We start from the raw sequence: 140,028 nt of genomic DNA on the forward strand, positions 1-140,028 counted from the left end.
GGATAGAATAAATTACCCACAGTGGTCAGGCCAGAAGAATCGCTGGCATTATCGCAATAGATACTGAAAAGCCACCTCTTCACTGTAATGGTATTAGATTGATATTAGACTACATAACTGTGCGTGGCTCTAGGTTGGCCTGGATATCTACGTTAGCGCTTTGGTAGCGCTGGATCTCAAGCAGGTCGATATCCCTGTGGCTCACGTAGCTCACGTAGCATATGCTAAATAAACGTAATGGAAAGGTAATGACTGCTGGGAAAGGAGGCTGCTTAGTGCTTCCTCATACCCATCAAACTCATCGGGAGCGCGAAATTATGAAACGCCCCATTAGACGCAAAAAGGTCCCGCCGCTTCATAACCCAGATCTCGCCCTTTCAACAGGAAGCGCTAAAAATAGAAATCAGAAATGATGCAATTCACAGAAATGGCAGCCCGTGTGCCATCGAGCTGGACTCCCCTGCCTAAACACACGCACACACACACACACACACACACACACACACGCAGGGCTTTACCTCAGACACCACCTGGTGGGACATGAGTCTCTGGATGGCCGCCAGGCACAGCTGGGTGATCTTGGGCTCCTTGGTCCCGCAGCCCATGAGGAAGGGCTGCACCACCTCCGAGCTGTGCTCCTTCAGCGCTGTGAGGAGACGCAGAGCACAGGAGGACTCAGCACCGCACTGCCCCCCTCAGCAAAGAGCCTCCATCCACCACAGATACTCAACTCCCTCAACTAGAGCCTCCATCCACCACAGATACTCAACTCCCTCAACCTCAAAGACCCTCCAGTCCATCACCCAGATACTCAACTCCTCAACACAAGCCTCTAGACATGAACCAGTCCCAACACAGACCTCTGCAACGCACATCACCACAGCCTCACCAGATCTCAACTCCCTCACTAAGTCAACAGAACTCACTCCTACCAACTACACCATAGAAAGTCCTCACACAGACCTCGAACCAGATATATTCATTATTCCCCTGAATAATATAAACAGAAATTTGTCTTAAAAGTAAATCATAAAACTGTACGCAAACACAAATGTATGCTAAGCTTGGTTGAAGTTTTTGCAGTATCTCCTATTGTAAACAACCTCAAGCAACAATGCGTGGAAAACACATCGCAGACTTAAGTGTTTTTAGTCATCCGCAACCACAGGGGGAGCTGTGGGGCCTCCTTCTCACCCACCTGCCAGGATGTCCGTGTTCCTCGCAGCGATGGTTTTGACCTTCACGATCCCCGATTCTGCCGCCTAGAAAAGCCAGTGTTATTATTTAAACACGTGTGAAAACAGCTGTGGTGAAAATGATCACTTTAGGCTGCGCATTACAGATTTTCCCCTGGACAAGCCACAGCTGAATGCATCACTCTGGTTTGTAATAACCTGGATCACCCACGCAGCTCTTAACCGGAGCGAGGCTGACTCTGTCCTTCCCACAACACCAGACATTGTGAAAATCACCGCATGGAAACAGCAATTCACTTCATTTTTTTAACCGCAACTGGGAATATGCTCGTTTGCGGACGCACCCCAAGGCTTCTAAGGGATCTAAGGCTTCACTGTGGCACTTTTACCGCACAGTCCTCCCCTGCCATTACAGCTGAAATAGCAAATCACATGAAAGGTGCAAATCACTGCACACAGATCATCATTATCAGGCAACCCGGATAATCATCATTATCAGGTACCTACAAATCTGTCTGTAGCGTTGACATTACTGAAAGAAATATTACAGGCGCACACACACACATACACGCACGCTCACACACACTCGCACACACGCACACACGCACTCACACACACACACACACAATGCGCAAGCCTCTTAAAAATCAGGCGGTATTAACGTGGTTCAGTCTAACAGCCTCTCTCTCAGCCCCAGCAGATTAGAGAGCTAACGAGCACTCTGCCGTGTGTTTTCGGGTGCACACTGCCTGCCCTTCCGCGAGAAGCGAAGCCGGGAGCAGGGCGAAGGGGGGGCGGGCCCGAGCAGCACTCGACCTCCCGAAACCCCCCCCGTTACCGAGCAACGGCGCGGCCAAGACTGCTGCGCGACGGGCGAGCTGGCCGGGGGCTGTCGCCATGGTGAGATTTAAAACTAATCTTCAGAAATGTAAGGCCCCCCCTCATCTCCTTTTGTTGAAACAGGACTTACATGCGTGTAGCTTCCATTCCGTGAGTGTACTGTGGTAGCTGCAGCGGTCCTGGCGTTGTGACCCATCCCCCCCTCCCCTCCACCCACCCCACCCCCACCCCCCCCATCCCAAAAATCACCCCCGTCCTGCCAGCAGTTTGAGCGCCAGTCAGGAATGGCAGGCGTGGGATTAGTCACAAAAGGAACCAACAGCAGGAGGAATTTCCATTCACCCACACAGGGAACGCAGGCCCGAAGCTAGCAGATTCCGGCAGGTCTGCCTTCTTGAACCGATAAAGCTTTTTATTTATCTCCAAATTACAACTCTGACATAAAAGGTTGAGCCCCTGATTGGCCAGTCCCACAGGGCAGCACGACAGACTGGCTCTGTCATCAGGGGTTTATCGCTACATCAGCTCGCTGGCCTACGCGACGATTCTCTTCTGTAGAAACGGTAGTCCCACAGAACAGGAGACTGGCTTGCAGACTCTGGACACTGAAAGCGCAGTGTGGGTGTTAGAGCTGTGGCAAGCCACGCCCCCTCCCCCTCGGCTCCTCCCTCTCGGCCCCTCTGTGCAGATGGGGCGGGGGGGTTCAGGTCCAGTGGGAAATAAACGGGCAGATGTTGCACAGGTGCGTTTTGGGGGATTTTTTCGAGTCTGGCGTTCACTCCACAGGGCTGCCGTCCACAGCCAGTGACGGCGCAGACAGAGGCCGCCGCCCCTCTCCGCCCACACACGCCCCCCCCCCTCGCCCCGCCCCGCCCCGCCCGTCTTCTGGACCGACAGGGCGACCGGGAGCAGCAGTCACATCGCCCCCCAGAGCCCGTGCTAACGCCCACCTCCTCTCTTAAGTTGATTTAAAGGGCAGGAGAAGAGCAGGCCGGGATTCTGACAGCAGGATCCATCAAAGAACTGGGGGCGTTCTTAAACCTTCAAATCACAGCAAACAAAGCAGCGGACAAGCAATCACAGGGATGGAACAAGAATAACATTCTGGGGCGGGGAGGAGAAGGGGGACGGGGGGGGGGGAGGAGGAGAAGGGGGTTTGAGGTACAATATTTGTTACAAAGCAGCATGCAGTTCACACTGCTCCCACAATGAAATGAGGGCCAGGGCTGTTTCAATGTCTATTACCGGCAAAATCACCCAGGCACATAAAAAGATTTTTTTTTAAACCTCAGGACATCTGACAAAACCACTTTGTGGGTCAGTGATTGTCCACATTTTAAGCATTAAATTACTTTTCTCCCCAGGGCTATTGTGGTTTTGCTTCCAAAATAACTATTGCCATTCTGTCACAATAAATATTACGGAGGCAGGAGGCAGATGTGCAACATAACATTCAGAGGACAGGGGTTTAGGTTCAGAGGTTCAATACCCAGGTAGGACACTGGCCTTGTGCACTTGAGCAAGGCACATAACCTGAATCACTTCAATAAATATCCAGCCAGATGACGGAAGATGCATGATGACACACCGTGACAAGATAAACAATGAAATTAAAATCCCAGAAAAGGCCCCGTGTTTAAATAGCGGTGTAAAAGGATGACTCATTGCGCCGCTTGCAATGAAACGGCTCTGCCACAGGTGTCGGAAACAGTCCCGAAGCGCACGTGCGCATTTTACAACGCTGGGAAACGGGTCTGGCGTGTCTGCGAGAGGTGGGGCGAGGCGTGACGAAGGAATGAGAAGTGTGAGAAGCCCGCAGCTGAGGATAATGCATTGCGCTTCATGCAATTTGATCCCTCGAAAGGAAACCAAATATTGTACCGACGTCTTTCTAACGCAGCAGTCTGCTTAGCCACAGGCAAAATGAACTGCGCCGTCGAAGTGTATGACACATACAGTTATTATGAAAAAAAGGGATCTCCGTGTTCCCATGACAGCCTTGGGCATAAACCAACAACAGGTCCCGATTTTCACCAGTATTAGACTGAGCTGAAAATGCAACTGAGACGACAGCATATTCAAAGTATTGTCTGAAAACAAAAGGGAACTTTTTCTCTGGTTTCCTCCAAAAACAGTCTATGACAACAGACCAGGTCACGCCAGTAACATGGACGGATCACTGTCCAGGTTTTGTGGCCCCTTCGGAGCTCGAGCTGTACTCAAGCCAAGTAGGGAGGAAAGCTCTCTCAACTCCATCCGCGAAATATGAGCAGTCAAGACTGCATATGTATAAATAACTACACAATCATGTCCAGGGGCGCAGGAGAGATTTTTGAAGCGTGGGGGACCAAAATGTGAGCAAAAGAAAGGTTTCAACTTTTAAGCTTATACAACTACCCCGATCCGGACGGATAGGGGTCCCTATGAAACGGGGGATCGTCCCCCGCATCTGCGCCCCTGATCATGTCCATACTATGCAGGAAGGAACCTTAACGGGAAGCAGTATGGACAGACCAGTTCTGTGCAGATATAATGAACTTCGCCATGCCACGTCCAACAGCGAGCAGTGTTATGGCACTGTCAACAAAACATAGACACATGGGATTTTGTACATCTCGCATAGCAAGAACTTTTCTCTTGATGAAAATGATCACATACGGATTGATTTGTATGACGCATAAACACATGGACGTTACATAGTGCATGCACGTTATCGACCACGTCCATAATTTAACTTCACATGAGCTGGCAAACAAAATTGTTCAGTTTTGCAGAGCATGCTTTAGGTTTGCTTGCGCGGGTACAGTTAGTACATCAGTGAAGCTGTACATTCTGAAATTAGGAAGCGCATTAGGACATTAGCGTATTTGCATCTCCATCGCGTTTTTGAGAACCACAGCCAAAGTTACTGTCATTCACGCCCACCCATCTTCTAATTTCAACAGTTTTAAATCCACCCGCAGACAGCAGTCATTTGACTAGACAGCAAGCTAGTTGACAGTTCCCAGCCAGCTAGATGCATGACACTACCCATTCTGGTCTCCAAACTCAATCCAGCACCACTAGTTTATTGTTAATCAGCCAAGACTTGACGAGTTGACGTTAGCGAGCTGCCTAGTATTACACACGACGCTTGCAGTACCTCTTTGACTGGTGGGAATTTCTTCTTGCATTCCATTGACAGCGACCGCAAATCCGTCTGCATATTCTCAAGTAATTTCTTCACCGCTTCGGGACTACTGGTCGTCATTTTCACTCTTAAAATATCTCCCAATGACAGATATAAAATGAAAGCGGAAGGAGATTCGGCCTACTTTTTCACCAGTCCATTTACCTTATGTGAAAAAATAAAAAAGCAGTATAGTTAGCTAGTTAGCCAGCCGCTACAGAAGCGTCCATTGAGAGCTCCACTTTTTAATTTGGCATTTTCTGTCTGTCAGCAGAATTACAGCGGTGACATCTCCATATGACATCTTAACAAATGTCCCCTATACCAGTACAGACGTTTATCATTGTAGCCAACAGTCTTCCCCTTTCGCCTCTCCAGGTAGCGCGATATAGTTATAGTCAATTTCAACCTGGGGGCTCGGCGCTCCGGTCTTCACCATTTGCAGAGCCGTAGCGATCCCACAATGCCTCAGCCCACACTGACACGTCATTTCGACTTCCGTAAACAATGACAAGCTTTCACTGAATACGCGGCGTCGCTCTCTTGTGGCGTTGATAGGGAAAAGTTAGTTAATTGCGCAGTTCCAGGGCAATCGCCCTTGAACCTACAGAGATCATAATAGAAAAAAACAATCATGCGACAGTAAATGCCTAAAAAGGTTTTTTATACTATGCATTTTATATTGTGTAATAACGGACACCAATCTCACTGCACCTGTCCCGGTTTCTCCAGAACCAGGGGATTTAAATATTCTTCTGCCTGTAATGCACCTTGTACCAAGGCAGAGCTTTCCAAGTCCCGTATTAATTACTGGCAAAACAGGCCGCAGATTAGCAAATCGTACAATTTTTAAAGTAAAGTAGTAGAGCAGTACACATACAACACATGTAATTTAAAACAAACCCTTGCATGAAGTTCTTTACAAAAATAAATAAATAAATAAATAAAAATTAATAATGGAATTTTAAAGTATAAATTACGGTCACAATGACAGACGAAGGCTTTGCATAACTTTATTGGAGTCCGTATATAAATACACATGCACAATTCAAATGTAAACCCAAGTGAACTCAAGTGCAGCCAAAACTCAAACCCTCATGCGGGACGTCAGTTATCATCTTTAAAAAAAAAGAAAGCCAAATCAAAGAGCATCCTTAAAATGCAGAACCTGTAGAACCCTGGCTAGAACCCTGAGCTACAGGGCAAAGCCAGATCCCTTACATCCTCCGTCATCCCCCATTTAAATACATTTGTGTTTCAATGCTAACATATAAATAAACAAATTTACCAAATGCGCACTCACAGAGTGAACTCTTATATACAGTATTTATAGGCTATTCAGTTTATATGTTGCACTCAGTTCAGGTTAATATTGCAACCCCCTAACCCGTTCCCACAGTCCTCCTCAACCCCTTTAAAGACCACTTTTTTTCTCCGATCACAATAAAGCATTTGCCTAGGTAGAAGATACGTAACAGTACCCCAGCATCGTGTCGATCAGGGCTGCCCAACCCTGTTCCTGGAGATCTACTGTCCTGTTTGTTTTCACTCCAACCCTTACAAAGCACACCTGATTACAGTCATTAGCAGCTCAGCGAGATCTCCAGCTGTTGAATGAGGAGTGCTTTGTTCCAGCTGCAGTAAACACAGGATGGTAGATCTCCAGGAACAGGGTTGGGCAGCCCCTGGTGAAGATAATGTCAAAGGCAAAGATATCCCATGATACCCCAACATTCAGCCAAAAGAAGAAGAAAAAAAAAAAAAATCCTGTGGACCTAACATGGATGGAAGGCAACATTCAAAGCAGCGTGAGGACGTCCCACGTTCTGCGAACATCCAGCAGCGGCCAGGTCCTCCCGTGTTCAGCGAGCGTCTCCTAGCAACCGCAATCGCCCGTGGTCAGTGAAGATTCCCGTGATCCGTGAGCGTTCCGCGGCGAACGGAACCTTCCGCGTTCCACGAACGTTCCGCCTGGCCGCGCGTTTACGCGGAAGCTCTCGTCTTCGGGAAAGGACGATTTGAAGACGCAGAACTCAGTGCAGTGAACGTCCCGTGCAGACGGTGACAAAGGCAATGTACATACATGTATATAAATAAAAAGTCTTGAGATTACAAGTAAGGCTATGGTGATTTCCATTTGGATACCAAAACGTGACAGATAATCTAACTTATCACCAATGTTCATAATCTCGAAAGCCTCTTCGTTCATACTGGTAAGCACAAGGGTGAGACAGACACAATAACTCCAAACCCTTGCTAAAGCCGTTATCCCTGTACACGAAACTCACATCCACAGAAACAGCTATTCGTATAGGGAGATAACAGAGTGGACTTAAGGGCCAATTTTCAACAGAGGGCATATGCGCAAGGCTCATTTATAAGTCTACAAATGCGTATCAGTTGAGAATCAGTCTTACAGCAGCATTGAAAATAAAACGTGACCGTAAAGGTACTTTGCAGAGCAGAATGGGTCGGGCGATGCGTTTCCTGTTCCTGTTTGAAGGCAGCTCATGATGTCGCTGGACGTGTGAACGCGGGGCGGGGGCCCCTCTCGGCACACACGCAGGAAGCTCAGCGTTCCCCGCGGTTTCGCCGCGTTACGACAAAAACCCCCCACGTTTTCAGCGCTCGCGGTATTTACATGGCAAAACGGGTATGCCGATATGCAAACGCGTCCCCTCCGAAAAATGTAAAACCATAACGCGACCGTGGGGGGGGGAGGGGGGGGGGGAGCCGCGGCACGGACCGCAGGCGTTCTCTGCGTGCGTGAGAGTGTGTGTGTGCGTGTTGCGAGACGCCGTGTCTTAGCAAACAACTAGCTTCCGTCATCCGCACATCTCTCGTTTGGATGGGAATACTGAAGCGTTGACAGGCGAAGAAACATGTTTTACGTGTCCGAGGACATCAGCAGGACCAGGCCCGGGAGAGAGACCCGATCGCTTAGGATTTCCCGTGTAGCGCCTTTCCCGCGCAGGGCCTCCTCGCCCCCCCGTGGCCCACCCTGCCCCCCCCCCCAGTGTCCGAGCCGGGCTTCGCGCGCGCTTGTCCATTTCGCCCCATCCCCCGCCCCCGCCCCGAGCATTTATCGTGGGGTGCCCCACTCCCCCCCCCACTTCAGTTGGTGTTCATGGTGATGTCGTGATTGGGGTCCTGCTCCTCCGCGTCGTTCTCGTTCTCGTTTTCGTTCTCGTTCTCGTTGTCGTTGAGGTCCTCGTCGCTCTGGCCGCCGTCCCCCCGTCCCGAGGCGGCCTCCAGGGTCTCCCGGTCCAGGGCGAAGTACCCCGTCCCGCTCAGGGTGTCCCGCCGCTGGTAGAACAGCACGTAGGCCGCTTTGGACTGGACACACGCAGGCAGGCAGAGAGGGACCAGTTAGTCACACAAAAGGGCACCGGTGCTAAATCCAACCTGGTTCAAATGCTAATGAAAGGATGTCCTTTGCAATATGAAGCCCACAAGATTACATCGCAGGAATTTGGCCAAAGCTCTTATCCATAAGCGACTTACACAACTGCAACTCTGCACACTGCATCCATTTATACAGCTGGATATATCCTGAAGCAATGTAGGTCAAGTACCTTACTCAAGGGTACCATGGCAGTGTCCTAACCCAGGAATCGAACCTATAGCCTTTCGGTTACAAGCCCAGTTCCTTACCCACTATGCTACACTGGTGCTCAAGATAAACAAGAACAGGTCTTTGGAAGCTGAATCCTTTTGAATTACAGTAGCTTCTAACAACTAGTATCAGCACACCCTAATCCTGCTCCACAGCTTATCTTTGTGATAAAGCACAGCAAAATGTAAGTAGCAAGTAAATCTAAGCAGAATGCCGATCAGAGCTAGGACAACCGGGAATTTCCGCGTACAACACAGCACATACGAGAAAGCGTGCACGTTTTACAAAGAACAAGGACACCGTGAAACGGACACACTTTTCCGCAGGTCAAACACAGGACCGGATACTGGGTAGCAAAATCACAGCGCTCCTTACTGCAGTCGATCTAGCCGGTAACGCGTCACATTGTGTCCAGAACCTGCACCCAATCAGGAAACACACGCTCCGAACGCACTCAAGTTCACGCTAACACGCTAACGGCCGCGTAGCCGCAGAGGAGGCCGAGCGGGGGGGGGGGCTGGACGGCTCACCACAATCTGGTCTTGGCTGGCGGGCGACACGCTGCTGTCGTCGAAGTAGTACCACTTGTCGTCCTCCTTGTTCTTGGCGAACGCCGTATCTGAATGGGGGGGGGGGGGGGGGCAGAAACGAATGAGGGGTAAAAATCACTTGGTAAAAATCCTTCTTACATTACATTGCTATGAAATGTTCTGTTGCTGTTCCATTTTACATTTCTACCGCTAGTTCCGTGATAGGGGACGAATGAACGTAATTGCGAAAACAACGTTATTTATCTTAGAGAAACATTGCATAGTGTGCCCCCCCCTAGCGGGTGTGGCCCTAAACAACCGCATAGACCGTTTATGCCACGGGCCGGCCACGCTACACACACAAGCCGAAAAGCGCAGTGAAATGGGCGGGGCGGTAGCTCGGCCTTACAGTGCCCGCCCCCCATCCCGCCGTAGTGGTTGGACACGGCGATCAGGTCGTACGTGCAGGGCCCCGCGTTGGGGTTGATCAGGAACTCCGACATGTCCAGATCGCTGCGGGAAGACAGGCACGAGGCAAGCTTACACTCTGAGAACGCACACGCGTGAAACATCTACTGACACGAGTGTTGAACGGCTACACAACTACACAAAAATATATATATATAATAATATAATAACATAATGTATAATAATATTTTCTATATATTTATTTTTTGTATATATATGCGTACAGCTGAATATTTAGCAAAGCAATTCAGGTTAAGGACTCTTAAGGACTCAAGGGTATAAAGGTGGCATCCACCACAGGGATTCAAACCTGCAACCTCTGAGTTACCTACAGCGTGCAGGCCTGGTTCTCGTAACATTTCTTTTGGGGGTGGGTCTACCTGAGGGGGAAGTCCACCAGGGAGTCCAGCTTGTCCCTCATGTAGCGGCTGTAGGAGAAGCGTTTGAGGTGCACCACCAGCACGGGGGGCAGGGACCACAGGTCCAGCTTCTTGGTGGCCTGCTGGTGCTGCTTGCAGTTGGGACAGTACCTGGAGAGGAGCGGGAGCCCCGCCCCCAAATTAATCACCGTGACAACACGAGGACGAGGAATGCACTGTTGTACGACTGGCTACATGCACACGCACAGACACACACCTGCATGTATGTAGATGCACACGCACGCGCACACACACACACACACTCGTGCCATGGCTGCAGTCTCACCATGGGTCCTCGGCCCCCAGCTTCTCCTTGGTGGTGAAAAGCTGGATGCAGTCTTTTAGCTTGAAGAAGGCCTTCTTCTGAGGCTTATACTCCATGCTTTCATGCTTCTCAAAATCCTGTTGGGGGGGGGGGGGGTAGAGAGATGGGAAGAGGGAAAACAGAGTGACAGACAGAGAGAGAGAAAAAGAAAGAGAACCTTAGCATTCATACCCCAGAATGGCTTTTCTGGTTCCAAAAAATTGGAACAGTCCTTTTTTTGAGACTGAAATTATTTCTACAGTCGCCTGAAGTCGTCTCTCTGAAGGGCTTTCTGTGACCGAACACTCACAGAGAAAATAGTCAAATGAAGCTAATACATACTGAAAGAGTGGAGTAGAGTGGGTGAACAGCTAAATGCTCTTTGATTTGGCTTTCTTTCGTTTTTCTTTCGTTTCTTTCGTTTTTAAAGACGATAACCAACATCCCACATGGCAGGCTTTGAATTTTGGCTGCGGCTGAGTTCACTTGGGTTCGCGTTTGAACTGCGCACCTGAAGAACCTTCGCCAGACAGCGCCCGCCTCCCGGGCCTTTGTCCGACGGCCGCAGGAATTTCGTTTTTTTGGGTTGTATCTCGAGTAAAGGACACCTCCGCGCCCGACGCTTTGGACTGGCTGATATCGCTAAGCAACCGGCAGACAATACGACTGACAGCTCAGGAAGGCGGCCTGCACAATGCGGGCATTCACTGCGGGCGGACCGAACGCAGGGCTTTCAACGGACGTCACTGCTAGCCCGCGACGGCGGCGGCGTGGATTCCGGCGCTTTCGAACGGTGCCCAATTCGAGCGTTTCCACGGAAACCTGCTAGCGCTGGCGCTAGCACGCTGGCTGCCCGGCGTCGTGTCTCTACTGTGTCGGACCCCGTCGGTCTAAAAAAAGGATTCGGGCTCAAATTGTGCGTTTTTAACGCCGTTCGGTTCGCATTAGAAACAAACCCAAAAAAAAAACCCGTCCTTTAAGAGCGCGATAAGGGACGCCCGCTCTCACCTCCGCCGCGCTTTCGTTGAAGTACTTCTTCTTCATCTCGGGCTCCCAGTCCAGAGAGAGATAGGACCTGTCTGTTCGAAAGAGAACGAGTTTAGCGCACAGAGCGGCACAGTCACGTGACTCACTGAAGAGAGCGCGCTCGGGGCGCTCGGAGCCGTTCCCACGGAAACCGGCGCTCACCGCTCAGCCGCAGGTGGCCCTCGTCGAAGCGGATGTGGCGGGGCTCGTCCTTGGCGTAGGCGAAGTCCGGCTTGCCCATGTTGATGAACTGGAAGGCGAAGAGGCGCCTCCTCTGCCCCGCCGGCGGCGGGCCCTTGGCGGTCCGCTCGGGGCCCACGCCGTTCTCCAGCTCGTTGTCCCCGCCCACCGACTCCTCCGACTGGCTGTTGTCGTTCTCGGACGGCAGCTCCTGGTCCTGGCTGGACTCCTCGTCCGGCTCGTCTGTCTCCATCTCGCCTGAGGAGGCGGGGTCGGACCGATCAGCTGCAAGGAATCTGTTTTTTTTTTCCGCCAGCTTCACAGTAACTGAATTGGCGGACGCTCCAGCAGAAATGAACATGCCGCAAACGCGATTAACTGTGTGTGTGTGAGCAGGCCCAAACGTTCTCACAACGGTGCTGCAACGTAGTGGCAATGCTGTAACACTGAGAGAACATTCCAGTAATATTGTGAGAACGCTTTGTGCTAGCTGGGAAGCTGCGTGAAATGGCTGGGCGGTGTGGGGGCGGGGCTGGGCGGTGCGGGGGGGGCGGGGCGGGGCCAGAGACTCACTGGGAGACCCCTCCTCCAGGACGCCGTTGGCTACGTTGCCGTTGATGCCGTGCTCTTTCGGGATGGGCGTCTCCTCCGACTCCTCCTCCTCCTCTTCCTCCTCCTCCTCCTCAGCGCTGGAGCACAGGAACCGGCTAGAACGCGGAACACGGAAACCCATCACACGGACCCCGCTGCGATTCACGCCCCAGTGTTGATATGAGAGTACGGAACACAGCGGTAAAAATGGGAGGAAGCAGTGGAAGTTTAACTGTTTTAAAAGTTTTTCCTGTAGTGTTAGGACTGCCCCGTTCAGCAAGCAACACCCGTACAAGCAACTCAGCCCAAGACAAGCATGCACAGTCCTGGGTTTCCACGCGTGCCTAACAGTGGCCTTCTGATTGGCCGGGTTTCCACGCTTCCCTAACAGAGGCCTTCTGATTGGCCAGGTTTCCACGCTTCCCTAACAGAGGCCTTCTGATTGGCTCGGTTTCCACGCTTGCCTAACAGTGGCCTTCTGATTGGCTGGGTTTCCATGCTTCCCTAACAGAGGCCCTCTCCGATTGGCCGGGTTTCCGCGCGTGCCCGACAGAGGCCCTTTTCCGATTGGCCGGTGGGGGGGGGGGGGGGGCGTACCACATGCGCAGCAGCAGCAGGTTGTAGAACTTCTCCTCGCTGAGGCTCCGGGGGACGGTGATGAGGAAGGGCAGGCCGAAGAGCAGCGCGCTGGCGTGGTAGCCCGACTGCTTGTGCTTCTCCCGCAGGTGCACCGGGATCACCACGTGGTCCACGTCCTCCGTCCGGCTCACCGCCACCTCGAACCTGAGCCCAGAGAGAAAAGCCCAACTTAACAACAAAAAAATCCCTGAAAGGGACTATTTAACAGATTGGCCCTCATGTTAAGAGTACCCCATAAAACTTTCAAACAAGTAATATTTATAATAGATTCATAATTTAGTCTTCAATCTGAAAATTACCGATGTGGTCTCTAGAAAAGTTGTTTTGTGCATGTTATTTTTTTTTCATGCGTATAAATTGTGGGTTCAGGGGGAGGAAAAAAAGAGAAAATGTGATTTTTGGGTAAATGTTCCATTTATTTCGGATCTTGGCTTTCGTGACTGGTCTTCGGCACTCACACGTAAATATCGTCCCTCTCCATGATGCTGCTCAGGTTCTCGTTGGTGGCGAATATCCGGTGGAACCGGTGGTTGTATATGTCCGTCACAATCATCTGTGTTATGAGAAAGCAGGAAGTCACCGAGACAAAGAATGAACTGGCATTCTGGGACAGGGTAACCAGAGAGAACTTGACTTCTCCAGAAAAGGGGGACGGGGGCCATCTTGTGGCCCTTACCTTGTCGGCGGGTACCCCGGAGAGAGTGGAGAGGGAGGTGCAGAGGTCGGCGATGTAGCCCACCTTGGGCACTGTCAGTTTGTACTGAAAAACACGGAGACGGCCAGTCAGCCAATATTTCCCGAGGGCTGAAATTAGCATGCCAACACGCGCACGAACAACACGAGATACGCTAGCCGCTAACGTGGAATCAAACTTCAGTCACTGAAACACAAAACCAGAACTGCTAGAGAGAATGAAATAGCAGAAAAAAATAGACGTTTCAATGTATTTAGCTACAAGTTCTCCCAATAATCAACAAGGGTAGAGGGACAAGTGCGCAAAACTGCTGACTCATCGCTGGCTCTCCCTGGCACAATCCCACAATGCAGTTGTTTCAGCCGGGCGCGAGGCGGCACCTGCGTGGGTTTGGCCCGGGGGTCCAGCCGCACCAGGTACACCTCCAGCGTTCGCTCCTTCTTCATGGGCAGCGGGAGCGTCAGGTAGCAGAAGGGGTCAAAGGTCACGGAGACCTTGGCGCAGACGGGGCACACCAGCGTGGACTTGAACAGGCCGTGGAAGATGTCCACGATGATGGAGTCGTTCCTCTTTATGTGGTTCTCCCAAGCTTCCTCGGCGACGACCTGGTCAGGGGTCAAGGGTCAGGGGTCAAGGGGTCAGGACAAGAAGAAGCCCTACTGCGGGGCTACGCTTCCTTCCTGGGGGCCAGATTCTTTCCAAAAATGGTGCAAACGGCCAAACACTTTCCCATGAACCATTTATAAAAACATACACACCATTAAGAGGTAGAGCACGTGTGCAAGTGTTGTATTTAGGATGCCTTCCTTAAAACACACACAGAAATGACATGTTATTCTGTCACTAGAGGGAGGTGCGCTGGCACTGTTGAGATGCAGGCGGGAGGAAACACCTTTTTTCTCTCCTTTTTTATCTTGTTTGACGCTAATTAGCGGTAACGGCAGGATGGCGGCGGGGACGTGCGCTACCTTGTCGGGCCGGCCCTCGGCGTCCTTGAGCTGGATGTAGGGCTTCTTCCGGATCCGGTTGAGGTCCTCGTGCAGGCCGTCCAGGAGGAACGCCAGCAGCTCGTGGGAGTCCTGCTGCTGGTACCCTGAGAACTGAGGCGCGAAGCGGCCCACCTGCGTCTGGAAGGGGGGGGGACACACGCGCAGAGAGACAGGGCCACCGTTAGGTGCTGGGGGACGTCCGGGGCCTCAGTTACACCTTTTCGTTTTTATCAGAACTTACGGGGACCAGCTGCACACCGTCACGCGAGAAACTGCACTGACGTCCCCACAAAAATATTGAATACACACTTAACGTGTGCAGATTGTGAAATTTCAAGCACTGAGAATACCCCCCAAAAAAGAAAGTACCTATGTAAATGTTCAAAAATGTCATTGCCGCCAGTGAGCTCTGAAACACAGAAAAAGGCGGGAGCTGGATGAAAAGAGCCGAGGGGGAAGATCACCTTGAAAGGCCTGGGGGTGACGTAGCTGTACTTCCCCGACCACACCTGCTTGGCGAGCTCGGCGTAGGCCTTGGCGATCTCCCCGCGCATGCCCAGCGGGTTGTCCATGTTCAGCTCCTCCTGGTACTTGTCCCTCAGGAAGAACTCGGTGAGCGGGGGGATGTTGCTCAAGCACTGCGTCGGGGGGACAAGAGCGGGCGGCAAAGAGTGAGACGCACCTGAAGCATCGTGGGTAAGAACGTTCCAGCGAAAATGCCAACGTCAAAAAGGAACAAGAGTGAAGAGTTGGCTGTATGAGTGTATGTACGCGTGTGCACGGTGCGTGTGTTGTGTGTGTCGTGCGTGTAAGTATGTTATGTGTGTGGTGTGTGTGTGTGCGTGTGTGTACATGTGTGTGTGTGTGTGTATGTGTGTGTGTGTATGTACATGTATGTGTGTGTGTGTGTGTGTATGTACATGTGTGTGTGTGTGGTGTGTGTCTGGTGTGTGGTGTGTGCGTGTGTGTGTGTGTGTGTGTGTGTGTGTGTGTGTGTGTGTGTAGTGTGTATGTGTGTGTGTGTGTGGTGCGTGTATGTACAGTGTGTGTGTGTGTGTAGTGTGCATGTGTATGGTGTGTGTGTGTGTGTGTGTGTGTGTGTGTGTGGTGTGTGTATGTAGATGTGTGTGTGTGTGTGTGTCGGTATGTACATGTGGTGTGTGTGTTGTGCAGTAGTGTGTGTGTGTTGTGTGTGTTGTGTGTGTGGTGTATGTACTTGGTGTGTGTGTGTGTGTGCGTATGTACATGTGTGTGTGTGTGTATGTGTGCTGTGATGTGTGTGTGTGTGTGTGTGGTGTATGTACATGTGTTGTTAGTGTGCATGTGTATGTGTGTGTGGGGTGGGTGTGTGTGTGTGTGTGTGTTGTACATGTGTGTGTTGTGTGTGGTGTTGTGTGTGTGTGTGTGGCGTGTGTGTGTGTGTGTGTGGTGTGTGTGTGTGTGTGTGTGTGTGTGTGTGTGTATGTAGTGTGTATGTGTGTGTGTGTGTGTGTGCAGAAGGTGTGTGCATGTTGTGTGTGTGTGTGGGTGTGTGTGTGTGTGTGTGTGTATGTAGTGTGTAGGTGGTGGTGTGTGTGATGTACATGTGTGTGTGTGTGTATGTGTGCATGTGTATGTGTGTGTGTGTGTGTGTATGTGTGGTGTGTGTGTGTGTATGTAAGTGTGTATGTGTGTGTGTGTGAGTGTACCTGCGCTGCAGAGTTCATGAAGCAGGTGTTGCCCAGGTTGCAGAGGCCGCACAGGCCGGGCCTCTCGCGGTAGCTGCTCTGCTCGGGGTACTCGTAGCTGCTATAGGGAGGGTAGGCCGGGAGGCAGTAGTTAGAGTTTTTCACGCTGCGGAGAGAAGAGGAGAGAGCAGAGCGCGGTCAGACCAGGAGCCGTACGGGGACGGGAGAAAAAGAGAAACCACGTCGTCCCACACAAACGCAAAACCACAAAGTCAAAGCGCACGTCACGTGATGTTTCTCCCTTAGAATTAGCAATATTTCACACAGCGCGCACGTGCGTGTGTGTGTGTGTGTGTGTGTGTGCGTGAGGTGGGCAGAAAACACAAAAAAAATATTATAATAAATAATAAGAAGTAAATAAATAAAAAAGCAAGTGCAAAAACAAATCGCTATGTTCGCATTGGCAAAGACAGCGAGTTAAAATGAACGTAAAAAAAAAAGGGAAGCGGAAATGTAAAAGTTAACCGAATCGAGACCGGGGGGTGAAACCGCGCCAACCGCCCCGGACGCGGAACTGAGAGCGATGAGCGGCGGGGCCGAGCGGCGGGGCAGTTTGAGCGTTCGGGGCGCAGAGACCTGTACCGTTGCTCTATGGGCCGGGCCTCGCTCCCGCCCTCCGCCCGCCCCTCCAACTCCACACACTCTTTAAGGCACCACCCGCAGCATAGCAGCATCTCACTCCGGTCCCGCCCGCATCCCGCTCTCAATGCGACACCCCCCCTCCCCCTCTCCCCCCTCTCCCTCTCCCCCCCTCCCTCCCCCCTCTCTCTCTTGCCCGGCTCGGACTGAACAGAGAGAAAGAGAGGAGAGAGAGAGAGAGGGAGAGAGAGACAAGGGGGAGAGAGAGAGTGAGAGATGCAGAAGGAGAGAGAGAGGAAGGGAGGGGAAGAGAGGGGAGAGTCAGAGATGGAGAGAGGGGGAGAGAAAGAGGGGGACAGAGAATGAGAGAGGCAGAGGGGAGAAAGATAGGAGAGAGAGCGGGGGGGAGAGTGAGAGACAGCAGGAGACAGAGATAGAGAGGGGAGAGAGAAAGAAAGAGGGGGGGAGAGAGAAGAGGGGTGGAGAGAGAGGAGGGATGGAGAGAGAGAGAGAGAGGAAGAGCAGGGACCGCGCTTCAGTTACAGGTGAGGCTGTGTGGGATTCGCAGGGTCCGTGTGACATCACCGCCCCGATGCACCGCGCAGGGTTCTATTTATAGCGCCACTCTGCCGAGGCAGCGGAATCCAGAGCCTGCCTCAGAGCCTGAGCAGGGGGGGGAGGGAGGGAGAGAGAGGGAGAGACTCTCCTCCGCAGAGGTGAGAACGCCACGCGGGGTCGGGGATCTCGCGGTGGCACGGCGGTTCGCCCTCTCCGCTCGCTCGCGAGGGGACATGTTTGTAACCTTTAAAAAAAACCACCGGTTCTGGTCTTCAATGACCTGCTGGCAACCTCTGTATCTGCGCTTCGGTTTAAAGGATTATGAGAGTTGTAGTGCAGTGAGGCTGCTGTAGTCAGCATGCAGGGCCTCTGGCTTTGCGGTGCTGTGCTGGGCTGAATGTGGAGATACGCATCGGGAGGGCAGAGACGGCGCGGTCTGAAGGTCACCAGCACCGTAGAGCAAGGCAGAGAGAGAGGGGAGGGAGGAGATAGAGAGAGAGAGGAAGAGAGAGAGAGGGAGGGAGAGAGAGAGAGAGAGAAGGGGGCACTGAGACAGAAAAGAGAGGGAGAGAGGAAAGGGGAAAAGAGATTGAACAAGAGAGAGAGGAGAGGAGGAGGGGGGAGAGAAAGAGAGAGAGAGAGAGAGAGAGAGAGAGAGAGAGAGAGAGGACGCAGTATATCATGCCAGGGACACAGCCTCCTTCCTGCAGTGCTGAGTTATGGAGACACCTTTATCCGCAGTCATCAGAAACATCAGCTCATCCTCCGCCACTCATCCCCAGGGAGGCGGGGTCACACTCCAGGGCCCTCGCCTCATTAAATCCGCCCTCACCCTCTCCACTACAGAAGACCCAGCGCCCAATATCTCCTCCCAAAATTATGAAAAAATCGAGAGAACTTTCCAGTCTTCTAGTGAAATTCATCACACGTAATAATTTAGAAAAACAGGAGAGAGAAAGCCAACATGTCCGCCCACTGATCCTGTGCCTATCAGTTACATGTTCCAACATACAATAAGCAGGAGCTTAATACGGGGAAGTCTACAGACAGGTGTGTTCACGACTCTTAATATGTGCGTTAATAGCAACCCTAAAGAAGGCCCATTCCAACATGCAGGTCGCACAGAGGTGCCGGTTAAAGACGAGGCAAGACAACAGACAACAGAGAGCTTCGGCAAAGGAGGCCTGGTGTAGCACAGAGCCCATGCAACTGCCGCGAAGCACGTGACCACCGCAAGCCCCGCCTCCTCAGACCAGACCACGCCCACAAACCACTTTGCTTACTTCCTGCTGCTGAAGCCGCTATAACTGTTTGAGAGGGTCGAGGGGGAGATCTTTGGTAAGGTCGAGAGATTGGAGGCGGCGGAGGACCTTCGGAGACAAGAAGACGGCCGGTTAGGGAAAGGGAGAGGAGTCGCAGAGCTCGACGGTTAGCGGCCGATTAGCGCCAAACTCACAGAACGCGTGCGTGCGGGAAAAGAACAAAAACACAGAAAACACAGAACAGAACAGATAAGGAAATGAACAAAAAAAGGAGAATTTGTGAACACATGGGAGATGGAACACTGTTGATAAGCGTCTGAAAGAACCACGGCGGTTGGCAAAGTGACATGCTTCCTTTACCCGACATCCAAAGACATCTTTCAGGTTTAGCCAGTCTAGGATTATTATGAAATTGTACATTTACAAGGGCACCAGAAACCTTGAACCAACTGGCCTCAATTCACTCTTATGAATGCGGAACCAGGACAGTGGATGAAAATACATATTCTAATAATGCGTGGAGGTTTATGAGCTGCAGGCTACTGACGAGGAACTTGCTTAATTTATGCCTCCCCGCCCCCCCCCCGCTAATTCTGCACACGCTAGCATACGCAGACGTATACGAAGTAACATGGCCACAGTAATGACTCTCTCACTCGCTCGCTTGCTCGCTAACTCCGCCCCCACCTCAAAAAACCCATCAGGTGACCCTGTGTGACATCAGAGCCTCGGCCGGAACACTCACTTGGACGCCGAAGAGCCCCGGGGCCAGGTCCCGTCCTCGTTTTTTTGCTCTATTACGAGAACCTGCAAGGAGAACCATCATGGCGTGAGTTTCCCCCGGAAACGCTGGCGTCCGGGGGGGGAGGGTGGGGGGGTCGAGGGCAAGCGCATCTGCGAACGGGGGTCAGTTTCACACACAGCTGGCGTTCGGCGCGGCGGTGTTCACCGTGTTCAGCGTTCCTCGGCGTGCGGCTCGGCGGCCTTTCTGGGGATAACCCCGCCCCCTGTTTGATAGGGCAGCCAATCAGCACGCCCAAATTTCATTAGCCCCGCCCTTTGGGTCTGTAACTTCAATGATTAACGTGAATAAACTGCATACTTCTCATACAAAAAAAACCCTGCATGACCAAGGTGACAAGGAACTATTATTTTACATGGAGCCAAAATGGAGAACGTTTGGCTCCCTTCCTCACTTTCACTTTGGAAAACAATTTCTTTTTCATTTTACACCTGGTAGGTCTAAGTCCAGAGGCACTGAAATAAATGCTTCTGCAGGGAGACATTGTGCAAACGCAATGCCTGTAATGAGGAATCTGAACACGGATGGTACCGCCTCAGGGGCCAGAAGTAACGGGCAAACTGTTAGTTCAGGGAAACACACTCCGGATCAGCGAGTTTCCGCTTCCCCCGTGCAAGACGTCTGAAAAAAGAACTTGTGAGAAACAGCCGGCAAGAACGCCCACTGTTTATAGAGGGGGGGGAAAAAAATTACCACTAAACAAATAAAATGCGAAACCGTGGACAACCAAATGGGTTTGCTTTGTGACAGCCCAAAAGATAAAGACCCCTGCCTACATACTTTACCCATCAATAAGTCACGCTTTACAGAGTGGAACCCAGATACTGTCCATGACTGAAACGAGTCAAGCTAACTGCTAAGCTAACTAGCATTCTGCTGACTCTTGCACAAGACCAGGGCAAAGTTTATCGCGAGACAACAGAAAGAGTGGTGACAGACAGGTGTGCAAAAACTGGAACTTTTATCTTGGAAATTTTATCGTGATTTTACTAATTATCCAGGGCCTGCGTGGTGCTAAGTACAAATAATGTTGCATGGTTCAGCAACTCTGGAAATCCACCAGTTCAGGAAAAGCAAGCAGAGACCAAAGAGACCACAGAGGGCGCCAGAGAGCCGCAAGCTCAGGATTCCCGCCATATTGAGTCTCCTCCCCTAGGGCGTCCCCTCAATAAAGCAACTCCCAGGGTTCTTTCCAATCGCTTGTTTTACCTCCGTGCCTGTTTTCATCACGTCTTTTCCTCGCTTCCTTAGCTCCGCCCAACAGAGGACGCAAAGGAAAGGACGCAAGGAATCGAGGGAAAAGGCGCATTGGGCAAACGGAACGTCCTTATTCATTCAAGCGTCAGTTTTGAAGCCACAGCAATCACAGACGTGGCAGATGGGGGGGGGGAGAGGTGGATGCAGAGAGGTCGATAAGTTACACATCACGCGTTCCAAAGAAACCCTTCCACAAAGGACGCACTCGTGTTTCCTCGCTTCAGGAGCCTCCTACTTTAGCTCCTTCAAGGAGCTTTTTTCCCGATTGGAATGTCCTTAAAGATGACGGACATCGATCGGTTTCCTGGTCAGTCGAGGACGGAGGAGATGAGGACGGGTAAGACAAGCGATTGGAAACAGCTGCCAGAAATGGCTCGGCCAAAGCCCCTCAGGAGCGCTGCTACTGCATGGACTCCTCAGTAAAGCTCAGAACCTTTTGCGCTTCGGCCCGACATCGGCGTCATTCAATCTAGCGGCTATAGCGTTTTTGTCGGCGTTCTGCAAAACAAATCGAAGAACACATTACATTTTCCAAAGGCGTTTTAAAATAACATTTGCACTGCAAAGCAAGACCGGCTAAAACTTGTTACACAGGAGCGGTATGCTCCAGGCCTGCTTTATTTTATTAATTCTATGATAAGTATGCACATCTGCGCCATACTCTGTGTACGGTGTATGTGTTCCTGGAAGCTGTTGGTGCTCTCACATTGCAAGCCTTCAAAATCGAGAGTGAAAGCCATTCTAGAAAAGGCTTTTCTCCGCTTCACTTGGGATTTTCAAAGGAGACGAGGCAAAGGCGACAGACGCTGAAGCACAGGGACTCACAACTTGGCTGAAACGTTTAGTTTCAGTTTCCTCCAGAGCCAAAGAAAAGTGGGGTGGAGACGGGCGCCAAACCAGCACAAACCCGTGACCTTCCTGCAACGCATGCAGTTACCCAGGACGTCCAGGACATTAACAACCAGAGCAATTAGACAGAGATAAATCACCTCACCACTACTGCTATCATTCAGACATAGGACACTGGGACAAAGACGCCTACCTCTAAAGCGAGGTGTCATTCTGAAGACCTGGAGGGCCACAGTGTTTGCAGGGGTTTGCGGGTTCCAATCACTATCCAATTTAGGCCTTGGAAACTATGTGTGTGTGGATTTTTTTAAGGCAACCGGTGATATAGACATAACATAAGCGCTGAAACAGATACTGTGCCACTCCAGGACTGAAATCTGACTCCATTGCTCCAATATTTATATGTTAAACAGCAAACTGTGATTCATTCACTTTGTACTCGATCAATCAACCCGTTAAGTCTCCATTAACATTAAGTGGCCCTAATAAAAAATTAAATTACACTGTAATTGCATTGCCCGTTGTTCAAACAGTGATTCTTGTCCAGTACCCCAAATTTAACTTAAGAGGACTTTTTACAACTCGCTACAGTATGTTAATAACATTGTATTTACACAGTTATTAACACCACATACATGAATAACAGTGCAATACCCCACCAACGTAGGTTGCCAGATTAGGGGTTACCCATCAGTTCACGGTGCATTGCTCATTCTGTAATGAAAGGCTATAACAGTTAGGACAGGCAGGAAATCGGCAATGCTGACGTAAACACGGGCATTCTAGTGAGCATGCAAAACTTCCAACTGGCTGGCAGTCACAAACAGCTGGAGCACCAGGGTTCAGGGCATGACAAACCAAAATACATTTTTAAAAATTATTTAAATAAAATTGAACACCGGACAGGAGGCTACCGTGTGTTGAAGGTTACGGACATCGGCTTCCTGGCTAGCTGTCGTCTACGAGGGAACAAACGACAAAATGACAGGAGTGAAGAGAGAGAATCCAGCTGTTAACTTGAAATCACAATGCTTTAAAATGAGCGAATATTTCTCATATTAATGACAATATATTGTCATTCTAATAATGTCAATTCATATTTCTGAAGGGAAGAGGAAACTAAATGGGAATAATAGTTCCCGACTGCAGTCTCTGCAGCTGGAGAATAAGATTCAGCTGGGTAGGAGGTTTCAGAGCAGCCAAAAGATGCAACGGGGGGTGTAGAACAGAGGGACTCTGGCATAAAAAGGAAGAGATAACATCAGTGCAAATGGCTTTACCTCAATTCCCCTCAACCGCCAGCATCAGGAAGCAAGCACCTGCTGCGTGGATTTGGCTGACTGGATTAATGTTTTGCGGCCCGATTCGAATTCGTTTCCCCACTTAAGAATGTCTACATTTCATCACGAGTGCCCTGTTCTGACCAGTAACGATGTACAGCAAGCAGAGCGCTTCGGTACAATTTTTGAGTCTAATGCCACAAAACGCCAAATTCTGACTCTGGGTTTTTTTTGGGGAGCTGAAGCGGCAGGCCAAAAGGCCACGCGGTGAAGCGTTTTCATTTCCTGTTTGTTGGTTTTTTTTTTGATGGCGTGACCACAAAAGACGGTCAAAGCGACCAGGCGCTGACGGGCTGGGACACAGAGCCAAAAGACGTGACCAGAAAGCGCGCATGATTTCTCCCTCGTCATAAATGCGCAAAAAAAAAAATAATAATAATAATAATTCACGGCCTTAAACCTCAGACCGCGTTCCCACCACAGGAAGGCAACAAAAAAAAAAAACACACACTCCGCTCCGCTGGAATCGTGAAGGCGGAGCCTGTGGACCGTTAACTGTCACTCACTCGACAGCAAGGTTCACCGTTCAAACAGACTAACCACCTTGCAAGGAGCTCAGAGAAAGCGGAGAGGTAACGGTTTCGCGAGCGCGTCGGCGGTTATCCGTCCTCGACCGCGACCCGTACCGCGAAACGGTATACCGCGCTGGACGGAACGGCGGTCGGGGGGGTGGGGGGGGTTTAGGGCGGGGCTCCGTACCTGTCCCTGGTAGAGCCCGGCGTCCTGTATGGTGCTGTCGGGCTTGGTGAGCGGCTCGAAGGTGTTGCTCATGTACTTGTTCCACAGCCGGGTCTCCTTCTCGTCGGGGATGCTGAACAGCTTCCTCATCTCCTTCTCGATGGTGTCTGGGGCGGCGAGAACGCGGAGAGGGAGGGTCAGGCGCGGCCCACGCAGCCGAAGCAACTGGCGGGCGGCGTTTCATGTGCCGGTGTGCTAATGGGGACTCAGGAACAAGGAGGCGTAACGGGGACGTTGTACAACAACAGCTATAACGCCAGCTCACGCAAAGCTCATTTGCATGTCCAAGGGTGTACATTTTTGTGTGCGTGTGTGAAGGTCAAAATTTACTGCGAGACAACAGAAAAGTACAGTGTGTGTATGTGTGTGTGTGTGTGTGTGTGTACTGGAGCAAATATTCACGGTGGAAGTATATCCAGCCGGTTTTTAAACCAAAACCCGACCAGACGAGCTTAACGCCTCGATTCACAGCTCCAGTCAGATGATCGGAGTGCATCCTCAGGAGTCAGGCGCCAAATCAGGGAGATACACATACACAAAAAAAAACCGTCAAAAAGAGGACGTTGGGCAGGTGGTCCCCACGGCGGTCTCCCACGGCGACGCTCACCTATGGTGTCGGCCTTGCTGAACCTCCGGGTCACCACGGTGTCCATGTCGCCGTCCTCGCACAGCTTCAGCTCCGTCAGGTACACCTCCACCTTGCAGTGCTTCACGAACATGCCCTGCTCCACCACCTGCAAGGAGCGAGAACACACAAACGCGTCAAACGGCCTCTCTCTCACAGACTTCAACGACTGACGCAAAATTTTCGCTCGAGCGATCGCAAGAGGTACGCCGTTTAACCTCGGAAGGAAGGAAACGCCGTCCTGAGGAGCAAATGCAAAATGAAATGATAATTACCCACAAACACCAAAAAAAGGCAAACAGATTAGCAATCCCTGACAGATTAAAAAATGAGATAAACACAAGACTAAAAGGTCTCAAAGTTGAGCTGTAGGAAAGATCTAGGAACCCAGCTCCACAAGCAAAGCGCAGTCAGAATCCAGGTTCTGGAACTTTCTACCGAGTGCAATTCAATGATAAAGCCAGCAAACACCTTTCATTCAGCAAGCCACTGCAGGGACAGCAGCAGTGGAGTCCTACAGTGTTTACGTCCCCCTAGCCTCCGGTGCTAGCGGCCCAGGCTCAGCACAAACAAAGGCTCTCTCGCGCGTGAGGAACTACCCCCCGTTATCTCCAACCAAGCACGTCCCGCGAACAGCAGAGCAAGGAGGAGACGCGGCAGGGCTCGAACGCCCGGAGCGCTAACGCTAACCGTACCGCCGGGTGCCTCCTTTAGCACAGCCGCTAAACAAAAATAAATGAACCCGTTCAGGAACGTTCTGCACCCCCCCAAACCCCCCATCCCCTCTCCAGGCAAGCCGTCTGAACCAGGGACCAGGGCAGCCGGAAGGTTCCGCGAGACGGCGGGGAGAACCGTGCGTCTGGAACCGTGACGGGAAACCCGGTCGCCCCCCCCCCCACACACACGAGAACCCCCAAAACCGAAAAAAGAGAGAAGAGAACCTCTTCCATGTCTGTCCCGTGGCACGTTCCCTGTAGTGTTTAAGTCATCGCCCTCCACCCTCTGAAAATAGAAGCGAGGAGGCCACCCGATACCCCCGACATATAAGGCCGAAGGGGAGGATCGATGAGGGACATGCCCAGCACAGCGGGCGGCCATGTTGTAGCTCAATAAAGCCAGAGATCTAGAGAAATCCGTTCCGCTATTTAACACTGATGTAGATTATTCCTGCCTGACCAAGGGCTGACTATGTGAAATGCAACTTGAGTGAACTACAGCACCCCCTACTGATAGTGAGAGGCACAAAAAAAAGACATAAAAATGCTCACGTGAAAATTTGTTTCTATGATGAGCTCACTGTATACTTCACTGTAAATGAATTTGTAAAAATACTACAAATAGTTTTGATTATAAAAAATGAAAAGTTTTTTTACTGTTTTCATTTGTAACATGTTTTCATAGTTCATTTGAGGTCCTGTCATGAGACAGGTATACAACTAGTATAATCTCTAGTTCTGACGCAGAATATCTGCACCTGAAACCATGGTTACAGGTCAATTTGCCAGCAGAAGCCACGGACTAAAAGAGAGTACCCAGAATCCCAAGAGGTCCAGTAATGGAAAGCAGGACTTGCGTAGGCCTGACAATTCAGTATATAAGGTACAAACTCAGAGTCTTCCATGACCACATAGGTGTGGAGAAACGGTACCTTGCGCGCTATTGGCTCCTGGCTGTCCATGAGTCCATACCAGCTGACCAGCTTATTCCAGCCCTCCGTGGGGACCAGGATGTAGTCCAGCTCATCGATGAGGTGCTCCTTGAGGGCCAACACGTCTCCGTCTGTAGCCAAGCCAGAGAGAGAGAGAGAGAGACACTGAACGAATTACAGCAACAACCACTGAACAAATTACGGCTGTAAAAGTTGTCAGTTTGAAAATGAGTCAGCACGGGCGTTCAAAACGGAACCAACTGCGTTCAAAAGGGAACTGACAACCGCCACCACTGTCCCAATGACTTTACTGTGCTGTACTATCCTTACCAATGCAATAACCAGCAGCTAATTTACATACCATAAACATCAAGTGAGATCAGCTATTGCGTGTCCCTGTAAAATGGCTCCTAGCTCCTAACTGACTGTAGTTCTGAATGGGTTTACTGAGAGTACCGTCAAGTCATATTCACCTGGAGCAATGGGACCTCACCTTTGAGGAGACCAGAGTTGTCCACCGGGCCAGGGTAGACATTCTGCTCCCCCATCTGGTACTTATCCCAGCTGTCGAAGCCCACATATTTCTTCCACTGTTTGAACCAGCGGCTGTCGACCAAGTACCTGCCCCAGGGCAAAAAGGCAAATGTTAATCACGCTGTCTGTGACCTCATTTATTCTGCAGCTGTTTGGCACAGAGAAAGCTACATAGATGTGTGCTTTTCTGGATGAGAGTGTGGGAAAGCAAGCAAGTCGTTCTGATCCTGAAGGCGGTGGATAGAATAACATGCAACAGAACTGGAAGCATCCCCACTGGCCCACATCCGTTCAGGTGACTACGCTGCCTCCACCTATGAAAACCCAATGCAGACTTCCTTGCCCCTCCTCCTCCCCCAGTGGCACCCCACCTTAGCTTCCATGGATTTTCCTCCTCAGTCTGAGCACATTACACAGAAAGACAGTGAGGTCAGTGCCAGCAGGTACACCTGGATAGAATCTAATGGTCTTATCACAATAACCCAACCACTTAAAGTTCCACTGCTGCAGCCATTCCACAAATGGCTAATATGAAGCCTAGACTTCAAGGGCTAAATAAAGCGCCCACAGTATGTTGTCGCTGCACATTTGCGGTTAATTGGAGCGCACGCTCTTTAGCTGGGTCCTTTGACCGAACTATTATCGCCGTCCATAGAATAACACAAGCTAACCCCCCCCCCCCTTTACCCTCACAACGCAGGGACATGTGGAGCCTTGCCTGCCTCGCTGGGATTACATTACAGCTGTGGTGGTACTGAGGGCCCCAGCGTGCGCACACACACACACACACACACACACACACACACACACTCTCACACTTACTCAGCGGAGCAATGGGGTAGCAAAGCAGGCTTCATAACAGGGGAGAAATAACATTGTGCCCTTGAGCACAGAACAGTACCAAAATTACCAATCGGCCTGTTATATATCACAATGTGTTAATGGATAAACCATAGGCCCGCGTCATTTAAGTTGTCCCAAATACAGTCATCTACAAGGGATTTTTAAAAATTTTATTATTATTATTATTACTACTACTACTATTATTATCATTACTGTTATTATTATTAGGATGGTGACATATTAGAGAAATACCTGAGAGAATTAGAGATCAGATTAACAATTGTTCCTCCTGTAAGTACTTCAATCCCCAAATACCCGAGTCACTCAGGATGTGCCTTTCAAGGGAAGGGAATGTCTGGTAGGTTAACCGCTAATATGTGGATTAACTCTGATTAAGGATGTACAAACCAGAGTACAGCAAAACATGCAAAGCATGTCATTACAGGAAATGGCATGCTTTTGGGTTAGGAAAGTGCTGGATGTCCCAGGCCACGATTAGTGAGTCTGTTATCCATCCCATTGTAAGCAGTTAAAAAGGTTAAATATTGAACACATATCACTGTTTTTGAGCATGTCCCTGATTTCAAAAGGCGTGCCTTTAGACAGAATGACTATGTGGAACAAGAGATTGGTGCTTCGCTTCCCCAATGAAAGTGTCTAATCTTGTCTCAAAAGAGCAATCACTACAATCCAGTGTGACACACCAATTCACAGCAATAACAGGATCCTCTGTCTAAAAAGTTACCCAATATATGTTGACATTGCTTATGGTTTCAGCAGAAAAGCCCGTATACCTCTGGCTTGTTAACACACCCGTAGGGGTTGAAACATGAATGCAATGGAAGTTAAAGAGTAACGCTGGTGACTGGTGCAACGCACCCAAAGCAAGTGAGGAATGCGTTCTGTTAATCAGCTGCTGACGGGAATTTGCGTGTGCAGAGTATTTGACAGGTGAGCATTTGCCCCTGCAACAGCCCCGCTTCTCCTGTCATGATGACCAAGTTTTATTTTCCGGCTTCCTTACCCTCTCGCCCCGCACAGCAAAACACTCTCACGAATTGCTGAGCGAGCACAAGACAATAAACTCGTGCATGGCAATGCAACAACGGTGCAACTAACAAGCTAGCTCGCCAGTCGAAATTCGAGGAATGTAGGTAGCTGGCTAGCTAGCCCAAGCTAACAGAAAACAGCGGCCTGGTTCTGCATGTTCCCCTTCGTATTTCATTTTGTCAACCCAAACCAAGCATGCTGTCACAGCCCACAAGACCCCAGAAACCATTCGATTGTCTCACCAAGTGTCTCCCTTCCTCAGCGGCGTTTTCAATAGTGCCGCGACCTCTCCTCGCTGTGTATCCAGATCAGCCGCTCCTCCCTCCGCCATCTTTCATTAACATGACCAGTTGCATTGTGGGAAAGAGGGACGTCACCCCTAGAGCGTCACTGGCTGGACGTAGGGAGCGGAAGTAAGCTTTTTCAACCAATAATATTATGTGGTCGGAACGCTTTGAGAAAATTTGACAGTTCATACAACTTACGCCAACTACATAGGGACGATCATATATGTAAAATAATATAATTTAAAGAATGTATAATCAAATCAAATTCTAAAGAAAGATAAGTTTGTATATACTAATAAACTAAGCCAAATATTGAGCCAGAAACTCTTTTTTTATTGTGTAACTTGTGTAATTGTAGTTCTTGGAATTCAGTAATTATTAAATGCTTGTTTCTTTTCTTTTTTCTTTTATTTGTAGATGAGTGGAGAAACAATTACTAATGAAAACATTTAAAGTTACATGAATTAACAAATTTGATCATTATTCATTTTATTTGTTACATCGTACACATTCAATGGCACTAACAAAATGTCCATATAGGCCAACATCTGTAGCAAGAAAATGGATTGAATCCCAACCATTGTCTTTGGTGTAATTACACATGCACATTATACAGTTGTGACTCACATTATGCAGACAATTAAAAACCCAGATTAAACAGTCTCCTCATGTTCAGAGAGGAATGTAAGTAGTAACTTTCCTATCATTTTTTAAGCACCAAGACAGCAATAGATCCTTTGAAACACTGTTACTTTTTGTAACCTTTTAAAGATTCACAGTCCTTGTGATGTTAGTGTACATATAATCTTTTTGCCTTATTATGCTTTCTGATAACGTTTAATTTCATTTTCTTTTATCAGGAAAATGGATAAAAGATATCCGGCAAGGATTTATCATACGTATTTTAATTGTGTTGAGGGGGTCCATGGGATATTTGCCTAGTTGGTAAGGGAATCTAATCTTAACTGCAGACGCCTGGGTAACTGTAAATCAGTCACCTGTGGTCAGCCTGCACCAACTGTGCAAGAAATGCAATATATTAGCACAGTCACTGCACAGCTCAGCTGTCTGAGGGCCAGGCAGAATGTGGTGACAGTTTGTGGCAGGTATTTCAGTCAATGCGTCCTCTGGTCTGTGCCCTCCCAAACTGATGAAGAATACACTACATGACCAAAAGTATCTGGACACCCCTTGGTCTGGGGCTGTTGCTCATGGTTTGGGCTGGGCCCCTCAGTTCCAGTGAAGGGAAATGCTATTAATGCTGCAGCATACAATCACATTCTAGATGATTCTGTGCTTCCCCAACAGTTTTGGGAAGGCCCTCTCCTGTTTCAGCATGACAATGCCCCTGGGCACACAGCTAGGTCCATATAGAAATGGTTTTGTCAAGAACGGTGTGGAAGAATTTGGCTGGCCTGCACAGAGCCCTGACCTCAACCCCATCCAACACCTTTGGGATCAATTGGAAAGCCAATTGCGAGCCAGGCCTAATCACCCAATCCGTGCCCGACCTAATGCTCTTCTGGCTGAATGGAAGCAAATCCCTGCAGCAATGTTCCAACATCTAGTATAAACTCTTCCCAGAAGAGTGGAGGTTATTATAGAAGTAAAGGGGTGGACCAACTCATATTAATGCCTATAATTTTGGATGAGATGTTGGATGTCAGCTGTCCACACACCTTTGGCCATATAGTGTATCACAATGAGATGGATGAACTGACAATTAAGTACATAACAGATATCCAATATATAACAGATAACAGAAAAGTTTGAAATAAAAGTGGCCACATTTCAAACAAGTCACTGTGAAGAAACATTTCATCTCGGCTTTTCTCTTTTTTAATATAAATGTTTTATATAATAGTGCCATTTTTAATCCAAGTGATAACATTTAAAATAATATTTTCTGTATTGCACAACAAATATGTACACACAAGGAGTGTTTCACTGAAGGAAAATACAGTTTGAACTACAACAGTGAATACAATAAAAACTCTAAAGAAAGATAACATATTTTTATATAACTGAATGACTACACTTTTGAATATGAATATCAAAAACAGTGAGGAAATTATGTTTCGTGATGTTAGTTATTGTCTTTCTTTTTTGTCATTATTTATTACATGAATGCTTCATCTGATCTTAAGTCAAATGTCAAAAATAATGACCACGTGTCACCTTTTCTGATTCAATATATATACAATGTTTTACATTCCCAAATTCAAACCAATGTTATACCATTAAATATGCACAGGATATAACCAATTTAAAAATATACAGACATTTGTAACTTTATTTCTTTATAGCCATTGTTACCGTGTTCTTTACCACATTTTGGACTTCCACTTTAAACAGCTGGCAAAAACAGGAACGGATAAACACTGTATATGTAAGGACATGCTGTCCAGAATATCATTTGAAGAATAAAATGGCCATGACTAATAAGGCAATACGTCACAGCTGTATGTACACATTGGTCCACTTGTTTGAGGTAATTAAAGTACCCACAGCTTTCAGCATTCACCTTTAGAAGAATTACCACCATTATTGATCATGAATGTTGAATGGAAATGAAAATGCTTGATTTAATCGATGAGAGTGAGGTTTTCTTTTCCCAGTTATGTTTACAAGAGGAATCGCCAGGGCTGTAGAGCCCGTTGGGCATAGCTGACCAATCCACAGCAGAGTTTTGGTCCTATGTTTTACCCCATGGGGTTGGAGGTCATGAAAACACTGTACAAATATCATACAAAACGTGTACATCTGGAAAGGAATTCATCAGAGGCAACCAGCTAATTATTATAACGTCATTCACGACTCGCTTATTCTATTATGAGGGAGAAGCTATAGCATGTGTCCCTACTCCCTACCCATGGAGGCTACTACTTCTGTGAATGTTGGCTTCATATCTAGGCTTTACAGACTTTCTGTTCAGAAACAGCATGACAGACATTTTCCAGTATGTCTTCGGATTTCCTTATTCTGCCTTTAACACTGCAGACTCCCTTCACACCTGGGGTGAAAGCAGACCTAGTGAATACTGTCAAACAGTAAACACAGCAATGTCAGGTGGTACATTGACAATGGGGCGGCAGTGTAGTATAATGGGTAAGGAACTGGTCTTGCAACCTGAAGGTCACAGGTTCGATTCCCAGGTAGGACACTGCCGTTGTAACCTTGAGCAAGATACTTAACCAGCATTGCTTCAGTATATATCCAGCTGTATAAATGGACGCAATGTAAATACCATGTATAATGTTGTGTAAGTCTCTCTGGATGTGAGTGTCTGCTAAAAGCCTGTAATGTAATGTAATATAATATAGCAACCACAGGAATAGCTTACCTAGTGATTAAGAATAATCTCATACTATAGTACCAAAGAGCACTTTTTCTTTGAGTCGTTGACACTTCATCTGCTGGTTCCCATGATGCTTTTGGGTTGAGGTGAGTTGAGATGTGTGTGGGGGGGGTGGTGGTGTTATTTCCGTACCATGACCCACCCCCCATGCCCATAGCTGTAGCTAATTCTAGCGCTACCCACAATTATCCATTTGTACTAATGAACGTATGCTGTGAGTGGAACATTTTTATGTTCCTGTAGAAGAAACAAGCTTCCTTAGAAAGCAGATGCCACTCCAGGTTGAACTCAGATATCTGAAAACCACACGGATGCCTCAGCATCTTATGCCACAGTGTGCTCTCTCTCTGGGACAAAGAGCGCAACACTGCTGTCCAACACAAAACCAGGTTCAGTCCAACAGCACCACAGACAATTAGCTCAGAGGCTGTGTGTGAGAGTACGTGCATGGTGTGTGTGTGTGTGTGTGTGTGTATGTGTGTGTTGATTATTTATGTGTGTGTGTGTGTGTGTGTATGCGTGCAGGGAGGGATTCTTGGATGATGACGGCCCACCAGCAGCATCCTGGCTGATCCTTCGTGGACCCGACAAATATTTAAGAAACCCGGTGCACTCAAAATGTCCATCTGCTCCAACTCCCCAATACTTCCCCTTCCCAGGAGCGAAACAGGACTCTCTCTCTCTATTTGGACGTGGTATCTGTGGTATTGAGGGCCGGGGTGGAGGTTGTCTGCGGACGCGTGTCGGGCTGACGGGTTGGCGGGGGGACGCGGGGCACCCTAGCAGTTTGTGTCTTTCTGGAGCACGGGGAGGTAGCCATCTTTGGAGGCCTCCGCCCGCGGGGGCAGGTTGTCACCGTCGAGGGTGAAGATGGCCAGCATCTTCTCCTGCTCCCTCTTAGTCTTGGGCAGGTCGCCAGAGGGCTGAATGAGAATGTGAATGCGCTGGAGAAGTGTAGAGAGATAGAGAGGGAGAGAGACAGAGAGAGAGGGAGAGGAAGAGGAAGAGAGAGAGGTCACAGTTAGTCTGCAGCTTTGAAACTCTATTCAGTAATCTACTTTTTTAGCACTACTAGCTGTTCACAGTTGGCAAACCAGAGTGACAGACACAGCTCCCGAATGACGCAAGTACAGAAAATCTATCCTCTAAAAAATGTAACATTTTGATAATACTTCTCTACACCCAGGCTTACCTCTCTCATGGTTCCCTTGGTAGTGCAGATTTTGTAGGTGGCCCAGAGGGGGATGCAGACCATGGAGGAGAGGGCCAGGAGCCAGCCCAGGGCGTAACCCCACCAGGGGTACACGTACTCGTTGTTGTACTTCAGAGGCGTGTATTTGATCAGAGAGAAGGCGAAGGTACCCTGAGGAGATCAATGTGGAAGAGGTCGGTTTGCCGCAGGCACGCTCATTAAACTCACGGACTTACACGACCTACGCACCGGCCTCATCCAGAGAACTGCGCATTCTATAACCTGCTTATATGCAGCTATATATTACTGAAGGGAGTAAGGAACCTCGGTTAGGGGCACGATAACAACGTTTCAGCCACTTCACTTTTCATTCAGTTTACTAATGGTTTGAACTACGATAGACGAGTGAGATGTGTGTGTGTGTGTGTGTGTGTGCGTGCGTGTTTTTTTTTTCAGCAGCTGTTTCCCTGTTAACCAATAGAGGGTGCTATTTAAGTTCTAGTGTGCACATTAACATTCATACTATGTACGGTATGCACCCTACTGTGGAGGCAGAATAGAATGGCTGCTGGATTAACTTTGATTTAAGGCTTGGGCAAATCAGAAAAATAAATATATAATATTACTATGATTCCTCTGATTTGGTACAGCCTGATGCGATGCAATGAACAAAGACCTGTGATTAAATGTTTTCACTCACGAAGCACGTGGCGGGGGTGAAAAACAGCCAGCAGTATTTGATCAGAGGTCCCGGGCGGTAGCCGATCATGTCTTCAATGTTGTCATAGAAACGATCAGCGCCTGCAGCGATGGAGAAGAAAAGTAATTTGGTCAGTCGCTCCGTAGTCAAGTTATGCACCCCCCCCCCCCACGTGCTCATTTCTGAAGGGCCCCTTGGTACGCAGGTTCTATTTTCACCAATTACACTGATTTGAGCCGTTAATCATCCATATGCATCAATGTCAGTTCACTTGTAGCTTGGCTCACAGAAAACTTTTGTTTTGTAGGGACTAGTCTATAGAATAGTCTTTATACTTTGCATAAATGTACATGATATATAAATGCCATCCCATGTAACACGCCTTATTATAAATTTATTAATGAATATAAATGCTTTCTTTCTTTGTATGGTTCAATAATCTGTGCAGCCTGAAAAGCAAACTCCACCTCCACTATTTAGATCGTATTTCATAATGAAATTTATTCGGGAGGTATAGTTGGTGTTTTCCCATTGCTGTGTGTGTGTGTGTGTGTGTGTGGCACTCAGATAAAGCTAGAGACAGAAATTGCCTACATATACTTTGAATTCATATCTGGCCTCAAGTAGTTAAACAAGGGATTACATTCCAGCAGTCAGCCCTAAAACGAATCCATCACAGACATATGCATCGATACGGATCATGAACAAGGTAACTTCAAAGCACTATTTTAACACTAATTTATCGAAGCCTTTAGGGAAGAAAAACAGCTATCTCTGATCAAGTTGACAAGTGAACTGCATCGATTCGCTCAAAACCGGCCCATCAATCAAAGCGAAAGCAGCGGTGTGTTTAATTGGTTCTTGTCCCCAAGTGCCCTTCAGGTTCGCAGACACTAAAACTGACACGGCTTTCTATTAATGTGCTACAGTTCAGGATGAGTCACCATTACATCACCAATGAGAACAACCCATCCGTCGCCCTTTCCTAGCTTTTCCCCCACAGGCCGTGTTTCATCGTAAATCGCGCGTTATGAAATGATTCATTTCACGGACGATTCGTTATTTGTTCGACGCTCACCGTAAATCCAGGCGATGCAGACCGTTTCGAAAACAGCCACGAACAGGAGGCACATCCCGCTGGCGGCGTAGTAATCGAAGAGCTGGAAGATGTACATGCCCCCCTGCAGGGAGGAGAGAGAGGAGGCCAGGGGAGAGAGAGAGAGAGGAGGTGAGGAGAGGGAGAGAGAGGAGTTGCAGATGGGTAGATTTCAGTTTATTCCTGCTCTTATCTATGTAATTCATTCATTTTTGTTCCCTGTAGGGGACATGAGTCTCTGGACTTGATCTAAAAAAAACATATATTCTGAATGCTGAATCCTTCACTACAAGGGACATCCAATAAAAATAAAATGAATAATATTTTTAAAAATATTTTCACGGCATCCAAGGCACTTGTATTGTACATAAAAAATGTTAAATCCAGAATAAAACAATTAAAATAAAAAACTTTTTATTTTCTGATTTTTGCCAGGAGGATATAAGCCCACTATGGGGTTTAAGCATATGAAACAGAGGGTTGAAAACAGAGCATTTCCATTGGGAAGGCCATAGTGTCAGGGCAATTTTCATTTTGATGAAAACATATCTACTAAAACAACTACATTTCTGCCGGGTCTCTGGAGGGTGTGTAAAGAGCTCTTTTGTATTTCAAACACACATCTGACTGAGGTCTGACAGGAAGGCCCCTCCCTCCTGCCAGCCCCCCGGCCTACCTCCGTCAGCATGATCAGCCCGATGAGGTAGGAGACGACGGCCACGGCCAGGATGAAGAGCTCCCTGCGGTTCTTCCTCCGGAAGACGGAGGGGTACATGTCCACCACGGCCGTCACCAGGCTCTCCACGCACACAAACTGGCCGGGGAGGGGAAACCACGGCGATTAGCCCTTTGAAGTGTAGGTTTTTCTGTTGGAACGCTTGCTTTTCAAGATTCTATGTTGGCGTTCTAGAACTCCACTGCCGTCAATTATCAGTCGTGATTGTTACATCAGCAACAGAATGTTGACTTAGGAACATTCCAATCACATATCTGTTATCTTACTCCTTAAAGGGCAACTGCATTCAAAAATCATTACGTCACTGATAGTACCTTTGACCAAACAACTGAATGTTTGCAAGCCCCCCTGAATGACAATTTTGCTCCCGTATAACCTTTATCCTTTCTTCAACTGTACGATATGGATTCAGAAAATTATTAGTGGAGGCGCAAGTTAAGATTTAACCAAAAGAGGACTTCAAACCTTAAGCTATGTCTGAAATATCATAGTGTAAACATTGTAACCTGAGAAATAAGGAGAGCACAACAGATTTGTTAACACTAACCAGACATCTCCACTCACTTAAAGGATGACACACACACACACACACACATACAGCTACAGCTTGCTACAAAATGTGTGTTTTTATCAGCTAATTAATTTGCAGTCGCGATGCATGTAAATGGTAATGGACTGCATTTTAAGCGCTTTATCCAAGCGCTTACAATTGATGCCTCTCATTCACAGAGCATTTAGGTTAGTGTCTTGCTCAAGGACACTTCGACATGCCCAGGTCGGGGTTTGAACCGGCAACCCTCCGACTGCCAGACAATTGGTCTTACCTCCTGAGCTATGTCGCCCCTGCATGTGCATGTACATGTGCACAGGCGCGCGTGTGTGTACGTGTGCACGTGTGTGTGTGTGTGCGTGTGTGTGTGTGTGTGTACGTGTGTGTGTGTGTGTGCGTGTGCACGTGTGTGTGTGTGTGTGTGCGTGTGAAGGGCGGAGGAACGCCGGGCCAATGAGTGAAAGTGGGCGCACGCAGACACGCCCCGACCGGCTCCGTGGAGAAAGCCAGCGCCGCCGCCGCTTCCTCTGAAACCATTAAAAACTTTCCACTCCATGTGACATCAGCGGGGAAATATTCACTCCGCATGTGCCGCCGGTTAACAAGTGTTCGCGAGCGCACGTCACAGCACAGAGGATAAACATTAAACAGAAATAGATGGGGACATGGGTGGGGGGTGTGGGGTGTGTGTGCGTGTGTGTGGGGGGGGGGGGGTGGGGGTTGTAGGTCTCTGCAGGTCAATCTCAGCTGCATTTCCTCTTCGCTCTCATTGGCCTGTGGGGATTTAACCCTTACCTGGCTGTCGAGCCCGAGCAGGACAATCATGATGAAGAAGAAGCAGGCCCACAGCGGGGAGAAAGGCATCATGGACACCGCGCGCGGGTAGGCGATGAAGGCCAGCCCAGGACCTGAGACAGAGAACAACGCACACTGCTCACAAACCCCGCCTCTCTGTGTGTGGGGAGCATCAGACGCACTGACTGACAATGCTGAGGGTAACTGGAAAACCACTGGCAATGCGTTACACAAGTTTGTAGATAGCTTGAAAAATAACAGTGCTAAGTCTTTCATTTACCCTTTGAACAGTAGGGTTTTTTGGAATGTCTTTTTCTAAATTCTACTGTAAGTCAATATCCTAGAACTCCATTGCTTTCAATCAACAGTACTGATGGTGACATCAGCATTACAATGTCCCGTTGCAATCACATTTTTTGTGATTTTACACCTTAAAGGGTTTAAGGGTGAAAATCTTTTATTTTCAAATGTATTCATTTACCTTTTTTGCCTCTGTGTTAGACATTCTAGACCACCAAGGCCTCACTGTGTAGTATTATTTTCCTTGAACTGATCAAGCAGCGTTTCAGTTTATGTTCGTACAGTAGCACAATCTTAAGGATGTCCAGAGAGACCCCCGAGGAATTCCCAAAACCATAGAGTTCCGTCGGGAGCAGGGGGGCCTAGAGTACTTACCGGACTCCGCCACCTCGGAAATGGGAACGTTCTGCTCGTAGGACATGAAGCCCAGGATGGAGAAGATGGCGAAGCCGGCTACGAAGCTCGTGCCGCTGTTCAGGAAGCACAGGGCCAGGCAGTCTCTGAAATCACCACAGAGTGCAGGCAGGTTAGCAACGGTCGCTAACGAGGCCTGGTGAGCCAATGGCAGGACAGGGAGTCACAAGTCGACCTCAAAAATGGGCGGAGCCATGATGTCACAGGCCCTAAGCCATTCACGGGCCACGCCTATCGCACACGCTGAAGCGTGCCGATCGGTGCGTGCGAGTGGATGGGTGACAGAACACGATAGCTCCGCCCACTGTTGACGAAAGCCTTGCGCCGATTGGTTGGGAGGCCTCGGACACACACTTGTAGCAGTTGTTGTTGTACTTGTTGTAGCTCCCCAGTGCCGTGAGGCAGCCCAGGCAGATGGCGTAGGAGAAGAAGATCTGGGTTCCAGCATCCATCCACACCTGAGAGAGAAAAGAACAGGAGGATCAGAGAGGGGTTATTTGCAAAGCAGCCTTAAATGACTAACACTATTTGTGAGACTATTAAATATTACATATATTTGTAAGACATCCAGACACTGGAAATTGCTTCTTGATTTCTGCACCGGTGATTCTCTAAACCCAGATGCTCACAGCCAGCAGAACATGCAAATACTGAAGCCAAACAGAGCTAGCCAGGGTTCATAGGCGATGCACCTCCCTTCAGAGTCAAGCAGCTACACACAGTCTACATCAATAGACAACTGCACACAGTCTACATAAATAGACAACACCACCTAGGCCACACTAGACCACCTAGACTTCAGTTTGTCGCTCTCACTGGTCACACGTCCTGCCAGACATTTCACAGCATCGCTCCAGCCATGAAAGACTACAAAAACCAGCCTGCCTAGAGGAAAACAGCCACAGAGGTGACACCCGCGGGAAGGCATTTATGTGTTTAGTAAGAAACAGGAAAAAGAACAGAAGAAGAACGGACGGTCCAGCCGGGTGATGCTCTGGCGTTTCGGTGACAGCCAGGCTACAGCGGGGAGACAGACTTTTCGCTTCAGCCGAAGTTGCGAACGGTCTCCCCCCTCCCCCCACCACCACCCTCAGCGACTTTGTTTGTATTCTTCTCAGCCATCGGGCCCAACCGGTTCAAACCATTTTCTCAGGGTCGGGGGAGGCCAGGGGGGAGTCAGGTGGTGCATAGGGGGGGGGAGGAAGGTTCGATGGACTGTTTTTAGTTGCCGCGGGGGGTCTTCCTCTACCCCGTAGAGACAGTCCCCTTTTCGTGGGGGGCGCAGATGGTCCCGTTCAATGCTCCCCATCCCAGCTGGGCTCACACACAGCCCTGGCATGTGCAAGACCCCCCCCCCCCAGATGGAGAGCGATTTGAGGGGTGGCTTTCTGAGAATACCGCACACATGGGGGGTCACACTCTGGTGGGGAGCTGGACAGGGCACGGGGTCCAAACAAAAGACCCCCTAGGAAACACACCTGTCTGCTCCAGTCAGAGGACAGGCTGCTGCTCACTCACAGTTAAACAGGGCCCGTGAATAACAGCTAGGCCTGTAAGCCTGTCCTGGAAATGTTTCTCACAGCCCAAAGCCCACTAAGTTGTGAGGTCACAAATAGGTGATTAGAACGTTCTTGACTGAACATTCTAATGCTGATGTAACAATCACTACTGGTAACGGAAAGCAATGGAATTCTAAAACACTAGAACATTCTAACAAACCTACTCCTCAAAGGGTTAAGGATATTCAGTGGTGTGTGTGCGGTATGGAAATGGTGTGCGGGGGGTGGTTTGGGGGGTACCTGAGGGTCGGCCAGTCGGCCCAGGTCGGGATACAGGTAGAACTGGATTCCCCTGGAGGCACCAGGCAGGGTGACCCCGCGGATCAGGAGGATGACCAGCATGACGTAGGGGAAGGTGGCGGTGAAGTATACCACCTGCGGAAAACAAGCAGCAGATTCACGCACCTGGAACAAACACCTCACACGAAAACATGTGTGCGCCAGCATGTCACTTTCTCCCCGATCCCTAAACCATTCCCTCAACCTCAGCCCAATTCACAGACCATCGTGATACACCCATTGGTTAAATTCTCCATTCTCATTGGCTGAGAGAGTGTTTATTGTGTTGACACGGATAACCAGAATAACACAGGGCTATAATGTATTTCCACAGAAATGAATAGTTATTATTAATAATGAATAAAATAGAACTAGAATTAATAAAATATCCCACGCATACATGTACATTAAAGGCAAAAAAAAGCAAGTTAACAACAACAACAAAGTACTCCAACAATTTTAGAATTTTAGAGTTGAAGTCGCAAGTAGCCATTGTATATGAAATAAACCACTCCAAGCTCGAGCAGCTGTATGAAAATAAACTACTTCATGGTGGTTTATTTTTATACAACCGCACAGCCAGGTGTAGTTCATTCCTGACATAAAATCCCTCTATTGAACTGTCATTGAAAAACAATTGCTCTGCACAAGACACCATGAGGATATTTTATTTCTTTTTGCTTTTCATTGACAGGAGAGTAAACAGACTTTGAATCAAAACTTTCATAAAATCTGTAGTCCTATTTTTTAAATTATGGTTATTATGGTATATTTTGATGTGATGTGCAGGACTGTAGTAATTTCTACTGATTGCACTAGGTGTTATGAACACTGAAGTTTATTCAGCTTGGGTAGTTGTTTTATGCCAGATTTTCAGAACTGGTCCTAAGTGAATTTCCTAGAAATAGTAAAGGTACAAAAGGTAAAACAAACACACACACGCACACACACACACACACACACAAAAACCAGCACACACACACACACACACGCACGCACACACAAAACAAGCACACACACACACACACACAAAACCAGCACACACACAAACACACACACACACACACACACACACACCTTTCCCGTGGACTTTACGCCCTTCCAGATGCAGAAGTAGCACATGATCCAGGCGACCAGGAGGCAGACGGCCAGGTCCCAGTGCAGGTGGCCGATCTGGTCGATCCCAGGGGAGATCCTCAAGGCCCTCCGTCTGTGCGCACCGGGAACAGGCCGAAGAACCACAACTCAGCCCGAGGGGGGGATAAACGGGGGAACTCCCCGTAGCCCGCCTCAAACGGCACAGGTACTGTATGGTGCAGCACTGTCTGCAGGGTTGCCATGTTACCATGTTCTTCTGGGAACACCTGACTTTGGCTAGCTATAACCGGTTCTTACAGCACAAATGACTCGATGTGAACTTGCCTACCCAACACTGTGTGCAATTTATTAAGCTTTTGAAAGGCAAGGTTAAGAGAAACACTCACTCCCAGAATTCAATGACAGGGGAAGTAGCATTCACGGCCATGGTTAAGTTGGGGGAATCACTCCTCCTCTGAAACTCCACGCAAGATTCTTAAAGATAAAAAAGTTAATGTCAGACATAGCATGGTCTCAAAACACAAGCGAGCATATTACTATAAACAGTAATATTGATTAATTGGTTTACATTGTTTCTTATACTGTATAGTTTCTGTATTTGTCTACATATGTTCATAGTGATGTTAAACTAACTACTGAGTGTTAACAGTAAATGTACACATCTACTGTTCAATTATTGTGACAAATGAAATTGCTTCAAAGCATTAATTACTTTGAGTACCAGGAAACTCCATATTACAGAGAAGAATACAACAGAAAATACATATTAAAACGTTAATGAAATATTACGAGACATTTCTGTGCACATATTAAAAATGACAACGTTTCAGTTGTTTCCAAAAGCAGTTCTCTCTACCTTCGTGCGAACACAAAGCTAAGCTGAAGGGTTCAGTCAAGATTTTGGTTAATTTTGGTGATTTTGCCGAAAAAAATGGCGACCGGAACCACGTTCTCTCACCCGTGTTCCAGGTGTTGTTGCAGGAGGACCACGGGAGATCCCACGAGAAGGAGAAGCTCAGGTAGAAGATCCCCCAGGCCAGGACGATGATGTAATAGAAGTTGAGCAAAGCCACAATGACCTGCGTGGCGTAACCAATGCCTGCACCGACACAACAGGGGGAAGCCATGTGTCAGACAAGCACAACAGTAAATCCACAAAATGTGCACTTTGTGGTTACCATCCATCATAATGTGGAGTTTAGCCCTTTTGATTTTGTTTTTTTTGTTGTTGTTTATTTTATATTTTTAATACTGCTTTTCTCAACGAATGCAATTTATGAGAAGGACATTCATTAAACTGTCTATTTCTTTCAAAATACATTAAATCTATCACTTCTTCAATGTGAAAATTGAATTCCAGTAATTAACCAAAATAAATGTATTTTTTGCATTATTGAAATGTGTGTCTGCATGAAGTAGCACATTATTATGACCAAAAGGATTCTAGACTGAAGTAAGGTGACAATAATTGCAAGTAGCTAGTCTTCCATGACCTTGAACAACCTATGAGACAGTTTTTATTTTCTTCTTTCTGGGTCTTGCTGCCTACTGTGGCTGTTTACCGGTGGGGGGTGGTGGTGGTGGTGGTGGGGGGTGGGTGGGTGGTGATTCATACTGGGTCTAACTCTGAAAAGCTTTGCCTGCCTGGAAGGTGGCCAGCACTGGGAATAAGCCAGACCCTCCATTCATGTAAGCATGCACAGTGACAGCACTGTTGGCGTACCCAGAATTCCTCTCTTCATTCCATTCAGTCCAGCCTGGGCTGTACTGGGGGAGGGGGGGTGGGGGTCTATGAGAGGTGTTCTCCCCGCCCCTCGGCACTGATCTCAATGAGGAGTTATTCTAGAGAGCAGGGTGAGAGGGTTCTCTACAGCAGCGAATTACCCACAACGCCACTGCACTAAACACAATCACTTGTCCGTCAAGATCTGAAGCTGCTGAAAGGGTGCAGTGACTTTCTGAGGACGTAAAATCCAGCCAGTCACAGCCTGTGACATACTACGGTACAAAGCCAAAGCAGACGGGGGCCAGGGAGAACGTCTGAGCGTGCAGCTGTTAGCAGTCAGGTGCAAAACTAAACACAGAATGTACCCATAATTCCATTTGCATTACATTTAGTGGCCAACTGCTTACATGGCTTACTCTCTTTTCTTGGAAATTTTCTTTAGTTGCTGGATATTTACTGAAGCAATTCAGGTTAAATTACAACTGCGGTGTCCCAACTAGGACTCAAACCTGCAAGCTCTCAGTTGAAAACCCCGCTCCCATTACGCTACACACAGCAGCGGTTTTGGAATTTTTCCCTTTCCTTCGTTTTTTTAAAGGAAGGCGAGTCCAGCGAGGCCTCTCTTTGAGGGATTGTGTGTCACCTTCGAACAGCGGGCTGATCTTCCTCCAGCAGGTGATTCCTCCCTCGCTGGTGAACTGGCCCAGAGACGTCTCCAGAAAGAACACAGGGATCCCACACGTGAAGAGGAAGATGAGGTAGGGGATGAAGAACGCGCCTGTCTCGGGGGGAAGAAGGAATAAACGTCAAAGGCTGTGGCTTCAGCCCCGGTCCGCTAGGATCACCCCGGTCAGTTAGTCCGTCAATCTTTGTTTCTGCATTGTCATTTTAAGGCCATAACTGAAGAACAACACTATTAAAGTTGAGTATAGATTTGACTGTAAGATCCTCAGTCATTCCTTTCAGAGGACAATCGGTGCTACCAAATGGTGAGACAACCTCAGAAAGTTGTTCCAACATCGTGAAGAAGTGAAGATGCATCAGACAGAAAGTATTCCTTGCCTGCTCGACAAATAATACACTCCGTTACCAGACCTGGGTCAAATACGTATTTGCTTTGGATTCCAAATGCTTTTCTGTGCTCTATTGATCTTGCCTGGCGTAAGTGAGCCTGCCAATATGACCAGAAGGTGGGGTTTTTGCACTCTCTGAGAGTATTTCATTGGTTTCAATACAGCAGACAAGATCAGTAAGTATTTGACCCAGGTCTGTACGTTACCTACAGCGCTTCTCATCGGTACACCCCATAACCGCAGTGAAGCAGGGTCAAGGTAAACACAAGGAGCCATGGAGAGGGCAGGAAAGACTTCAGACCGTTTGGTCGACGGGACGTCCAGCAGAGGCTCGTTCAGAAAACAATCAAGTTTCTGAAAAAAGCCAAAACATCCTCGCTCATCTGAGGGACAGCTGCAGAAGGTCAGCCGAGTGGAAAGATCAAACAACAGCTGCCTCGGTGACCTCTGACCTTCGTTAAGCCTTCCTGGGGTCTTGTGGGGGAGGTCTTGGGAATATCATGGTTAAACAGGGCAATATGCCCTCTGTGTTTGGGAGTTTATGAGATTTAAATGAGGAACTTCTACATGTGCACAAGTGCAAATATTCATACAGTCAACAAATAACTGAGGGTAAAGTCACTTAGCAGGACGTTGGGTCATCATGTGTGACCAGTACAACCTGTATCGCATCATGGAATGGTCTTCCCGTTTATGCTTTGTAGACGGAAGCCATATTTTATTAATTCTTTGCGTAACCAGGTAGGTCAGCTGAGAACTTGATTTCCCATTTCGGTCGCAACCTGCACCATTCTGGCGCTGTGCCAAGCTCTTCAGTAAACACTAGAAGGGGTTGCTGGAGGACACGTTACTTTTTTACTCAAAGTTAAATTTGCAGTTCTGGTCAAATCGGACCAATATGTTAAAGTGATCAATGTGTCATTAGATTAACCCAGAGGTCATTGGCACTTCAGATGCCGTCGCTGCCTCTATTTATGAAGTCACGTGGACTTTTCAAAGCGCAAACAAATGAACTGGTTTTGAATTTGAATCACATGAATATTTTCTATGCATCGAGTCGCGTTTTAGGGTAAATGAAGTGTACTGGACATGGTGAATTGCAGTAATCGCTCTGTCATGTATTTAAACACAATGATGTGACTTCAAGCTTTGCTTTTTTTAAATATAGGATACACAAAAAATAGCAGCCAACCTTTTCTCTGTAAATAGTGAATCTTAGTCTGCATGGTAAAATGCGTTCTATATCTGGCATAACTTTTGAAAGCACTAAAAGGTGCCATAAACATTTTGCAATCACCTACATTTACGTGATTAAATAGTAACCAGAGAAACTGCGCGTCTGCTATAAAATTTTACCGGTGTGTTTGAAAGCAAAACAAGAACCATGTCCCAGAAACACAGCTTTCTATTTAAAGAGCACACGGCAGAAAAGGTTTGTGGAACACCAAACCCAACCTGGCAACACGTTTCTCTTCGAGTTCCCTTCAATGTCCCCACCTTTCTCACATCGCTGCTATGAACACACTGTGTATGCACACCCACACACACACATTGTTGCATTGTCATCTCTCTGCTGCAACACAAAAAAATGTTAGCTCGTCACCCTTGACTTCTGGTTGGCGTGAGCAGCTGCAGAGAGAGAGGGAACGCTATCGAGTTGCGGGTCGTCACCCCCCAGACTCACCTCCGCCATTCTTGTAGCACAAGTAAGGGAACCGCCACACGTTGCCGAGGCCGATGATCTCCCCGGCGACCGACAGCACGAACTCCAGCTTGTTGCTCCACTGGCCCCTCTCCTTCATCTTCTCCTCCGTCTGCGGGACCATCTCCAGGGGCCGGCCGTGGCCGTTGGAGGGGTCCGTTCTCTCCGCGTCACCTGCGTGGCGTAACGGCAGCGTCATTGGGTGTGGGGCGGGGGCAGGGGGGGGGCACCTGAGGTTTCCCTGGAGATGTCGGTTGGGTGTTCCTCCCCCCTGCTGATATGCACCTTCAGAATTAGCAGGAAGAGCTGATAGGACAGTCTGTTCACCGTATGAGGTAAACAGGAAATCAGCATGTCTCCCTAGCGACAGAATGCCAGGGTATTGATAGTCTCCACAGGACACTTGTTTTTACGGGAAAATACAAAGATGCTTAAATGAGATTATAAGGGTGTACTGGGTGGCTCATCCTGTTAAAGCACTGTTATAGTGCTTAAAAGGACCCACAACTGGGTCAGGTCACTCTAGGATTGCATAGGGATCACCCAGAAAACACACACACCTACACACACACACCACACTCACACACACACCACATGCATACTCGCACACACACACGCACACACCACACTCACACACACATACAAACACAAACACGCATGCACACACACACACACACACACATACAAACACGCACACACACACACTCCCGTCGTGTCACATTAACCGGCCACCATGTTCCTGGCTCTCTCTCTCTCTCTCTCTCTCTCTTTTCCCGCTCGGCCCTGGCACCGCTAATTTCCTCTCCTTTGGTTTTCTGACAGTACAAACTAAACGGCGTAATGACCCGTCTTGGGGGGCGGGGGGGGGGGGGGGGCGAGCTTCCTCTCCACCCTCGACAGGACCTGCCATTGAAAAATAACAGCTGAGTTTCTTTAAATACTTCAGGTCCGAAACAAGAGAGGAGGGCTTCCCACTGTGGCCGGAGCCCTGGGAATGTGCCTCCTCTCTGTGGGGAGAGCCAGGCAAACCCCCCCTTCCCACCGCCCCCCCCCCCGCCCGGTGCTCACTGGACCGCGCAAAGGCTGGCGGTAAAACACGGTCCTGACTGTACTTCAGGGGGTCATTTACAGCAGGTACCTGGCAAGGCTTTGGCACCATGAAGTAACAGGGTACGCGACTCAAATCTCTCAGGTGTGCCCTCTGCCAGACCTACGCTTTAATACTGAGAGCCATGTCACTCCTCACCCCGCACAGGCTAAACTTCTCACCACGCACAGGCTAACCTTCTCACTGTGCACAGGCAAAACTTCTCACCGTGCACAGGCAAAACTTCTCACCGTGCACAGGCTAAACTTCTCACCGCGCACAGGCTAACCTTCTCACTGTGCACAGGCAAAACTTCTCACCGTGCACAGGCTAAACTTCTCACCGTGCACAGGCTAAACTTCTCACCGTGCACAGGCAAAACTTCTCACCGTGCACAGGCTAACCTTCTCACTGTGCACAGGCTAAACTTCTCCCCGTTAGCTAACCAGCCGTTAGCTAGCCAGGGCTCAAGCTCTTCCTCCAGCACAAATATGCAAAAGCATTAAAATAAGTAGCCAGAGACAACAGCTTGGAACATTTGTCATGGGGGTGTTCAGTTGGCAGACATGTTTTGTGCAGTTACATTACACGCAGTTTATGTTATACTTACATACCTATCCATTACATATCTGCACATTTACTGAAGTAATTCAGGTTACCTGCCATACTCAGTGCAGTGTCCCACCGGTAACCTTTACCTACAATCATAGAAACTTCACAAACCGCTATGCAACAGCGCCGCTCCAACAAAAACAAATATGCGTATTTAAACCTGCACTTATTGGTGACATTTCCCTTTCAGTTGAAATCAAATCTAAATATGTATTTGCATGACAAAGTGTCTGCGGTTTTAGTATAAATAGATTCTAGACACCACGTCTGGCTTTGACACGCTGAGTGACACTGTCACTCAAAGATGAATATTGAAAGGTGACCCAAGATACAGATCCAAAAATATTGTTTTGCAGTCGCGCATCCCTCGATGGAAATCTGAAACGAATCAACAGTTCCTTCCTGAGCGGGAGCAATCGATCAGCGTGTGCCAGGGTAAATTTAAGGCGGACCAAACAAACAGGAAGAAGAGACGCATTGTTATGAAGTAGGACGTATGCGGACGAAGCAAGTCGGTGCACACGCCGCACAGGTGAAAAGGAAAAGAGGTCTGCACGTGTCAAGCGTGTGGAAAGGCGTGTGCGTGCCAAAGGTGAGCTAACCGCGACCCTGACGCTAACCGGCTCGGGCTGAGGAGGTGTGTCGTCGGAAGATCGCGTTAGAAGTTTCTAAACATTAATTCTTTCAAAATGGCCGCCGTGTGGCTTCAGCGTGTGGGTGCACCCCATAGACAGTGGAGCAGACTGGCATCTTTCTGGCCTTCCTCCATTGACTTCAAATGGGGGTGAGAGTCCGGCCTAATCAAATAATGACTAGACCGACTTTAGAAAAAAAAAAATATGACATGGTATGCACTCATTTTGGGCCCACTTGGACACAAAATATGAACAATTATTTTATCAGACACAAATAATGTAGTTTGCAGTACTTTGAACTCCAACATGCTTACAACTCCCAATAAAATTAAACTTGCAGCTGTTGCTCTTGCAATAAGCAATCTTCAGATTCTGAAAGGTGATTTTGCATTACAAAAAATAAAACTGCATCACTCTGGCAGCAAAAAGGCCGATCCATTGAATCAGACACTAATTTCCATTTCTGCACTCTTACTATGTACATACCACATGCGTAATTTTGATAATGCGAAAAAGGGCAGAACTCTGCTCTCGTCTGTTCAGTTGACCACACAATAACAAGCGGGACACTTGTCGTAAGTACGCCTACATCGGTTCCACGGCCGTCACTAAAAACCGAACTGAGCTCTACGCGAGAAGACGCGTACGCAAAGGGGGGCTGGATTCAGAACGATCACGGCGCCAGCGCGTGTCTGAAATCACTGGGATGCCGGAGCGGTACATTTCCACTGCGGCCGGGGGCCAAAACGCGCGAGGACGCCGCCGGTGCCAAGCAAACGCGACTTCCTCTGGGGTGCGATCTCACGCCACGCACGAGCAGACAGAGAGAGAGAGAGAGAGAGAGAGAGAGAGGGGGAGAGAGAGGAAAGAGAGGAGAGAGAGAGGGAGAGAGAGAGAGAGAGAGAAGGAGAGAGAGAGGGAGAGAGAGAGGGAGAGAGAGAGAGGGAGAGGTGGAAAAACACCAAGAAGACAGCTCAAAATAACTACCTAAACAAATACACAAACCCCGCATAGTTCAAAATAAATACATAAAAATACACACACAAAATACACACACAAAAAAAAACCTTTAATTCTCACAGATTTTTTGACTGGAAATTAGCCAAGCAACAGCAAATAATACCACATATAAAATGTGATTTACAAAAAAAAAAAAAAACAGGACGCTACAGCATGGCATTGTAAATCAATGGCAGTTCACTCTATTGTGAGATACTTTGACTATGTATACGCAGATATTTCAGCTCTGAGATGCATTGAGACTGAATACACTGGTCAACTCATTTGAGTCTCCCAACGTGTTCTGCAGGTGAAACAGGGGAAAAAAATGGACAGTAACAATTGGTACTCACCTTTCATTGTGATGCCAAAATCTGCCTTGGTTTTCAACTGTCTACTAATATTGATCTGTAAAAGTCCCGTAAAGGCTTTGACTATTTAAAGTGTGGGCAAGGGGGGAGGAGTCAAGTTTCCCTCAAACTCTCCCACCCCCCCCTCAGTTCCAGCCCACTTTTCCCCAGACCCATTCTCACACTCCCTCACACACACACACACACACACACACACACACACACACACACACGGACTGCGGCGCACACAGGAGGTCTGTGCGGACTCGGTTGTGTAACCTTTGGCCAGACTCTACCCCAAGACTCTCTTCTTCTGAAGGGAGGAGCTACACAAGGTGGTGGGGGGGGGGCACAGAACCCTCAGTTATACTTACATGAACTCTTGGAACAGCCCCCCCACCCCCACCCCCCACCCCCTTGCACACCCCCGACCCCCAATGAGCATGACCTGCTCTCCCCCACCCTTCAGCAAAATGCAGGAAAAAAAAAGTCATTTCAAAGCCGGCCAGCGCCCGCACTTTCACAACCACGACATCACCCCTGCTTAGCGACGGCCCCCGGCTCAGAACACTTCCTCGATTCAGCCCCCCCCCCAGAAAGGGGGTTTTTATTCTCCCCCAAATCGCTCCACTTCCTCACGGGCCGGGGGGGGGGGCCTCCATTCAGGGGGATTTTCCCACCGCGGGGGATCAGAAAAGCGCCGTCCGGGACGCTTGTCCCGGGGGCCCGCGGCGCCTAACAAAAACCCAGGGTCCCGTTCGAGGGGGGGGCCCCTTTCTGGACCCGAGTCGTCTTGGCTCTGCCTGCGGGGCTCAGATGCGCCGTCCCCTTGTCCCTATGGTAATTAGACGGGTTAAGCAAGCCGAACGGGCAGCTCCTTTAACCCGCTCAAACCCGCTTGGCTGGCGGCGAGCGTCCGGCAAAAGAGAGGGAGGAAGGATAAAAATAAGAAGGAAAAGAAGAAGAAGAATAGGAAGGAGGAGGGGAAGATAACAATGAAAAAGAAGAAGAATGAAATCGCAGTTATCTGCCGGTCAGGTCATGCAAACCGTTAACAGTCCATCACGAAGTGAGTGAGTGTGTGTGCGTGTGTGTGTGTGTGCACGCACGCTGGGGCCCTCAGTACCACCACAGCTGTAATGAAATCCCTGCGAGGGAGGCAAGGCTCCACATGTCCCTGCGTTGTGAGGATGAAGGTGGGGGTTCGCTTGTGTTATTCTATGGACGACAATAATAGTTCGGTCAAAGGACCCAGCTCCAATCAACCGCAAATGTGTAGCGACAACATACTGTGGGCGCTTTATTTAGCCCTTGAAGTCTAGGCTTCATATTAGCCATTTCTGGAATGGCTGCAGCAGTGGAACTTTAAGTGGTTGGGTTATTGTGATCAGACCATTAGATTCTATCCAGGTGTACCTGCTGGCACTGACCTCACTGTCTTTGAGTCCTTTTAGTCTTATGTTCCTCTCATTTCTGAATCTGTTAAAAGGATTTAAAGAGTCGCAGCATTACTGTCTCAGGGATTGCTCACCCGTTTGCCTTTTTTTGGTGTTTGTGGGTAATTATCATTTCATTTAGAATTTTGTTCCTCAGCGTGACGAGTACGGCGATTCCTTCCTTTCCGAGGTTAAATGGCGTACCTCTTGCGATCGCTCGAACGAAAATTTCGCGTCAGCCGCTGAAGTCGAGGTTGTAAAAATTCAACGGCGACGTCTGGCTGTGTGTCCTACCGCGACTCTCGAGGCTTTAGCCGCTCGTCTCTCGACGGCGTCGGGGAAAGAAGGAGCCCTCGAAATAGAGAGAGAGAGAGAGAGAGAGAGAGAGAGAGCAACATGTGACAAGGGCTGCATGGCCGGATTTGAACTGCAAACATCGCAGCGTGTGATAAGCGCGGGGGGGGTGGAGCTCCGCAGGCGAGACCACGAGGCACACTCAGAGAGCCAGACCTCCGCTACGACCCGTCAGAAAGACTTCGGCCGGGCGGCGGGCTGGCAGGAGCGCTGATGGCGCGACAGAACCGGATCGTCGCTTGGTTCCCCGTCCACCATCCAGCCCGACTCAATGCCACGCAAATGCTATGTGATGTGCAAGTCGCCCTGGATACGCGCGTCCTGCTAAGCACCTGTAATGTAACGTAGTGTAATTAGACCCTCCATACTGTACACAGAGAGAGGGGGTATTTATTTGGGCTGTTATATTTCCCTTAGCCCCATGCGGGCTTGCCCATGTCATCGGAACCAGATGTGTCAACATAGCCGAGGGATTGGGGGGGGGACGGGGGAGGGGGGGAGGGGGGGCGCGTTTGCTGCGTAATGCTTGTTGTTCATTAATCCTGGGGAACCTGCTTAACAAACACTGACAACAGACTTGCACAAGTCAGTTTACACATTTAGACAAGACGAGGAGAGTTAAATAGAAGATTGAAGTTGTTTTTTTGTTTTTTTTTAGTTAAATAATGCTTAAACTAGGTAGGTCCATTCTCATTTGCAGTGATTCCCTGAAAATGACCTAAAGAATAAATAATACATGTTCAATGTCACAATAATAATAATAATAATAATAGATTGACTTTCAAGAACTTCGTATTTTCTCAAAACTTTTCACTACCAAACTTTGCGCAATCAAAATCGGCCTACAACCTTGGGCCCCCCTTCACATCCATTAGCAAACCCAAATGTCAAGGCCCGCGGCCTGCAGTGCTTCCACCGAGGAAGAGGGCAGCTAACCCGAGACGTTTAATTGCACACACATTCCATCCCAAGAAAAGGTCCCCGTACTTGTCCAAAGCAATTTTTACACTCCGTGATTTTCGACAGTCTGAAGGAAGACGGCAACAAAGACCTTTTCCCCCCAGTTCCTCCCGCACCCCCCCCCCCCCCTCCAAAACCTGGTTTGACCGACTCAAACTTCACGCTGTTCTCGGCCTACGCCGGCACAGGACGCTGTTCAGCAGTTAGCCGTTAGCCGCGGCTGGGAGCAGCCCTGTCTCTCCTCGTTAGGATCAGCCGGTCCTGCTCGTAGTAATTGCTAATCCGTGCGCGCGCGGCTGACAAGAGCTCCGCAGGCCGCAGCCACGCGGTTCTGCTGGCGCCGTTCTCCCACGCAGCGGGAACCGCGCTTTTCGCCGAGCTTCGCCAAATATTTTTGGGGGTTTTTACAAATTTTTTCCGCTCTCCCCCCCACCCCCCGCCAACATTCAACCGCTCCGCTGCTACGACTCTACATCCATTACTGTTGTTTCGGTGGAAAAAGAGACGCGCGTTTACGAGGAAAAGCTTTTGTTCGCCTCCTCGCGCGCTTTCAAGCGGAAACGAGACGCCCAACGCACAGCCTGCGGCTACGAGACCGAGAATGAGGATGAGGATGAGAACAGCCTTCCTCAATGATCGGGGACTTCGACGCTACACATGTAACCTCTGACCGATTGGAACGGATTTGTTTCTCAGCCCCTAGAACAGCCGATATACTGTAACAGTTATAACAGTGAGTAGCATGACCTGCTTTTGTGGCAGTGTCTGTGCAGGCCATAAAACGTATTGGAAGCTGACGATATTGATCTTGCGCGTCCCCTATTTCTCAACCAATGGCCAAAGGTAGTCACACTCCTAAGGTGGTTATACCAATATTTAACTGAACGCCTGATAGCTGAACACCTGACAGGCAAAAGCGGTGCGGTTGCGTTGTTTGTTAATGCAAAGGTGGGAGGACTCCTGCCTGTCGATTGTTTCACTGTTCACGCAAAGTTAATGATAAAGTTACCAAGTCCGCCATTAGTGACGATGCAGTAAGGATGTCGGCGATTAACGTTTGTTAGCCGCGCGGTTAAAGTTTGCCGGTTAATGTGGACGGCAGCTGCGACCGTCCACCCAACTGAGCGGTTGAAGTCAGTTCAAACCAGACTGAGTGGACACTAATGGCAGTTTAAACAGATGCACCTTTACAAAGAACTTTCACTGCGAGGGCACGGGTCGAGCACTAATGGCGGCACAGAGTACAACCTGACCCGGCGAATGACATGGCAGTTCCACGCATAACCGCTCCAACTACCGATCGAAGTGATGAACCCAACATTTGCCGATTAATCCAATGTTCACTCGCTTTGATTCACAGACGGTTTGATTGCAATGTGATCCATGAAGCTAGTTTTGAGACACTGCAATCCTGGCTTCAGGTCACGTGACTTGAGGCGTTGGAAGTTATCAGGAAGGTAGTAGCCAAATGCAGCAAGTAGACTACACCTCAGTTTGGCATTGTGGGGGAATTTCTGCAGAGGAAAAAGGGTTCCCATTCCTCAGAGTTGTCCACAGGCCTCTGCTGTAATCTGGACAGGAAAATAATTTCGGCAGGGGGTTTTGGGGGTCATGAGCCGGGACAAAATCTCAGCGGTGCTCCCTCGCTCGCTCACTCGCCCTCTCTCTCTCTTAATGGGCTTAATGAGTGCTAGAGACGTTCTGTATCAGCAGGCTCAGAGGTCCCGGTGGGCGTCGAGCCGTTCTTCGTCCAATCGGACGTCGGGATTTTGACGGTCCCTCGTTTACCAGATGTAAACTCCAGCCCCCCCCCTTGGCGAGAACCTCTCTCTTGCAGGACCTTTAACCTCGCTGGCAAGCAACGTGCTCAGAAGTACCGAAACCCTGACGTCTGACAGGGGTTGTGCGTATTGTGGGTGTTTTCAAGACGAGGCTTCATACAGTGTTAGATACCATCTAGTCTGCAGGTAATCAGAGCACTAATTTAGTCAGGAAAATGGCGAGCATTGTTGAGCTGAATGGCCTGTTCTCATCATTACGTTATTAACGGTATTTGTTTTAAATTATTAAATGCGCCTTGTGAACTTATTCATTCCTCCTGCTCTCAAGGCGCGTCGCACGTTACAATAACGAGCTCATAAAAACGAAACCATCGTTCGAACCATCAGGGTTCTGGATTCATATACTGTACAATTAGGGACATGTCTACGCAAGTTTGTTAATGAGGGGAGGTCCCTTGTTCCCCCCCCCCCCCCAGGTTGGACCCCGGCTGAATGGATGATGTATTTCAGTCCAAGTGCTGAAACCGGGTTCCCTCACGTGTCGGATTCTCGTTAGTGGGATCGTATTTTCACTCCGGCTGGGACAGGCTGGGATCACATGGCAGTGATTAATGGATCCTCTTCCCTCCCCCCCCCCCCCCCCCACCCCACCCCCCCTTCTATGGTTTATCTCCGGATCTTTAGGGACTCAACTGCCAAAAGGCGGTCAGCCTTCCCGCTGGTCTCTCATTGAGAGCACTGCAGCCTACAGGAAGGCCCTTACTGTACTTTACTGTATGCCTGTGGATGGTGACACTACCGCCCATCAGCACCCATTAGAATTCCACACAGACCAATTTGGAAGAACAGCAGTAATCATGCTGCACTCTTATGAACAATACTGGAAGAGAGCTTTTGGGTGGAAGACTAGATAAAAAAGTGGAACTTTTCACTGTGAATGAATGAATGAATGATTGCATTAATACAGCACTTTTCCGAACGCTCAAAGTGCTTTACAGTGATGAGTGGGGGAACTCACCTCGCCCACCACCAATGAGTAGCACCCACCTGGGTGATGCACGGCAGCCATTTTGCACCAGGGCGCTCACCACACATTAGCTGAGGCGAAGAGGGAGAGGGTGATCCACCGCTCCGACTGCGACCTGAGACCGGTGCTGCCTGCAGAGATACGGGGGGGAAGAGGGGCCCGGGGCCTTACGCCTGGCCTCGACTGCGTCGGGTTCTCCCGGGTGAACGAGGTCTTCGGGGGTCTAGGGGTCAGAGATTCCAACGGCGAGGTGCTACTTCGGCACCGCGAGAAGACAAAGCCCCTTTTCATGCGGCTTCAAAACACAAAACAAAAACCACACTAGACTAACCCCAAGAACCGGACTCCCGCCTGTGAAGAGGAAAATGTTAAAAAAAATTTTTTTAAAAACTGCAAACACTCACGTGTAAAACGCAACTGTTTCTGCGGGACCTGCATTTAGAGCTTTACGATCAATTTCGTCGCGCAGACATGATCAACGTTGCTTTAGTCTTCCCAGGGTCTTCCGAAGCATCACGCAGCGTCACAAACGGTAAACCTGTCGCTCTTTCACTTTCTACAGTACCCTTTCCAATCAATAGGTAGTTTACTACTGTCTTCACCTTATCCCGTGCAGGTAACTCATTCAGAGAGCTTGCTAAGTTCATGGTCCTCACAGGGGAAATGGGGCAATGGGGCAAGCTTGCACAGCGTGCCATGAAAAAACAGCCCGACCCCAAAATCGGTCTCCATTCTATTTCACGGGGTATTTCTCCAAGGCACAACACAGGTGAAGCAGAGGCTCCCCCCCGCTCTGTGAAAAACGGTCAGTTCTCTTTTTTCCTCCTGCTCCCCTCGTTCCTACGCAGAGAGCAGAGGTCTCTCTCTCTCCCTGACCCCGCGTGACGCGGACGCCGCTCTCCGACGAGCTTCAGCCGCCGGCCCCGAAGAACGAGGGAGCAATAAACGACGAGCTCTGCAATAAAAAAAGAGCGAGAGAAACGAGAGAGGAAAAAAAGACAACCAGGCCATGTGCCATCGCCTGTGCTATCAGGTCCGGCCGCAGGCGGAACGTTCCGGTGCGAAACGGGTGCAGGCGCGTCCAATATTAACCGGGTCGGCAGTCAGGGAAGAGTCGTCACACTCCCTGATCTTTCCGCGCGACCCGTTCAACGCCTGCCAAGAAGGAGCGCAGCGCCCTCCAAGACCCAGAGACACCGTCTTCACCACGGCCATTTTGGCTCAACGTGGGCGAGGCACCAGCACCACTTACCTCTTCGTCGGCATCAAGGGAAACCCAGAACGGCGTCAGCCCGCAAAACGACGTCAGCCCAGCTTTCGGGCCGACGGATGGCGTCCCAAAAGCCCCTAGAAACGAGGTCGGCGGTCATACCCGAAAATATACGAGTTCGCGGGAACTGCCGTCACATACTCTGCACTCGAGGAGAAGGCCAAGAACACGGAGTGCAAATCAAGTGTGTTCCCAGGGAGGGGACTGGGCCCAAAACATGTCAGCAATGCAGGTCAAATGTCTAAAGTACCACCGTGCTGGGACTGCCAGTACCCCTACCACTACCCCCCTCCCCCCCGAAATTCAGTGAGACCGGCCAGACTTTTGACACACAAGAGACACACACGTCTTTTCATCCTTACTCATTTTGTCCATGAAGAGTTTATTAAAGGTGATAAAAGGAAAAGAAAAAAAAAAAAAACCTTGAGCCACATCCTGTTATTTCATCACTTAAAACCTACAGTATTTACATTATAAATACGTTCACTACATACAGCCACTCCTACACCTACGTACTGACTCACACTGTAGGGGGCGCCGGATTACGAAGGAGGGGTGTCATCAGTCCATCTTCACCATGGCTACAAGGGGGGGTGGGGGGGGCAGCCGGCGAGCCCCTCGCCCGACCCCGTTTGCACGGACCCTCGTTTCCGGGACGAGCGGTCCCGGTCCTTGTTTCCAGGATCGGCGGCGGATGCTGAGCGCCCCCTGTCTGCGGGGCTGAATCATCGCGCCCGGCGCTGCGGAGACGGAGCGATGTTCGAGCTGCGGCGGCGGCGACCACCACCCGCGTACGACGGCCGAAGCACGAGGAGCGTGAGACCCCGAAGCGCTTTTGCGGCCGCTGACCCCCTCCGCCCCCCCATCCGATCCCCCTCCCCCTACCTAAATCCATGCAGTGCAGTAACACAGTGGGCCTGAAGGGGGCGTTTCCCCCATTTCGTAGCTGAGCTTCGCTTAGCATCAGTCCCCACCTGCATTCCATGCTTCCCTGTAGAATGGGTCCGACCCCCCCACACCGTTCTCCAGCCAATGGGAGTCCTCCTCCTCAATACCACATGCTGCAAAGCGCAACCAGTAAGGGCGACGGGGAGGAGGGGAGAGGGGGCGGAGGTTCCCGTAGGGAGGCGGGGTTTTTTATTATTTCTGTTCCTTTTCGTCCGGTGGTGGTGGTGGTGGTGGTGGTGGGGGGGGGCGTGGTCTGAACCCGAGGCATCCCCCCCGCCGCACTAGCTGCTCTCCTGCAGGTCGCGCTGGGACAGCGAGGGGGGGGGGAGGAGGAGGAGGCCCGGGGGGCCGCAGATGGGCGTGGCCAGTCCCGCGCTCTCCCCGCCCCCCATGGCCGCCTTCCTGGAGCAGGCCATGCAGATGTAGTCCTCGTTCTCGGCCATCTCGCAGGTCACGCCCACGCACACCTGGTGGAACCACTCCTCGCACCCGCCGTCACACTGCACCCAGTCCACCTGTACGGCACAGACACACGGGGGCGTGAGTGTGTGTGTGTGTGTGTGTGTGTGTGTGAGCGTGTGTGTGTACGTACTGTACATATGTACTTACGCGAACATGTACTTTGCATGTGTATGTACTGTAAATATGCAATTATGCATGTTAGCATGTACTATGTGTAGATGCCCTGTACTGTACATATGTATGTGCATACATACTGTATATATGTACTTACATAGGCATATGTTGTGTTTGTACGCATGCATGTATGCATACTTGTACGTAGTATGCACCTATCATGCTAACACGCTTATTTTTGCCATCATATTAATCACAGTGTTAACACGCTCGCATGTAAAGTTATTTTCCTGTAGTGTCTCTTTCAGCACACGGACCGGGCGTCTGGAGCGCTGTAAGACACGTTAATAAAACACATCGCCCAATCGGTGATGTATCCTCACGTGCGTTTCCCTCGGATAACCAGCACCACTTTCGTGCCCCGAACCTCCGGAATGTTCCGCGCTCGCTGGAGGCGATTTGGAGGAGGGGGGGGGGGGCGAGAGTTGCTGATTAACCGCCGCTCTCATTACAATAAGTAAACGCTCCTTTCGCTCCATTAATGCGTCATCGGACAGCCCGGTCAGGGTGTTCCAGTACTCTCATTATCTGCCGAAAACCCGACACCTTCGCATCGGCCGTTTCACAAGAGCGAATCCTTCGGGCCCCGGCAAAAAAAAAAATAAAACATTAAAAATAAAAACCTCGATTTCTGCGTCCTCAAGCTGAACGGATTTGCCGACTTACCTCAACAGCGCACGTTAGCGTCACGGCGCACGTTAGCACGTTAGCGCGTTAGCACGTTAGCGGTCGGGCCTCACCTTGTCCTTGCAGGGCCGCTGGCAGTTCTTGGCGGCGCAGACGGCGTTCTCGTCGTTGGAGTCCTCGGCGCCCGACCAGTCGTACTTGGAGGGGATGTCCAGCACCTTCTTCTCGCGCTTGCGCTCCAGGCTCTCCTTGGCGGCCTCGGCCTTGGCGGCGGCCTTCTCCTTGCGCTTCTTCTCCTTCTCCTCCTTGGCCAGGCGCTTGGCCAGCTGCTTGAGCTCGCGCGACTTCTCGGGGCTCAGCTTCAGCTTCTTCTTCTTGGGCTTGCCCTCGCCCTTCCGGAGCTCCTTGGACTTGGGCCTCCCGCCGCCGCCGACGCCGCCGTCCCCGCCGACGCCGACTCCGCCCCCGCCCGCCGCCAGCAGCAGCTGCTCCGCCTTCTCCAGCTTCCTCTTCCTCCTCTTCTCCGAGTCCTTGGGCTTCAGCTTCAGCGGCTTCTCCAGGAGACCCTCCTCAGGCTGGGGGGGGCGTAAGTGGGGGGGGGGGGTGGGGTGGTTTCAGATTCCAGCTTATTTCTAACTTCATAAAAGAACCATTACGACCCTACAGTTCTATATTTTAAAATCCGCTTAATTCAAATACACTTTGAACTCAAAATGTGAAAAATACATACACAAAAATAAATATATAAATAAAATAAATATCTGAACCAGACCTGGGTCAAATACGTATTTGTTTTGGATTCAAATACTCTTCTGTGCTCTATTCATCTTGCCTGGTGTAATTGACTTGTATGCCAATACGACCAGAAGGCGGGGTTTGCACTTCTTGAGAATATTTCATCGGTTCCAATACACCAGACAAGATCAGCAAAGCGCAGAAAAGTATCTGAATCCAAAACAAGTACGTATTTGACCCAGGTCTGGTCTGAACAAACAAAGCAGGACAGTGTTCCAGGACAGTCTTGTGTGTTAATGCAGGTTTGTATTTAACTCGACAGAAGGTAATGTAATGTGATGTTCCCAAGCTCTGCCTTTCCAACAGCACACCACAGGTAAGATATTATTTTGGCGGGAAAACGAGAGACTGTTTGGCACGCCCTCATCGGGAGTCCACATAAATCAACTAAGGGGCGTGTTTGGGAGATGAAAAGTCCTTAAAGGAACACAAACTTCAAACGGGAGAAGGGGGACCTCGTGGGAGAGAAGCGGGGGGGGGGGTAAGGGAAGGCGGCGGTGGGGGCGGGGGCCTCACCTCCATCACCTGCAGGAAGCGCTCCTCGGACGGCGGGTGGGTGGCCTGCAGGATCCTCCAGATGTGCTGCGTCTCGTCCAGGGAGACCTCCAGCAGGTCGCCCACCATCATCAGCTCCTCCAGCTGGGCCTTGGCCGAGGGGGACAGCTCCAGCACCGGCGGCTCCAGGCTCCGCGGGACCAGCGGCGTCTTCCGGGGCTGCTTCCGGGGGGTCCCCGAGTCTGGGGGGGGCAGGAGAGGGGGAGGGGTTAACCTTGCGCATGACAGGGGGTGGGAGCTCAACACTGGGCTGCCCTGCACCAGGTTTAAAGGGTCAATTCCACTCTGAGGACGATGATTTGTATTTAAAAAACCTCGCAGAGCTTTGCGTCAAATGAGTGAATTCAATTTGATTCACTGAATTCACCGACTCAGAATGAAGTCGACGCTGACCCAGGTGCAAAGCCGTCGGACTACGAGGCGCCTCTTAAGGAGGGCCGCGTGTTGATCGCATCATCAGCGTGGGACGGCAGACACAGAGGGAGAGGGGGAGAAGTAGGGGTGACTCACTCTGGGCGCAGGACTTGGAGGCGGAGGAGTAGGCGTGTTCCGCACAGAAAGAGGGCGTGGCCGGCCACATGTGGCTCACCACCTCCTCGGACTTGACGGGGATTTCCTCGTCGCAGAACAGGTAGGGCTTCACCCCGCTCGAGTCCTGAGACAGACAGAGGGACAGACAGACAGACAATCAGACAGGCAGACAATTTTTTTTAATTTTAATGACACAAATAATTATTTCCATAGGGACAGGGCTCTACAGTACTCCTGCACAAGGAGAATTTGATAATGAAATTTCATGCATACTACCTTATTTAAGAGCACACCAACTAATTGGGATGTATTAGTGTGCTCCTAGACTTTTCAACTTAGGACAGTTGAGGTTGGAATGAAAACCAGCACACACAGTGGTCCCCCAGGACCGAGTTTGAGAACCACTGACTTGGGAGCACATGCTAAAACATTAGCTTCGGACCCTGACAGACCAGCGCTGGTGGTTACAGGCCTCAGTGCTGCTCCGTACCTTCATGTCGTAGCCGTACGTCTCCCGGATGTCTTCATCCGAGTCCGTCTCCTCGTCGTCGTAGTCCACAGACTGCCGCGGCGACGTGGCCCTGCTGAAGCCGGCCTGCTGGAAGGTCTGAATGTGGCCCTGCGTGACACACGCACACACACACACACACACACACGCACACGCACACACACAGACAAACTCCTCAAAATCCTGCTCTTTCAACAAACCTTACACCACAACACAGCAGGGGCTTTAAATTCTGTTAGACATACAGGCTAACCTTAAATGTTTTTAGACGCAGAGTATCTGGCTTCTGACTCACACCACACACACACACACACACACACACACACTCACTCGTGTTCAGAAGGCTGACGATTCTCCACAAGGAGGAGGCATTAGCGCTGCTTCGCACCAATAACTCCTCGCTGCCGTTAGCCTAGCGGCGTTAGCGTCGGCTCCCCGGGGGGGGGCTCACCTGCAGGTCTGGGTTGGCGGCGGCCTTCTGCAGCTCGGCGTGGATGATCTTCTCGGTCTTCTCGCGGGCGGCCTGCTCCACCATGCGCTGGCTGAGCACCGACAGCTTGGCCAGGGCCGAGGAGAGCTCGTCGGTGGCCAGCGCCTGCCGCGCCCGGTCCTGCCAGCCCATGGCGCGCTCCGTCAGGCACTGCAGCGCCTCGCCCTCGGGCAGCCGCACCGGGAGCTTCTGCAGGGACACCAGGAGCGACAGGATGGTCTCCAGCCGCGGGCGGCGCGAGCGCTGGCACAGCGGGCACAGGAACTTGGACTCCTTGCTCTGCCAGGGCGCCGGGCCCTTCTTCTGGGAGCCGGCCTTGGGGAGCGGCACGCAGGCGCTGTGGAACCAGTCCTTGCACAGCTCGCACTGCAGCATCAGCCCGCTGGCCGTCTTGCGGCACAGGCAGAACTTGACCTCCTCGATGCGGTCGGCCATGGCCATCTTGGCCAGGTTGGCCGCCCGCAGCGAGTGGATGGCCTCCACCTCCTTCAGCTCCTTGGCCTTGAACGCCGCCACCTGGTGGAGACGCAAGGTCAGAGCTAAATTAAAAGGACAGGGACGAGTGTGCGTCGCAGAGCTGAGGAAAAAGGGGAGGAGCGCCATTGTGACATCACAGAGCAGACAGAAAGGGGAGGGGGCATGAGTGCGAGCGCAGAGCGGAACAGAAGCGGAGGTGGCCCCAACTGTGACATCACAGACCCGAAGAAAAGGAGAGGGGGGAAAAACAGTGACATCACAGATTTGAAGAAAAGGGGAGGGGGTACAGCAGTCTCTGTACAACACAGGAACTTATCAGCCACTCATTATCAGTGCTTGGGGCAATTCCATTTCAATTCAGCCAGTTAACTAGGAGCTTAAATTTGCACACCATCACTTAAAAGAACCAGCCCACACAGGGAGTAATCCAGCGAGGAAACCTGTGAAACTTCAAAGCAGCGTATAACCAGCGGGTCAACCAAGTGTCAACTGATGACCGCACAGAACAAAATGTGCTACCTCTCCTGTGTCACACCGTGTGAGCAGCGGGCATGCAGGGGGGCGGGGACAGGGCAAGGTGACCTCTCACAGTGTCAGAGGGGCGCCTGCTAGGGGGGCGGGGCTGCGGTACAGCGGCGGAAATTTAAGGAAAACGCGAATGAGAAGCTCGGCTATTCAAAAGGCTTGGATGTCCTCTCCCTACAACCTGAATACAGCAGCAGTAAAGGGACTAACTAGTGCAGTCATACAATACACTGCAGTCATACCTCACTCACTCAGAGGACACAAGACCAGCGAGTTTAATGAGTCACAGACCAAAGGGGAGGGAGAAAACAGTAATACACACAAATGCAGAACTGCAGCACTCTTAAGAGGCCTTCTCTGGCAGTAGTTCAAAAGAGCTGCATTCTTAGTATCTGGGACGCAGTGGTGTAGTAGTTGTGTATACAGGTGGTACAATAACGGTGTACAGGTGGTATAGCAGCAGTGTATAGAGGTGGCATATCAGAAGTGTTCAGACGATACAGTAGTAGTGGTGTATTAGAGGTGTACAGGCGGTATAGCAGCGATGTATAGAGATGGCATAGTAGCAGTGTATAGAGGTGGTGTATTAGAGGTGTACAGGCGGTATAGCAGCGATGTATAGAGATGGCATAGTAGCAGTGTATAGAGGTGGTGTATTAGAGGTGTACAGGCGGTATAGCAGCGATGTATAGAGATGGCATAGTAGCAGTGTATAGAGGTGGTGTATTAGAGGTGTACAGGCGGTATAGCAGCGATGTATAGAGATGGCATAGTAGCAGTGTATAGAGGTGGTGTATTAGAGGTGTACAGGCGGTATAGCAGCGATGTATAGAGATGGCATAGTAGCAGTGTATAGAGGTGGTGTATTAGAGTGTACAGCGGTATAGCAGCGATGTATAGAGATGGATAGTAGCATGTATAGAGGTGGTATATTGAGCAGGTAGGTGAAAGGTGGTATATTAGAGGTGTAAAGGTGGTATAGCAGCGGTGTATAGAGGTGGTATATTAGAGTGTACACGCGGTACAGTAGTAGTGTATAGAGGTGGTATATTAGAAGTGTAAAGGTGGTATAGCAGCAGTGTACAGGCGGTATAGGGTAAACATGCGCTCTCACCACGGCGGCGGGGTCGCGGATCTCCTCCATCCCCTCCTCCAGGTCGCTCAGGCCCTCCAGGTCCAGCCCCCGCTCCTTCTCCAGCAGCTCCTTGGCCCGCTTGCGCTTGCTCTTGCTGTTGCCGTACACCCCGATGTCCTGACGAGGGCTCAGAACCTGAAACGCACACACACACACACACACACACACACACACACACGCACAGACATACACACTCCATCAGCATTTAAACATCCAAACTCCACCCTTACCCCCCCTCCCTCCTATCCTGTCCTGCCCTGGCCCGAGGCATCCTGGTTGGGAAGGGGGGGCGCTCCTCACCTGCAGCAGGGTGTAGGTGGAGTTCTTCTTGAGGAAGGTGCGCGCCGTCCTCTCCCTCCAGGAGCGGGCGGAGGCCACCTGGGACTCCACCTGGGGCAGGGGGTCCAGCCGCACGGGGATGGAGCGCCCCCGGGCCAGCAGGCTCTCCAGCTGCTCCAGGTAGGCGTAGTTACTGCCGTTCTGCGGGAGGAGGAGGACGCGCAAAACCGTGAGAGACGTGGCGCCGCCCGCCCACCAGGGGGCGACAACGCAACAGAGCCGGGCTGGGGACACTGCAGATTGCGGGGTCAAATCCTTGGACCTTTGAGCACAGCATTTCAATAGTATGCCATTTTAATAAATACTATAAAAATACCGAACCCCCAAAAAGTAGCTTTGTGAGCCAGCTTGGTTTGTGGATGATGCCAAAGCAAGTAAACCAACAAATAAAAAACCAGGGACTTGACTTGACGTGCAAATGTACAAGCTCCCCTGCAGTTAACTTCCTCTTAAATCTTAACTTTGAAAGCTCTAATCAGGACCCACAGGCTGTGATAGCAGCTTAGGTTCAGAAGCCCAACACTGCTACTGAACAGGTACAAGTGCTCGCTGGAGGTGGGGACGGGGGCGGGGACAGGGGCGGGGCCTACCTGGATGGCCTCCACCTTGGCCGTCCACTCTTTGGCCTTCTGCAGGGCCTCTCGCAGCGCCAGCACGTTGGGCAGGTACGCCGGGATGTTCTTGGCCTCCGTCACGATGCTCTCCAGCGTGGCCATGCTGTGCCGCGGCCTGGGGAGGGGGGAGAGAGGACCGCTCGGCGCCGTTAGCCGCTAGCCGAATTAGCACCGCTAGTCACGACGCGATGCCAAATAAACGTGTGTACACATGCCTGGTGTGTACTCCGTTTTAATGACTGTTGAGCACATGGTGGGTTTTCATAAAAACACAGCATTACAATAAAAAACGTCATAGAGAAGAAACATAATAAGACTGCGCTGAAGGGGTGGTCAGGTCAGCATGCTATAACTGAGTCAAATACAATTAGAAATACATTACAGACACCAGGAAATTAGTGAGGACCACCAAATATTTCAAAGAAAGTTTCACCTATGCTTCCACCAGTACTCAGAAAACAATTCCTTGGTCAATCGTAATGTTTTGTTGAGAATTCTCAGCATGTGGTTTCCAGCTGAAAGGCATTGTGGGTAAGGGGGGGGCGGGGCTCACCTGGCCTGCAGGCAGGTGCGGGCCTTGTCCTCCCAGCGCTCGGAGACGGTGAGCACCTCCTGCAGCTCGGCCATGGCCTTCTCCACGGCGTGGTGCGGCGCCAGGCCCACGCCCGAGTCGATGAGCCGCTTCATCAGCTCCAGGGTGACGCGGTGCGGCTCGCCCAGCGTCAGGCGCACCTCGTCCAGCCAGCGCGCCTGCTGCAGCTCCTGCTTCAGCCGGGGCAGCTCGGGCAGCTCCACGTCCAGCCCGCCGCCCAGGTCCAGCAGCGCCTGCAGCTTGCACGAGTCCGGCGTCTCGTCCGCCAGCGCCGCCTGCGCCCGCTCGTGGAAGTCCTCCACGTTCTCCAGCAGCTCCTGGGGGGGGAAAACCACATTACCACCCAGACCGACCAGCCATTCTGCTACCTGCAATGTCTTAACTGTTATACCCATACTACCACACTAACAGTACTTAGCCAAGAACAAACCATTCAGACCAGCCATTCTGCTACCTGCAATGTCTTAACTGTAATACCCATTCCACTACACTAACTGTACTTAGCCAAGAACAAACCACCCAGACCAGCCATTCTGCTACCTGCAATGTCTTAACTGTTATACCCATACTACTACACTAACTGTACTTAGCCTAGAACAAACCATTCAGACCAGCCATTCTGCTACCTGCAATGTCTTAACTGTTATACCCATACTACTACACTAACTGTACTTAGCCTAGAACAAACCATTCAGACCAGCCATTCTGCTACCTGCAATGTCTTAACTGTTATACCCATACTACTACACTAACTGTACTTAGCCTATGCTTACTGTGTGAACTGAATGTGTTCATGGCTATGCACAACTGTCACATAATGAGTATTGTACCTCATCGGACCTGTGTTTTTTGACCTTCGGCATGCACTTATTGGACAAAAGCGTCAAAAGCCAAATAAATGTAATGTCATGTAATGTGCTTTGGCTTTTATAAATTAATATACCTATTACACCCAACTGCAGTGCAAGACCTGTTATGACTTCATGGTGGGCTAAGGGTCCATAACTAAACGTTGACAAAATCCAACAGTTACCCACGTACAGACATACAAAATATTACATGAAGAATGTAAGTATCGAGACCATATTAGTGTTAGCTGTCCTTCAAACAGGGGAGGATGTGGCAGGCCACAACAAAACAGAAAGGAACACTCCGGAAGGCGGCGTGGCGGTTTTGGCGCTCTCACTTTGACTTGTCGCGCCTGGCTGATCACGCAGGGCAGGCGGAACAGCTGCTCCACGAAGGCCTTGAGCTCCTCCACCGTCAGCTTGCTGCGCGTGCGGCTGCTCTCCGGCCGCTGCCTGCCTCGGAGCGGGGACAGAGCGCCGCGCATCAGGACACAGAGTGTGTGTGTGTGTGTGTGTGTGTGTGAGAGTGTGTGTGTGTGTGTGTGTGTGAGTGTGTGTGTGTGTGTACTGTATGTGTGTGTGTGTGTGTGTGTGTGCGTGTACTGTATGTGTGTGTGTGTGTGTGTGTGTGTGTGTGAGAGAGTGTGTGTGTGTGTGTACTGTGTGTGTGTGTGTGTGTGTACTGTGTGTGTGTGTGTATGTCTGCGTGTATACTGTATGAGAGTGTGTGTGTGTACTGTGTGTGTGTGTGTGTCTGTCTGTGTGTATACTGTATGAGTGTGTGTGTGTACTGTGTGTGTATGTCTGCATGTATACTGTATGAGAGTGTGTGTGTACTGTGTGTGTGTGTGTGTATGTCTGTGTGTATACTGTATGAGAGAGAGTGTGTGTGTGTGTACTGTGTGTGTGTGTGTATGTCTGAATGTATACTGTATGAGAGTGTGTGTACTGTGTGTGTGTGTGTGTATGTCTGCGTGTATACTGTATGAGAGTGTGTGTGTGTACTGTGTGTGTGTGTGTGTATGTCTGCGTGTATACTGTATGAGTGTGTGTGTGTACTGTATGTGTGTGTGTATGTCTGCGTGTATACTGTATGAGAGTGGTATGTGTACTGTGTGTGTGTGTGTGTATGTCTGCGTGTATACTGTATGAGAGTGGTATGTGTACTGTGTGTGTGTGTGTGTGTGTGTGTGTGTGTGTATGTCTGCGTGTATACTGTATGAGAGTGTGTGTACTGTGTGTGTGTGTGTGCGGCTGACCTGTGTCTCTGCTTGTGGCTGAGGAGTAGCTGTGCCACAGAGGAGCAGGTCTCGGCCTCCTTCACCATCTCCTTCAGGTGTCTGAACAGGTTGTTCTCGGGGTACTTCCTGTCCTCCGCGTCCTCCAGCATCACCTTCAGCTCGATCAGATCTGCGGCGCAGGCGTGCGTAAGAGTCACAGTCCCTGCGTTTCCCCGGGGTATAGTCCCGGTCACAGTTCCCAGGGTTACAGTCATAGTGCCCCAATCATAGTTCCCAGGGTTACAGTCACAGTGCCCTAGTCACAGTTCCCAGGGTTACAGTCATAGTGCCCCAGTCATAGTTCCCAGGGGTACAGTCATAGTACTCCAGTCACAGTTGCCAGGGTTACAGTCACAGTGCCCTAGTCACAGTTGCCAGGGTTACAGTCATAGTGCCCGGTCACAAAGGGAATAATATAAATCAAAATAAAACTGTAGGGATAAAACAATAATCCACCCGTCCCACACCTTTCTTGTTCTTGTGGTCAGCAGCCAGGGCCTCAGAGACCCTCTTGGCCCAGGTGTCGTAGGACTGGGCGCGGGACTTGACCCCGTGCAGCATGGAGGGGAACTCCTCCAGGGCGTACCGGTACCTGAGAGAGAGGAGCGGGGAGAGAGAGAGAGAGAGGGCCTTTAAGACTGCGCCGGACACTGCCCCCAGCCAGCCCCACCCCCGTAGCTCCGCCTCTGACCCCACCCACCCATGTATGTACATAGCGACTTTACCCTTCACTCGCTTTGTACGCACAACAGGAGATCCGAGACTGGTCAGACAGACAGGTCTCTCTGACGTTGAGACAGGTCTCTGACGTTGAGACAGGTCTTTCTGAAGTGATGTCAGACAGGTCTCTCTGATGTTGAGACAGGTCTCTCTGACGTTGAGACAGGTCTCTCTGAAGTGATGTCAGACAGGTCTCTCTGACATTGAGACAGGTCTCTGACGTTGAGACAGGTCTTTCTGAAGTGATGTCAGACAGGTCTCTCTGATGTTGAGACAGGTCTCTCTGACGTTGAGACAGGTCTCTCTGAAGTGATGTCAGACAGGTCTCTCTGACATTGAGACTGAACTGTTCAGTCAGACAGGTCTCTCTGACGTTGAGACAGGTCTCTCTGACGTTGAGACAGGTCTCTCAGTGGGGCGCGTCTCCCCGGCCGCTCTCACCTGACGCACTTGTTGGCGAGGGGACAGTCGCAGAGGTCGGCGGCGTGGTGCAGGCAGACCAGCCGCTCGGGGCTGCAGGAGCAGGTGAGCGCCGACAGGAAGCAGGTGGTCTTGCACTTCTGGCACTGGCGCTCGTCGTCCGGCACCAGCTCGAACACCTCCTGCTCCGAGGCCAGCACCCCCTGCAGGCCGAGCGAGGGACAATCAGCAAAACAGCCCCGACGTGAGCGCCCAAAACCTATACGTCAAACAGCACTGCATCTTTGGGGACCCCCCCCATCCCTCACCATCTGCAGCACGGCCTGCCGCAGCCGGGCCTCCTCCTCCGTCACCTCGCCCATCTCGCGGAAGACGGCGGCCGCCAGCTCCACGTCCAGGCACTCGGGGTCGGCGGCCATCTTGCAGAGCAGCTCCTCGTGGGAGAAGACGCAGTAGCGGTGGAGGCGGCGGTAGTGGGCCACGCACTGGCGCCCCAGCGGCAGCTGCGGGGGGGGGGGGGACGAAGAGAACGGGAGGCGAAGTCAGGGGAGCAGGGGGGAGGGGTCAGGGGAGCCAGGGGGAGGAGCCAAAGGAGCCCCAAAGTTACCTTTCACAACAGCCAAGTTCTACTGCAGCCTATCACGGTTACTTTATTTGACTACCTGATATCTTGTGACTCATATTGGGCAGTCCGCAATCCATGCAAAAAACACTCTCGCGCTTTCCACGAAAGACGGCTGACCAGGGCTGACCGGTTTTGGGATCTCACGCCAATTTCTGCTCAATTACTGGATTGACACCAATCGTTTACGTCATCTGGCGTTTCTGATAACGTCTGTGCACTGGAGTTTAACATTGAGACACTGGAGAATGGAATGGAGATGAACAGAATACGCTGTAGGCTAATTTTGGGTTCGCGGCCCCACGGTGGACATACCCAGTCGGCAGTGCAGAAATTAACCGCCTCGGCGAAGTTGTAGCCCTGGTTGAACCCGCTGTGATAGGCCCGGGGGAAGGTCACCACGAACTCTCCCGCGCACTGATTGGTCCGGAACACCTGTGGGCGGACAGGGGTTGGTGAGCCGGGGTTTGGGGGCGGGACTGGCGGGGGGAGGGGGGAGTTAGGCGGGTGAGGGAGGCGCGGACGGAGACGCACCGGGACGCCGTGCTCCATCAGGACGTTGGGGTTCATGATGGTGACCAGCTGGTGCAGCAGGTCGGGCTGGGAGTCGAAGAGCTCGGGGGCCAGCTTCTTCATCACCGCCTCCAGCTGCTCGGCCGCGTGCGCCGGGACCCCGTACCACGTCTTCGGCTCGCCCCTGCAAGGGGGGGGCAAGGGGGGGGGCGTTTAGCCAACATTTCACCCCAGAAATTCCACTCAAGTGCCCAACAGTGGCCATTATTTTTAAGGGACGTTGGGACACCTGAAAGACCTACGGCGGACGTACGGACAGACAGACGGACGGACAGACGGAGGGACGGGGGGGGCGGAGCCTCACCAGTGCAGGAAGTTGATGGAGTAGCTCCAGTGGTCCTCGATGTGCCAGCAGAAGGAGGAGAAGCACATGCCCACGTAGAGCCAGGGCACCTTCATGCCCGAGATGTCCGCGTTGATGTGCGTCAGCACAGACTGCTCCAGCACCGGCAAGTTGTTCAGGTTCCAGCCGGAGTTAGCGTACTCCTGAGAGAGAGGGAGAGAGAGAGAGAGGGAGAGGGGAGAGAGAGAGGGGGGGGACAGAGGGAGAGAGAGAGAGAGAGAGAGAGAGAGAGAGAAAGGGGGGGAGAGATGACTAGCTGACTCATGACTTCATGTCATCTGTCCATTTTAATTTGCTGGGTATGAACACAAGAGCTTATCATCCACTGCAGTGATTCCCAGCCCTGTTCCTGGAGATCTCCAGTCCTGTAGGTTTTCAGTTCAGCCCTAATGTGGCACACCTGACTCCACTAACTAGCTCAGTGCCAATCCCTAGCTGTTGACTGAGGTGTGCCGTGTTAGGGTTGGAGTGAAGACCTACAGGACGGTGGGCTGGTCTGTGGAGCGCGCACGCCCCGCCCCTCACCTCCTCCTCGGACAGCAGCCTCCTCTTCCCGTCCCGGACGGGGAAGCCGCTCCCCACGTCCTTGGAGCTGATGTCGGCGCCGTACTCCACGATCACGTCCTCCTCGATGCTGCTCACCAGCCTCCAGAACTCCTTCTCCACCAGCTCCGTGGGCACCATCTGAGAGAGAGGGAGGGAGCGAGGGAGAGAGGGGAGGAAGGAAGAGGAACGGATAGAGTCAAAATAAGAATGTGAGTGGGAGGGAGGAGACAGAGAGTGAGACAGAGGAGGGGAAGGAGTGAGAACAACACATTTTTCACAGAGACAGTGGAAAGGGAATAAGAGAGATGGTTTATTAGTAAGCAGCAGTGGCTCTGCTTGCAGAAGGACCAGGAAGTGGACACGTACGTGCACCGGCATGTTGAAGTAGTCCGACTTGAAGTGGTCGGCCATCTCCCCGAAGCTCTGGAGGGAGTACTCCCGCACGGCCTGCTCGAACCCGAAGGCCTCCCGCGGCTTGCTGCACTCCTGAGGGGGGGAACGAAAGCGAAACGCGCCAGACGGTCACGCTCGGTCTTCAACGCGCATCGCAAACACGCTCGGTCTTCGCTAACGCGCCAGACACACGCTCGTACCCTCAGACCAGGACGCTAACGCTACAATGCACCTGTTAAGTGACTGTAATGCAATGTAGCTCGCGAAGGACAGGGCAAACCGGGGAGACAGGGACAGAGGGACAGACGGGGCGCCTCCGTACCTCCGCCACGCATTTGGGGCAGCGCCAGTCGCCCTTGGGCACCTCCTGCAGGGGCGGGATGAGGCAGAAGGTGTGGTAGCTGTCGTCGCAGCCGTCGCACAGGAGCAGGCGGTCCTCCTCGTCGCCCCGGCCGCACGCCAGGCACATGTACAGGTCGATCTGAGAGAGGGAGCAGGGAACCACATCATCTATACACACTGCTGGGATCCAAACATGTCACCAGATAATGTACACACACATACACACAGCGTAGATCCAAATATATAACCAGATAGATAGTCTACACACTCATACACACAGCATAGATCCAAACATACAGCCAGATAATCTACACTCATACACACAGCGTAAAGCCAAAGATACGACCAGAGAAACCATAAACACTCACAAAGAGCAGAGACTTAAATCACCAAACCAGATAAACAAAACATAACTACTTTTACACAAAGAAATATACACACTCCAACAAGCATGCTAGCGACACCCATTCACTTTGGTAGCTGATTCACAACCAATGAATCACCTAAACAGGCTGCACAATACACACCCGTCACATCCGCACACAGTCACACGGACGCAGTCACGCGCTCTCAGACACACTCACAAAGTTCACTTCCAGGGTCTCCTTGCGCTGGCGCATCTTGATGGCGAAGGCCTGCGCCTTGAGGTGCCGCTGCTTCCTGTTGAAGCCGTCGTCTGCGCGAGAGGAGGAGGAGGCGAGAAGAGTGAGCGGCGAAGGAACCAGACAGGTCATCTTCCTTCATCGTTTCTCAAAAAAGAACAACTAATCATTTCAGGAAATGAGGAAAATGGAAGGCATTCAGTAAGTTTTAAAAGTTTCTCGAAAGTGCTCTGTTTGAAATGTTCTCTTGTAATTTTTCCCCTTTCAATAAACATTTGACAAGCAAACGTAAAACATAGATATATGTAAATATGGCTCCATTCTGAAAGCAAAGGAAACTGGAAAGTTTTTGGCTGGATTTTATAGTAATTATAAGCCATCCCTCTGTGCTTGTTTTGTGCCAAACACCCCAAAGGTTCACTGTCAAATATGTGCTGTTTCTTTCAAAAAAAGAAGAGGGGAAAAAAAGTCAAATATTTCTCCCAGACTAAATCTGCTAATGTAATAACTGACAGTCAGTATGAAAATAAGGAGCAAGAGAACGCTAGTTCCACGTTTCCAGCAGTAACACCAGTGTGCTCGTGTGCAGGCGACGGTGTTGCGGTTCTCTCTGGGCCGTGTTTGGGTTTGGGTTTTCCGAGCGGGACCCGTACCGGCCGGGACGATCTCCAGGCCCACCATCTTGGGACTGCTGCCGAAAATGCGCAGGCTCTTCAGCTCCTTGCCGTCCTGCTGGGGGGAGGGAGAGGGGAGGGGAGAGGGGTCAGGGGGCTGAGAAATGACCGCCGGCTCGCAGACCTATGCCGCCCCCTGGTGACCGAACTGCAGATGACTCGAGTCCACGTGTGCGTATTTAAAAGCACTGATGATGAACCGAGGATTGCAGGTTCAAGTCCGCAGTATTAATCATGAGGAGATCACACTGTTAACTATTTAAAGCATTAGTCATGGTAACTTCTAGAAGAGAATCACTCCAAAGATGGACATCACAAATATGGAGATGCGCATCATAGGATTCCACTGAGGCACAAACTACACAAGCAGACTATTGACTATGTTCATACAAATCCTCTTTCGACGCAATACTGAACCTGGGACTACAGCGTGAAAATAAACTTCCTGCACCGTAATACAACACCGGAAACTGTGTTACCAACCGGGATATTCTGTGGTTATGAAGCGGAGAGGACAGAAGGAACTCGGCAGTGGAGTATCTGGTGAGCCTGTATGGTCTTTCAGTCACTGTAGCCCCGCCCCGCCCCGCCCTGCCACGCCCCGCCCCCCACAGCGCCTACCTCGGCGGATTTGAGGCGTCGGGACCGCCTCTCGGGAATGGTGAGGTCCTTGCCCTGCCCCCTGTCGCACGGGCTGTCCCGACCATCCCCCCTCTCCTCCATCTCCTCTTCCTCTCGGCCCCTCTCCAGGCCCTCGTCCGGCTCGTCCCCGTCGGGCCCCTCGTCGTACAGCTTGTGGATGCCCTGCGCAGGGAAGGGGGGAGCACCAAAACAAGGTCTCGGGGTTACAGAGGGACGAGTCTCTACCCCGGGACACCGACCTCCCACGCCTGTGATTGACGCGCCTTAAAACTGACTCTTGACGGAACAAGGAAGTTCCACTCGCCAAACACACGTTTCCTCGATTCCTCCATGGCCCCAGAGCCACTTGGCCTATGGTCGGGGAACGGCAGTTACCACATCTGGGAGAAGCGCATCTGGAACCGCCGGCTTAGACACTGGGCAGAATCCATGAGGGCAGTTCACAGCAGCGTGAAGTGTTTTAAACACACCTACTGTCCCTATTCAGCCACTCGCCTGCGTCTCACAGATTACGTGCGCGTCGCTACCTTCACCCCTGCGCCGCCTTCGCCGAGTGGATTCGATTGGCTACGGAGGAAATACCTGATGCATCCCAAAGAGCGGGTGGATTTCCGGCTGCGAGCATCACAGCTGCCGCAAGGCTTGCGGCTTACGGGGAGGCGTGTGCCTGAGACGCAAGGCTGCTCGCTGGGAAAAGAACGTGGCGCGGATCAGAGCTAGCGGGGGCCAAGGGACCCACCGGAGCATGGGTAAGCTGCTCGACTCGCGAGGGGCGGTCAGCGCCGGCGAACTTAAACCCGCAGACGCGCCAGCTTCGCCCGCTTACCGCGGTGGGCCGGCGCCAGATCAAACAACGCACGCCGTTGCCAGGCATTCCACAGGTGTTTGGGACGGAATAACGGGCAGGGCCTCTGGTTCGTAGGGGGCACACCGCTCGCCAATGGGTGGACAGCAGAAAAAAAACTAAAACCTGACCCGCGGGCGTGCCGATCTTAGCGCTCATCCTGACACTGCGGCCTGATTTTCAATCTTATTCATAATGGGAAGGTGCAGCAGCCATTACACAGACCCACCAGCGAGTGTTTTCCAGTAAGTGGAATTCACATCTGTCCATTTCAAATGAGAAATGAGAAAAGGTGGAAGGCGTTTGGTGGCTCTATAATTTCAGACGTTTTTCCAGAGTTTTTTTTCCTTTTTCCTTTTGAGAAATCCAGCCTGACGGAAGCAACATTTATGAATGTTTACCCCTCATAATTACAGAACACCGATTCTTCTGCTCATAAAGCCAGCATCAGCTACATGTGGGCGGGACCATATGTCTTCAGCGCAGTTGGCGAGGCCAGTACTTGTCTGTTTGTTAACATGTGCGTGTGCATGCGCGTGTTTGCGTGCGCGGGTGATTGTTTGCGTGTGTGTGTGTATTTGTTTGTTTGGGTGCATGTGTGTTTGCGTGTGTACGTCCGTGTACGTGTGTGTGTGTGTGTGTGTGTGTGTGTCTGTGTGTGTCTGTGTGTGTGAGAGTGTGTGTCTGAGAGAGGCAGAGGGACTCACGGTGAGCGAGGCCCCGCTCTGGAACAGCTCGTAGGGGTAGAGGATCCTCTCGAAGTGCGTGCGCAGCAGTGAGCCCGTGTTCTTCCCGCCGGGGAAGCCCATCCTGGACGCCACCTTGGACCAGCGCTTCTCCTTACACACCGTCACGAAGCCCCCCTCCGCCGACACCGTCTGCGCACAGGTTCCCACCGTCAGGTCACACACGTTTCAGAAAAGCGCAGGCCGAACAGACCCAGAGACCAGCTAGCCCCAGAGCACGGTCCCCACAAAACACGCACAGTCTGGAGAAGCACTTTCATTACATTACATTAATTTGGCTTTTATCCAAAGCGACGTACAAAAAAGTGCATTTCATGGTCGTAGACAACTGCTAAACACAGGTTCATTGCGCCAGTTACATCCTGAACAGACATTCTCATCAGAGCGTCATATACAATGACATACGCAATCAGACAGGATCAACTGCAGTTTCAACGCTGAAATAGTCTCCATCTTGTGCCTTGTGTATCTCCACGGGACAGAAGCTAAATGGAGATTCTCTGTGTTTTCGGAGTTTCCTACCTTGCTGAGGACATACAGGTCCAAGAGCTTCCTCTCCACGTGAGGGAGCCGCAGCCGGGACCCCTGGAGCTCCCAGAACTTGGCGATCTGGTCCAGGAAGTTGAGCTTGACGCGGGTCAGGGCCTAGGAGAAGGGGTTCCATAAGGGGGGGGGATATTAGGACGATTCCAAGAGCCCTGACTGACAGGGGTCCTCAAAAAATATTAGAACATGGGATTTTCTGGGGTGGTGGGGCCCAATGTGAGATCTTTTCATAGGGCCCAAAATCCTTGGTGGGGGCCCCCTGGCCTACAAGCACAGCATTCAGCCTTGAGACAGGGATTTTTTTTGTCCAACCCCGTGCTCCGTAGCGCCAGGTTTTTTTCCTCTGCGTTGCACCACATTCCCTCCCCTGCGTCCGTTCGTAGGGACACTGTGCCGGAGGATGCTCCTTACGGATGCGCGACAGGGCCTGCAGTCTGCGCATCTTAGGGTCTAAAGTCCACTGCGCATTCCGCAGTGTGACAGCACGACCGTGCAGCAAACATCAAGCGCAAGCCGCCGCTTAAAAGTTAAACCACCCAGCAAAATGGCCGTGTGGCAATGTCAAGAGTAAGACGCCAGTAAAAGTTACAACCACGCAAACGCAACCAGGTAATGAATATTCAGAATGAGATGCAGCAAAGTCACAAATCTGCAATGTACCTGGGTGCAATATGAGAAAAAACGCCCCAAAGTGTTACATGTCACACACGCACACGCACACGCACACGCACACACACGTGTATTTACCTCCAGCTCATTCAGCCTCTGGACCCGGGGAGTGAAGCGGAAGTTTCGCACATCGCAGGCAAACGGAGGCTGCCAGTCCTGTTAAATAAGGTCACAAGTGCAAGTCAACTCATTTGAGCGCACAATTAAGCGTGCCACACAGCGATAATAAAGGACCACGCTTCTCTGCAACCATTAGACTGCTCCCTTTACAATCCACTTCTCTAAAATGATGCGTTTCCCCAAATATTTTACGATGACACTTTAACTTTTTTTTTTTTGTTAACAGATTATGCAAAACGTGTAGAAATTCAAACCAACATTGTGCAATGGCTCTGAATGGCCAGTGCACTAAACCAACGTTTTCACAGCCGCTGGGTATAACAGTATCTTAAATCAAAGAGAGAGCCGATACACTCAGCTCAAAGTTCACGAAATATTTACAAGATTATTACAGTGAAGGTAAGCAGACGTGCTTAAGCCTCAAGGCCGTAAAACGGTGCAAGGCCAGTGCAGATGATGAGCTGTCGGGGAGTGTCCCAGACTGCCTAAGGTCGTACACCTGTCGGCTAGAACAGAGCAGATGTGGTACAAACGTGCAACTACGTCCTCCGCGGATAACAACTTTCAATTGAGGTGTATTAGTGAAAATGACGGGTGGCTAACCTTCGACGTAATTAGATCAAATCGGCAATCTGCAAAGGGGTTAGGCCCAATTTTGCACGCCTCAATTACCGGAGGAATTAACTATGATATCATTTGTGTCCATTCCGTGCTGCTACTTCCCGGAGCTCCGTCGGCTGTGTGACCTCTCAGTCGCCTGGAAGATCTCGGGCCTTACGATATTAACGTATGAACAATGTAAATAAGTCATTAAAAGCCATCAACTGCCTTGACGCTACCCTTCGACAGATTTCATATAAGTTTATATTTTCTTCTGTTAATTAATTTATACTGACCTACGGAAAAGCCACACCATCATATGAGCGATCAAAACATTAAACATCAATTACAGCATTTGTGTGGAGGCGAGAAACTAGGGCAATGACATCTTACAGTCAAAAGTAGGGGAAACAGGCCAGCGTTTAATTTTGACTTCATTGATGAATAAAGCGCAGGTTAAACGTTATTGCAATACTAAGACCCTCCGATTGTTTATTTTATGCAAGAAAGGTGACAACTTTTTGCATTAAATTTAAAAGGTAACGCGTCTGGTTGTATACGACCTGATTAGGGCCTCTATTGCACGTTAAGTGCAAGATATTTTGGTCATGTTCGCTCGGGCAACAGATTCTTGAAGCATATGGTAACAAAACTGAGCAAAACCTGGCTTCTTTATATTTTACCTCCTCGGTTGAAATACGTCGATTTATACCTGCTTCAACTGATTTTCGCAAATAGGCCGAAGAGACAACAGAAAATAATAAAAACAAGACAAAGCAATGACAGTGCACAGTATAAAATGGAAGCTTTTTGGCCAAGATATTCCAAAAGAAACAGTTGAGTTACCTCAGGGGGGCGAATTTTGCAGATACCAGTTTTTTCGGCAATGGGTCGGATCTTGTTTATAAATCCTAATGGATCCGAAAAATCTTCCCAACTTGGTTCAAAAACGGGACACTCCGGAGGAGGAACGAATTCGGCGTACACCGACATGATAATGTGTCACAACGGTTCAAGGTTCTTCCAAATTAAATGTTATTTTAAAAAATGTAAAATGGTGTAATCTTAACCAACACTGGCCCGCGACGTGCATAATTAGTCTAAAAAAAGTACCAAAACAGTCGTTTGGCGAATTATTCAATTTCTTCCATAATTGCTGATGGCACTAGTTGACTAGCTGCAGAAATATTTACAAACCAAAACCGTCCATTTCTAATGCGTCGTTTCCTTTAAAAGTATGCGCTTTCCACGCATGTCCATTCATACATCCCGGTGGGTGGTGAATATTCCTTTATTTTTTCCAAACGCTGACGAGTGGATGTGTACAATATGTTGTTAAAGAAAAAAAACTTGTACAAATGGAGTTCATTCCATGGTTAGTCGCTCGCTACATCACAAGGAAACTGCGGCCCTACCCGGAGTCCTCCCCCACCACTCCCTGCGCAGTAGAGGTTGGGGACTACCTGGAGCGCAGAAGGAGATCCATCAAAAGCAATTTCATATCCCCTTTAATGGAAATATGGTACCAGGGCGACAGAACCAAATCCAAGGTTCAAAAAGGAAAAAATATATATCTTTCAATGTTTAGATTTCACGCAATCGAGTGTAAATTTCACTGTACAGAAAATGTTCACATGATTTATGGTGCACTTTTGTAATCCATCAGTGACCTGGGTGCGTCGCGACAGTCCATTATTTTATCGTTTGAATCCTGTTTGTTTCGTTGTAAAGACATAGGGTGAAGCAAACAAGCTAATAATTCGTAATAATCCACTTCAAAGCTTGCCGGACGACACATTTCATCCGATTCTTCTTTGAAACAGTTGACGGATCAAGCAACCAGCCTGACGATTTCCCATTCATAAAAATATAAAGTTAAAAAAAATACTTCCCGCACAGTCCGTCAAAGTAAGATGTCTCGGACATGATGATAATACTTGCATCGAGAGACAATTTAAAAATAGCTAGCTCCTATCTGGCTAGTTTGTTAGCCATTAAAATACCAAGTAGCTCGCTAGTTGCTGGAGTACTGCCAGTGCCACACTGCCGCTGTCGAACAACTTCGCAAGGTGGCTAGCTACCTTGTTAGAACGCAGAAAAAAGCCCGAATAAACAAAGCCCTCAATTCAAACAACATGATCGATCGATATTTATCACCTAATATGCGAATATTCAATCATTTATAAAAACAATTCTGTGCATATCTTTTTTTTGAAATATGTATTTCCACCTTCCTTTCTCACTGTTGTCGTATCACCACCTTTGTAACAACAAAGTATCCATCCACCATCACAACCGTTAGGGTCCTAGGGAAATATTATTACTATCTACTTTTTATCGTAACTTTTATTGCGCAGTTGATTTATCGCAATACAATGCAACGCATGAGTTTATGCAATTCGATTTCTACGATAACCTTACATAAGTTCTGTCGAAATTAACAGTGCGGATGGATATGTAAGTATAAATCCGTGGGATAAAATGCAAAGGTCAAAGGTATAACTTCCGGATTCTGGGTTCCGGATATTCTGGGATTGCTTTGTGTGATACTACTGTCTGCTCCAGTGTGTGATACACACGTCTGTTTGTGTCCTCCATTAATACAATTCGAACGATCCTATTTTAACGGGAATATGTCGGTAGGCATTATTTTCTTTAAAAGTAGACCCGAGGGGAATTTCCCGCGAGCACTGGAAAATTAACAAGCGAATGTTATTCGACTGGAATGGCAGACCGGATTTAGTCGTCCACGTCGCGTCTCCACTCCAAAACAGTAGATGGCGGTGATTCACCTTTTGCTGTTGTGGTGCGCTGATGAACTTGTTCTAGTACTTAAGTCCGAATGTGTGTACATGAATAATTTAGGCAAGGGCATATTAAGGACTAAATCTGGAGGGCCAGGCAACCTGTTTGGGACACTGAAAATAAGACTGACTTTTTATTTGTTTTATAAACTGTCTTGCCATTTTTTTATATTGTCTTTGGTGTTCCTGTGTGTTCCCACGCATGTATGCTGCTGTCAACTGTGTTTTTCTCCTGCACAAATAAATTAATTCATTTACAACAATAAACTATTGTTTCAGAACAGCAGTTACTATCTTTGCCACAATGTGCACGATAATATAATTTTCAGGACATTTTTTTTCCAAAAGTGGAGCTTACAGTGCTGTGCCCTTAATTTTATGTGAATAATATTTTTTTTCATGTAATGCTGCTGTGATACTTTATGTGACATAATATTGGCTGTAACATGATTTTGTTAATCTGTTTGTCATTATTAGTTTGATTTTCATTTTCTGGGCTCCATCTTGGAGCTGTTGCCCTTTGGCTCTATATAGAAATGGCTCCTCTTCTATGAATTCTTATTCTTTGTGCTATTTTGATGACAATAATAACATGCATATGTGAACAGAGAACGGTAAGCAGACAGGCATGCAATCCCCATGACACCCTTCACTCGATCAGTGACAATTTGAAATGCAAAATTCTTGCTTTTATTTTAAATTTTCCCTCCCCAGTCATCACTAGAAGTAATTTCCTTCTTGTGGCTCACTGTGAGTAGCTTCGCACTGTTTAAGTTGCTCACACTTCAGAGTATGGCGTGGCAAATAAGAATGTCCTATATAGTTATAAATCAAGTTTCAGCTATAAATGTAGTGAGACGGTAGAAAAATCCACCAAACACAATGCAGAGAAATGGCTGCAATATTGTGCAGACGGAAATTCAAGTCTGTCAGAATAGTTCATCCACTGAACCCATGAGACAGGCTAACACATAATGTGCAAGTGTATGCAGTCAGCTGATTAACACTGCACAAACAAAAAAGAATAAAAGATTGTAAACAAAATGTTGGTTGTTTATTGCAGTTTTTCTTTATTGAGAAACTGTAGGCCCGAAGTGGTACAGGAATAGATTCTATGATATACTGAAGGTCTCGAGGCTGTTAGTATTCATCGTGGAACGGATACTCTGGATGGTCACTCCACCTGAAATAAATGGAAGATGCAAAGAAGAATATTACATTACATTTATTTAGCAGACGCTTTTATCCAAAGCGACGTACAAAAAGTGCAAATCACGGTCGTTGGACAACTACAAAACACAGGTTCAATAAGGTACGATACTAATTTCGTACAGCTATTTATAGCCAAGAACACAGTTCAGTTCACGCAGTGAGCATTATTCTGACCTAACTTATGCCAAGCCAAACTAGGGAGAAGAACAAGCTACAATATTAGGACAAATACAAATTACAAAAAGTGCTGGAATGGGGGTACATGTAACATGAGTGTCATGAAAGGGGGGGATTTAAAGTGGAATGATAGAAGGTCACATATTTGATAATGAGCTGTTACTATACTGCATTCTTGTCTAGAAATAGCAGTGGCATGTACAGGTGCTCAACAAGACTCATGTATTTCAAAGAAACCAGCAGAGCTAATTTGCAGTGAAACAAAAAAATGTACTAGTGTTTAATCTCGCAAAGCTGTCAGACACCCTCTCCTATAGTTTTTCTTTTAATACGTAGTATTTGTAAAAACACATCAGAGGCACTCTGATGCTTAGATGATCCTTCTCTCACATGAGCAGCTCCACGAATCGGATGTTTTTGTTGAGTCCCTCGATGGCTTTCATTTCCTCTTCGGTTAGAGAAAAGTCAAATATCTGGAAACAGGGAGAAGCGGAGTTATCTAGCTGTGTTTCTCACAGCACAGAAAGCTGCCAGTTTAGGTACATAATCGCGTGGGTTGAGCTACACCAGGGGAAGGCAACTCTAGTCTGGGAGTGCCAGAGATGTTCCGGGTTTTTCTTCCTCCACACCTATACCCACATGCCTGGATTAAGACATAAGGAACACAGACGAGCCATGTGCTGGAGGCAGTCAGCATTTCGCCATTCAGACGCTGAATATTCAGGTAAAAACTCACAGTATTCCATCAAACTCTGGCAATCAAACTCAGACAAAAACCAGGAACATCACAGGTACTCCAGGACCAGGGTTGCCTACCTCTGTTCACACTAAAATTAAGGAATGAATGCACATTTTCTTACATACATTTTATGCCTGTATTTACATAGGTGTATAATAATATGGGTTTATAAGGTAATGGCAATCCAAATCTAAATAAAGATGAGTCTTACAATAATTGTCAGCGTTTGAAAAAAGTGTAAATAAGTAATTTTGTGAAAGGATATTTGAAGGTGTAAATAAGGCTTTTCATAACTTGTACACAATTTGAATTTGTCTTGATCACCCTGATACAATAGGGTGTGCCAAATTACACAAGCATGGAAACGAGGCGTTCAGAGAATGCACGGAGAAAAGCAGAAGTGCTTGCGCCTGTTCTGCGGTTTCGGAGAGCAACCGTTCCGAAAGAACATTCCAGCGTCTCATTTCCGAAGGGAGAGCCGTCTGTAGCGCTCGCGGTCTCGGACGCACCTGAAAGTTCAGCTTAATACGTTGCGGGCTGAAGCTTTTAGGGATGACTACGACGCCCCTCTGAATGTTGAACCGCAGAGCCACTTGAGCGGATGTCTTCTTGTACTTGTTGCCGATGGCAACCAGAACAGCGTCCTCTAAGAGAGGAGGGCTTTTCAGATTAACCCTTAAAAAAAGGAAAAAAATAAAGTTTATGCAGCCCGTGGCCTTATTGTCACTGATTTTCTTAACGTCTTCTTTAATATTATTAGATTGTAATGTCAAAATACACTTTCTGCCAGTACTGCACAGGTTTGATAACAATATATTAATGCAAATTGAATCTAATTGAACAAATTCAGTTCACAGCCTAAATGTGCACGTTGCCGTTTTAATGGGATAACACCGCCCTCTACTGAAGAATTGGAAGCAGTCTGTACCAGGAAGCGTCTCTGGAGGTTCCCAGGGGACTGTACCCCACGATGACAATTTCGTTCTGGCGACAGTACTCCAGAAGTTTCGGCTGAGTGAAGTAGGGATGACACTCCACCTGCATCAAACAAATGAGATTACAAGTTTGTAAATGAAGCTCAGTTCTTTACAAAGTTCTTTACAAAGCACACAAGAGTAATTTCCTTCATTCCAACCACATCATATTTTTTTTTACTAAAGAACCGGAGAACATCAATCCCAGTCGCTGTCTGCCTCCAAAATCAGAATAGGGCGTTACAGTTTGTGAGACTGATTTCCTGAAATCTGATTGGTTCAAGCAGGTTTACGTGCCATGTTATAGGTCAGTGGCTAAGCTGGCTTTAATTGATGTGTCCAAACATTGCCCCACTGGTACAAGATCATTACCGGACAGGCCATGTTTATTCAAAGCAAATAACATGATAAAGTCTGTAGGGGGGGCGTTTTGGATTTGAATTTGTACTGACACAGCACAAGAAATGTGTTTGACAACAATCACTGATGCGGGATATTCCGTCAGAATGTGATTCAGTTTCAAACCTCGTATAACAAGTACGGGTGCTTTACCGGGTGTGCGAATTAAGACAATGAAATCTGCAATGCAAATTCAGTGGAAGCGTTCCGCCACCCATAACCGCCAACTTGGGTTGCGTGCCGAAAGGTACGCTTCGCTTTGAGCTTCGAAAGGCGCCAAACGCGGGGGGTACCTGGTTGGACACGGGCCTGTGCTTCAGGCCCGGCTTTTTTAGGATCAGCTCCAGCTGACGGCGGTTAAAATTCGACACTCCGAGGGACTTCACGAGGCCCGCGTCTTTGCAGGCCTCCAGGGCCTGTTTCGAGAGAGAGAGAGAGAGAGAGAGAGGGAGGGAGAGAGAGAGAGAGAGAGAGAGGGCGAGACCGAGCCAGGGCTTGAAAATGTACTCCTCAGTGACAAAGTTCACTCAGACCGAAGGTCCTGCGGGCTAAAATAAACAGCACGTGATTAAGGTCACAGAACTTTAGTCCAGCGTTTCCCAACCGGTGTGCCGCGGCACTCTGACGTGCCGTCAGGAGAGGTCAGGTGTGCCGTGTGAAAAGTCCTTTGAAAAAAAAAAAAAAACTCAAACGAACAAATCCCATTCACAAAAAGCCAAAATAAGTGTCATTAAAATGCATATGGCTTAATTAAAACCCCAAAAAAACATGTGTGCGTATGCGTGCGCGTGTGGAGGGGGGGCTGCAGGGTGTTTATTTTTTATGCTTTTGAGAGTGGTGTGCCATGAGATTCTGTGCATTTGGAAAGTGTGCCGCGGAAGGTGAAAGGTTGAGAAACGCTGCTTTAGTTTATAGAGGTCTTTGAACTTGTTGACTCCAGTGCCGTTTGTCCCATATAACTTTGCTGCTGCAGGTAACGATGCAGGCTTTTGCCTCGTCATTAAATTTTACCGCTGATTTCAGTATCACCCTCCTCGCTGTAATTAATTTTGGTAAAGGTAAACGAAGCCATAAAATGTGTTATTTGCAAGTTTTTACTGGAGCATGCATACAAGAACACCCCTGGTTTTGAGAACTCACATTTTCCACAAATTTTAACCAACAGGAGAAGAAAAAAAACACAACACAAAAAAAAAAAAAACGCTGCTTTTAATTGCTCTGTTTTGTACGTGCATTTCCTCAGCCGGGTTTGCTAGGACTTTGAGTACAGCAGGACACGGCGAGGCTCGTATTACAAAAGTACAGTCAGGCGAGAGAGGGAAAATGGGTGGGCATGCGAGAATACCACGTTCTGGCTTTTCAGAGAGCGAGAAAGGGGCGAGACACCCTCAGATCACCTCTAAAGGAAAAAGGAGGTAGGGATTAGACAGGTCACGCGGAACACTCACCTCCCAGGTGGCACAGAGGTCTGTCTCGTGATAAATGTATTTTCCGTTCTCGTCCTTTGGGTAAAACGAGTCTCCAGGCTAGAAGGGGGTTTGCACAGTGCGATTAACAGAATAGGGGTTCGTTGAGATGCGTAACACGGATGCCCAGTGAAATATTTATAGTGTCTTTCATTACTACGGTATTGTCTTCACAATAAGGTCGATACAGCTCACATAATAAGGTCGATACTGTTCACATTTTAAGTATTTGAATTTCAATTCATTTCCTTGAGGTGATACTGACTTGAGGTGAGACTGACTCGAGGTGAGACTGATGTCAGGTGGGACTGATTTGAGGTGAGGCTAGCTTGAGGTGAGACTGGCTTGAGGTGGGACTGACTCCTGCAGGGCGTACCTTAAAGGCAATGGGCAGCTCGATGATGTAGAGATCCACGTAGTCCAGCTGCAGGGCCTTCAACGTCCGCTCCAGGGTGGGCCTGACCAGCTCCGGCGGGTGGAAGGTGTTCCACAGCTGGTGTCGCAAACAAATCGGAGGGGAGGATCAGGCATCCGAGCCGCCCGGCCGGCGTTCAGCCCCGCCCTAGAGCGCCGCTGAGCTGGCGGCGTTAGCGCGCCACAGGACACTTAACGGTAAAAGTCCGTTTTTTTCAAAAATCAACAGTCGAGAGACCGAGAGTTAGCACGGCGAGCCGTGGAGCCGGAGCGGAAGTGAAGGGCTCGTACCTTGCCGCAGTAGAAGATGTCCTCTCTCTTCACGGTCCCGTCCGCTATTTTCTCGCGTATGGCCTGGCCGACCTCGTGCTCGTTGAAGTACACCAGGGCCCCGTCGATGTGCCTGTACCCAACTTCGATGGCCAGCTTCACGGCCTCGTAAGCAGTGCCTTTGGGCGTCTGGGGAAAACAGGCAAGAGGTAGCGACACTCAAGACTATTATCCTATGTGGACTTTGCCCAATGAGACTGAGGGGATTTGATTAGGTTTTTTAAATTTGTGAAAGGGATTCATGAAACGATTTCTGAAAGATTTTTCAGGCTGGGTCCAGTCAGTAGAAAAATAGGTCCTAGGTGGAAATTAGTTACATCCTGCATGGATATCAGACAGTAAATTTGTCAAAGTTTGTAACAGATTGCCAGTCATGTAATGGAGGCAGACACCCTAGGGGGTACAAGTACAGGCTGGATACTGTAGGTTACTCAAGATGTTACCAAAAACAGGTAAAATGACCGTTAGCCCAGGAAGAAGCAGATCAAAAGTTTGTAGTAAAAACAAGAAGATTTATTACGCAGCCAGCTACGGGAACAACTCAGCAAGAAAGTTCAAAATAGTATTGGTGGGTGATTAGATTTATACAGTGGAATTCTATTGTTGAAAGGGATCACTGCCTCTGATTGGTGATAAGAGGCTGTGCTTTCCGAATGGACCATTCAAATTCAAACCCATCCTACCTATTCAAACAGGTACCATTCACATTGAAATTGAAATACAACAGGGGGGCTCGCCCCCTTCTCCCCCCTGGGGCCCAGCGGAAACTTCCCAAACGCAGAATACACAAAACTGTCTGTTTCCCAACAATACCTTCTAGACCAATGGTAACCAACCCTGTTCCTGGAGGTCTACCGTCCTGCCGGGTTTCATTCCAACCCTAATCTGGCTCACCTGATCGGTAATTACCAGCTCAAAGAGATCTCTAGCTGTTGAATGAGGTGCGCTTTGTCAGGGTTGCAGTGAAAACCTACAGGGCAGTGTATTTTCAGGAACAGGGTTGGCCAGCCCTACTGTCGGCTATAGGTAAATGACAAACCTTAGATTCGCTGTTTCTCATCATTATGTATTCCTATGTACTTGACACAGTAGTCGTCTGCATCATGCACACACAGGCTGGTTGAGATTGGAGACACGGTGACTTTTTAAGAGGATTTATACCAAAAAGCACAAATGCCCTGGACATTGAACATTTTCTCACATTGATGAACTCTTCATCAAATCTCTCAAGCAAATAGTTTCAAGTTTTGCTCATGGTGAATCTGTCTTTAAACAATCCCATGCTCACAACATCTGTCAAAAAGAATGCATTGCTCTAATCACACAAAAAAATCTGGATACCAATTTTCACGATACACGAGAGAGTTTGAAATGTTGTCCAAGGTTCAAAGACGATAGCAGGCAATAGTTAAGTCCATCCTTTGTAATAGATGACTGGGTTTTTGTCATTATGTCATATCTCACCACAAACTGTCAAAGTGTTTGAGATCCCGAAAAGGTTTGATTTGGCTTAAACGCAGCACAGGAGTAGAAATGAAAGCTAACAGATGGGACGCAATGTGCTGTCTGACATATAAATCACAGGCGAGAGTTTAAAAATCAGTTTTTGTTCCAAGCCGCTACTCAACACAAGCACAGATAGCAGGCCATAGTTCAAAGGTGCCATTGCCTTCTAGATAATGAGAATGACTGCCTGCGCCTATACTGTAATGTCAAAGCTAAGTGCACTATATAGACATACATCACCAACACTGAACAGTGATTTGAGATCAAAGCCAACTAGAGTTGATTTGGGACGAGTTAATCAGCAGCATTCAGAGAGAAAAAAATCGCAGACTCATGAGAAACTCGGGGCGCGAGGCGGACCGCAGACAGGTGAGACACTTCGTACTGTACCGCCGCGTGTGATAGGCCGAACTCCGCAGCAGGAGTCAGAACGGACGCGCGCGAGTGAGCGAAAATGAAACTCTTACTGTTTGCGGATCCCCGTAGGTGCCCAGTCCCAGCAAGGGGATTCTGTTTCCATCGTTCAGGGGTACGGAGTGGGTTTCGGCTGTGATACTCATCCTCCTCACCGGCTGCACTCAAAGTCTTCCCCCGGAGTGAAAGATCAACACTTACATAAGGAGATCAAACAATTGAGCCTTTGTGTGTGCATGTAACAGAGAGAAAGAGAGAGTGAGTGAGAGAGAGAGAGAGAGAGAGAGAGAGAGAGAAAGAGAGAGAAAATATACGAGAGAGAGAGAGCAATTGCCAATGCACCGTTACCAGTGGGTAAGTATCCAGTGCAGCTTCTCAGCCTAACACGGTTTTTAGTACAAAGATCAGCTCATGCACCTTTGGTCTTAAGTAACCTCCCCCCCCCCCCAACCCCCCTCCTCTCAGGCTCACCCTCTGAATATTTATGATTGTTGATGACTGAAGGAGAATGGCATCTCGGTCATAATCTGTTTAGAGTCGTATTCCCGTTCCACAAATCAAACCAGTCAAACCTCTTTCTTTCTCACTCTCACTCTCTCTATTTTTTACTCTCTCTTTCTCTCTCTCTCTCTCTCTCTCTCATTCTCTCTATTTTTTACTCTCTCTGTCTCTCTCTCTCTCTCAAATTCAAATTCAAATTGCTTATTGGCAGGAAATACATACGTACATATTGCCAAAGCATCATAAATCAATTCTAAATACAGATTTACAGTGGAATACTAATAACAGTGATACTAATAACATTCTATAAACAAAAAAACAGAACAATAACAATATTAATGTTCAATCGGCACAAGCATTTAGAGAAAAAAAATAAATAAAAAAAATAAAAATAAAAATAAATAAATAAATATAATTATGTTGGATGGTCACTCAGTGTCCCTCAGGTTATGGCAAGCTGATATATATTGCGCCACAATTGGGGCTGTTGGTCCTTGTCCTAAAAGGACTGCACATTTTTCATTCTTTGATAAAGAATGGAAGTTTTTTATAAATTATTTTTTTATAAATTTCTCTCTCTCTCTCTCTTTCTCTGTCTGTCTGTCTGTCTGTCTCTCAATACTCTTGCCCAAAAAGGCCTTTTTTATTTATTCATAAACAATGAGCACTGAAACAGAACAACGTGTTGACCTTTTATTGCCGTTACTGGCTTATAAAGTGGAAATGTGCTGCATGTTCCCGAAGCACACGCTGAAACAATCAGACTGCGATTGTAATGCACATTGCAAATAACAATCCATACAACCCTATGCTAATAATACCTGCAAGCTGAAGCAAGTAGCCATGCAAAAGAGCTTCGTTGAGTTTTTTTTTTGCATGGTTAGTGCCAATGTACTGTACTATGCTGCCAAAACCACACATACCTTTTGCATCAAGAGGAACGGTAGCTTATCTATTGATTTTTCTAGATGTGGAGGATTCCTTGAATTTCTTGGGGGAAGCACAGACTGTGAATCAAATAGAATTGATAGCCTGAATTAAAGTCACCAAATTGGATTTTGGACTTTGAGTCCCTGCTGTTTTCGGTTATCTTTCATGAAACTGGCTGTTCTCACCTCAGGTGAAAGTTTGTAGCCCAATTATTTTTTGGTCACTTGCCTTGTTTTGAAATCTGCGTCAAATTAGACAGCGGATATCATTTTCATATTTGCAAAATAGGCGAGAAGGGGCATCGGGAGAGGGACCAGAGATTGTTTGGTGCAAAATGAAATCTAAAAGTTTGAATACACTGATTTGTGCAGGGTAACTTCGCTTTTGTGTTGCCAAACCTGCTGAATCATCTCCGGTTTCGCACTTATTTATGGAACATAAAAGCCAACTAGCATTTTACCTTTTTCCTAAAAATCCAGTTCATTTGATAAAATCACAAAGGTTTGGTTTGAATATCAGGAATCTTTCTTGAGTTACGGCTTGTCGGCTGAGACCCATATTTTGTACGAATATCATAGCTTTAGCGTCTTCGGCCAGAAGATGACGTCATTTTGGCTTGGGATTTTGGCCTGCATATCACAGCAAATTTCTGTTGTCACCAAAAAAATGGAGAGCTTCATTTCCACATTAGATTTCAAAGTTTACATGGGCAGTTGAGCTTTTTAAGCAAACAGACTCCACAGCCCCCCCCCCCGGGTGTTTTTTAAGTTATTTACGTTACATATATATATAGTATATAAACTAAACTTAGGGTTGTAACTAGGCAGCTGTTTCATAGGTTAGTTAGTTGATGCGCCTGTCTTAACGACTACTTGTACTTTTATTTATTTTTATTTTTCCATAGATTGCGTTGTTGCCGTTCTCGTTGTTAGTGTTAATCAGTTTAACCATCAGGGTCCAAGTTGAACTATGCGGTTGTTCCCTGTACTTGGACCGGTACTTCTCTCTAGGGGTTTCGTCATACTTGTTCCTGGTTATGGTTATACACTTTGTTGTACGTCGCTCTGGATAAGAGCGTCTGCCAAATGCCTGTAATGTAATGTAATGTAGTATATATATATATATATATAGGACCTCAATAGGTGCTCATATTTAGCATTACATATCAATATCTTTATAATGCTAAATAGAGCACGTGTTGAGGTCCTTTTGTTCAGATGACTGAAGCATACACAGACACTATGGTTAGCATACACTTGCATGTGCCCTCTTGATGCAGGGGATAGTGAGATGACTTGGCAGTACACCCAGACCCTGGAACCGAGAACCGAAAAGACACTCCGCGTGGAATTCCTTACGTTTTTGATAGAACAGCGAGATACGCTGAGACGTTGCGCCACCATTTTAGAATGTTGTGTTGACGCGTTGACACGGGGAAGAATCCGTGGCATGTCGCGATCACAAATTGAGATCGATGAGCGCGATGGGCAAAATGGCTGTTGGACAACCCGTTGGACGACGCTGGGCGGCATTTGTGAGATGTGAGAAGACGTGAACCGGGTTTACCTGGAAACCTATTGTCCCTGCTATAATGTATGTATTCAATATCATGGAGGGATGTGGGCTTCTTGACAAGATTAGTGGCAAAGGAGGTACAATCAATATGGCTGCACTGAAAACAGATGAATAACAATTAATTTACTCGGGTCATTCGATCATCACACGTCTTTGAGCGCTACTCAGCCCAAGTGTATTTCCTTTTAAGGGTGCCTTTATGAATTTACCTGTTGAATCCAGACAGATAGGTTGAAGGGAGAATTACAGAAACAGTGGACAAATGCAGACATCTCGAGGGCATTACTGGTAAAAAGATGAAGTTTAAAGGGAAATCACAAATGGCATTTGTGATTTCCCTTTAAATGGGTCATCAACCTGTTTTTCCTCAGGAAAGTAATTTTAGTTTTGATAAACACCTACAACGCACTTTCTCACAACTATTTTATGTAGGTGGTTTGTGAATCCGCGAAACTTTGCTCAAAGACACCAGGAGCAGACCAAATCTTGGCTAGTTGAACCTGCATAAAACCAGATCTACAACAATTACAATAACAAAAAAAAACTCATTCTGAATACCCATTGTTGCGCTCTTTCAGTTACAAGAGACAAACATCTGAAAAATGCCTTCCTTCCAAAGGTTATTATACATGTATTCCAGAGCACATGTTGGCAGTTGTCCTCCCCAGAGGTTCTGACACTTGAATTTATGTTTTATTTATTCGTCTTTGGCAGCTGGGGAACAGCTTGTGCCGGCTAACACAGAACAATGTCACCATGTGCCGTTTATTTTGGGGGCTAGGGGCGCAATTCCATTTCGAGTCAATCAGTGGATGGAATTATTTGAAATTAAATTAATTAATGAATAGAAAATTCCCAGCATGGTCTATGGAGGTGTTTTGCAGCTAGTTAGCTGAATTTCAGTTTTTTTTCCTTCAGTTAAATGACTTTAAATTGAATTGACCCCAAACATGTCCAACAATGCTTTGGCACGTACCTCGCTAGTGGTTTAAGTTCTTTGTCCTTGGCTACCCTCCAATGAACTACTGTCCAGTAACTGACACACGCCTGACCTCACAAGGCCTCACACTACCGCCGCTTATCAAAAGACCCTGCTCTATGGGATCACGGATTACAGACCCAGCAGGTCATCAGCCGTTACATTTGTAAGAAATCTGCCTCTGATGCCAATATGTCTGCTGGCCACACATTCCCTTGATCTTATCATTATCACAATACAGTTGGTACAATGGTAGAATAGCGACCGGGAGTGAGAGATTGGGAACCATTCAAGTCAACAGACGTGCTGATTCAATCACAACAGGACAGCCAATACACTATGGCCTAATTGATAGGTGTTACAAGGACTGACTACATCCGTCTTGGTATGTGCATTCAACACTCCTGATCAAAGCTTCGAAAACAAATAAGAAGCAGCCTCTGGAAAGGTTCTTGGTTCAGTCTGACTCTGCTGAATCCAAGGTGTCATTCGTGCGCTTTGTCACTGCCGGTATTGGAAATAAACTTTGTACTTTTTCATCACGTTCGAGAGACGTCCTTTTTTCCTTACACATTACATTACATTTATTTGGCAGACACTTTTATCCAAAGTGACGTACAATAAGTGCATACCAGAGGTCATTGGAACAACTACAAAAAGTCAGATAAGGTACAATAGTCATTTTGTATAGATATTTGCAGCCATGAACACATTAAGTCTAGTTCACACAGTAAACATTACTCTGACCTAACCGATACATAGTTCACACAGTAAACATTACTCTGACCTAACCTTTGCTGAGTCAAACTTGGAGGCGTGACAAGCTACGGCATCAAGACAATGATACAAGGCAAAATAAGTGCCGGATGAAGGTACATGTAGCAGGAAAGTGGCACAGGAGGTACATGTGTACCATGAAAGAGAGAAGTGCTAGAAATGATCTGCAGAGTGGTGATAGTTAGTCAGTCGAGGTATAGGCTGAAGAGATGAGTCTTCAGACCGCGGAGGAACATGGGCAATGAGGGAGCGGTTCACAGGGGAACACACAGAGTTTGTTCCACCACCGAGGAGCTAGGGTGGAGAACGTCCATGGTAGGGACGAGTGAGAGAGGGCACATCAGCCCTGTGCTAGTGTCTGTGAAAGTCTCCAGTATCAATTAGAGATCGCTCTTCTAGTGATGCCAAAACATTTCACTTCGATGCACTCATCCGCTGGCTCGTTAAGGGGCGTGGCCAAGGCCAATACCATGGCGATGGACATTCCGTACTGCGACAGAGCGTGACGGTAACATCGAGGCCTCTGGCTCAAGCGGCCACACTGCCGCTGCTGGTGGTTTTCATTGAGCTCACACACCTGCCTGTGCCTCCCCTCCAACCAGCAGCCACAGCAGCCAGTGAGGGACTGCGTTTCCCATCACCCTCAGCCAGTTCTCTGCATCGGCTGATTGGACGTCCCCCAAGTTCCACTGAAACCGGGGGCCGCCCGGCCCATCTCTGTGTCTGCTGCTGTCAATCAAAGAATTGCAGGCCAGTAAAGGCAGTTTCCGCGTCACCAGAATCAATCACGTTTACCACCAGTGATGGAAGTGACCCAGGTTCTGTAGTAATGGTTAAATCAGGCTGCCAACATTTTGGCTGCATTAAAAGTCAGCTACCATCCTGATTATAGAAGGGAAAGTTTCAGAAGATAATGGAGAGGAAGCAGAGTGAAGAGGAGAGGACAGCTTGTGTGTTGGTGAGGCTGGGCACATCAGGCAGAGCTATGCTTCTGTGTCCTTTGTGCTCTTTACATGTGGTGATAAAAATACTCGCAAAATATATCTAGGAAGCTCATTAGCTAGCGTCCTTTGCATTATAATGCATCATAACACACCATAAATGAAGCAAAGAGCTATGTGTGTGGTAATGACACATGGTCACACAATGGTCATACACAATGTAAGGAAATGTAAGGACACAATGGTCCTTACGTTTCTTTGGGTGAGGATATCATAAAAAAAAAAAGAAGTGACCAGGAATAAGCAGGTTAGATAATGGATGGATTGATGGATAGTCTAGATTTGGCCGATCTCAGAAGGGATACAAACATACAGGGACTTTACTGCTGACCTTTAATACTGAGACTGAATTAACACCATGGTATCATTATTCTTGGGAGGTATTTGTTGGGCTGTTTGGTTCCAAGGAAACCCAAAATTAACTACTAAATTAACTGCAATGTAATGTGGTGTGAAATAAAAGTAGTTGCGTAATAATGGAAATTTACAAAGGTTAATCACTGAATATTGTTTTGGAAAATTAACCCAGTATGAACTTAGTCAATTTCCCATGGCTTTGGATATAGTCAAATCAGGGTAGAACTCTCACGGTAGAACGCGGGAAGGCCGATATCAACTTCAGTTTTCCCACATTTTACCAAAAGAGGGCGCTATTGTCGAGGTTTCCCAAGCTCGAACGTCTCTTACGATTTCTTTCAAGCAAAAGTGTAACTAAAATTCACCGCTAGATGTCGAAAGAAGGCTGTGCTCCTCCTTTAAAGAGCTGACAGGTACAAGTAATGGGAAAAAAAACAGCAACGTATCCATGCAAAGTAGAGTCCTCCGCCCATGCCTGGGTCGTCCATATTAATAAACAAATAACATCCCAGTATGCAGTGTATAAAAATGACGGGGTTGACCAATAATTATGGCTAGCAAGGCTGCCAGAGGAGACCTCAGTTTACACAAAGGATAGCATACTCACACCTGTATGGGTTTTAATGAGCTCCTGGTACATGGGGGTTCCAGGTGTGACACAAACAAGGCTCAAAATGTAGAGATATTGTGTGGCTCCCGCAGTAAACACTGAGGTGTTGTGTGACTCTGTCAGTAAACACTGAGGTGTTGTGTGTCTCTGTCAGTGAACACTGAGATGTGGTGTGACTCTGTCAGTAAACAATGAGATGTTGTGTGACTCTGTCAGTAAACAATGAGATGTTGTGTGACTCTGTCAGTAAACACCGAGAGATTGTGTGACTGTTAGTAAACAATGAGATGTTGTGTGACTCTGTCAGTAAACAATGAGATGTTGTGTGACTCTGTCAGTAAACACCGAGAGATTGTGTGACTGTCAGTAAACAATGAGATTACATTACATTACAGGCATTTAGCAGACGCTCTTATCCAGAGCGACTTACACAACTTTTTACATAGCACTTTACATTGTATCCATTTATACAGCTGGATATATACCGAAGCAACGCAGGTTAAGTACCTTGCTCAAGGGTACAACGGCAGTGTCCTTACCCGGGAATCGAACCTGCGACCTTTCGGTTACAAGCGCAGTTCCTTACCTACTGCGCCACACTCCGTCCTGAGATGTTGTGTGACAGTCAACGCCCAGCTTAAGAGAACACTCTACTGCCACAGAAAGTGCTGACTCTGCAGGGCAATCGATTAGATTTAATTTGCATTGCAAGAAAATATGCAATTTATCCGTTGGCCGTTTTTACAAGCAAGACAGGTTCTACAATGTGGCACTGCTGACTGACAACCGGGAAACCGACGTGCCACATCGCCCGCTGCCGCTAGAAGCTTCCGTAAAAAAGGCCCCTCAGTCCAGGGAGCTCACCTGGCAGGCGTTCCGCTACTCGGAAGCCCGTTGCGCGTGGAACCCACAGCGAATCGGACGGGAAGACCCAAGGTTCCGCTGCGGCTGGAGCCCTTTTGTCGATCGTCATAGCGGTGAACCGGTCGCGTGTGCCAGCTGGGCATGAAGCCCACGGTGGCATGGTGATCGTGCAGTGACCCCCACGGTGACCTCACAGCTCGGCTGGCAGACCACCGGGCCAAGCGAAGTGGGGGGAGGGGGGGGGGTCTTGCTTTGGAGAAGACGAGCACGCGTCCGTTGCAGTGGCAAGATTTACGGGGCCATTTACAGTTGCTCGAGAAAAAAAAACTATGGCCTAAGAAAATGTTCTCTGGTTCACAACATTGTGTAAAAAGAAAACCTGAGACACCTTAATGTTAAAATCTTCACAGATTCTCATACTTCACACCACTTTCTTTGATAATAATCTCATTTTGTCTCCACGGTGGAAAATTGTGGAATCAGGTTAATTTGAGTGCGTAGCCTGCGGACGGGCCTGTGTGCCATCTAGCTACAGATGTGATATGAAGGAAAGCTTTTGTTCCTCTAGAATGCCAGAGCTTATGCTATTTGTGATGGAAGCTTCTGGAGTGTCACCTGATGGCGGAAAGGAAAAAAAAGCCTTTTCCCCTCCGGAGTAGAGTCACTGTGATGTGGTATCTTTTTTTCTCTCTCTCTCTTTCTCTCTCTCTCTCTCTCTCTCTCTCTCTCTCACACACACACATACACACTCGGAGTTCCATCTAACAAAAGGGACTTGGTCATGCTCGGTAAGCAACATAGCCATCCACACTGAGCACATGAACCTTGTTACTGTGAGTCACTGGGACACGGAGAGAAAGGGGGGCGGGGAGAAAAAGAGAGAGAGGGAAGGAGGGAGAGGAAGAGAGAGAGAGAACAAAACATTCCCCGCCACACTCTCAGCGCCCAGTTAATAGTTGTTTATATTGCACCAGTGTTGTTCTCATACTTGCCTACTGTGTTTCTGCCACACAGGTGTATTTGTCACGCAAATCCCCAAGCTCCATTTCAATTAAACCGACTGGAGGAGAGAGAGAGAGAGAGAGAGAGAAGGAAGGCACGCGGACAGTACAATGAGGGGAGATTGGCCAGACCGGAGAGATGGAGGAAGGGGAGAGGATAGAGTCTAGAGACAGGGGGATGGAGGAAAAGAAGCAGAGAAGAAGAACAAGGTGGATGGAGTGAGAAGAAGGGAAGGGGGGAAGAAGGTGGTGTCTCACGGACAACTGATTACCCCATGACTGTAGTGAGCGGAGCAGGGACCAGATAAGCGTAGTGACCGGGGGGGGGCAGAATCCCTGGTTTAAAAGCTGTTTAATATGTGAGTTTTTACACTGGCCCTGTAGAGCAGGGCCGCCCAACCCTGGAGATCTACCATCTTGTAGGCTTGCATTTCACTGCACACCCGATTCTACTGATTAGCAGCTCAAAGATATCACCGGCGGTTGAATGCAATGTGCCTTCTCCGCGTTGGAGTGAGGATATGCTGGATAGTAGATCTCCTGATACCGGGTTGGGCAGCCCTGCTTTACAGTCTTCCCTATAACAACAACTATATCCTCACACCCACATCCCCTTGACGAAACAAATGGGGGTCAATGCAGGTGGTTAGATTCTGCTCTGTTCAGGTCATTGGGTTCTGGTTTTTTATTTTTTTGAACAGGTTGCCACAACACTATTTTCTGCCGTGACCTTACACGGCCTTGCTGCAAACGTAAAAAAAACCAAACAAAACAAAAAAAAAAAAAAACGTGCAAAAATATTTTCATCGCGACATTGGAAACTACTCCTGTTCATTAATAGGGCAGTTTATTTATAACCCCGTTCTCAGGATGGAAAAACAGATGTCCCTGTCACAGAGGAGGAAGGGTACGGCCGAACGCCGCGGCGGACCTGTGGCCTGCCCCTCTGTCCCAGCGCTGTCTCGACCTCCCTTTTCCCTGGGACGCGGAAGGCTCTGGCGAGCAGAAGGGTAAGAGGCTTTTCTGCGCCGATCCCCTGGCAACTGTCACTCGCAGTCAGTCACCTGCAGTTGACTGTCGTGGAGAGGGGGTGGCCCCCCACGCGACCGAGTCTGGCCCCCTCGACCTCTCTCTCTCTCTCTCTCTCTCTCTCTCTCTCTCTCTCTCTCTCTCTCTCTCTCTCTCTCTCTCTCTCTCTCTCTCTCTCTCTCTCTCTCTCTCTCTCTCTCTCTCTCTCTCTCTCTCTCCCACCACTCGGGCCCCCGGTAACCCGTCACCCTGTCAGGGTGGGGGAAGCGGGATGCCCGGGACCAGCCGGAGGGCCTGGCCTTTTTTTTTTAGTGTTTTTTTTTTTTTTTTTTTGGGCAGGATGCCCTAATGCTAACGGTAGCTCGAGAGCCGGCTCCCTCCGGTTTGCGCCAGGTTTCTAATTCGTTCCAATTAGCCGGGGAGGGAAGATGAGCGTCAGTTGGATTTGAATAGGAAGCCGGGGCACTGAAATCGCTGTGACGCAGGTCGGCGTCGACCCTTCCTGCTGGCTCAGTGACCCTGAACCGGGCTTCTGTGCCTTCTGCCCTTCCGGGCCGAACCGCCATCTTGAAAAAGAATCAAAGGCTTCCGACCTAAATGACCCGATTGATCCTTGAAAGAGAAGCTAATTTGACTTAAATGGCTTTCAGAGAAATGGATTTGCATGGAAGGAAAATTGGTTATTTAAGTGCTACAGGCTTTCCCATCAGGCTTGAAGGTCTCATCCAGCCACTACAGGGAAAACAGGAAGTGACCTCATGCTGAAAAGAAATGATCAGAAGCCAGGGGGTTATACTTTCACCAACTCTTTAGGTCAGGGCTACCCAACCCTGTTTCTGGAGATCTACTGTCCTGTGGGTTTTTACTCCAACCATATTGTGGCACACCGGTTTCTACTGATTAGCAGCTCAGTGAAATCTCTAGCTGTTGAATGAGGCGGGGCTTTGTCAGTGTTGGAGTGAAAACCTACAGGACGGTAGATCTCCAGGAACAGAGTTGGGCAGCTGTGCCATAAAAAGTTGGTGAAAGTAAAGATGAAGAAAAGGCAAAATAACAGAATGATGTCACTTCCTGTTTTTCATGAAATGTGTTTTTGACTGTGGTTATGGCGTCTCTATAGCCACTGAAAGGACTTCTGAAAAGTCCTAATGCGTGCTGAACACCGCGTTCAGGCCGCTTCGCCCTACGCACGACTGCACCTTTCGGCGACGTCGGCGGAAAATGTGCGGCGAGGGATGGGGCGAAGGCACCGGGCCGTGTGCGGCTCCCTCGGCAGTCCCCCCCCCCCCACCCCGAACTTCGCCGGAGATCGGGACGCGTGTTTACGTAATTAAAACAATCGATTAGCGCCACGCGGCGTCGCACCTGCTGAGGCCTGCAACCCCCCCCCCCCCCGCCGGCCTGGGGGACCCTCCGCTCCGGGGGCCCCTCCGGGATTCGCGCTTTGTTTTTCTCCTTGAGCGGCGGGCCCCAGAGGGGAAGAACTGCCCGCGCGGCACACGTATGCACGCAAACAAACACGCGGGCGTGTACCTCTCACCACGGTGACAGGGATAGGCTGGGGAGAGTGTGTTCAAGTGTTCTTACTCCCTCCATATACTCCAGCCCCCCCCGCCCGCCCCCCCCAACCCAACCCACCCTCCATCCGAACATACACACCCCCACCCCCCTTTTTAAATCTCCAATCCTCTTTGTGAAAGTGACGTCTGCTCCTGTCAAGAACAGGGCTTAGCCTAGAGAGAGAGAGAGAGAGAGAGAGAGAGAGAGAGAGAAAGAGAGAGAGAGAGCTGTTCTCAGGACAGCCATCGGAACAAAACACTCTGCCTGCCACACACTCCCAGCGCACTCAGCCCCAGAGGCACTCTCTCTCTCTCTCTCTCTCTCTCTCTCTCTCACTCAGGTCATTTTGCCCCTCTCTCCACCGCTCTGCGCTCATACCCTGAGCTGCATCTGGGACCGGTGCACCCTCTCGCAAGGTCACCAGGGCTGGGAATCGCGCTCTCCGCGTGCAGGTGCGTCTCTCTCTCTCTCTCTCTCTCTCTTTCTCTCTCTCTCTCTCTCTCTCCTCCGACGCTCCAGCTCGGAGTCCCTCTCCCGGACGGGACGGGACGGGACGGGCGGCGGTGGAGTCAAAAATCGTGGGGACTTCCTCTCTGAGAACAGAAACCGAGGGTGGTGGAAAAAAGAAAAAGAAGAGAGAGAAGAGGTCCCGTGGAAGAGGAACTGCGGGACTACCCTCGCCGATTCGTCCGGCTCGTTTGTTTGGTTGCCTTTTGCAAGAATGCAAATGCGGCTGTGACTTTCGCCCGAGCCTGGGCGCGGGCGGCCAGCCGAGCCCGTCTGGTTTGTTCGTCGGGATCTTTCGGTTCTGGGAATCGTTCGGGCCTCTTCTTAATGACCGCGGATTGAGAGTACCACGTCAGATAGAAAAGAGAAAGCTAGAGAGAGAGAGAGAGAGAGAACAGGGACAGAGAGAGAGAACTGGAAAGAGATAGTAGAAGAGAGAGAGAGGAAAGGAGAGGAGGGGGGGCGGAGGACTGGTTCAGCCCGCGGCAGGTGAACCCGCGAGGGCCGTCGCCCTGGATACTCTGGAGATGGACGGCCACGGCTACGATCGCTTCGGCGACGGGGAGCGGGACTCGTACCAGATCGACTACCGGAGGATCGTGGGGGACACGGAGCCGGCCCGGCCCCGCCTGTCGCCCCGCGAGGGCGAGCACCACTTCCACGGCCCGCTGGCGCACGCCGGCCCGCACGCGCACGGCCACGGGCACGGGCACGAGACCGCCGCCCAGCGCTACAGCGCCACCCGCATCCAGGCCGGCTACGAGCCCGAGAGGTGAGTCGCGGCCACCGGAGGGCGCACGTCCGCCCCCGCGCGAGGGTTTCCGTTTGGCGGCCCGTGCGGGCAAAGGGGGGGCGATGATCGTATGAATAAAACGCCTGAGACCGCTATGCTGCTTGGTACGTCTTCTTCTGTGATTTCTCAAGACGCGTTGAAATAGACCCGTCATATTCATCATGTGTTAACACTAGCGAAGACGACCCTTTCAGGATTAAAAAAAAATACACTGCAGACCTGGGTCGAATACGTATTTGTTTTGGATTCAAGCACTTTTCTACGCTTTACTGATCTTGTCTGGTGTATTGGGACCAATGAAATACTCTCAGAAAGCGCAAACCCTGCCTTGTGTTCATATTGGCAGGCTCAGTTACACCAGGCAAGATCAACAGAGCACAGAAAAGCATTTGAATCCAAAACAAATACGTATTTGATTAGCCTTGTACTCAGTCCAAAGTGGCAACACCGCAGTTTGCAACTCCCGAGTAAAGTCCTATGCAAATAACAATGTGACAATGTGATCATAATGTGAAGGTGAAGGTAGCATTCAAAGCTCACAAACCTTGTATTCGGTTAATAGTCGCAATGCGATCCTCTGCACACTCTTCTGTTTCGGAAACCCTGATAATAGCAGCTCAGTTGGCGGTTTATGTCTACACCCTGGCTATCAGCGGATTTGTTACTCAAATATTTGGTGGGAAGTGCCTTTGTACTTTGTCCGCCTCGCATCTACACCTGTGCTGTGACTACAAAGACATAAAACACAGGGATGAATCTATACGAATGGAAATGGACACCATGCCATTTTCCCAGCTCTAAATCTAAGATGTACTGATACGGAATCAAAGTTTATTTCCTTCTCACGGCTGAACTGGGCCCTGGTTTAGTTAACTGGTCCGTTGTGGAGGACTGGCGTGCACTGGTATCGAGGTCTGTTTCCAGTTTTGAGTCGGGGTTAAGCAGGAGGTTTTTTTTAGAGAGATTACCCCTGTTTTGCAAAAATTTTTGAGAACACTTCTTGGTGCTCCAAAACATTTTCTTGTTATTGTGGCTTATTATTATGGCTTATTATACAGGCATTTGCTGAATACGCACACACCCTCATTGAGGGTGATACATGCAGCTACCATTCTGAGTATTTTCATCCATTTATACGGCTGCATATAATGTGTTATTGTTTGGTTTGCAGAGAAGGGCATGATGATCTTCTTCGGAGAATTGCTAAAAAATTGTGCCTTTCCTGTCAATTAAGATGAAGGTTTGGGGTCACGCTTCAGCAAGGTTAGAGGCAAAGTTCACTTTCTGACTTTCATTTTTTTTTTAAAGTCAGATATATATATATTTTATTTCATTATTTCTTTATTGGAGTTACAAAGTGTATTTTGTTGTTTTAGACAACAAACGCTACATCTGCCAGTGTATAGCCAGCAGGTCACGAGAAACCTCTCGAAGACTCGAGAACATACACTAAAATTGTGATATCAATGATATAAAAAACCCCGAGAAAGTCTACTATCCATTTAAGCCGCCGAAAAGTCACTAAAGTACTGGGAAAAAAATAAGCAGTTAATAAAACTCCAATATCACTGAGGTAAATTAAAATATTTTGATAGTTACTTTGCTAACAGGTGTTACTTTGCATAAACAGGTCTAAATATTTTTTTTTTAAATATTACAAAATGGCAGACATTTCATGAGATTTCTTGAACACAGATTAGCCTTGACCATCTGTAGGACTAAATCACACACATTCTGGCCTTTTATTTTGTCAAATATGCTATTTATTCCCGTATCACCACCTGCAAAAAACAAAACCCACAAAGAAAAATGTTGCAATCTATAGTTATACAATATTAATTAATGTGTGAGGATAAGCAAATCCCCTTTATTTTTTTTTAAAAGGCCAGCAATTGTGCAAAAGTACAATCAAGCCTGCAACGCACTTGAATATTACATAACAAAATCTTCTTACTCTGCTTACCTGAAAAGCTATGGAGAGAAAGTGTGTCACTACAGGGTATAGGTTACAGGCACAGCTATGGGCATTAGTGACTCAAGGATTTTCCATGACGCAAAACGAAAACAAAACTGAAATTTAAAATTAGCCTCTTTTCTGAAACAGATACGTTCAAAGCAGTCTCAAGTGATCTATTTTTAGTTAAAAACTTATTTTCATCAGGTTGCAATCAGATGATGTCACAGTATAGTGCCCCCAGGAAAAATAAAGTTATTCTATTTTTATTCTATTCTATTCTATACATAATAAGGAAAAAAGTTAATCCATTCACCACTGTTATATGAGTATCATTCTGATGCCCCTAGTCTGAGCCGTCCTTAGACATAATATATTAATGCGCTCAGTTTAAACAGATAAACATTGCTGTGAGAGTTCAGTTCAATTGTACTTCCTTGCAAAACTATTCCTGTTCTCACTTCCTGCATTTTTACTGATGCAAACCTTGCATGCATGGTCAATTGCACAACAGAGGAGGGCCCTGTAAACAGACAGGCATTTTGAGTCCAACACAATGTATGAAACAAGCTGTAATCGAGAGGCTCCAGCTCAGAGAAACCCCATCAAAACAGGTACAATTATGTCAGGGCTATTTTGAGGAAGACAGGTGATGCTTAAACACCTCTTAAAATAATACAGCTTGAACAGGTTCCAAGTAAGTTACATTCAGAGCTTAATATAGCCTCCATCCGGGAGAATCTCTGACCAATATCTGGTGACCCGCATTGAAGGGTGAAGGGGGGGGGGGGAACCGGCCTACTGCACTTTAAGAGGCCCCTCCCCCTGTCATCTTGACGTGACAGTGTCTCTCGCTGCTGCAACTGACTGGCCTCTCTCGTGACTCATTTCCACCGCCCGCAAAAAAAACCTGAGAACTCGTGACCGGGGTGACCTGGGGGGGGCGGGGGGGGGGGGCGACGCCGGGTAGGGGGCGCATCGCCAGGGCCAGGAGGTTAGGTTTCCAGGGGGTCTGCGGGTTCAAATCCTCGGAGGAACCTCGGCCCCTTCGGAGCAAGGAACCTGCCCTGAATCATTGCAGTAAGCACGCATATAATTACCATGTGTGCACTGCTGCATATATGCAAGTCATCTGCCGGTTGTAGAGTATGTTCACAGACCCTCAGTTATGGTGCAGGTGAGTTTTCAACGGGTGTTAAGGTAATAAAGGTCAATAAAGAGGCTACATTTTCACAGGTGACCCCACCCCTCTGAATTGTACTGGCGAATATTTATGAAAGCAGAACTTGTGCTGAGAAGACCGTTTTGAAAAAGGAAATATGAATATCATAATAGTAATACTCCACAGCAGATACATTCTCCATCCACCCCCTACCCCCACTCAATATACTAATATGCCAGATGATAAAAAAGGATATTATGTAAATGGAATGTTAGCCTCCCTTTAATCAACGGCTCCTGAGATGAGATACAAAAAAAAAATAAAAATAAAAAATACCGTGGAGGATTAGATCATTACAGCAAGCTGTATTTAATCCCCGAAGTGCAAAATGACAAATCCTGCATTAAAATAGCATCGGGCCATCTTAAGCGCCAGCAGCGTCAACCGCAAGCCTTCTCGCGACGTTTGAAATCGCCGGCTACCGGTGGATCATCATCAAAGGCTCGCAACTTCCCTTTTGTTTCAAAACAAAAAAAAAACGACCGATTTCCTCATCGAATGATGTAATCATAAATCAATAAAATCAACGTGTTCTGCATTACACATGTATTACACCTGGGGCTTTGGAGGTATTGCGAAAACCTGAAGTCCCTACAGGGTAATGTCTGTTGGGCATATGTGTTAATGGACACAAAAGCCCTTTGGGATGCATCGGGAGTCTGTGGTCAAAGTGCAAAAGGTTGTTCTGCAAGTGAATCAACATCAATAACTACTAAGAACCAAGCTTTTCTTCAGGTGAATATGCAAATAAGAGTACAATTAATACTTAAAAACAAATGCGGTATCAGACAAGCAGTGGTATGTGCAGATCTCAGTACATTCTGTGCAGGAAGTAACATTTTGTTCCCACAAAGGTGTAATATACCCCCCCCCCCCCCCCCACACACTTAAGCTGATGGGTGCACCATTACCTCAGGCAATAACCACTAAAGAAGAAACTAAATTTGAGTTTTGGAATGGCCTAATCAAAGTCCTGACTCGAACCCAATAGAGATGCTGTGGCAGGACCTGAAACAAGCTGTTCATGCTTGAAAATCTAGCAATTAGACTGAATTAAAGCAGTTCTGCAAAGAAGTGTGGGCTAAAATTCCTCCACAGCAATGTGAAAGACTGATATCATCTATAGGAAGCATTTGGTAGCAGTTATTGCTGCTTGAGGTGGGTGCAACCAGTTATCAGGTATAAGGGGGCAATTACTTTTTCACATGGGTGATATGGGTGTTTGATAACTTTTTTCATTAAATAAATAAAATAATCATTTAAAATTGAGTTTTGTTTTACCATTACCAGTTTGTTCATAACATCGTCTGTCACTGTTTTTACACATGTCCAATTTTAGTTTCCTTTGAGGTGCCAGAATCCAGTAGTTATTTATGCCCACAGTGAAAAGCTAAGGCTTCTGATCTGGGGCAAGGACTGTTGTAACACGAGTAGGCATGGCTATGCACTACACTTGACCGAGAGTATACTCGTGACGTCCTGTATGTAGGCACATGTGTATTGATGCACACTAACCTAGATGCAAAACCTACACAAGCGGTAGACAGGCCTCATAATGAAGAATCGTAAATGTCAATTATAGTTTCTATTTTTCACGCGGGTTAAGGAAAACTAATGGTTTATGAAATGTGACATGCATCGGTTAGAAGATGCGCTAGGACAGTCCTGCTCTAAATGCTCATTTGAGGCTCACTCCACTTTTTTTTTAAAGAACCACTGTACTGCTGACTTAATTGATTCCAACTGACTTTAAATCAGACGGCCAAGCTTTCCAATTTATCTTCAACGAACCATGCAAGAGGTTGATTTGATAACCGGTCACGTTCTTTTGGTGACATAGATTTGCACTGTCACGCACTTTTAATTAATTGGATTTTAATTATTGCTTGCACATTGGTATAGAGCTGCCTTACTATATGCGTAGCCAACACAAGCGGACACAGGTTGTCATATATTAGAAATTGAGTCTACTATCATGCTTAGTTTATTTATGTATTTGTTTATTGATTTAGCTAGCCAGTCTTTTATGTGTCTGCCTCCTCCCTCATCCTATTGAGTTCGGTGTTTGCAGGAATTCAAACTAGCCTATATTAGGCTATATGAACAAGAGCAAGTACAATTATTACAGCTAATATTCGAGCATTATAACTTTAGCAGCCTCCAATTTTTCATCATTTTGCAATTGAAAAGAAACCCGCTGATTGGCAAGTTATTCAGTTATTCAGGTTTTTTTTCAGTCAGCTTCAGCTAACAAGGAAATAGTTAATTCTACTGCCCCCGACCAAACCGCTCAACCACGTGTGGTGCTCTTGGAGTAGAAAGGATATGACGCGACACAGACCCATTCTTCATAGCCGTGATACAGTATTACAAACTGCAATCGCGTAAGGGTCTGTGATCCTAGCATCATTGGAACTGGGTCAGACAGGGACTGGGTGGACTGCCACGCTTGGTTTCTCTGCACTGTGTGTTATTAAATTGGGCTGGCTTTTGCTTTAGCCCACCCTTTACCCTTTTGTGTAACCAAAGAAAGTTCAATCCCGGGAGACGCACACGTTGTGAGCAGCGTGTTCAGACGGACAGAGGAACTGGAACTGTCGCGAACTCTTCCACAAGGTTTCGTCTGAATTTCATCGTTGCTCGTGCGATCGCACTTGTGCATTTAGGTTTTGGTTTTACGTTTAAAATACTCATGTTATGAGTACTCCTGGTGAGCGAGGAAGATGGTGAAATGTGCTCGCTTGCTGTACTTGACCACGTTTCTCTGAAATTTCCTCCTGCGCTAGCTAGCTAGGAAGCTTGTGTGTTCTTGCTGCGAGCGATATTTTCGTTGTCATTTTGGAAATGTTGCTTGCCTGATGGTTGCGATCTACGGCAAGGGAGCTAACTAATGGTTTTGTTGTGAGGTCTCTTTGCTCGACAGGAATTAATTTCAATTTTATGGCAATAGCTATTAAGTCAAACCAGGTTAGCCAGCTAGCTACCGCTATATTGGTAGCACATGAGCCGTCGACGTCCTGTTATTTGCTGATGAAATGTCTAAATGGTTACGTAGCTGTGCAATCTGAACCATATTCATTTATGTAAGCTGTGTTACCTGCTGGCTGCCTTGTTTAATTTTTTATCAAATAGTATGCATATATTGAGGGTATTGGAATTGTCACAACCATCATCTGTTATTGTGAGGCCAATTGATTTAAACGGGTGTGTCAGGAAAAGATGCGCTGTGTTGTGTATTGATTTACTTGCTACAGTACAGTAGGCTGCATGTAATATTGAACTGTGCGATTTGTTTTAAACGGCGAGGGTGCTTTTGTACAGAATTTGACGTTAGGTGGTGTTTTGGTCGCGACCGCATGCTATGAATATGCCATGCCATGTTTACAGTGAATGTAGGTCACCGGGCCAGTAGGTAAAAGAAATTATGAAATGATATCAGTATTGCAGTAGTGCGTCAAAATGCGTACTTTTATATTAGTCGCAGCGGTGAACAATATATAGTATTTTTTATCATGCATATATGCATATGTATATGCATATATAATATCTATTTTGTTTTATTTGTGAGTTTATTGTGACTTGTTAGAATGACAAATCATGGACTCAAAACATTCTCTCTGCACTATATTATCTTGTCACGTCAAGGGCAAGTTCTGTTACTCTGGCGAGCGTGGCAGGAAAAAACGCTTTTCTCGTCTGAGGACATAAACTGTGCGAAGCTTCTGTGTGTGGAGGAATTTAGCACAGGTCAGACAGGTAGTTGCATAAGCGCCATACCCGTGCCATCTGTCTGGTTTCGTCTTGGCAGAGCTCTGAATTTGTGCTTGTCGTCTCTCTTTTTTTCTTGGCAGTATGGCAGATTATTTGATCAGCGGAGGGACGGGCTACGTCCCGGAGGACGGACTGACCGCTCAGCAGCTCTTCTCAATCGGCGACGGCCTGACTTACAAGTAAGTAAAAATAACGGTTCCCGTTCTTCCATTGTTTTACGGGCACCAGACCACAGGATTGGCGCTGGTTGCCCCGCTGTGTCCCCCCCGCGCGTTGTAATGACGGGAAAACACGTTTTGAATCGCCAGATCCGCTACTCAGTCTGTCCCTGACGGGCTCACAGCCGAACAGCTATGCTCTAAAGGGGATGGATTGACTTACAAGTGAGTAAACGACATGGCTTTTTACACTTTACCTTAGCGACCGCACCTCTGTGACACGGGGTCGATTCCGCAGGGGGAAGTGAACAGCCCATAATAGTCCTGTGTGTCTGTTGCTCTCTTCCATTCCGTGGTCTGTGATATGAAGAATGCATGCATGTTGGATGGATACTGCTTTAAATCCATGCTTTTACTAATGCACTGTGAGAACATGTAACTTAAGGACCCTGGGTTGAAGTAGTCAGTTCTTGGCCGAAAAGCACATTAACTGATAGGAACTGGGACGTCATTACTAACACACGTGTCAATCATTTGTATGTGGAACTGCATTTGATTCCCTTCATGGTATAATTCCATCTTTGTGCCAAAGAAAGAGTGCTGCATGGCTGGCTGTCCTGTGCTTTGAGTTTGTCCTGTGTAGAGCACTCATTTCATGTGTTTGTCAGAAGACCTGTTTTTTTTTGTTCCATTTCTGAAATCCTTACATTTTGATTTACTTATCTCACCCCTTCCCACCTTCTTCTATGGCAGGTTATATTCAGTCTATCTTTCAGCAGCCCCTGAACTGCCAATATAATTCTGTAATTGCTACTGTTTTTTTAGCCTGCGATTGTTTAAGATCGTGCTGTCTCCTCTACCACTGCAAAAACTTAACGTTCACAGATTGCCCCTGTCCAGTATGCAAGATGTCTGTTTCAAGTAACCTGCATGTTCGCATGTATTCAGTTTGACTGTCAGGAACTCATTTTTAATGTGAAAATCATTATTATCAATCAAAGGTTATTTCTAATAAAACTGGACAGTTATGTTTTATACTGCCAAATATGTATATGTTTTAATGAGGTATGGTGCTATTTCTCTCTCTCTCTCTCTCTCTCTCTCTCTCTCTCTCTCTCTCTCTCTCTCTCTCTCTCTCTATCTCTCTCTCACACACACACACACACACACACACACACACACGAGAGAAATGTCTGTAATCTTGTTTGTGTAGGATATTGAACTCCTCTGGCGGATTGATGACAGAATAACCGTGTGTGGAGGATGTGGTTGAAAGCAGGGGTCGGGTCATGGGAGTTCAGAATGCGTCGCTGTGCTTTAGAGTCTTGTCCTTTACGTCTTTTTTTATTTTTCTCTTCGGCTCTTTGACCGGCCCGCAGCGAAGGACGATGATCCGTCAGGTGACCCGGCGATGGCGCGGGAACAGTCGGCCCGCTAACGGGGAGCGGGCGGTTTTTAATTTCCGACCTGCGGGCCCAATTCGCCACCGAACGCCGAGCGTGATTTGGGGGACCGCCCCTAATGCAATCAGGCAGGCGGGCGGGGGGGCGGGTCACATGACGGACCTGAGGGAGAGTCATGTGAACTGCGTCGCTCTCGAGAGGCCGGCCAATTGAAAGCTGAGGCGGCTTTTCCGGCCGCCGCTAGCACTGTGTCGTTTGCCTAGCGTTCCCCACAAGCAATCCCGAGCCCCAAATCACATATAAGGATTTGGGGGTACTGCCACAATTTTAATGCCCCCCCCCTCCCCTCCCCTCCCCTTTTTTACTCCCTAATTTGGAATGCCCAGCCGTATTAAACAGGGCTCATTGCCACTGGCTTTGCTATTCGTCTGAGGGAGTGTCAATCAGCGCGCGCTCTCCTCTGAAGCACGTGATGTCAGCTCCCGCTTCTTACCGCACCTCGGTCTGCCAGCCGCGGCTCACGGGGGAATCGAGTCGCTGGAAGGAGGCTCGACGGACGCAATCCCAGGTGCCGCATTGTCCAGCTGGGGGCGCTGTCGAGCGATGAGACGCTGTGGTCCCAGCTGCCCCCTCCCCTAGGTGACAGTTGAACCAATCGGGCGTCGTCCTGTGGGGCTGCTGGCCACGGTGCGGTCCGGATCCGATACGAGACCACAGGGCCCTGTCCACACATTTGAAAAGGTGCCTTAATAGGATAAGTCCCCAAAGCATCCCGATCTGCCGACATTTTGTGCCAGCATAAATTTCAGAGGGTGTATGGGAGTTGGAGTCTTTTATCCCAAGTTACGTTCTGGAACGATCCTCATCGTTTGCATATGTATTCTTAATAATCATATGGTGTAAGGTTTGTGAAAGGCAAATTCTTTGTGGTTTGTGAAATGAAGAGCGACTTGTTCTCAGCACAATTGCTCTTATATTGGGCAGGACTCTTTTCGAGGAAAAAAAAACAACAATACTTTTTATATTTCAAGAACCAGTCAGGTATGTTTTGCTGTCAACAGCAAAAACCCTCGAAAGAAAAATTTTCAAGACAAATACGGCCTGTTGTGTACGTGTTCCTGTTGCAGAAGTAGATGTGAAAATAGGGCTACAGGAATAACCTGGAACACACCGTCTATAAACCCTCGCTGGGGTTAAATGCCTTTTAACCGTACGCTTCCACCATCAGTCATAACAAACGTAACGAGCCTCTCATCCTGAGCTAAGATGGTGCATTCAAACAGTCCCAGATTCTGGTGCTGGAACACCTTAACGACTGACTTTGTAAAAGCCAGGGTTGCTGAGGATATTGTTTTAATGCACATACTACACATTTTGTTAATGTATATTTATTTTTATTTATGTTGGTCTATATTTTCTCCATAAGGTTTTAAATGGGCATGGCTGTATACTGTATATATCAGGGACTTTTATGTGGATTGTCTCAGTGGATTAAATTTCAGTTTTTTGTTCCAGCTCAATACAGTTACCAACGTATCATTATACATAATGAAGGTATTTCTGTCAGGTAAAGACGTCGGGTTGTCCTTTTTAATAGAAGGCAAAGGGGCCAGTGAGGGTGGTGGTTTGTTTTGGCCGTTTCGATGCAGAACCGTCTTTCCGTTCGCAAAAAAAAAAAAAAATTTCAGAGACGACGGCACAGCGAGGGGCGTGAGTCAGGTTCGCCGGTTCGCTTGCCGACAGGTGGCGGCTAGACGTGGTTTTCCTCCCTCCTCTGTAAACAGTCCCTTTTCCACAAACCTCAGCGAAAAACCCTCGTCGCGCAGGACGGTCGTTAGGTAGGTCGCTCCCGGCTGCATAGCAACCTTCGAACGGTAGCCATGGAAACCCGCCGTCTGCATCAGTGCCCCCCTCAACCCCCCCGCCCTCCTCCCCCCTCGCCCTCTTAAATATACAGGAGGCTGATAGAGGGATGAATCAATTGCGGGACTGTGGCGATTAGTGTCCCCCCCCCCCCCCCAGTTGAAGCCACACGCGCTTGCCAATCGCAGTAGAGATCTGCACGAAGAATGACAGCTGGCGTGATTAATGTGGGATTCAGTACTTCTGTCAGATTCAGGTATGTGCCAGTTTGCTTGAGTGTGTCAGTTCAGGGGGTCATGTTCGTCCTCTTTGTGGTTAAAAATCGTTTCTGAAAAGGCCCTGTGGGTTTTTGCCGAGCTACCATGTCAAACCAAATGCATTATTGTGTGCGTAACTGAGAGTGGGTATTATGTTCGGGGATCTAAAAGATCACTGGATAACGGAACAATCCTTAAATCCCCAGACTCTTATGTAAGGGTATAACCCTAAAAAGTGAGAGAGGGGATGGATTGCTCCGTGCCTTGAAATTGCAGACGGGCTAAGCTTGAGCCATTAGCGTGACGCTAACTGCGCATAGCCACCCATTAAGGTCATTAAGCGGAGGTAGTCCTTGCCGTCTATTTCTGGCCGCGGGAGATTTTAATCCGTCCTAATGGAGGATTTGTCTCTCGCCGGATGGCGTTTCGAAGTTCCAGCCGCGCGGTATTGACGTTCGAGGAGTCCGTCGGGCAGAAGTGATTGACTCCCCTCTCGTGTCTAGTCAAAAGGTTCCCCAACCCGGCTGGTTTTACTTTCTGTTCTCAGCCAGCGTAAACAGGGGCTTGGCCCTGCGGTTTGTTTGTCTGGCCTCAAGTTCCCTTTCAGTAAACGGAATGGACTTTTCACCGTGCAATTCCAGTAGTTCGGAAAAGGCAAGCCTGCAATTGATTTGTTACTTTTTTTTTTTTTTTTTTAAGTTAATGTTCTGTCCTAAACCCCACCTGTCATTCTGATTTGGCCAGTACACTCTGTCCTCGTTCTGCAGTGCCAGATATGTTGCGTTCCAGCTGAACTGTGGCACAGTGTATCGAGCTCTTATAAGTGATATATGTGAACTATTTGGACCTTTGTTCATCTGAAAGCAGGAACAGCTGGAGCTGCTGTTAGAGTCTTGGGGTGAATTTACCCACAGGCCTCCGCTCCAGGTCCACCGACCCAAGCGGCGGCCCAAAACCGCGGCCCTCGCCCCTGTGTCGGCCCGGCACCCTAACCTTGACCCTGAGGCTAACGTCCGAACGGATTCATGGAGGCTGGCTCGACGGGCGTCAGAGCTCCGCGGGGGGGCGGCTCGCCTTTTCAGGGCTGGTCAACTTCCGGCGCCTTCCGTTAGCGCCCTTAGCACGAGGGCTCTGATCATCGGACCGCGCCGCACGCCCGGAGGCTCTCTCTCTCTCTCTCTCTCTCTGCCACCGCATTTATTTCCCCCTGTATTTCGCTCCCCTGGTTCTTTTCAGCCCCGGCTTTGAAAGGTCCGCACCGAGCCTTTTCTCAGCGCCTTAGTGACGCCCCAGTTGCTCCGCCCAGCTGGAGCCGAGTTAGCCCGCGGCGGCTGCGGCTCGCGCGCTCCACGCGTAGCCGGACAAGCGGAGCTTTTAGCGATGGCTCTCTCGGGGAAGGTTGGGTTCAGCGTTGGGTTACGCGTCTTTGAAACGGAGGAGAGCTCCGCTTCTATAAAACCGTAGTCTGGATGGGGGAGCAGGTCCGCTGTTACGAATCGGAGATTGAAATGCTATCGGGTCAATGGCTGCGATGCGTGTCAAGGTAGATCGAGGTTAGCTTGCGGCGTTTGCTAGCATTTTTCAGGCATTCGGTCGCAAGGTTTGTAATGAACGAATGAACATCGGCGTGGTGTGAGGACATGGGGTTAAAGGTTAATGTAATCTGTGGGTGTGGTTTTGCACTTGAGCCAAAGGGCTGAAGTGGAATGGGTTGAGTATATTTGTATTGGTGGATATTGATAAAGTTGTGCTTACTCAGTCAAAACATGCGTCTGCTTTGCAAACAGATTGAAAAGCTAACTGTATTTCGAGGAGGTTCCAGCCCTGAATATCCTAAAGGAGGCTGAAATATGAAACCCTTTGCACCGGTATGAGGGCCGTTGACTGGAACTGTGTACAGTATTAAGCAGTCCAGGAAATGTGTATCTTTCCAGTGGAAAGATGACTTGATCAAGCGGTCTTTATGTTGTGCGCAGTGATCTTTGCAGAGGGGCTGTAACACACCGACTGCTTTACAGTAAACGGCCTTCGGAAAGAATCAAGAAGAACATAAATAATCCCAATGGAGCCGTTCTGGGGGTGGGGGGGTCGGCGGAATGATGTGGGGGGAAACACCAGTGACCCCTGAAAAGGTGGTCGAGCTCGACACCTGGAAGATGATAGGAGGGAGAAAGATGGCCGCCCTTTGAACGTAGACGTTGGAGGAAAAATGGACTGGCGCTGTGAAAAGCTCTTCGTTGGGGCACCGTTTTTTTTAAGTTTTTTGGCTATGAGAATGTGCTGCGTTTGTGTTTCACCCAGCCGGAGCCTGTAATTGTTGGTCCGAGATGAGGCCCCCCCCGTTTGTGTCTTATTTTGGGCCCGGCAGACTTGGGTTGGTCCACCCACACAGGGTGGGGAGCGTTTGTAGCAGTGGGCTAAAACATGGTCGCTCTTATTTTTCTCATCCGCCTGAGGTGTTTTTTTGTTAATTTAATTTTTTTATATTCTGTCCCCCTCCTAGCAGAAAAAAAAATCCTCATTGTTATGGTTGCTGGTGTTTCACTGTCTCATATTTATGTAGTTTTGCACTCCGTCCTAAAAGCTACTGTGGAGCTGTAAACCCTTTTACAGGAATATATTTGATGAGTTTCTTCAGTGTGAGTGGGCTGGTGAGGTCCTAGCGTCCTGGAGGACTAGCCTGTTTTCTGCGGCAGGGGAGGAATGTGTTTAGTCATGCTGAATTATTGAGTGCCGTCGTCCTCCCTGGATTAGCCTCCTCCTGAGTCTGCCGTGTCTGTAAATGTCAGAGCCGTGGTCTCTGTGTGGTTGCTGCCACTCTGACCCCCACTTCCTGTTCTCTCTCTCCCTCTCTCTCTCTCTCTCTCTCTCTGTAGCGACTTCCTGATTTTGCCCGGCTTCATCGACTTCACCTCGGACGAAGTGGTGAGTACGTTCCCCGCGATCCGCCGCCCTTTGCCCACGCCGCCCGCCCGTCGTCGTGGATACGGCGCATGCGCGTGTGCCTCGCGACCGCGACATGAAGGGTCGGCTCCACGGAAACGAGATTTTTGAGCGCGAGCTGCCGTTAGTCTGAACGGAGGACCCCCTGACCGCGCGTCGGCGACAGTTGACGTCTGCACAGATCGCCCGTCGGTCCTGCAGCGGTCGCCGGGGGGGGGGGGGGAATTTGCCAAATGGTGTGTTAACAGCAGGGTGGGGGGGTGACGGAGCCTTCAGAATTCGGCAAATTCAATTTTCAATTTTGAATTGACTTGAATCAAGCGTCACCCCGAAAATGGTGTTTCCGGGCGAAAATAAAAAATAAGTGAAAAAGATCGTTTGAGCTAGCGTAGCGCGGCAAAGGCGAGAGAGCAGGACGGTTTACGTCGGCCGCGCTCCGATATCCAGCTGACCGGATTCGGTCGACGGTCGAAAAGCTCTCCATGGCCTCTCTCTGGCGCAGGATGAAACCCCTCCCCCCGTCTCGCCTCCCCTAACAAGTCGTTAGCGCGGTCGCCGAAGCAAACGTTCTGCATCCAGAGGAGATTAATTATGCGGTTTTCGGCGCAGCTGCCGCCGTCACGGAAACCGCCGGTGTTTTTCCCGCCTAAATTTGGGAGGCTTTTCGGTTTTAACCGCCGCACAGTTCGTGCCTCGTCAAAATTAACTAGCGTAAACAAGTGTCGCGCCACCGGCACTCTGCACAAAAACATTTTTTTTTATAGATGGGATTACACCACGTCGTTTTGGGTTGAATAGAGAGGAGCTGACTTTCAGGACTTTGGGATGTGTGTGTACGGACATTTTTATCTAAGCCTTAGCTATTTGTAGGCGGGAAATCAGATGCTTACCTTCTGAGTATTCAGCAGCGTTGGTGTAGATGATCTCAGTCTTAATGTAAGTCTTAATGTTGAAACGTTTGTAGTTTCATTTTTAAGTGGCACTGTTTTCATACACTGTGAGCGGCCCGAGGCGGGGGGGTGGAAATGTTTTTTTTTCCGAACGAGAACCTGCGGCGAAGCGGACGAGCCGCTGTTGCGTAACCTGAGACCAGGTGGGAAACGCATCGCGGCCCAAGGTCGTCTCGGCCTGCTCCAGTGGGAGTTTCTCCCAGGCCTTGAGACGGTCGTGAGACTCTGTGGATGTTTTGCCCCCCCCCCCCGCGGTCTCTGGGTGTACCAGGCCTTGAACCCTGTGCTCCCTCGCTGTGTGGGGGGGGGGGGGGGGGGAGGCACCGGAGTTTGGGTGCTGGGGTGGTGGTGACAGAGCCTCCCCACCTGAGGGAGTCCAGTGTGGGGGTATCGGGCCTGCCTGTTTGGGCCTGTTTAAGCACATGCGCGGTGGGACCGATCTGGAACCAGCACATCCTGAACCACTAGGCCTCAAAACCAAGCCTGCCTGTAATTTAAAGAGCCACACAGCCCCTCCACATCCAAACAAATGCCCTCGCGCTTCAAACTTTTTTAAAATCTCAAATTTAAAGCAGTCTCCGTTTTGTCACGCTCGACCCTATTTTTAGCGAGGCGGGGTCTCACCGCACTTTAAAAAAAAAAAAAAGAAAGTAAAATAAACTGTCCGCGCTGTTTACGTCTGGGCTGCCCTTCCCTCTGCGGAAAAGTTGAAGGGTGACGGCTGCTCGGCGTGACGCTTGTTTTTGTTATTCGCCGCGTAGGGCCCTGGGGAGGTCAAATTAAATTCCCACCCGAGGAAAGTAACGGCTGGAAGAGCAAACAGGTTGTTTTACCGCCAAGCCCCACGTCAAAACAAACCGCCGCCATCTTAGCTTGCTCCCATTTTGAAATACAATGCAGGAGGAAATCCCGGGGGTTTCAGGGGGTCAGTTCAGGGGTTTTTTTTGTTTGTTTAATTTGCGTTTAGATATGTTTCAGTTCAGTATGTGGTGTTTCTGTTCTGAATTTTGTCTGTTCGTGTCGGGGCCTCAGAAGGGCGCTGTGGTCGGCGACCAGCACGGTTACGTCGCGGTCGACCAATCGGATTGCTCGTGAGGCTGCACTTCTCTTTTTTTTGTGGATTTTAGTTCTAATGTGGGGGTGAGAATCCCTACTGCTTCCTCACACGATAGCGTGGCAGTTCTGTCTTGCCGATTATCTCCGGTCCGTGCCTTCGCGTCTCGGCTCAGTTTGGCCCAAGTTACAGGCCGGTTGAGTCATGTGACTGCTCATGCTCGCGAGATGCTTTGAGTGTGGCCTGAGAGTGCAGTGGCCTTCGAGCGCAGGACGGCGGAACGCCTCGAGCTCCTTAGCCCCGCCCAGCTCCGTCGTGGCGCTAAGCGGTTAGCGCCGCCCCATTTTGGGTGCGGCCCTCTGACCGCACGCCCTTCAGGACTCCTTAATCCTGTTGGGGAGCCGCTTTCCAAACGAGCTTTGGCTTAAGTCGCGTACGTCCATGTCGTCTGAAGAGGGCTCCTCCTCTTCCTCCTCCTCCTCCTCCTCCTCTCCACGCCAGGCCAGGCCGCCTCCCGTTTTCGGCCCGCTGACGCGTTTCGGGTCGTGAGGTCACCGGGTCGCCGCGGCGCCGCAATCCGCCGTCCAGCGAAAGGGGACAGCCGCCCAATAGACGCAGTTTGTGTTCAGGAGACGGAGGCCTTTGCGTTCCCTTCCTGGTCCCTTGTTTTGAGAACGGCTCTCTCTCTCAGCGGAGGAGAGAGACTGGGCAAAAGGTGAAGCGGGGGCCCGCCGTCTGGATAAGGAGCCCCTAATCTGTTTTAAGGAGAGCGTTCCAGCCTCCAAGGTCGTTCTAGGGGTCGTCGGGGCCGTTCCCGCGAGGAGGGGGTGACCTCCCTTTCGCGCCGCGTCGCCTGGTTACGGATCGGCGGCCGTGCGGAGATTACGCCGTCTCCTCCAGATTACGCTCTCGTTTCCCTTTTCCCCCCCCGGCGTCGTTCCCCTGTCCGGTTGAGCAATGTTTCTGAGGTCAAAGGTCGAGAGTGAAAAAGTGACAGTTTGCTGCTGCTTAACATCATGCAAACTGCCGTCTGGACCTGATATCCAATATACTAATATTCCACGGTTAGCTCACGTCCTGAAATGGCTCAATAATCACATAATGGTTATTATGGTAAATATATTATTCCCTTATGTCTCAGCGTGTAATCAAAATATTGGTTTTCAAATGGTTTAATTGTATGGCAGAACAAACGAGACGAGTGCTATGATATTAAGGTGTCAGCTCAGAGTGATTCATTGTAAATACTGAAAGCAGGGTCTTTGCTGCCCACTGCAGGTCTTTTGGAGAACGTGATGCACGTACACACACACATCCTTCTCTTTTTTTCCCCTGCAATTTCCGTTTGTGCAGAATTCTGTTTTTATTATTTGTTCAAACTCAGCCCTTACATTTGTGTATTTGATGTTGTGATTATTTACTCTTGAGGGTTTATCACGTAAACGTATTTCCAGAAGATGGATTCTTTTTATTATGGCCGTTATTTCTATGCACTTCCGCCCCCTAGGGGATCTGTAGCGGATTGCATGATTTATTTGAGTAAATAATGATGTCATGTTAGAAATTAGCTTCGTATCAATGACACATCAAGATATAAATTTCCTGATGAGAACTGAACTGTGAATTGAGTCATCATGGCTGTGTGGCATGCCGTTCCGCAATGTAAGACGGTGCTTACGTGTGTGTGTGTGTGTGTGTGTGTGTGTGTGTGTGTGTGTGTGTGTGTGTGTGTGTGTGTGTGTGTGTGTGCGCGCGCGCGCGCGTGTGTGTGTTTCAGGACCTGACCTCGGCCCTCACCAGGAAGATCACGCTGAAGACGCCCCTCATCTCCTCCCCCATGGACACAGTCACCGAGTCCTCCATGGCCATCGCCATGGCGGTGAGTGCCCCGCCCTCTCCCAGGCGCTGACCAATCGTAGCCGCCCGCCGTCCGTTCCAATCGTAGAGCCCGTGTGCAGTCTCGCACTCATCCTTTGTCCTCATCCACCCTTCCATCCCTCCCTTACTTCAACACCTGTCCACATCCCTCATTACATTATTACATTACAGGCATTTAGAAGACACCAGAGCGACTTACACAACTTTTACACAGCATTTACACTGCATCCATTTATACAGCTGGATATGTATTAAAGCAATGCAGGTTAAGTACCTTTCTCAAGGGTACAATGGCAGCAGGGATTGAACCTGTGACCTTTAGGTTACCTGACCAGCTCCTTACTCACTATACTACACGTCCTCCTCTCCTTCCATAAGACATTATTTAAGACACTCTGTGTATGTGGTGACTTGTGTACCCATTAAAGATGCAGGTGCTGTAATGTTCACCTGCAGCTTATTGGCTAATATCGCAGTACTGCACGGTGAGGTTCTCCAGCACCGGTTACCGTACCGCTCATAAAAATGAGTCATGTCCTGAGACGTGCCTTTTCTGTGCCGTCCATATCTTTGTGGAACTGCCGCGTTCGTTATAATTACCGCCGACTGCGGCGGCTTTGAAATATGAGCGCTGATATTGCTGATATTAATTAAGCCCAGCTGTACCGCTCTGTAGCGCGTGTTGAAACACATTTGCAGCACAGCAGTGCGCCTGTCCCCCCCCAGGTTTAAATTAAATTCTCAGGGTGGGCCAAAAAGCGATTTGAAACACAGAAGTGCTGACTGCTACAGAGCGGAGAGACAAATAATGAAATTCGCGAGATGCGCGCGGCCCCCTAGTGGTCACACCGGTCCTGTTGAGCGGCGGCCGCCGTGCGTCAGCAGAAGTGAGGTGTCAGATGCCGATTGGCTGATTCCAGGTTCCAGGAATCCAATAGAGGGGGGACTTGTGTTGTCTGTTGTTCACTCGTGGTGGTGGGGGCTGTGTGTGTTTGTGTGTGTGTGTAGCTCATGGGAGGAATCGGGATCATCCACCACAACTGCACGCCAGAGTTCCAGGCCAACGAGGTCCGCAAAGTCAAGGTGAGGGACGGGGCCCTCCTCGCGGGGGCCCTCAAGGGGCCACCAAATGGTGCCCAAAGTTCAATCAGGAAGAAAGGGACCTAGTCTCTGTTTGTTTGTTCACGCGTTTGTGTGCTTGTGTCTCAGAAATTTGAGCAGGGGAGCTGGTCTCTTGTTGGTTCATTCACGCGTTTGTGTGCTCGCGACCCAGAAATTTGAGCAGGGCTTCATCACGGACCCCGTGGTGATGAGCCCGCGGCACACGGTGGGCGACGTGTTCGAGGCCAAGGTGCGCCACGGCTTCTCCGGCATCCCCGTCACCGAGACGGGCAAGATGGGCAGCAAGCTGGTGGGCATCGTCACCTCCCGCGACATCGACTTCCTCACCGAGAAGGAGTACGACAGGCCCCTGGAAGAGGTGCGTGTGTGTGTGTCTGTCTGTCTGTCTGTGTTTGTGCCTGCCTGTCTGTGTCTGTGCCTGTCTGACTGTCTGTCTTTACTGTGCTGTATAAACATTCACATGTGTGTGCAAGCATAGCTGTTTGTATTTGTATTGAGTTGTATCTTCTCGTGCACACGGTTCTGTTTGTTTCCACGTATGTGTACCCACGCTTGCGTTTGCTCCCATGTTAAATTTTAACCACCCTGAAAGTCATTTAAGGGCCTTCTGCCGGCTGTAGTCTCTGTTGGGAAAAAAAGATCCTGAAACGTGCCAAAATGCTGAAACGTTTCTCAGTTGTACTCGCTCAGAATAGTCTGGGACTCGACCCAGTGCCGGCAGGAGGTTTTCCCTGTACGCTTCCTGCGTTAGCAGCTTTAGTTTCTTCATTTTAAGCGCGAGGTTTTGGTGTGGCAGTTGCCCGCGATCGGTCGCGCACTGACGGAAAGCCTGTGCTCTTCCAGGCCATGACGAAGAGGGAGGACCTGGTGGTGGCGCCCGCCGGCGTCACGCTGAAAGAGGCCAACGACATCCTCCAGCGCAGCAAGAAAGGTGAGCTGCGGTACGGCGAGAGAGAGAGAGACGGGCGGCGAGCGTTTTGTCTTTTTTTTCCGTCACGGGGCTCGTGGGAAAAGAGCGCGCACCTTTCCACTCCGCGGTAGGGGAGCTCTCCAGCGCTGTTGCCATGGCGAGAGTAGTTAGTCTTTTTCAAAATTTTATTTTTAACGCGTGAAAGGGAGAAGCAGTTCTGGGCCCTTCTGGGATTGGGTAGAAAAGGGGAGGAGGGGGCTGGCTTTTGACCCCCCTGACCCTTGACCCCGTCAGGAAAGCTGCCCATCGAGATTAGTCTTCTTTTTTGAATTTTATTTTTAATGCGTGAAGAGGTAAGCAGTTCAGGGTCCTTCTGGAATCGGGTCCCTGGTTTTAAAAAGAATTCAGGTGCGGTTCCTCGCCCTTTGGCCTGTTTGCGTCTCGAGTTGTTGACGATGGAAAAGGGGAGGAGGGGCTGACCTTTCACCCCCTGACCCTCGACCCCTTTCAGGGAAGCTGCCCATCGTGAACGACAGCGACGAGCTGGTGGCCATCATCGCGCGGACGGACCTGAAGAAGAACCGCGACTACCCGCTGGCCTCCAAGGACTCCAGGAAGCAGCTGCTCTGCGGAGCCGCCATCGGGACCAGGGAGGACGACAAGTACCGGCTGGACCTGCTCATGCAGGCCGGCGTGGACGTGGTGGTCCTGGTGGGTCCCAGAGAGAGAGGGAGCTCCCCGATTTAGCGCCGAAGGCCCACGTGCGGGACCCCAACTGCAACCGCCAAAATCTCAACCCACTGCGTGACCATCAGACCTGGGTCAAATACGTAATTTTTTTGGATTCAAATACTTTTCTGTGCTCTCTTGATCTTGTCTGGTGTAATTGAGCCTGCCAATGTGACCAGAAGGTGGGGTTTGCACTTTTTTGAGACTATGTAATTGGTTCCAATACACCAGGCAAGATCAGTAAAGCGTAGAAAATTATTTGAATCCTAAACAAAAACATATTTGACCCAGGTCTGGTGACCAGCATTGTTTTTTTTTTAATTCAGAAAATATTACAAGTCATGTTTGCCTGGACTGTTGTGGTATTTAACCAAGAAATTGATTAGCAGGTCAATTAAAATTGTGTGCTATTAGCAAGATGCACTCATTTATCTCGTTTAGTATATAGTGGGCAGAAGTTAACTGTAAGCTATGTAGATGTGTAGTCATTAGGTTAGCAAGCTAATGGTGACATGTCGTTTGTGTCTTCCATTGCAGGACTCCTCACAAGGGAACTCAGTCTATCAGATTAACATGATCAATTACATCAAACAGAAGTACGCAGAGCTCCAGGTGGTGGGAGGCAACGGTACGTATCCCCGGCGGCCATTTTGTCAGCGTTTTTTTCACCCGTCGTCCAAGATGGCGGGTCTTCGCTTTTCCGTTAACGGCTTGAAAATTGAAAACTGCGAGAGCACGAGTCGTTAACGGTAGCGTGTTCTAAGCGTGTTCTCCGCGTGTTCAGTGGTGACGGCGGCGCAGGCGAAGAACCTGATCGACGCGGGCGTGGACGCCCTGCGCGTGGGCATGGGCTGCGGCTCCATCTGCATCACGCAGGAAGGTGAGGAAGAGGAGGAGCGGGGAGAGGAGGCCCCCTCACACCTATTGAGGTGGAGAAAAACATAATAAATGGCAGACGACATAATTTAGCATATGTTAGTCTATGCTCCCATAAGTACCATAGAAATAATGAGCTCCTAGATCGCTGCCTCTAATATTAACCAGTGGCATATTTCTCTTCCAGATGTTCATTTACATTTTAGGCACTTAGACGCTCTGATTGAGAGCATCTGCTATCACAGCTTAATTTTCTCCTAGTAACACGCAGTCCATGCATACAACTGGATGTTTCTGCTGAAGCAGTTCCATTAAATTCATTGCCTGGCTTACTAAGGTAGTGGGAGTTGAACCTGCAAACCTCTTAGATGGGAGCATAGCTCTAGCCCCGCCCGGGCCCCGTGGCGGTTTCGTGACCCCGCCACGCCCCTCTCTCCCGCAGTCATGGCGTGCGGCCGGCCCCAGGGGACCTCGGTCTACAAGGTGGCGGAGTACGCCCGGCGTTTCGGCGTGCCCGTCATCGCCGACGGCGGCATCCAGACGGTCGGGCACGTGGTCAAGGCCCTCGCCCTGGGAGCGTCTACAGGTGGGTCTCTCTCTCGCTCTCTCTCTCTCTGTCTCTATCTCTGTCTCTCTCTCTCTCTGTCTCTATCTCTGTCTCTCTCTCTCTCTCTTTACCTCTCGCTCTCTCTATCTCACTCTCTCTGTCTCTCTTGTTTCTGTTGATCCCTCTCTCTCTCTCGATCTTGCTCTCTCTCTCTCACTCGATCTTGCTCTCTCTCTCTCTCTCATTCTGTGGGGGAAAAGCCGGCCGCTACAGAGACGAGGGTCCGTGTTTCCCAACGACTGTAGCGCCAGGCAGAGTTCGGGTATCGAGTCCATTTCAGTTCAGGAAATGAGTCGAGCTGAACAAACATCGATTACGTGTAACCGAATTTCGTTTTAATTTCCTGAGCCGACTTGAACGGGCGTGGAATTCGCAACCGAACCCTGGATTTTAGTGTGACATCATAAAGGCCGGTGGGTGGTGGGTGGAGCTTGCGGCGTTCTGTGACCCGCTGACCTCCTGACCTCCTGACCTCTCGCGCTGCAGTGATGATGGGCTCGTTGCTGGCCGCCACCACGGAGGCCCCCGGCGAGTACTTCTTCTCCGACGGCGTGCGGCTGAAGAAGTACCGCGGCATGGGCTCCTTGGACGCCATGGAGAAGAACAGCAGCAGTCAGAAGCGCTACTTCAGGTTAGCGTGCTAACAGCCAACGGCCATGTCGTCAGCGTCATACATTTGTGTTCAATGCTCACGCTGTTGCTAATGTTAGATGCTAACGTTAGCCTTTCTTTGTCACTCGGCAGCAGCACTCGCACTGTTGTAGCAAATGCTAACGTTAGCCTTTCTTAGCCGCTCGGCGACTAGCCTCAGTCCAGTTCCCCCTGTTTATTTACACATCACAGGTGGAAATTTGACGTAGCCGTTCGGTAACAGTATCTCGCGCGGACGCCCGGACTTGTTCCACCCGGTAAAAAGGGGTCGCTATGGTTGACCGTGGAGTGAACGTGTTTTCTCCACAGCGAGGGGGACAAGGTAAAGGTGGCCCAGGGCGTGTCCGGCTCGGTCCAGGACAAGGGCTCCATCCACAAGTTCGTCCCCTACCTGATCGCCGGGATCCAGCACGGTTGCCAGGACATCGGGGCCAAGAGCCTGTCCATCCTGCGGTAAGGCGGCCATTTAACCCATCGAGGTGTGAGGTCACAAATATGGGACTAGAACATTCTTATCTGAACATTCTAATGCTTAGGTACAGTAACTATCACTGGTGGTAACTGAAAGCAGTGGCATTCTAGAACCCTGACTTAGAATTCTGACTTAAAAACATTCTAAAAAACCGACTCTTCAAATGAAATAGAAAGAACATTGAATGTAGGGCACTGAGAAAGTGGTCCAGATGGGGAAAGTTGTGACTCCTCTTGTGGCCCCTGGTCTTGTTTCAGTTCTATGATGTACTCCGGGGAGCTGAAGTTCGAGAAGAGAACCATGTCGGCCCAGGTGGAAGGAGGCGTCCACGGGCTCCACTCGTAAGTCACGCGCCGTCGCCCGCGGCAACCGGCCCCTCCCTTTGCTTCCAGTACATCTGACCCACGCTGCCCCAGCTGGCTCCCCCAACCTCCCTCTACCCCCAGTCCCAAAAAATGTGGGCGTCACTATGAGATTGGCGATACACTTCTAAATTCCGATTCAGGTCCATTTCCTGAATTTCCCTGGTGTTTTTTTTTTTTTTTTTGACCCTTTCACTTTTAAACAGTCCCGAGATTTAGCAAAACAGAGCTGAACCTGTCAATATGTCTGCCCTGTTCTGGAGAATCATTTCCTTTTCCTGTGGCTTCAGTTAAATAATGCGGTCTGAATGTGGGCAAGCTAAAGCATGGAATGCCTTGGTGTGCCTCACTGAGGTTCATCACATTCTGAGCCATGAGCAGAGCCAGTTGCTAAGCGACAAGAGTCACATGACCTCACAGGAAGCCTTGGCCGTGCAGGTTGTGGAGGTCAGATTGCGAGCTTAGTGTTGATGGAGGGGGAAGAGCCCTGATATAATTAATATTTTGAGGTGACCCTCCCCTCCCCTTTAGGTGATTCTTGGTGGTTATTCAATATGTAGTCATTATAAAACACTTAAACGCTTCTAAGTGTTCAGGTCCATTCACGAAGCACAGGGAGCAAACTTCTGGTTGAGGTTCTGCATAGAAGTAGGACAGTGGCTGACAGTCCAAGACAATGAAAATGTATTTGATTGCATTTTATTTCTGAAAGCAATGACCATCACTCCCCCAACCAGCTCTCCCGCTTCAAATCTGACAAAGCATTTGCGGCGGCTAAAGCTAGCGCCATCACAAACGGCTATCACACGCTTTTGTGCTAATTGAACTGAAAGCTACACGGATGTCTAACTGAACAGTGACGTCAAACGGATGTCCCACACATGTTATGAAATTTACAGTGTTGAAACTAGTTACTTGACATCAAAATGTCTTTTTTATTTTCCTTTTTTTTTCCTTTCGTTTACTCATGCTCCCCATCATAGATATTCTTTTGTGCCATGTAAGTACACCAGCTCTGTGCTACGAAGCTAAGCCATTGATAACAGTGCAGTCTCTGGTGAAGAGGTGGTGGTGTGGTTCTCATTATTATTATTATGAGTTATTAGGAGGATTTTGGGGAGGGGGGTGGGAGGGGGTTTACTTTATCGTATGTGCTGCTTTATTTTTGGTAGGGGTAACCCTCAGTAACCCTTTGAGGAATACTTAGCTTTGCTTACCGGTCACGCCTACAGGCCTAGCAACACGCCTGGAGACAGCCCTGCTCTGACTTGAGATAACGTACCCCCAAAAAGGCCACGTAAGCAAGAATCAGCCCGGGATTTGCCTGCCCAATCAGCTTGCGGCTTACGCTGGGAAGCAGGGCGCTATTGGGTGACGAGCCCCCAAAGTGATTCGGGGAGGTCCGCCCGTACTTATCTCACTGCAGAGCGCGGTCGCTACGAACCCGATGCTTCGTAAGGCCTTGGGTCTGGGCGAGCGGCTGGTAAGCGGGGCTAGGTAACTCCTTAGCCTTTAGCGGTAGCGATTCCCACCTCTTTTCCTTTGTTTTTAACGTCTGCTGAAACTCCTCTCCTGTAATGTCGCCCTGGAGCTTAGGCACCTCTTGACAGTTCCAATTAGTGTCCTTGCCACGCGTGAAAGCGCCCATTTTGCATCAGCGGTCATCCTGTCCCCCACGTTTTCCGTAAAACAGAAACGCTTCTGCCTTTCCAGGAGAGGATAACTGACTTACTAATACGTGCGCTGTGTTTTTGTTTTTTAAATAACCTCATGATTTTTAGCGTTGGGTGTTAGCCAGTTCTGGGGGCTGTCATTGTTTTAACGGCTGTGTATAAATTAAGAGCGCCTTTAACAGTGTTTCCTCTGAAATACTTCCTGGCAGAGTGTTAGCGAGCGATAATGGATAATGCCTGAAGTCACAGCTGTGAAGATAATTAATTTTTTTGTCATCATAGTGGTATATTACTCTACTACTTACCTGCATTCATGCTGTGATTCGCTCAGGTTTCTGTTTGCAGTTAAAAATGGCAGGAAAGGCAGTACAATTTCAAAATATCGTTACTGTTAATGTAAAATGTATGCTGCCTAATGCCGGGATAGCAACGTTAAATTGTCAAATTCAGGTAGCGATGCAATTTGGAGTTCTCCTTTTTTTAAAAAAAGTCTGTAGTCGCCCTTGTTCTCGTTGCAGTGGTGATGAAGCCTGCTTTCGGTACCCGACTGTTCCATGGCGTTGTCGTTTTTTTCTCGTTTCCACAGTTACGAGAAGCGGCTATACTGAAGGCGGGACGCAGGCGCACGCGCGGATGGCCCCCAACGTCCCCACTCCAGCAGCGACCAATCACAACGGACTCCTCTGACAAAACCCCTCCCCGCGCCACCACACCCCCCACCTTACCCTGTCTCTGCTCGCGGAACCCTCTGCCACACTCCAACCCCCCCCCCTCCCCCACAGTCCTCCCTGAGAAGGTTCTCTCGTGCCCGATGCCAACGGATTTGCACTACCGGCTCATAGCGGAGTCTCAGGGTCTGAAAACACACACACACACACACACACACACACACACACACACACACACGCGCTCGCACACGGCTCGTTGTTCGCGCGCTACCTTCGCAGTCGCGCGGTCAGCGGCGGTGCGCGTTCGTCGTGGAGGTCGCCCCGCGCTGCTTCACGACTGCCTCTTGTAAATAGCTAAAAATAAATAAATAAATCCCTTCCTCTCTCCCCTCCCTCCCTCCCTCGACGGACCATCCGACTGGAGAGGCCTGAAAGAACGTCCAAAAATCGCGAGCGTCGCGAAAAGGGGGAAAGTCGTGAAGTGTGTCTCACTTCCTAGAGTTTAGTTTCAAGTCTTCTCGTTGTGTCGTCCAGTTGAAAAAAAAAAACTAAAGGTTTTGTGAACGCGTGCACACGACGTTCTTAATTTTTTTCCCTTCAATGCCATCTTGGGGGCCCCCCCGCCTCCCGGTTTCTGGGGGGGGGGGGGGGTTAAGGGGCCAGGGTCTGCTCAGATTATGAAGGTACAGTTGAGGTCTGATACTTATAACTAACGTTGGATTCCTTAAACCAGCCATGGCTGGGGCTGTGGAAGTTTTGAGGGGAGTGGGAGGATTAGACCAAACTCTGCCCCCCCCCGTGTGGGGGATCCCACACTTGAAGAGCTGAACCGGACAGAAACCATAGAAACGGGCCGGTTCTGTTTTTCGGGTCTGCCAGCAACTGAACTGTCCTCATGTGGTTCTCGCATCTTGAGAGGGTTAAAGAGATCTCTGGCGTGGGGTGGGGGTGGGGGGTTGGGGGGGGGGGGCGTGCTTTGGATACCGGCTGTCGCCAAGCTTGCAGCGCAAGAGCCCGGGGCCCGTCCGTTAAAAAACCCCCCTCTACATTGTGTTCACTATGCCACGTAGTCTAGTCGGTGTAAATATAGTTGGGACCAAAAGCTAAGCGTTAGCCTTAAATCAGGGATATGTTTAAACCAGAGAGCCTTATGACTGAAGATGGAAAGCTGACTGAAGGTAATGGCGTGAGGTTCTGACTGGCGGTCTGTTGATTTCAAATAGCGAAGAAACAAATGTTCGATCCCCTCTAAAAAAAATAACATCAAAATATTTTTTTTTTTAAATACGACCCCAGGTGCTAAATGTGCATGAGGAATTTTGTTTTCTTTTTATAAGCGCGTGTATCTGAGATTTATTTATAACCAGCATGCTTTTGTTTTCGTCGTTGCTTCGTGCGAGGGTCGCTTGTTCGACTCCGTACACTCGAGCTCACTGCCGGATCGAACGCTTTGAGGTACCGGCGGTGCTGCTTCTCCGTTCGTTGTGCAGCCTGGTTTTAGCGTCTCTGCCAGAGCTTCATGAGTTGGGACATCAGAAACGTGCTTTGAAGTGCAAGTAGGCAAACAGGATTCTTTTTTACTGAACATCGGGTGTTTCACGTTAAGCACGTTCAGCCAGTCTGTCCTCTTATGGACGTCTCCCCCCCCCCCCCCCCAAAACCTCCAAAATAGCCTATTGACGCTACAAAAGTTATAAAGAATTTCACCCAGGAATTTGCAGGAACGGTTCTGAGCGGGTGAATTTATGACCAATAGGGCGTCGGTACCCTGTGCTATCACGGGTCGTGATTGGTCGGGGGCGCGAGTGTAAATGAACCCAAAGGAGCGATTGACTGCTTCTCACAGAACAGCCGGCAAATAGAGAGTCCTCTACAGCACCTTCAAAGCATGATGATGTCATCAAGCTGTATATGAATTATTATATATATATGTGTGTATGTAAAATGACAGTCCGCATTGCTTTAAAAAAGGACGTTTAACTGCGCATAAAACGTCTATACCTCCGTTGCTAAAATGCTCAAATCTGTTTTTCTGCAATTCTTTGTTTTCCGGACTCGTTAAGTATTAAACTACGCTATAGATTTTTTTTTTTCAAGGGACACAAATTACACCTGACCTGAATTTCCGATTTTCCCGCTTGATCAGGGGATTCGAAAATGGTTCACGTCGAAGTAACGAGCTTATTTACTAGCTGCGCGTATTTTTTATCCAGGCGTATTTTTTTTTAGTTTTTATCTTTTTGCAGACCGGTCGATTGGCCACGTGCACTCGACTTGATTTCTACCATTTTAACCTTTTTCTCGGCCTAGTTTCGGTTTCGTATTTCAGCAGGGTAAGTCGTTTACATCTCGCTTGACGCGCTGGATTTTTATGCACAAGCGAAAGAATGTCTTGAAATGTCGAATCGCTCTCAGCTGCGAGCGCAGTTTTTAGTCAGGCCGTGCAAAGACGCCTGTCTGAAATTGGCCCACGTCCTGATCCGGAGCCCACCCAAACGCTAGGGGCTGTGATTCAGTGTTTTAGTTTTAGCCAAATGTTTAAAAAAGTAAAAAAAATAAATGAATATGAAATCCTCAGGGGATGGCTGTATTGCATTCGGTTTTGGAGTTTTGGGGAGACGGTGAAGGCTTTTGAAAAAGAAGGCCCGGGTTTATTCAGCTGTAGGCCTCGTTAGCGAAGCAAGACTCGTTAGCCTAGCCTGCCGGGCTCCAGGTGTGGAGTCACACGCACTCCTTTACGCAGCACACACACACACACACAGACACACAGACACACGCCCTCACGTGCGTACTCCCGACGATGCTCCCGTCTCCCTGACAACCGCGTTTCCCGAGACCCTGGTCCCGGGGAGGGGGTCGCGTTGCGAGCGTCCGGGTTCAGAGTGGCGACGCGTCGGCCTCGACCCGCTTACCTGCGCTCACTGCCTCTGCTGGAACAGTAGACGAACGCTTGGCTGCACACGCCGATGCTAAGCACCCTTTAAATAAAAACAAAAAACAAAGAAAAAAAGGAAAATAACTTTTTTCAGATTTCTTTCTTCTGAAGGTCTTCACGGCGCGGGCCCGTTGTCAGATCCACGCTCCACGAGGTTTCAACTGGGGCGTGAGAAATCGGGAGTTTCGTTTTCGAGGGACGCGCCCCCGCTGCCCCGCCCCGCCCCTTTTTTTTTTTCTTCCCGCGGCGCTGGGAAAAAAAAAACAAAAAAAAAAACGGGCTACCGCTCTAGGAAGGGAGTGACTGAGGCATTGTGGGACACCTGGGTGGCTTTTTTCTTACCTGGTTCTGTGTGCTAGGTCCTGTTAGCGTTCACACCTGTATGTGCCCCCCTTAGCCCAAAGCAGTTTCCCCGGTGACCGTACTGTAACGCTCTTGTGTCGCGTCGGCTTCCGTGACCACGGGAAGTTCGCCTGAAGCTTTAAAGGTCGCTCCTGCTCCCTCAATATTGTTGTAAAAAAAAATTAATAAAGTTGACAGAAACCAAAAGTGCTTTCCAGCGGTGTTGCTTTCTGATTCGTGGGAAAACATTTTTTGTGAGTTTCAAAGACGAATGGGAAATGACGATGGACCAAAGCCGGTTTGGAGAAAGGGGAAGAGACGATGGCCGAACCTTTGTCATCCAATTTGTTGTTGAGGCTGAATGAGCTATGTGACCTGCCAGTGGTGCCACCGCCACTGACACACACACACACACACACACGCACATTTTGTATTTATTCGTGTCACAGAAGTCAGATTCAATGACCCGGAGTATTTAATAGTATTTAAACATTTTTAAAATTTATTTTAATTAAATGTATTCTTCCCCTATTGAAACACATCAGAACTTATCTTTCATACGCATTCTTTTGTTTTTTTATAATAGAAACTTTACCGTGTTCCAGTAAACATCTCTGAAAAACATGCATATCTTAAATCCACAACTCACGTTTGACTATATAAAACGTCCAGCGACTTTTCCCCCTTATTTTAACAAAGCCGTAAGTTAAAAAACAAGTAACTGATTTCCATCATGAAAAAAATAAATTACAATGTTTATATAAAATGTAAATAAACGTTTTAGAAATAAGCACAACTATGTAGGCACCACACGAGGTGACGAGGTTATTATAATTGGGATGGTAGTACCCAAATTATACCAGTAGGTGGTGATGCTATGCTGCTACAATGCTCTGATATTTAAATTCAAGCTTCCCTAAGCTACGTAATGCACCAAGACCCGTCTCACGAATGAACATGGTACTGCGGCTTCTTTTGAAAACTTTGATGCAGAATACATTGGACAATAATTATCACTAACAGCAATGTGATGGGATTTATTTTAACCACCTCTCAAACTAATGTCTCTCAATTAACAATATTACGCTTTTAAATAGTCCTTAAATTCAAGCCACGTTAGTTGTCAATGTATGAATAAATAATAACAGTTATTTGTCAGCAAGTGCTTCTTCGAAATCACAGTATTTGAGTCTGAATACACAGAGAAAGGATCATTTAATGGAGAGCAACAGCCAGAACTGGAAAGAAAGGTAAGCGAATTGCAGCATCCCATAATAATCTGACAAATACAATTTATAAAATTATTGTTGGTATCTAGAATTCTACAGCATTTAACAGCTCATCCAAATATTGAAGTCCTTGCTGTCATTTTGAAGTTGGGTTCACCTAACCAAAGGCTGTGAGCCCTATTTTTTATTTATTTATTTATTATTTTTACATTTTTTTTTGGTGAGTGAGTAAAACCTCACCCAAGGATTCTGGGAGATGTATTTCTTTTTTTGAAGATTGAAGGAGCTTCAGCCCTGGTTCTCTCTCATGGTGAAACGGCCGATCTCCCAGCAGTCGTAGCGCTGTTGTTGTTTTTTTATTGGCTTGTCGGCTCCTGTTCGGCGGTCATGGCGACGGGCGGCGGGTCACAGGTCGATGGTGTCGCTGCACACGCTCAGTGCGTCCATCTGCCGGCACACGCTGATGAACTCGGCCTGCACGGCCAGGTCCCGCTCGCCCCGCGCCCCCAGGCTCTCCCGGGAGGCGGAGCCCAGGGCGCGGTAGCGACCCAGCCCACCCTGGGACGGGTGGGCCGAGGAGGAGGAGGAGGAGGGGCCGTCGCCGCGGCCCCTCCCCTCGGGGGCGGAGCAGAGCACCAGGGAGGAGCCGTCCAGCGAGGAGCGGAGCAGGGAGCCGGAGCCCCCGCTGCTGCCGCCGCCGCCCCCCCAGCGCTCCGCCGAGGAGGAGTCCGAGTCGGACCCGGAGCCCGAGGCCCCGCCCAACCGGGCGTGGCCTGAGACGTGGGGCTCCTCCTCCTCCTCCAGGGGGCGCTCCATCTCCACGCAGGAGGAGGTCCTGTACAGGCCGCGGTCGGCCGGGCTCTCCCCGAAGGGCCGGCAGTCGGCGGGGCCCCGGGCGTCCAGGGAGAGCTCGCTGGAGCCCCGCAGGCGGGAGGGGCCGAAGAGGCCCCTGGGGAAGAGCGCCTCGCCGAACAGCGCCTCGTCGATGCTGCGCCGCAGGTTGATGGGCGAGGGCGGGCGCAGGTCGCCCGTCGAGTCGCTGTCCAGGGACGGCTTCCGGGAGCCGGCGTCGCGGTGGTCGTCGTGGTCGTCGTCGGCGACGGTGCCCAGCGAGAGCCGCCCGCTGTGGTAGAGCAGGTCCAGCCCGTCCAGGCTGCTGAGGCGCGTGTCCACCAGGGCGTACAGCGGCAGGCACTCGGACTCGCGCCGGGCGATGGCGTCGCAGATCACCAGCTTCTCCTGCTGCGACAGCGACCACTGGTAGCTGCCCGGCAGCACGGGCGACTTGAGGTCCACCCGGCCGCGGGCCCAGGAGAGGCGGGGCCAGCAGAGGCCCGGCTGGGGGAGGCCCCCGGATGAGGAGGAGGAGGAGGAGCAGCAGAGGGGCGGCGCCACCACCAGGGCCAGGGTGAGGCAGACGCCCGCCTCGCACACCCTGCAGCTGAGGTGGAAGGCCCACCAGGGCCAGGGGCGGAAGACCCCCACCCCGCCCAGGCCCAGCGCGTGCAGCATGGCGTAGAGCTGGAGCGCGGCGCAGGCCAGGGCGAAGAGCGCGGCGAACACCGCCGTCACCGCCGCCCGGTTCCAGTCCTTGGGGTCGGCGAAGGGGCAGCGGTGGTAGCGGTCGGCGGGCGGCGAGGTGTTGTTCAGGTGGTAGATGTGCTTGGCGTCCGCCCGCACGTAGCAGTAGAAGGCCAGGTAGGCGGCCGACAGGAAGGCCGCCAGCGCCACGAAGGAGCCCTGCGAGACGAAGAAGAGGCCGGGCAGCCGGGTGAAGACCTGCAGCGGGGTGTGGGGAAACAGCGAAGAATCGCGAGTCAGACATGGGAGGGTTGGGCTGGTGTTTTATTTAATTTTTTGAGAGAACTAAATCAGATGCATACAGTAGTTGGCTATAATGTACTAATTTTAGTTTGCCAATCGCCATTAAAACCAAAGAAGAAGAAGAAGAGGACCTGCAGCAGCACCACCGACCCCAAGGTGGCGCCGAAGTGCAGCAGCACCAGCGCGGCCAGGAAGCAGGGGTGCTGGAAGACGGAGTTGGACAGCTGCATCCGCGAGCGCATGGAGAGCAGGAGGAAGACGATGCCGAAGGCGGCCGTCAGGCAGGGGAAGGGCAGCTCGTAGAGCAGGAGCGTGCCCGACGCCGGCAGCTTGTCCTGGCGGCTGTAGGCGTCGTAGAAGAGCGAGAAGGCCCGGCTGCAGCAGGCTGCCAGCAGGAAGAGGTCGACCAGCGCGAAGTAGCCGCAGCCGGACGGGCAGCGCACGGGCAGGCACAGCAGGCTCAGCGCCGCCGCCGCCGCCACCAGGGCGAAGACGGCGCCCAGGCCGTAGACGTGCGCCTCCCAGGCCGCGCCCCACGTCGCCATGGCGCTGCTCCAGTCCGAGTGCAGGGGCACGAACATGGGCGGGGCCGCGAGCAGGAAGGGGTCCCGGGACCGGTTGGCGGCGGCGTTGTCGTCGTCGTCGCCGTCGTCGTCCGGGAAGGCGGGGCCCCAGGGGCCTGAGGCGTTGCAGGGGCCCTCCGCGGCGTCCGGGTCGCAGTCGGGCGGCGGCGGCGGGGGCGAGTCGTCGTCATCGTCGTCGTCCGGCGCCGCGTCCGGCGACCAGTCCTCGTCAGGGAGCGGGTCTGCCCAAAACAAAATGGCCGCACCGGCGTCAGCTCAAACTGACTTAACCAGAAGTTCGCCAAAGCATCGTGAGCACGCTAACTCCGAGCACGTGCAATGCTCAAGGTTCGAGGTTCAAGGTTCGGCAGCAGAACTACACGCGCTCCCCTCAGCAACAAACAAAACGGGACTGCATTCCAGCCGGTCTTATGGCCGTGGCAATCCATGCTGACATAATGCGCTTGCGGTCCAAACCGCTGCTTAAGGAGACAGGACGTTGCGAAAGCTCGCTGCCGTCTAATTGGCTAATCCATTATAAAAGAGAGAGGGAGAGAGGCCGTAAGTAGGTAACTTAAAATGGGTCATGCAAAGGGGGGCGGGGGGCTGTGGTGATTAGGTTGTACCACTGACCCCGTTGCTGCTCAATTTGTGCGGCTATTTTTATATAACGGGCGAGGCCTTCATCGGTTACCACACGCCATTGTTAATATGTTTTCGGGTTCGGCTGGATCGTTGCTAACGCTTAAGTGTATTATTCCTTTCGAGCTTTTAATCTTGAGGGGTTATAATGAACTGGAATTGAAGTACAATGTCTTGGTTGAATTTCTTCTTTTTTATTTTTGTCATGTCTGCTGATTTTTTTTATTTCTTTTTTTTTTGTACTGCAGGTAGCTGCACTAATCTTGTTTTTATGTCCGTAATTCAATCGATGTTTGCCGCCACACCGAAGCCACATTCGTCTTCTCGTAGCAATAAGTACTAGAACTGTACCGCCTAAACCGATTTAGACATGGTTCAGTGAGCTATGACACTGCCTCATGAATCATTTCTTGTTACCATTTAATGGGTTCATTTATTCACAAAAATAAATTTGACTTTAATGCTGATGAATATGACAGGGATGCAACAGACGTATTTATGAGCTGTTCATAGGACTTTGGGATCGAATTCAGAAGTGAGAGGGTCGCACCATTGACGTATTTGGTGGCAGACTGATGGCGTTATGAATATGTATTAGCTGATATTGATTTGCACATCTTGACATTTCTGTCACCATTGGGACACTCCTCTGGGACAGTCATTTTCCAGACTACACAGTAAAAAGATAAAGGTTTTTTTTTTTACAGCAGTGACTACACACAAACAGATAATGAACAAATGATGCAAAAAAAAAAACAAGGTTGTTAACGTGTTGAGCTATTATGGGCTGCATGTACCCCTGTCTCTTAGCAGCTGGAATTCAGCCTGTGTAGTTTATGACATCACACTTCCATGGAAGTGCAGACAAATGAGGGGAACTGGAACACGCTGTCTCAGGCACCATTCCGGAATATTCCAAAAATGCTGGATGGGGTTTGGGTCTGTTGACTGAGAGGGTTGTAACGTATGGATGACGTATGTGGTTCCAGCTCCTCAACCACTGGCTGTGGTTTGGACAGGACCTGTGTAGCGTGGACAGGGCCAATCTTGCAAGACACCCCTATCTGCAGTGAGATACGCGCTTTACCGTGGGGTGAAGATGATCACTCCCCACCATGACATCAGTCTCGCCTTCTAGAGCTACAAGTGTCCCCAAACCAAAGCAGGAAAATATCCCACACCATTATAGAAATCTCTAATGTCTGAACAAATAAATACCAGTAGACATAATTATCTTTGAATTCTATCTAATTTCACTGGGTGTCTGAGCAACTAATGTGTAAAAAGAATTCAGGGTAATATGGATAGGAATGGTATGTCATAATCTGTTTCAGGAGTTCAGCGGGCGGACCGCGGGAGGACAGGATGTGTTTCTTTCCACTGCGCTAACAAGGTAAAGTTCAGAGTGCCAGTACCGTACGCCCAGCCAATAAACATGACATTCACCGTGGCTGAACACGGCCGTTTCTTTCCCACTGAGAAGAGGCGCTGATTTCACCGTAGATCCAGATGAACAGGAAACGGACTCCAGACAGAGTTAAACACCCCCGTGCTCCCTCCTTCCTCTGTACGTCCTATAGGGCCGGGAGCCCCCGGAGCTGTGACAGCTGAATAAACCTGGCGCTGCTCGCGCCGAAACGTCCGGTCGCCTCAATCTGCGGGTTTTCGGCCTAGCGCACCTCGCGGCGCGAAGAGAGGGCGCCCATTTTGGCTCAGCGGCTCAACCAGGCGCCACAGCGACCGCTTCACACAGTAAATCCTCACAGGGTTTAAGCGCGGGTTTGCCGTAATTCCGATTTGCAAACGGCAAACCCGCGCTAAACCCTGTGAGGATTCACTGTGTGAAGCGGTCGCTGTGGCGCCTGGTTGAGCCGCTGAGCCAAAATGGGCGCCCTCTCTTCGTGTGAGAAAACCCCTCTGTGCCAGTGTCCCTGTGGTCTGCTTCCTGTGGACCACTTTCCCGCCACGCCCGGCCTGTGGCGAACGCGCCGCCGTGTTTTCGACGGGAAAGCCGGACGTGCAGGGAGACCGCTCCCAGGGGCGGATTTATTTTTCTTAGACGGGCTAGCTTCCTGCTAAAGACACGGCCATGCTAGAAAACACACATTAAAAAATGCTCAGCTCGGGAGACCATTAGAGGTCACGTGACCACAGTGGGGCAGTCGTAACCATGGCACTGGGGAAAAAAAAAAAAATGACAGGCAGTACTCTTAGTCCCGCTGTTACTAGGTGTGCGGTTTACGAAAGTTCAGCCGTGTGATATTAATTAGGAAATGTATGATTATTCTCACAAATTGGGCAGAAATGTGTTCACAGTACCGATGTTTGACGACAGTACAGGTACAGTGTGGGCGAGGTGGAGAAGACACTCAGCATTATTGAAGATTAATTACACCCCAGGTTCCTGGGTCAATTCTCCGTACGGGATGACACGCATTCGTAATGATCAAATGCTGAATCCTGACACGTCCATTAATTTTGCCTGCGAGTTCCATAATACAGTGTCAAAGCTTAGGAACGTTAAACGCCATTAAGCCTTGCCCATCCACGTGTGAGTCTGGTGCAGTTTTAATACGCAGCTTTAGTAAGTCTGGAATGGTACTGGAAGGGAAGTTTTGGTTTCCACTGACGAAATTTTATAATTTGGTCTGCGCCCCTTTTTAAAAGATGAAACTTTATTGAAGTGCAAATAAAGTTCTGCCTTGTGCATAGCTGTCATAAATAACTGTGTTTTTAAAGCGCTTTAATATGGATGTGGATGTGGCTGCATAGGGAAACTAAAAGATAAGTTGATCAGTGAATGCTGAAAGAGCACCTGGAGATGATTAATTATCTGAGGGCTGTTTATGGAGACCAGACAGCAACTGTTAAAACCGGCTGGCTCACACACACATTCCACAGAGAAAAGGGCTGAAGACCACAACAAACACTTCTGAGAAAACCTCATTAGCAGGACAGGCCGACAAGCCTGGAAAACGGCTAACGCTCCGCTTGAGAAAGACACGCTGCAGCAGACGGCGGTCGAACGAGTTTACCAAGAAACAAGTTAAAATCAACTTGCTTCAAAAAAAAAAAAAAAAATGAATAAAAAAGCTAGTAAAAACAGGAAATGTGAGGCATCGGAGCACTTACTGATACAGTTTTTAAAAAAAAAATCATTATTATTTCAACGGCTTCGTCCCGGGTCTTGTTTGCTTTTGCAGATAATGCCCTTGTCCGGGCGCGGTGGAAATTTTCGCCACTGTTATTCTGACATCACCCTCTTGCCGGCCAGCTGTTAGGAGGATCGATGACCCACCCTGGGATCTCTTGCTCTGGCTGTCGGGACACGGCGGCAGGTCGTGCGGGCATTCCGTGTTTTGGGCTCACTCGGTGATGGCTTACGCATGACGTGTGGATTCTGAACTTGTAAACACGGGGACTGCGGGTTTGAATCCAGTTTTGAATCCTCAAACCAGCTGCTTGTGTTCTGTGGGTAGGGGTCATCTCCATAAGCAAAAGCTCTCTGCTCTGACCCACCATTTTAGCGGGCGAGTGAGCTTGCCAAGACAAACAGCTTGGCTGGCGCTTGTTTGCCCTGATGTTTACGTGGTAAAAATGAGAAGAATCTTGGAATCAGCCCCCCCCTGGAACCCACCCACCCATCCACACACACACGCACACACACACACCTACACACACAAACACACTCACATCCACCCGCTCCCGCGCAGAAACATACACATGCAAACACACATCCACTCACTCTGTCTCCCACGTACACACACACACACGCACATGCACACTAGCATACACATCCACCCTCTCCCACACAGAAACACACATCGCACACATCCGCTCGCCCTCTCTCCAATGTGCGCACACACACACACACACACACACACAAACAGCATTCAGAACCCCCCCCCCACCCCGGCTCTCTCTCTCCCTCCTCTCACAAACACGTGACATCACTGTGATGTTTGCTTTTAATCGTGGCGGCCGAGCCTCAGTATTTAGCGCACGGTGGAGGAATGCCCCATTATCCCGCTTTATTAAGCCATTATTCCGCCGTCACGCCTCTCCCCCCCCCCCCCCTTTTCCCCGCGACCCTCAGTTGGTTGCCTCCACCACAAAGCCGCCCCAAAAACCCAGTCTCGCGGATATTGCGGGGGGGGGGCCAGGGGGGGTAGTGGGATTTTAATATTCCCGGGGAACAGTCTGATGATGTGAAAGCAGTGCGCTTGGCCTTTCAGCGAAGGCGCTCCAGTTTTCGTCGGCCCCCTTCGCGGTCCGCGCCGCTCTCTCCACCGCGGGAGCGCCGGAGCTATTTCCTGCTTTCTATAAAGGGATTCTGGGACACTCTGCTTCCGGCACACACACACACACACGCGGGCGGCGCGCTACACGCGCACCGAAGGCGAGCGCTCGCGTGGCCTACTTCCAGATTCTCACTGATGGGTTGAAGCCCTGATCCGCACATGGATCACTGCTACCGAGCGAAGCTCTTCACTTAAACTGCTTCAGTTAGCACCTGGCTAAGAAATTGGGATAACATGTATATAAAAGGGAGCTATGTTAAGTCTTTGATCAGGTAATTTGTAAGTAAATTAAAGCAAATGAATCATGAAGTGTTATCGTGTGTGAGTATGTATGTGTATGAATGCCGTCTTGGTCGATTCAAAGTTCATGATGAAAAACTCAGATAAATAACGGCAGGTGCGCGTGTGTGTGTGTGTGCGTGTGTGAGTGTGTGTGTGTGTGTGTGTGTGTGTGTGTGTGTGTGTGTGTGTGTGTGTGTGTGTGTGTGCGCACATAAAGCTGCTTAAAGTGGGTCTCATCACCCATAGAACGGGGGCATATTAATTAGGCCTCTTTAATTGTACGTTCTTAAATGGTTTTCATCAGCGGACAGTGTGTAATTACTCGAGAGCAGAGGTAACTGAATCCTGAGGGATTTTCCCTGTCGAACGAACAGTTTGCCCCTCCCACCCATTAGCAATCAATTAGGGCAAACCCAGGCATTATGGGATACAAGCCGCCACCCTCTGACACCGCTGAAGTGGCTGTGTTTGTGTGAGGCTCTAAGGCACGGGTTCTTTGTGTATGAATGCGTGTGTTCAGGAGGGTGTTTTCAATGCATGGTGTCAAGCCCTGCGCTGAGCACCCATACCCGTATAACCACAGACCAGACTTGGGCTTTCCCGAGCGTTTGTGTGGATAAACTCGGCCACGCCCTCAGCGCACAGAGCATTTTCACAGCCTTTAAAGGTGAGCCTTTAAATGTGAGCGTAGCTCTCCAAAGAAACATCCGAACAAAAACACAACCAGTAGCTGTAGCTTCCTGATCTCAGCTTGGGTTGTTCATGTGATCTATGTGATACTGGGTAGAATTAACAAAGGCCTACGGAGGGAGGGGGGGGATTACCTGCAAACAGAGGCCCCAGAGGTGTTACCGAGGAAACGGAGGCCGTCCAGCGTCTGATTGGCTCCTCCACCTCGGGGTCGTCCTCTCCGCCCAACTCGGGCGACGTCCCTGCAAAAGAGATTTTGGCGTTTGAACCGCTCCCCCCCCAAGCTCATATCTGATCACATTTGCATATGTTCCCACCCAGGGTAGCTTGCGTTATTATACACATATGTGCCACCCGACCACTGTTACTCCTGCATTTTAACTGTAGCCACTGAGGCAAACATCGCCTTTCTCAGATTGAAATAAAAAGCATTGTATCTGAATCGTTCGGTTTCAGAGCCCAGTGCCTTAACAGCGACAGAGCTCTACAGTGCCACTGCTGCGGACGCGAGAAGCCGATTGGCCGCAGAAACAGGGACGGCTTAACCCAGTTATGTCAAAGAGATCTGCCTTATTGACTCAGCCCGCCTCGGTCCGTCCGTCCGTCTGTCCGTCCGCGGGCCGGGGCTCGTTATATTTCCTCCCCCCTGCTGATGAAGACGCGCCCTTTTCCGTCCATGCGGCGCATCGCTCGCTGATCGTTTCCTCAGTGCAGTCGCGACGCGTGGTATAGGCCGCAGAGGAACGAAGACACGCAGACACGCCGAACGCCAGGCCCTGGTCTGGGTGGGCTTTATGTCTGATCCTGAGCCCACACTAGTGTGGGGTTATTCAAAATGCGCACTGGCTCAGCCAAAGCTGTGTTCATAGCACTATAGTAGTAGTGTCCCAATCACTGTTGGTCAGTATAAGGATACACTGCAGTCTATTGTCTTCTGGTAAGTACAGAAGGATCTCTCTGTCTCTGTCTCTGAAATAGACTGCACCTTCTACTGCGGCCGGCCAATGGGAGCTCGCGAGAAACCCGACGCGTCCCGCCTTTTTGAGAGCGAGCAGGAATCAGAATCGGGGTTTTGCGCCAGCGAGCACTGCTACGCCCCGTTAAACGTAACTGTCATCCAGCGGGCCTTCGCCTCGTTAGTGCACACCGCGGATCTGTCCCGAACAGCGTGTTCAACTTCTGTTACGGCTGCAGGTGGCTGGCGCCTGAGCACAGGCGAGAAGGAAACAGAGAGACAGACAGAGGCTAACCGAGCGAGAGAGACGGGGGCTAATAATCTGTCTATCATTGCCGCCATTTTGCCGAACAGGCCTGGCTCGCAAGCCAAGATCCGTTAAGGGGTCAGAAGGTGAGAGCGAGGTACATCGGTCAAATTTTTATCTATCAAATTCAATTAGGTCTACGATCGGCTAACAGGCTGGACTGAAAGGCTCTCGAGTAGCATGCAGATAAATCAATCGCTAACCTCTGGGGACTGCTTCTGCGATTCTGTCTGGCAAGAAATGGCGGGAGCCCCAGTCTGCCAGCGTGGAGGCTTAGCAGAAGGGAGCGCGGGAGTCGCGCACCTCGCTATCGCTGCCATTTTCCTGCCGTTCCATTGGCTGGGAACGGCTGGGAATGTTATGTCTTTCTGGAAGGAGATCCAATAGGTTTCCAAAGTGGTTTTCAGGTTGGTCGTGCAGAGAATCATTTTTGGGGTCTCATTATCATTATCATTTTAAATAAATGATGCACCCCTCACACTGAGCCAGTAACCGCCCCCCCCCAAGCTCGCGTTCATTCATATTCCGCGCTGCACTCCGGCGCGGCCACTACCAGTAGCTGCCCTCCTTCGCAAGTCGAGCGCCAATTAGGGTTACCATGGCTACCAGGGCTGCGGCAGAGAACCCAATTACGGCGGCTTCTCCTTTTTCCGCCGCCAGACGCGTTTCCCCGGAAAAAAACGGGGGCAGCGGTTGAAGCCCGCGCCAAAAAAAAAAACCACTTAAACCCGTACGAAACGCTCTTTCGCGGGTAAAACGAACGCCCTTCCCGAAACGGGCTCGCGTTTTACTTGTGCCCGCGCCGCTCAACGTCAACGTCTATTTCCGCGAACGCGGCTGAGCGAGCCTGACTGCGTCCGCCCGTCAGACGGCGCCGCGGTCTGCCGGCTGCGTGTTATTTACATCACGGCCCCGCCGCTCTGCGCTGGAGCGGGTTCTGGTCTGAGAGCCGCGCTGCGCGTGGAAGCTAACGCTAGCGTTTATTCCACCGAACGGGCGAGGAGAACGCACACGTACGCCGATGCTTGAATGGCGGGAGGCCCTCTTCTTGAATTTTAGCACCTCGGACCCTCATCGGCAGTCATTGAATGTAACACACACACACACACACACACACACACATGCACGCACACACCCGGCTGACAGACAACTCGCACGACAGGCGCTTCCAAATCCTTAATTTGAATCTGACCCTGAACAGGGGCAATACATGAAGACCCAAGTGTGTGGCTTCAGATGAACAAAAAACGCCTGCCACGTATTGCATGTGGACACAGTGGTGGAGTCACATGTTAATTATGAGACGAATAAGATTTCTGAAATAATACCTCCGTGCCTTTTGTCACTGTATTATCTGCGTAACTG

General features: G+C 49.3%; 7 protein-coding genes across 29 annotated transcripts in view; 1 reads left to right on the plus strand and 6 right to left on the minus strand.

Moving 5' to 3' along the window:
* LOC135246039 (protein MON2 homolog) overlaps nt 1–5,687 on the minus strand; it is a 21,418-nt gene extending 15,731 nt beyond the window's left edge. The window contains exons 1-3 of the mRNA XM_064319531.1: nt 5,179–5,687; nt 1,199–1,262; nt 507–646 (exon numbers count right to left, since the gene is read on the minus strand). Coding sequence (XP_064175601.1) covers nt 507–646; nt 1,199–1,262; nt 5,179–5,286 — 312 coding nt within the window. The 5' untranslated portion in view covers nt 5,287–5,687. The remainder of the gene's footprint in view (nt 1–506; nt 647–1,198; nt 1,263–5,178) is intronic.
* A 2,586-nt stretch (nt 5,688–8,273) lies between these two features.
* On the minus strand, nt 8,274–28,854 carry LOC135246069 (ubiquitin carboxyl-terminal hydrolase 15-like). 6 transcript variants are annotated; one of them, XM_064319575.1, is made up of 23 exons: nt 28,716–28,854; nt 26,540–26,667; nt 26,047–26,177; nt 24,381–24,507; nt 23,735–23,880; nt 22,610–22,654; nt 19,533–19,594; nt 18,809–18,895; nt 16,350–16,494; nt 15,126–15,299; nt 14,641–14,799; nt 14,053–14,277; nt 13,655–13,738; nt 13,437–13,531; nt 12,937–13,122; nt 12,322–12,455; nt 11,731–12,006; nt 11,551–11,621; nt 10,525–10,640; nt 10,200–10,349; nt 9,761–9,864; nt 9,352–9,440; nt 8,274–8,541 (listed from the first exon to the last, which is right to left on the minus strand). In XM_064319575.1, the coding sequence occupies exons 1-23, from the start codon at nt 28,802–28,804 to the stop codon at nt 8,320–8,322; spliced, it is 3,045 nt and encodes a 1,014-aa protein (XP_064175645.1). In that variant the 5' UTR covers nt 28,805–28,854; the 3' UTR covers nt 8,274–8,319. The 6 variants fall into 6 exon arrangements, 5 of the variants coding, with proteins under 5 accessions (XP_064175645.1, XP_064175646.1, XP_064175647.1 ...); XM_064319576.1 differs by lacking the exon at nt 22,610–22,654; XM_064319577.1 differs by lacking the exon at nt 18,809–18,895.
* Nucleotides 28,855–29,232: 378 nt separating this feature from the next.
* On the minus strand, nt 29,233–49,203 carry slc6a13 (solute carrier family 6 member 13). The gene is made up of 15 exons (XM_064319591.1): nt 49,025–49,203; nt 45,321–45,512; nt 43,207–43,341; nt 41,796–41,936; nt 41,224–41,311; nt 40,817–40,949; nt 39,701–39,835; nt 38,256–38,359; nt 37,863–37,987; nt 37,188–37,300; nt 35,783–35,920; nt 35,089–35,191; nt 34,011–34,111; nt 33,311–33,481; nt 29,233–33,062 (listed from the first exon to the last, which is right to left on the minus strand). Exons 1-15 carry the CDS (start codon nt 49,029–49,031, stop codon nt 32,898–32,900), a joined length of 1,851 nt encoding a protein of 616 aa, XP_064175661.1. The 5' UTR covers nt 49,032–49,203; the 3' UTR covers nt 29,233–32,897.
* Nucleotides 49,204–56,200: 6,997 nt separating this feature from the next.
* kdm5a (lysine demethylase 5A) lies at nt 56,201–78,580 on the minus strand. Of its 3 annotated transcripts, none has more exons than XM_064318471.1 (28): nt 76,998–78,580; nt 75,510–75,587; nt 74,739–74,861; nt 74,178–74,348; nt 72,606–72,788; nt 71,964–72,039; nt 71,293–71,384; nt 70,689–70,847; nt 70,340–70,459; nt 69,953–70,111; nt 69,389–69,570; nt 69,046–69,208; nt 68,827–68,946; nt 68,198–68,392; nt 67,911–68,092; nt 67,217–67,341; nt 66,729–66,879; nt 65,808–65,922; nt 64,583–64,938; nt 64,006–64,144; nt 63,377–63,556; nt 63,056–63,211; nt 60,901–61,455; nt 60,432–60,560; nt 59,921–60,065; nt 59,372–59,592; nt 58,174–58,635; nt 56,201–57,312 (listed from the first exon to the last, which is right to left on the minus strand). In XM_064318471.1, the coding sequence occupies exons 1-28, from the start codon at nt 77,142–77,144 to the stop codon at nt 57,079–57,081; spliced, it is 5,118 nt and encodes a 1,705-aa protein (XP_064174541.1). In that variant the 5' UTR covers nt 77,145–78,580; the 3' UTR covers nt 56,201–57,078. The 3 variants fall into 3 exon arrangements, with proteins under 3 accessions (XP_064174541.1, XP_064174540.1, XP_064174542.1); XM_064318470.1 differs by having other exon boundaries at nt 71,964–72,042; XM_064318472.1 differs by lacking the exon at nt 76,998–78,580 and adding an exon at nt 75,944–76,106 and having other exon boundaries at nt 71,964–72,042.
* A 1,421-nt stretch (nt 78,581–80,001) lies between these two features.
* LOC135245432 (aldo-keto reductase family 1 member D1-like) lies at nt 80,002–88,101 on the minus strand. Of its 5 annotated transcripts, none has more exons than XM_064318473.1 (10): nt 88,011–88,101; nt 86,640–86,810; nt 84,628–84,795; nt 84,299–84,415; nt 83,905–83,982; nt 82,750–82,872; nt 82,012–82,121; nt 81,593–81,758; nt 80,735–80,817; nt 80,002–80,138 (listed from the first exon to the last, which is right to left on the minus strand). In XM_064318473.1, exons 2-10 carry the CDS (start codon nt 86,730–86,732, stop codon nt 80,096–80,098), a joined length of 981 nt encoding a protein of 326 aa, XP_064174543.1. In that variant the 5' UTR covers nt 86,733–86,810; nt 88,011–88,101; the 3' UTR covers nt 80,002–80,095. The 5 variants fall into 5 exon arrangements, with proteins under 5 accessions (XP_064174543.1, XP_064174546.1, XP_064174545.1 ...); XM_064318476.1 differs by lacking the exon at nt 88,011–88,101 and adding an exon at nt 87,058–87,157 and having other exon boundaries at nt 86,640–86,757; XM_064318475.1 differs by lacking the exon at nt 88,011–88,101 and adding an exon at nt 86,935–87,034 and having other exon boundaries at nt 86,640–86,757.
* Nucleotides 88,102–98,024: 9,923 nt separating this feature from the next.
* Nucleotides 98,025–128,077, plus strand: impdh1a (IMP (inosine 5'-monophosphate) dehydrogenase 1a). 11 transcript variants are annotated; one of them, XM_064319634.1, is made up of 18 exons: nt 104,577–104,862; nt 105,892–106,002; nt 106,098–106,196; nt 106,326–106,400; nt 112,575–112,623; nt 116,423–116,524; nt 117,532–117,606; nt 117,797–118,003; nt 118,489–118,576; nt 119,067–119,266; nt 119,822–119,912; nt 120,069–120,164; nt 120,603–120,746; nt 121,254–121,398; nt 121,728–121,871; nt 122,148–122,231; nt 123,236–123,252; nt 124,512–128,077. In XM_064319634.1, exons 3-18 carry the CDS (start codon nt 106,099–106,101, stop codon nt 124,610–124,612), a joined length of 1,716 nt encoding a protein of 571 aa, XP_064175704.1. In that variant the 5' UTR covers nt 104,577–104,862; nt 105,892–106,002; nt 106,098; the 3' UTR covers nt 124,613–128,077. The 11 variants fall into 11 exon arrangements, with proteins under 11 accessions (XP_064175698.1, XP_064175699.1, XP_064175701.1 ...); XM_064319635.1 differs by having other exon boundaries at nt 105,892–105,993; XM_064319628.1 differs by lacking the exons at nt 104,577–104,862; nt 105,892–106,002 and adding an exon at nt 98,025–99,049.
* A 991-nt stretch (nt 128,078–129,068) lies between these two features.
* The window catches only part of LOC135246107 (proline-rich transmembrane protein 4-like), an 18,578-nt gene continuing 7,618 nt past the window's right edge, over nt 129,069–140,028 (minus strand). For both annotated transcript variants that reach the window (XM_064319626.1, XM_064319627.1), the window contains exons 3-5: nt 137,536–137,643; nt 131,055–131,728; nt 129,069–130,878 (exon numbers count right to left, since the gene is read on the minus strand). In XM_064319626.1, the coding sequence (XP_064175696.1) occupies nt 129,505–130,878; nt 131,055–131,728; nt 137,536–137,643 (2,156 nt within the window). In that variant the 3' untranslated portion in view covers nt 129,069–129,504. The remainder of the gene's footprint in view (nt 130,879–131,054; nt 131,729–137,535; nt 137,644–140,028) is intronic.

This window comes from Anguilla rostrata, chromosome 19 (assembly GCF_018555375.3).
Source record: "Anguilla rostrata isolate EN2019 chromosome 19, ASM1855537v3, whole genome shotgun sequence".
Classification (NCBI taxonomy): Eukaryota; Metazoa; Chordata; class Actinopteri; order Anguilliformes; family Anguillidae; genus Anguilla; species Anguilla rostrata.

Coding starts and splice junctions, on each gene's coding strand:
- LOC135246069 (XM_064319575.1), bottom strand. CDS start 28,804: ATGGCGGAGGGAGGAGCGGCTGATCTGGATACACAGCGAGGAGAGGTC. Junction 11,622..11,730: donor GGGCCACCTGCGGCTGAGCG/GTGAGCGCCGGT, acceptor TCTTTCGAACAG/ACAGGTCCTATCTCTCTCTG. Junction 8,542..9,351: donor CCAGCCAAGACCAGATTGTG/GTGAGCCGTCCA, acceptor GCGTGTGTCCAG/TCCAAAGCGGCCTACGTGCT.
- slc6a13 (XM_064319591.1), bottom strand. Junction 41,937..43,206: donor GATCAGCCCGCTGTTCGAAG/GTGACACACAAT, acceptor GTGTCGGTGCAG/GCATTGGTTACGCCACGCAG. Junction 39,836..40,816: donor GCGTAAAGTCCACGGGAAAG/GTGTGTGTGTGT, acceptor TGTTTTCCGCAG/GTGGTATACTTCACCGCCAC.
- kdm5a (XM_064318470.1), bottom strand. CDS start 77,144: ATGTCGGTGTACGCCGAATTCGTTCCTCCTCCGGAGTGTCCCGTTTTT. Junction 69,209..69,388: donor TCCATCAACTTCCTGCACTG/GTGAGGCTCCGC, acceptor CCCCCCTTGCAG/GGGCGAGCCGAAGACGTGGT. Junction 60,066..60,431: donor CGTACGGCTACGACATGAAG/GTACGGAGCAGC, acceptor TGTCTGTCTCAG/GACTCGAGCGGGGTGAAGCC.
- LOC135245432 (XM_064318473.1), bottom strand. CDS start 86,732: ATGAGTATCACAGCCGAAACCCACTCCGTACCCCTGAACGATGGAAAC. Junction 84,796..86,639: donor CCTACGGGGATCCGCAAACA/GTAAGAGTTTCA, acceptor TGTTTTCCCCAG/ACGCCCAAAGGCACTGCTTA. Junction 82,122..82,749: donor ACAGGCCCGTGTCCAACCAG/GTACCCCCCGCG, acceptor TGTTTGATGCAG/GTGGAGTGTCATCCCTACTT.
- impdh1a (XM_064319628.1), top strand. CDS start 98,805: ATGGACGGCCACGGCTACGATCGCTTCGGCGACGGGGAGCGGGACTCG. Junction 106,401..112,574: donor GGGGATGGATTGACTTACAA/GTGAGTAAACGA, acceptor CTCTCTCTGTAG/CGACTTCCTGATTTTGCCCG. Junction 116,525..117,531: donor CCATGGCCATCGCCATGGCG/GTGAGTGCCCCG, acceptor GTGTGTGTGTAG/CTCATGGGAGGAATCGGGAT.